This window comes from Pristis pectinata, chromosome 7 (assembly GCF_009764475.1).
Source record: "Pristis pectinata isolate sPriPec2 chromosome 7, sPriPec2.1.pri, whole genome shotgun sequence".
Classification (NCBI taxonomy): domain Eukaryota; kingdom Metazoa; phylum Chordata; class Chondrichthyes; order Rhinopristiformes; family Pristidae; genus Pristis; species Pristis pectinata.
Window position 1 is genome coordinate 4,503,283 of NC_067411.1, and position 144,179 is coordinate 4,647,461.

General features: G+C 46.5%; 3 protein-coding genes and 1 long non-coding RNA gene across 6 annotated transcripts in view; 2 read left to right on the top strand and 2 right to left on the bottom strand.

Moving 5' to 3' along the window:
* Positions 1-416: 416 nt before the first annotated feature.
* Positions 417-67,294, bottom strand: si:ch73-337l15.2 (glutathione hydrolase 6). 2 transcript variants are annotated; one of them, XM_052020580.1, is made up of 4 exons: positions 67,006-67,294; positions 24,597-24,807; positions 12,391-12,504; positions 417-4,159 (listed from the first exon to the last, which is right to left on the bottom strand). In XM_052020580.1, the coding sequence occupies exons 2-4, from the start codon at positions 24,772-24,774 to the stop codon at positions 2,892-2,894; spliced, it is 1,560 nt and encodes a 519-aa protein (XP_051876540.1). In that variant the 5' UTR covers positions 24,775-24,807; positions 67,006-67,294; the 3' UTR covers positions 417-2,891. The 2 variants fall into 2 exon arrangements, with proteins under 2 accessions (XP_051876540.1, XP_051876539.1); XM_052020579.1 differs by having other exon boundaries at positions 24,597-24,837; positions 67,006-67,291.
* A 16,755-nt stretch (positions 67,295-84,049) lies between these two features.
* LOC127572479 (beta-1,3-galactosyltransferase 5-like) lies at positions 84,050-94,404 on the top strand. The gene is made up of 2 exons (XM_052019804.1): positions 84,050-84,103; positions 90,723-94,404. Exon 2 carries the CDS (start codon positions 91,201-91,203, stop codon positions 92,212-92,214), a length of 1,014 nt encoding a protein of 337 aa, XP_051875764.1. The 5' UTR covers positions 84,050-84,103; positions 90,723-91,200; the 3' UTR covers positions 92,215-94,404.
* Positions 94,405-104,541: 10,137 nt separating this feature from the next.
* LOC127572290 (dual specificity testis-specific protein kinase 1-like) overlaps positions 104,542-144,179 on the bottom strand; it is a 72,830-nt gene continuing 33,192 nt past the window's right edge. The window contains 5 exon segments of the mRNA XM_052019330.1: positions 104,542-105,867; positions 109,385-109,532; positions 112,734-112,820; positions 118,699-118,782; positions 121,372-121,462. Of these exon segments, the coding sequence (XP_051875290.1) occupies positions 104,645-105,867; positions 109,385-109,532; positions 112,734-112,820; positions 118,699-118,782; positions 121,372-121,462 (1,633 nt within the window). The 3' untranslated portion in view covers positions 104,542-104,644.
* On the top strand, positions 105,361-132,375 carry LOC127572291 (uncharacterized). 2 transcript variants are annotated; one of them, XR_007956618.1, is made up of 4 exons: positions 105,361-105,494; positions 115,236-115,410; positions 129,635-130,079; positions 132,314-132,375. It is a non-coding gene; the product is annotated as an uncharacterized LOC127572291 (long non-coding RNA). The 2 variants fall into 2 exon arrangements; XR_007956617.1 differs by lacking the exon at positions 132,314-132,375 and having other exon boundaries at positions 129,635-132,002.

Consider the following 144,179-nt stretch of genomic DNA (forward strand, 5'->3'; position numbering starts at 1 on the left):
CAAAATGCTGGAGGAACTCAGCGGGTCAGGCACATCTGTGGGGGGAGATGGACCGTCGACGTTTCGGGTCGTGATCCTTCATCTGGACTGGAAAGAGGGGAGATGGCCAGTATAAAAAGGTGGGGGGAAGGGGTGAAGCAAGAGCTGGCAGGTGATAGGTAGATCCAGGTGAGGGGGGGGGGTGATAGGCAGGTGAGGGAGGGGGAGGGTGGGAATGACGTCAGAGGCTGGGAGGTGATGGGCGGAAGCGACAAAGGGTTGAAGAAGATGGAATCTGATGGGAGAGGACGGTGGACCATGAAATAAAGGGAGGGAGGTGGGGAGGGGAACCAGTGGGAGGAATGTGTGGGTGATGGGCAGATCGAGAGGGCAGGGGAGGGGTAACAGAAGGGGTGATGGGGGCTGTGGGATAAGGGGGAAAAAAGGGGGGAAAGGCAGGAGTGGTTACCAAAACTTGGATCAAAATTCTTCTGTTTGAATTTTAATGCAAACCCAGCCCTGCAATCCTCCAGAGAAGATTCATTTGAAAGCAGTCCTGATCGATGCAATTCAATTCCCCTCTCCATCGCCTCCAGGGAAAATAGACGAAGAACACATTTAAAAGGCGAGCTGAGCCCATGTAATCTGATCTTCCCGGCTGGAGTCAGAAAGATACATTGGCACAAGGTGGGACTCCCACTTTAATGTCAAATCTCTGAAACCCACTGCGGAAATACAAACATATTCAGAGACAAGAGGATAGTTATCGTTATATAAGCACAAGTTAATGTCCTACAGATGGAATTAATGATGGAATTGCACTGCTCTTAATTAGCATTTTCTAATATTATTTTGTATTTTCAACATTTGTGTTTTCCCTTATTAAATGAGTCAGCAGGGATTATTGAGCAATAAACAATCTGCTCGAGGAACTCAGCGGGTCGAGCAGCATCTGAGGGAGGGGGAAGGAAATGTTGACATTTTAGGTCGAAACCCTGCATCAGGACTGAGAGGAGAGGGGAGATGGCTGGTATAAAGAGGAGAGGGGGAGCGGTGAGATAGGAGGTGACTGGTGGACTGAGGAGGGGTGTAAGATGACAGGCAGGTAGTGCCAGGTAGAGGAGGGGTGGGAGCGGAGTTGGGAGGCAGTGGCAGATAGACGATAGATGGAGGTAGACAAAGTGAAAATAAATGAGAGGCAGATGGAGTGAGGTGAGGGAAGGGGAGGGTGAAGGTTGGAGAAAACTGCTGGAGGGAGATAAGCAGGAACACAAGAGGCTACCAGAGCTAGAAGTGATGAGAATGCCTTCAGCGCGTTGTGGATTTTGGAGTCCTCCTCTCTGGAATGCCCAATGGAGGCTCAACCAGGCAGCATGTTCAAGAATCCAGATGGATAGATTTGTTGACGCTGAGGACACAGAGGTTGAAAGGGAAGTTCAGGATTACCACAAACTAACCACAAAATTATGACTCTGAAGCAGGGTTTCGACCCAAAATTCGACAATTCCTTTCCCCCCCACAGATGCTGCTCGACCCGCTGAGTTCCTCCAGCAGATGGCTTGTTGCTCTGGATTCCAACATCAAGAGTCAGCAGGGATTATTGATGTAATTGCCTGTGATGGTAGGGTTTTAACCGAGGCCCATCTACAAAGCATGAATGATGCATAAATTAAAGGACCACCTTAGGTTTATACAGGACCTTTCACAACCTTGGGGTATCCCAAGGCATTTTAAAGTCACCTCAGTGCTTTTGTTGCCATTGGAATGTGGTAGGTAATCAGTACACAAATAATCTGCTGAACAAAATGGGATAACAACCAGATATATCATAGGTGATGTACCACCTATATACATCATAGGAGTGCATAGTTCATTGAAAACGGCATCACAGGTAGACAGGGTGGTGAGAAAGGTGTTTAGCATGCTGACCTTCATCAGTCACGGCATTGAGAATAGGAATTGGGAAGTTATGTTGCAATTGTACAAGTCTTTGGTGAGGCTGCTATTGAAGTACTGCGTACAGTTATGGTCACCCTGGTATAAGTTAAATTGGAAAGAGTGCAGAAAAAAGGGTCTGAGTTACAGGGAGAGGTTGGGTAGGTTATGTCTTCATTCCTTGGAATTCCTTAGAACTTAGGAGAATGAGGGGCAACCTTATAGAAATGCTTAAAATTATGAGGGGCATAGATAAGGTGGACGGTAACAGTCTTTTCCCCAGGGTAGGGGAGACCAAAACTAGGGGGCATAGGTTTAGGGTGAGAGAGGAAAGAAGGGCAATTTTTTCATGCAGAGGGTGGTGAGTATATGGAACGAGCTGCCAGAGGAAGTGGGTGAGGCAGGTACAATGGTATCAGTTAAGAAGCACTTGGACAGGTACATGGAGGGGAGGGGCTTAGAGGGATATGGGCCAAACGCAGGGAATTGGGACTAGCTGGGTGGGCACTGTGGTTGGCATGGACTAGATGGGCCGAAGGGCCTGTATCCGTGCTGTATTGCTCTATGACTCTATGTCTGTATCAGTGCTGGCATTATGATAAATGTTGGGCAGATACCTGGAAAACTGCCCTACCTTCAGTTGAACACCACAGATGTTTTACACACAGTAGAACAAGCAGGCGGGTGTCACAATTTATTGCCTTTTTCTTGAAAGGTGACACCTCTGGCAGTGCAGCACCCTGTCCCTACTGCACTGGAGCATCAGCCTGGATGTCTCTGGAGGAAAGAACATGAACCCACGACTTGCCACAGAGAAGGCAGTTACGGCTCAGTTGGTATCAGGGAACATACTTCAAGTAGAGCAAATGAGGCAAAACCTCCCCAGATCGTTGAAGAAGCCTCTGCGGTCGCAGGGAGGAGGATGGCAGCTGGTTGGTGGTGGGCGACGTGGAGGAACAGCCTACTGTTCTGCAGTATCAATAACCATCGGCAAAGGCACGAGTCTGCGGTTGTCCGAAAGCTCTTTTGTGGCCCAGGTGGGACTCGACCACCGTGACGGTCACAGGAGCGGCGGTCCCATTGACCAGCTCCAGATCCGGATCCACCTGGGATAGCCGGGCGAATATCTGCGAATCGCTCCGCAGCCCTGAGACGCATTTGCGCAGGGCTCCCTGCTCTCCCACACTCAGGTAGAAGCGGGGACCAGCCACAGCTTCCTTGGCCGACTTCTCGAGATAAACCATGTTCACGATTGCCTGAGCAGAAGCGAAGGGGGCAGTGGCTCCCCCAGCACTCAGGATGACCATGAGGTCATCTCCTGCTTTGGCGCTCAGCAGCCCCGGGCAAGCCCAGTAAAGAACACCAGAGGCCCTGCTCCCGATAAAATCGCTCAGGAAGATTCCAGTGGAGGGGGACAAGGTCCTGGACCCAAAGGTGCTGTTGAGGGATCCGAGCATTGCCAAAATATTGCCGGAGGTGTCCACCACTGTGACGTGACTGCCACTGGGAGCCGCCTTCGGTGAATGTTTGCCCTTTCCCGGATTCCGAGGATTCCCGGGAACAAGCCTTGGGAGACCCAGGAGGCTCTGGTAGACTTGCTGGGCTACGTTCAGGATAGCCTGGTAGGTGCTGGATGCGTTGGCGGCATTGGAGACATTGGCCCAGGAGAGGCTGAGCTGGCTGAGACGTGTCGTGAGTTGTATCAGGACATCCCCTGCGGCAGGTGGCGGCGGGACGGTCAGCGCAAAGCCATCGAACTCAGCTGCCAAAGGCTCGGCCAGGTCGGCCTCCTGTCGCTTGAGGGTCACCGCCAATGCCTGTGGGTCCTGCCTCAGGTCGCGGGCCACATGCCGGGCCAGAGGTTCCGGGAACCAGGCTCCCTCCATCTCCTGCACCAGCTCCTCCAGAACATCAGCCAGTTTCCTGTTGATTGCAAGGGCCCCCACTCCTTTCGGTGCTTGCCCCCGCTCGCAGAGGGGCGGGCACAGGTCAGTGCCCAGGACTGCCACCTCTCTCATGGCTCCTGCCAGCAGCTCGTCAATAGGGAAGCCTTCCCTTGCCAGCTTCACCGGCCGGCGCAGGAGTTTGGCCCAGCCCAGTTTGCCGTACTTCTGGTGGATCAACCGGAGCCCCTGCAACATCATCGGGGCACCAATGCTTGGGTTCAGGGACTCCGTTGGAAGGGCGTTTAGAGCCTTGGTTGTTCCCGAGCTCCCATTGTAGAAGACAGCAGAGAGGACTCCACCTGTGTTAAAAATACAAGGTGTCAAAGTCTAAAGAAATTTGGCACGTCCCCGTCAACACTCACCAATTTTTATCGATGCACCGTATAAAGTATCCCATCCGGATGCATCGCACTTGGTACGGCAACTGCTCTGCCCGGGACCGCAAGGAACTGCAGGGAGTTGTGGACACAGCTCAGCACATCGCGCAAACCAGCCTCCCCTCCATGGACTCTGTCTACACTTCCCGCTGCCTTGGTAAAGCAGCCAATATAATCAAAGATCCCACCCACCCTGGACATTCTCTCTTCTCCCACCTGCCATCAGGCAGAAGATACAAAAGGCTGGAAGCACGTACCACCAGGCTCAAGGACAGCTTCTATCCCACTGTTATAAGACTATTGAACCGTTCCCTGGTACGATAAGATGGACTCTTGACCTCACAACTGGACCTCATTATGACCTTGCACCTTACTGTCTGCCTGCACTGCACTTTCTCTGTAACTGTGACACTTTATTCTGCATTCTGTTATTGTTTTCCCTTGTCCTACCTCAATGCACCGTGTGTATTGATCTGTATTGAACTGATGTGTGTGAACAGTATGCAAGACAATTTTTCACTGTACCTCGGTACCTGTGACAATGATAAACCAATTCCAATTCCAAGTCGAGTTTATTGCCATGTGCACAAGTCCATGTGTGCACAGCTGTAATATTTCACTTACTTACAGCAGCATCACAGGCACACAGCATCATATAAGCAGAATTCACAAGTAAAACAGAAATTAAACATAAATTATACACAATTTTTACAAGAAAACACAATTAGAACAAAAAGAAAACTAAGTCCATTTTAGTGCAAAGTGGTAACAGTGGTCATAGTGTTGTTAAACTGTAGTGATTAGGGATGTCAGGATTGGTTCAAGAACCGAATGGCTGTTGTTCTTGAACCTGGTGATGTGGGACTTCAGGCTTCTGTACCTCCTGCCCGATGGTAGCTGCGAGAAGATGGCATGGCCTGGATGGTGGGGATCTTTGATGTCACAACATTGCCACACGTGGAAGAAAAGCTATCATACCACTACACTCTCTCCTTTGGGTCAGAATGTTCAGCATCCTATCCCGCTATAGGGAGACATGCACAAAATCCAGTCTGCCTCTCAGTACTGAGGCATGTGTCACTAAACCGTGGTAATGTCTACCCTTGGGTGGGGGTAAAAATCCCCTGGCTCTCCACACTGAATTGCAGATGACTTACCTTGTGCCCTGGCTAATATTTATTCCTCAATAAGAACATAATGTGGACACAGCCCAGCGCATCTCGGACACCAGCCTCCCCTCCGCGGACTCTGTCTTTACCTCTCGTTGTCTTGGTGAAGCAGCCAGCATAATCAAAGACCCCACCCACCCGGGTCATTCTCTCTTCTCTCCTCTTCCATCGGGTAGAAGATACAGGAGCCTGAGGGCACGTACCACCAGACTTAAGGACAGCTTCTACCCCACTGTGATAAGACTATTGAACGGTTCCCTTATACAATGAGATGGACTCTGACTTCACGATCTACCTTGTTGTGACCTTGCACCTTATTGCACTGCACTTTCTCTGTAGCTGTGACACTTTACTCTGTACTGTTACTGTTTTTACCTGTACTACATCAATGCACTCTGTACTAACTCAATGTAACTGCACTGTGTAATGAATTGACCTGTATGATCGGTATGCAAGACAAGGTTTTCACTGTACCTCAGTACAAGTGACAATAAAAAACCAGTACCAATACCAGTACCAAGAAAATAGGAGTAGTAGGCCAACTGGTCCCTCAAGCTTGCCCCTCAATATGGTCATGGCCGATCTATCCCAGGCCTCAACACATCTTCTGTGCCAGTTCCCCAGAGCTTTCAATTCCCTGACCTTTCAAAATGGTATCTATCACACCCCCAATGAATCAGCCTCCCTAATCCTCCAGGGTAGAGAGTTCCAGACACAGAAGAGACTGCAGATGCAGAAATCTGAAGCAACACACACAAAGTGCTGGAGGAACTCAGTATGTCAGGCAGTACCTGTGGAAGGAAATGGACAGTCGACGTTTCATGTCGAGACTAAGGGTTTCACGATTCCAGAGATTCATCACCCTCTGAGGGAAGAAGTTCCTGTACACCTCAGTTTTAAATAACCACCATTTAATCTGGCAACTATGTTCAGACCACCTCATCATTTATCCTGTTATTTTTTTCATGGGAGCCTCCTGCACTAGAATTGGCTGCCCGTTTCCCCTGGAGATTTCACATTTTAAGAATATCAAGACAAGAAACAGGAACAGGAGCAGTTCCCTTGAGCCTACTTCACCATTCAATAAGATCATCGTTGATCCAATCTTAGTCACAGAGTCACATAGCACAGAAACAGGCCCTTCAGCCCAACTTGTCCATGCCAACCAAGATTCCAATCTAAGCTAGTCCCATTTGCCCATGTTTGGCCTATATCCCTCGAAACCTTTCCTATCCATGTACCTGGCCAAGTGACTCTTAAATGTTGTTAATGTACCTGCCTCAACTATTTCCTCTGGAAGTTCATTCCATATATGTACCAACATCTAGTATCAAGTATCCTTCTCTCTCTCTCTCTCTCTCTCTCCTCCTCCTCACCCCCACCCCCTCACTCCTTTGTGGTTCAAATGTATGTCAGTTTCTGCCCTGAATCTATTCAGTGACTCAAAGCCGTACTGTAATTTTGCAGAACATCTTAGGACATTCTGTGGTTGTGAAAGGCAAAGACTTTCTTTGTTGTTTGGTGTTGCTTTTAAATCAACACGAACTGAACAAAGGAATGAGATTCTTGGAAAGATGCACGTTGCTTCTTATTAGCATCAACACATGGACTCCACAGAATGAATACCTCGAGAGAAGCATCAGTTGTCTCAGCTCATCTGCAGTGTGATATGTTGCAAACATCGGACTGGAAGAAGCTATTCAGCCCCCAACCCTGTTACAACCAGATCTGGGCTGGTCTCCACCCTAATACCATCTACCTACTCTGTTACATATCCCTTGGCATTCTCACCTGATAAAATTCTATCGATAACAGTTTTGAATGTATAGGCGGTGAATTTGAATGTTACCATGGGGCCACACTGCAATTCTTTGCTTTACCTCATTGACAACAGAATAGAAAATTCCATCCTTGAACAAACAGCCGAACAGGCCACTCGGCTGTGGGGCTGGTGTTACATACTAATGAGGACAGCAGATTGCCTTACAAACACAAGAAACTGCAGATGCTGGAATTTGGAGCAGTAGTGGGGGCAGGCACCGTAGTGTAGCGCCAGCGACCCGGGTTCAATTCTGGCTGATGTCAAGTACATGTACGCACAGGTGCAACGAAAAAATTACTTGCAGCAGCATCACAGGCACATAGCATCAGATAAGCAGCATTCACAAGAAAAACATAAACATAAGTTATACACACATTTTTACAAAAAAACACAATTAGAACAAAAAAAGAGTCCATTTAGTACAAATGATCAAAGTGGTCATAGTGTTGCTAAACTGCAGTGATTAGGGTTGTGCTGGTTGGTTCAAGAACCGAATGGTTGAAGGGAAGTAGCTGGGTGGTGTGGTTATCAGTTAATTAAGTAAATCTCCTACATTTTCTCACCCACCACCACCCAGGGACCTAAACAGCCCATCCAGGTGAGGAAAGGATTCACATGCACTTCCTCCAACCTTGTCTGCTGCATTTGGTGCTCCCGATGTGGCCTCCTGTACATTATCGACACCAAGAGCAGACGAGGTGACCGATTTGCAGAGCACCTGCACTCTGTCTGCAATGACCATCCTGAGCTCCCAGTTGTATGCCATTTCACCTCCCCTGCCCATTCCCACACTGACCTGTCCATCATCGGCCTTCTCCACTGCCAGGGTAAGGCCCAGTGCAAACTAGAAGAACAACACCTCATATTCCGCCTGGGTAGTCTACAATCCAATGGTATGAACACTGAATTTCCTCCAGCAGTTTGTTTTTTAGATAAGATTTCTTTATTAGTCATATGTACATAGAAACACACAGTGAAATACATCTTTTGCGTAGAGTGTTCTGGGGGCAGCCCGCAAGTGTCGCCACGCTTCCGGCGCCAACATAGCATGCCCACAACTTCCTAACCCGTACGTCTTTGGAATGTGGGAGGAAACCACAGCACCCAGAGGAAACCCACGCAGACACAGGGAGAACGTACAAACTCCTTACAGACAGCGGCCGGAATTGAATCTCGGTCCCTGGCACTGTAAAAGCATTACACTAACCGCTACACTACCGTGTCTGCCCTATGCCTGCATATGACAATAAACTCAACTTTGATTAGTGACCCAGTTGGGGTTGTGATCACCATTACTAACCAGACAAGGGTCAAAACCCTGCATCAGCAATAAACAGCTGGGTTTCATCATTTGTCCAGAAACTCAACTGGATCATCCACATAAATGGAGTGGTTACAAGAGCAGGTCAGAGGCTGGTATCCTGCTGCAGATAACTCACCACTGAGTGCCAAGGGGAGAGGTTAGACTCTCTTGTTGGAACATAGAAGTACAGCACAGGACAGGCCCTTCAGCCCACGATGTTGTGCTGAACTAATTAAACCAATGACTCCTAATTAATCTAATCCCTCTTCCCCACACATTGCCCATATCCCTCCCTTCTCTGCATATTCATGTACCTATCTAAGAGTCTCTTAAACATTCCTATGCTGTCAGCCTCCACCCCCACCCCTGGCTGTGCATTCCAGGCACCCACTACTCTCTGTGTAAAAAAACTTGCCCCGCACATTTCCTCCTCTTTCCCCCTCTCACCTTAAACACATGCCCCCTAGTACTAGACATTTCAATCCTGGGAAAAGTATGCTGGCTGTCTACTCTATCTATGCCCTGCATAATTTTATAAACCTATTAAATCTCTCCTTGGACATGAGCATTGCTTGGAACTTCCTAGTGCAAACAGTATAGCAGTGGTGATGGTTTTATTCGAAGAATCTAACATATCTTCAAGCACATTTTTTCTCAGTGCACTAAATTATGATGATTTGCTGTTTCTTTGACTGTCAGACTCACAGCTGCTAGTATCAGCACCAGAAAAATTAGGTTAACTAATCATTCAATTAAATGCAGCTGGTAACCCTGGTAAAACAGATTTCAGATGAGCCAAGACAACTGACACTTCTCTCAAAGTATTCATTCTGTAAAGTGCATGTGTTGATGCTAATAATAGTTCTCCATAAATAAGTCTCTTTCCCCTACTCTCTCTGAAGGTCTGCATTAAATATTGACTAGGACACCAAGATAATTCCTTGCTCTTCTTCAAATAGTGACATGTCAGCTATAGCATCCGTCTGAAATGGCAAGATGTGGCTTTGATTTAATGTCTTATCCTTCAGTGAGGCAGCACTCTCCGAGTGAACTTTCAGTCTAGTTTATATGCCAATGAGACTTGAACTCCCAGGCTCCTGAATAACAAGATCTACTGAACACAGATCCAGCATAGACAGCAGGTTAATGGCATCACAGGGATGTCTGACCAAATGTCTGCCCCAAACCAAGCATTCTCGCTGCCTCAGTAAAGCAGCCAACATAATCAAAGACTCCTCACACCCTGGACATTTTCTCTGCTCCCCCCTCCCATCAGGCAGAAGATACAAAAGCCTGAAAGCACGTACCACCAGTCTCAAGGACAGCTTCTATCGCACTCTATAAGACCATTGAATGGTCCCCTAGTATGATGAGATGGACTCTTGACCACACAATCTACCATGTCACGGCCTTGCACCTTGTTGTTTGCCTGCACTACATTTTCTCTGTAACTGTAACACTTTATTCTGCATTCTGTTATTGTTTTCTCAATGACACGATCTGCATGGACAGCATGCAAAACAAAGTCTTTCACTGCACCTCGGTACATGTGACAATAATAAACCAATTCCAGTACACCTATTCCTGGACATTTCATCATGTGACCTTGAGCAACCCTCACTCATCGTCCATATTTTTAAAATTACTGAATTACTAAAGAAAATTTTTTTAAAAATTTCCAATACCCTTCGATTTTGCCCTGATATCCTGGAGATGAACCCTCAGTACCTGGAAACTCTTTCTCCACCTTTATTCAATTCGTGTAATCATTTTCTTCTATTTTTTTCATTACTCTTTAAATGACACTACAGGCTTAGTGACGACACACCTGGCATATTGCGCATACAGTTTTGGTTGCCCTGTTATAGAAAAGACGACATTAAGCTGGAAAGAGTGCAGAGAAGATTTACGAGAACGTTGCCAGCACTCGAGGGCCTAAATTATAGGGAGAGGTTGGGCAGGCGAGGACTTTATTCCTTGGAGCGTAGGATACTGAGGTGCGACCTTATAGAGCTGTATAAAATCATGAGCGGCATAGATAGGGTGAATGCATACAGTCTTTTTCCCAGGGAAAAGGAATCAAAAACTAGCGAGCATAAGTTCAGGGTGCGAGGGGAAAGATTTAAAAGGGACCTCAGGGGCAAATTCTTCATGCAGAGGGTGGTGGGTATATGGAACAACCTGTATTTGGCCCACATCCCTCTAAACCTTGCCTACCCATGTACCTGTCCAAATGTCTTTTAAACACTGTAATTGTACCTGCCTCTACCACTTCCTCTGGCAGCTCGTTCCATATACCCACCACCCTCCGTGTGAGGGTCCTGGCTAATAGTCCATGTGTTAAGCATGTCCAGGTGGGCAGAAATCGTTACTGCGTGGTAGACCGTGAGCTCTGTGCTGGGTATGAGGCCTTGATCTCCGAACACTCGTTTCCTCAGTCTGCCAGAGTGTTGCGCTGGTGAAGTGACAGCGATGGTGAGTCTCATCATTCAGCTCTGCTCAGAGCCGACTCCTGAGATAAGGGAAGCAGTCCAAGTTTTCTGGGGTCTCATTGTGAACCTGATTGCTGGGGGCAGCGTTTGTGAAGCAGAGGTCAGCAGGCAGAGGACCTTACCATAGAGAGCATCCTATCTGGCTGCATCACAGCTTGGTGTGGCAGCTGCTCTGCCTGTGACCACAACAAACTGCAGAGAGTTGTGGACACAGCCCAGCGCATCACGGAAACCAGCCTCCCTTCCATACACTTCTCGCTGCCTCAGTAAAGCAGCCAACATAATCAAAGACCCCACCCACCTCGAACATTCTCTCTTCTCCCCCCTCCCATTGTGCAGAAGATACAAAAGCCTGAAAGCACGTACCACCAGGCTCAAGGACAGCTTCTATCCCGCTGTTATAAAACCATTGAACTTGTACGATAAGATGGACTCTTGACCTTACAATCTACCTCACTATGACCTTGCACCTTATTGTCTGCCTGCACTGCACTTTCTCTGTAACTGTAACACTTTATTCTCCATTCTGTTATTGTTTCCCCTTGTACTACCTCAATGCACCGATGTGATGAAATGATCTACATGGACGGCATGCAAAAGAAAGTTTTTCACTATACCTTAGTACATGTGAGAATACTAAACCAATTTACCAGTAAGCAAGTTGACAGTGACTTGGAGCAGCCTCAGAATACACATGTATGCAATCCTCATCCACACACATCAAACGCACAAGAATATAGATTCCCATGGACTTCCAGCAGAGCCATCTGATCCATAATCAAGGATGTGAGCACTGGCCAATTTTACCTTGTTAACTTGATGTGTCAAGGCCAAGTTTAATGGTCTTTAATGTCACCTTTGATAAGTAATGTTCCTGTCTGCTACACAGTCACTGATCAGATATGTTGAAGCTCTGAGCTTCTTAATTACTCCTTAGTCAAACTCCTGACAGTCAGCCCCTCATGTATTCACCCCTTGCTCTTTCCCTGACACAGATGAGTTTGAATGCAAGTCGCAGAGATATTAAGATATTTATTTATTAGTCACATGTAAATCGAAACACGCAGTGAAATGCATCTTTCCATAGAGTGTTCTGGGGGCAGCCCGCAAGTGTCGCCACGCTTCCGGCGCCAACATAGCACGCCCACAACTTCCTAACCCGTACGTCTTTGGAATGTGGGAGGAAACCGGAGCACCCGGAGGAAACCCACGCAGACACAGGGAGAACGTACAAACTCCTTGTGGACAACAGCGGGAACCGAACCCGGGTCACTGGCACTGTAGTAGTGTGATGCTAACCGCTACACTGCTGTGCCGTCCCGTGGTGCAGAGCAGCCACTGTCAACCCCAGCTTTAACATCACCTACCTATTCCAGAGCTGTGTGGATGAACCACGCCCAAACAGAACATCGCTGCAACTCCAGCATCCACTGCGTTGCCACCTTCGACCAGGATTTCCTTCGCAAAGGTCGAGCAGATCTCTTAACGGTAAAGAATTTGCATTAGACTGGTGATGTGCATTCGCTCGAATATTCCAAAGGTGTGCTGATGACAGGACATTACAAGTAATAAAAACACAGAATATAAAAGCAAGGATGTACTGCTGAGACTTTATAAGACTTTGGAATATTATGTGCAATTTTGAATATCTAAGGAAGGATGTGCTGGTGCTGGAGAGAGTCCAGAGCGGGAATGAACGACTTGACCTATGAGGAGCATTTGTTGTCTCTGGGCTTGTACTCAGTGGAGTTCAGAAGGATGAGGGGAGATCCCATTGAAACCTACTGGATACTGAAAGGCCTGGATAGAGTGGATGTGGAGAGGATGTTTCCATCAGTGGGAGAGTCCAGGATCCCAGGGCACTGCCTCAGAAAAAAGGGACGTTCCTTTAGAACTGAGATGAGGAGAAATTTCTTCATCCAGAGGGTGGTGAATCTGTGGAATTCGTTGCCACAGACGGCTGTGGAGGCCAAGTCATTGGGTGTATATAAGGCAGAAATTGATAGGTTCTCGACTGGTAAGGGGGTTAAGGGTTACAGGGAGAAGGCGGGAGAATGGGGTTGAAACATAAACAGCCATGATTGAATAGTGGAACAAACTCGATGGGCCTAATAACCCAACTCTGCTCCTATATCTTATGGTCTTAATACAGCTGCAAACTAATAATGCAAGATGTTGGGCCTGTCAAACCTTCCCATTGCCCTGGTTCTCTACACATTGATCTGTGGGACTCTGCTGGGTATTAAAAACACTCCTCTATTTTTTGTTTATGTTAACATGTTGGAAAATAGATTAAAGGAGGATGTTTAAATAGGTACAATGGTCTGAAATGGGAGTAATATGTTGGAATTTCTTGGACCATTTCCTACCGGAGCTTGCAATCCCTGGATCACATGGATGAAGAGCCAATTCCAGGCTGGAATCCAACAAGGTTGTTACACAATATAGTCATCCTTGTGGATATTTTTAGCTCAAGGTCTAGCAGAGATACCAAGCTTGAGTCCAAGTGATGATGTGTGGGTCCCTCAGAGCTCCATAAATCTCATGGCTTCAGATGTGCTGCTGACCTTAACATCCTATTCACCTTACACCACAAGAACTGGGAAGTATCAAGAATTGTTCTTGGATTTCAGGCACTGGATTAATCACCACACAGCATTTAATGGACCCTCTAATGGACACCAGCAATATCTAGTGGAAGCTAAGGCAGACTCCCTGACACATCCTGACTCATTACCTACACAGTGTTTCATTTATCATCTGTGGACGTTTCTTACAACCGCATTCTTGGCTCACTCGTAAGGATAACAAGCTTATTAAAGAAACCAAGGTCTGCATCATTAAACCACTACTTGATTTATTTGGTATCCTCTTCCAATTATACTTTACCACCCGGCTCCACAGGTTTTGGCCCTTTACTGAGGTTCTTGTTTGAAAAGACAATCTCTAAAATTGTTCCTTAAACAAGCTTGGTCTTTAAACTGGAGTCCTCATAAAAAAAGGATTTTCATCCACTTACTTTATCAGAACTTTTCACCTTTGAGAGACTTCCTCAGTGTTCACACTAGGTCATTGACTGCAGTTCCTCCCAATTGCTTAGTGAACAGTCCCAGTGTATCTCTGAAGGGACGCTCAATGTTAAAGGCACGGCATTTCACAGAGGTCCTTCTGCCTTCTCAGGAGGTCACAAAAGATCCAGGGCAATATTTAGGAAGAAAGCATGGGTGCTCCAACTAGTATGCTGGACAATATTTATCTTTCAAACTGAGAAAACAAGGCTATCAGCTGTGTCTTATTATTGTTTGTGGGAGCTTGCTGTGCACAAATTGGCTGCTTTCCTATGTTGCAACAATGGGGTGGCACAGTGGGCAAACCCACTCCCTCACAGCGCCAGAGACTAGGGTTCGACCCTGACCTCTGGTGCTGTCTGTGTGTGAAGTTGGCACACTCTCCCTGCGACTGGGTGAGTTTCCCCCAGGTGCTCCGGTTTCCTCCAATGTCCCAAAGACATGCGGATCGGCAGGTTAACTGGCACTGGCCACCCACCTCTAGTGTGTGCGTGAGGGGTAGAATCTGGGACAAAGGTGATGGGAATGTAGGAAAAATAAAATGGCACAGGTGGTAGGAACCATAGAACACTACAGCACAGAAAACAGCCATTCAGCCCTTCTAGTCTGTGCCAAAACCTTATTCCACTAGTCCCATTGACCTGCACCCAGTCCATAACCCTCCAGTCCTCTCCCGGCCATGTATCTATCCAATTTATTCTTAAAACTTAAGAGTGAGCCCGCATTTACCACGTCAGATGGCAGCCCGTTCCACACTCCCACCACTCTCTGAGTGAAGAAGTTCCCCCCAGTGTTCCCCCTAAACCTTTCCCCTTTCACCCTAAAGCCATGTCCTCTCGTACTTATCTCTCCTAATCTAGGTGGAAAGAGCCTACTCACATTTACTCTGTCTGTACCCCTCATAATTTTGTAAACCTCTATCAAATCTCCCCTCATTCTTCTACGCTCCAAGGAATAAAGTCCTAACTTGTTCAATCTTTCCCTGTAACTCAACTCCTGAAGACGCGGCAACATTCTAGTAAATCTCCTCTGCACTCTTTCAATCTTACTGACATCCTTCCTATAGTTAGGTGACCAGAACTGCGCAGGAATAGCTTAAATGAGTGATTGATGGTCAGCACGGACTCAGTGGGCAGAAGGACCTGTTTCCCTGCTGTATTTCTCTATGACTACGACTACACATCTAAAGTATATCATTGGCTGTAAACAGGACACCTAGCATCAGGACAATGGGTCGAAGATATGAAAGGTGCTATTTAAATGCATGTCCTCCTCCTTCACTGCTCAGGAAGTTTTTAACATACTCATTATCAGCCTCCCCACATAATCCTGCACTAATCTACAGCTGGTGGACTCCTCTCTACATAACCCAGTCTCCAGCAGACACCACTCTATCTCTCCACTACAGTAGATTTTTCATTTATCCACCTCTGGCACATGGGAGGAAAGGCCAACACTTATTGCCCATTGACAATACTCTCCACAATTCAGTGGCTTTCCCTGCCATTTCAGAGGGCAGTTAATCAGTTTACACTGGAGACACAAGGGCCTGCAGACGTTGGAATCTGGAGCAACAAACAATCTGCTGGAGGAACTCAGTGGGTCGAGCAGCATCTGTGGGGGGAAAGGAATTGTTGAGGTTTCGGGTCAAAACCTGATGCAGGGTTTCGATCCAAAACATCGGCAATTCCTTTCCCCTCCCCACAGATACTGCTCCACCCACTGAGTTCCTCCTGCAGATTTCTCGTTGCAAGCAATTAACATTGGTTGGAAATGGAGTCACATCTAAGTTAGACTGGCTGTCCTTCGCTGGAGGGTGATGGTGAACCAGATGGGCTTTTATAACAATCTAGTCATTTTATTGTTACCACTAATAGAACTGACACTTCATTCTGGGTTTGTTCAATTGCTTGAATTTAAATTCCCCAGTTGCCAGGTGGGTCTTGAACTCACATCTTCAGTAGTCAAAGCCTCTAGATTCTAATTTAACCACTGCACTATCCTAGCCACCTTGGTCTGATTTTTAACCTCCTGCTCCACTTCCTCCATGATCTACTATTTCCTCCCCGTGCAGGCTCACCTGATTGTTCCTCCAACTGAGTGCACCTCACCCTTCGTCTCACCACTGCGTTTCAGTTCCTAATCTCCTTCTTTCACAAAACAGTCACCTCCTGGAACTCCCTCCCAAGATCTTCCGTGCTCCAAGCTCCCGTCGTGGATTAATTTCTTCCCTCAGAATCACAGAGAGTCATAGAGTCATACAGCACGGAATTGGGACCTAAATGGTCCATGCCGACCAAGATGTCCTATCTAAGCTAGTCCCATTTGCCTGCGTTTGGCCCACATCCCTCTGAACCTTTCCTCTCTGCATACCTTTTAAATGTTGGTAATGTACTTGCCTCAACTACTTCCTGTGGCACTCAGGATCAGGTGAGTTTTATTTAACGCACCTACAAAAATGTTAGACAGAAAGAGAACAAGTTGGTTCCCTCTATCCCTTGGTATCAGCAGCCCAGCAATCAAGCAAAACTAACCTAGCATTCAGTCAGGGAGAGAAATAATAGGGAGCTTGGTCTAGGACCTCTGAAGGCAATCAAACACAATGCAAGGAGACCATGGGACCCAATGTTCAACCAAGGCTGTGAGATCCACCACCATCAGGATATCACTCGTCCTCTAACTCAACACTAACTGATTAAGTAATTTGTTCCTAAGGTCAACATCCCTCTGTGGTATGACAACCTCTTTACTTTAGATCTAGTTCCACTCTTTTCCTGCTGTTTTGTACTCTGGAGATATACCAGGCTAATTCCTGAGATGAGAGGCTTATTCTACCAAGAGAGGCTGGACAGTTTGGGTCTGTGTTCCTTGGAGTTTCGAAGAATGAGGGGTAACCTTATTCGAACATATAAGATCCTAAGAGTGTTTGAGAGACCATAAGATAGAGGAGCAGAATTAGGCCATTTGGCCCATCGAGTCTGCTCTACCATTCAATCATGGCTGATCTTTTCTCCAACCCCATTTTCCCGCCTTCTCACCTTAACCCCCTTACCAATCAAGAATCTATCAACCTCTGCCTTAAATACACCCAATGCCTCCACAGCCCTCTATGGCAACAAATTCCACGGATTCATCAATGTCTGGCTGAAGAAATTCCTCCTCATCTTAGTTTTAAAAGGTCGCCCCTTTGCTCTGAGGCTGTGCTCTTGGACCCTAGACTCTCCCACTGATGGAAACATCCACTCCACGTCCACTCTATCCAGGCCTTTCAGTATCCTATAGGTTTCAGTAAGATCCCCCCCTCATCCTGAACTCCGTCAAGTACAGGCCCAGGGACATCAAACATTTTACAGAGGTTAAGCCTTTCATTTCTGGGATCACTCTTGTGAACCTCCTCTTTCCTTAGATATGGGGCCCAAAATTGCTCACAATATTCCAAATGCAGTCTGACCAATGCCTTGTAAAGCCTCAGCAGTACATCCTCGCTTTTATGTTCTAGTCTTCTCGAAATGAATACTAGCATTGCAATTGCCTTCTTTACTACCGACTCAACCTGCAAGTTAACCCAGAGAGGGTAGACGGTGAGATGTTTCCACTGGTGGGAGAGTTACAGACAAGGAGACATAGCAACAAAATCAGGGTCTGGCCATTTAAAACAGAGGTGCGCCCCTGAGTTGGTGGAAGCCAGATCATTAGATGTATTTAGGTTTAAGGTGAGAGGGGAAAGATTTAATAGGAACTTGAGGGACAACTTTTTTATACAAAGGGTGATGTGTATGTGGAATAAACTGCCAGAGGAAGTGGTTGAGGCAGGTACAATAACAGCTTTTAAAAGACATTTGGACAGGTGCATAGATTGGAAGGGTTTAGAAGGTTATGGGCCAAAGACTGACAAACGGGATTAGCTTGGATGGTGGATTTTGGTCGGCATGGGCCAGTTAGGCTGAAGGGCCTGTTTCTATGCTGTCTGACTCGATAAGTATTGGGAAGTTGATGCAGCACACTTCTGATGGTACACCCTGCAGTCACAGTGAACCTGTGCTGAAGGGATGAATGTTTCGGGAACTGAATGGCTCTCCCTAAACCTTACAAATAATTTGTTTGCAAGAGCAGAGTCTGATAATCATCTTACAATCTCCCCAAGTGTACCTTTGTACCCCATCTCTCCAAGTTTATCCTGGCGTATATTATTGAGATAGGTATCCCTCTAGTGTTCATGTTCAGAAACATTCCTGGGTCTTTACATCACCCATCAAGTGATAGTGTCAAAAGCAGATACAGTATTTGACCAATCAATGTAATCTTTGTTGAGACTATTTCTAAAAAAGTTATGCAATTTTTTTTTGCATCAGGATTGAAAATCTTCACAGCACTTATATTTTTAGCTTTTATTTATCCTATTTATTTGTCCTTCTTGTTTAGTGATATATTGTGCTGATTGTCCTAAGCCATGAATGAAGCACGGATTCATCGATTAGATATGGTTTTATACATGCACACACACGGATATATATAATATAGAGCCATAGTTACTTATGCCCTCTCACACATACACACCCATAAATCTACACCCACACGCACACACAGGCACATCAGCCACTCATCTCCGTGAGCCATTTCTGCCATTTAATTAGACTGTGGCTGATCTCCATCTCAACTAATGTCCTGGCTTGACACCCAACAACATCCAACAATTCAATTCTAAAGCTTTAACTGACCACTGACTTGAATACCTTTCTATGGGAGAGAGTGAAACACTTCCAACACTGGGTATGAAGAAATGCTTCCCCTCAATGTCTTGGCTTTAATTTTAAGGCTACGTCCCTTTGTTCTGTCCACTCCCAGCAGAGTGGCTGTCATTAATTTGTCATTAGTTATCCTTTAAACCTCCTTAACAAACCTCAGTTCATCCACTACTCTTCTACACTGGAGGTAAAAACCAGACCTTTGGACCAATTCTCATCATTTAACATTTTTTAAGGACTTTGTATAAAGGCAAAATAAAACTAATTCTCCAATGATTGCTACAGCCAGTCATATACATCTATAAAGTGATAGATCACTTGGGTTTGCACACCACAGCCCAAGTGGGGAGAGGGATTATGTGAGAGGCAAAGGACTGCAGATGCTGGAATCTAGATGAAAGACACGATGATGCCGGAGGAACTCAGCAGGCCAGGCAGCATCCGTGGAGAAAAGCAGGCGGACAACGTTTTGGGTCAGGACCCTTCTTCAGGACTGAAGATAGGAAAAGGGGAAGCCCAATTTATAGGAGGGAAAAGCAGAGCAGTGATAGATGGACAATAGAGGGGAGGTGGGGTGGGCACAAGGTGGTGATAGGTAGATGCAGGTAAGAGATAGTGATAGGCAGGTGCGGGGGAGGAGGGGAGGGCAGACCCTCTGGGGGATGGGTCAAAGGTAAGGAGAGAAAGAAAAAATAGGTAGAAAAAAAGAGGCTGGGAAAGGGAAGAAGCACGGCGAGGGGTAGGTGGAGGGGCAAGGGGTGAGGGGATGACCTAAAGTGGGAGAATTCAATGTTCATGCCGTTAGGCTGCAAGGTTCCAAGACGGAAAATGAGGTGCTGTTCCTCCAGTTTGCGCTTGGAAGTCTCCTGGCAGTGGAGGAGGCCGAGGACTGACACATCTGTGATAGTGTGGGAGGGGGAGTTGAAGTGACCGGCAACGGGGAGATGCAGATCGAGGTTACAGACAAAGCGCAGGTGTTCTGCGAAACGGTCACCTAGTCTGTGTTTGGTCTCACCAATGTAGAGGGATTATGTGGCCTAATCAGCTGACTGCTGCACATCATGTGACATTAGAACATAGAACATGGACAGATGTTGCCTCCACAATGCCCATGTCCCTTTATTCTCTACATATTCATGTGTCTATCTAAGAGCCTCTTAAACGCTCCTATCATATCTGCCTCCACCACCACCCCTGGCAGTGTAAAAAAACCTACCCACACATCTTTGAACTTTCCCCCTCTCACCTAAATGCATGCCCTCTGGTATTAGACGTATCAATCCAGCTGTCTACTCTATCTATGCCTCTCATAATCTTATAAACCACTATCAGGTCTCCCCTCAGCCTCCGCCGCTCCAGAGAAAACAACCCAAGTTTGTCCAACCTCTCCTTACAGCTCATGCTCTCTAATCCAGGCAGCATCCTGGTAAACCTCTTCTGCACCCTCTCCAAAGCCTCCACATCCTTCCTACAATGGGGCAAGCAGAATTAAATGCAATACTCCAAATGTGGCCTAACCATATTGTGACAAAAACATTTTGTAACTGGATACATGGAAAATATGTTGTGTGCATGAGGCTCTTTCCTTTAGCCAGCCCCTTGGGATCAAGGGTGACTTGCTTGTACTCCGGTTCTGTGGTGGCTGATGAGACCAATGAGGGAACCGCAAACTTTTCCACAGATGGGGCAAGAGGCGGGTAGTTTGTGAGCTGGTTGGGTAGTTTGTGAGGTGGTGGACCCCTTCTGCTGTTTATGCAAGGCATGTGTGTGCTCCCGAAGCATGGCCTCAAGGTTCTCAATCACATCACAGATGCTCTTTCACCACTTTGAGCAGTGATGGGCCAGAGATTCCTGGGAGTCAGTGGGGAAGTTGCATTTTAATCCAGGAAGCTTTGAGCACCTTCCCATATTTCCCTGCAAGTCAGTGAGGCTACTTCAGCTCATCGCGCTCAGAGAAAAATCCCATTCTGCTCAAATTTTCCCTGTAAATTGTTCTCCCTACATTCCCGTCAACTTTCCCCAATTTCTACCACTCACCCACACACAGGGGTTACTTTACAGTGGCCAATTAACCTCCCAGTCCGCACGTTGTTGGGATGTGGGAGAAAACCAGGAGTAGCCGGGGGAAACCCTCACAGCCACAGGGAAAATGACAGGATTAAACCCAGGCCACTGGAGCTGTGAGGTAGTAGCTCTACTGGCTACACCACTATACCACACACCCTTGAATATTTTCCTCTGTATACCTGGTACCTTCCTCTAACAACAGAGCTGATGGAAAGGTAAACTGAACAACAATCCCAAAGTTCTGAGGAAGGGTCCTGGAACTGAAACATTATTCTTTTTACCTTACTATGGGTGCTGATCTATTTTTATCTTAGTGAGGGTGTCAAGGGTTACAGGGAGAAAGCAGGAGAATGGGGTCGAGAGGGAAAAGTAAATCAGCCATGATTGAATGGTGGAGCAGACTCGATGGGCTTAATGGCCTACTTCTGCTCCTGTGTCTTATGGTCTTATGGTCTACCTTGGAATAGTTTTTTTATTCATTCAAGCGGTGTGGGCTTCACAGGCTGAGCCAGAATTTAACTGCCCCTCCCTGGTTGCCCTTGAGAAGGTGGCGGTGAGCTGCCTTCTTGAACCGCTGCAGTCCCTGAGGTGTGGGTACCCCCACAGTGGTGTCAGGGAGGGAGTTCCAGGATTTTGACCCAGTGATGGTGAAGGAACGGCGATATATTTCCAAGTCAGAATGGGGTGTGGCCTGGAGAGCAACTCCCAGGGGGTGGTGTTCCCTGTGCTTTGGCTGCCCTTGTCCTTCTAGCTGGTAGAGGTGGTGGGTTTGGAAGGCGTTGCCTGAGGAGTCTTGGTGAGTTGCTGCAGTGCGTCCTGTAGATGGTGCAAACTGCTGCTACTGTGTGTCGGTGGTGGAGTGAGTGAGTGGGTGTGGATGGGGTGCCTGTCAAGCGGGCTGCTGTGTCCTGTATGGTGTCGAGTTTCTTGAATGTCGTTGAAGCTGCACTCATCCAGGCAAATGGAGAGTGTCCCATCACATTCCTGACTTGTAGAAGGTGAGAAGGGAAAGGTTTAAATGGGCACTGAGAGGCAAGTTTTTCTCAGAGGGTAGTGGGTATATGGAATGAGCTGCCAGACAAAGTGGTAAGAGGCACCTACGATTACAATGTTCAAAAGACATTTGGACAGGTTCATGGATAGGAAAGGTTTAGAGGGATTTGGGCCAAACACAGGCAACTGGGACTAGCTCCAGGTGGGCACCTCGGTCAGCATGGACGAGTTGGGCTGAAGGACTGTATGGTCAGGCTTTGGGGAGTTAGGAGATGAGTGACTAACTGCTTGGGGAGTCCTGTGTCAAGAATGCAAAGAGTTGATAAGGTGGACGATACCAGCTATCGGCATAGATAAAGTGGACGGTAACAATCTTTTCCCCAGGATAGGGGAATCCAAAACTAGGGGGCACAGATTTAGGGTGAGAGGGGAAAGATTTAAAAGGGACCTGAGGGGCAACTTTTACACACAGAGGGTGGTGAGAGTTTGAAATGAGCTGCCAGAGGAAGTGGTTGAGGCAGGTACCTCAATGCACTCTGTACTAACTCAATGCAACTGCACTGTGTAATGAATTGACCTGTACGATCGGTTTGCAAGACAAGTTTTTCACTGTACCTTGGTACAAGTGACAATAATAAACCAATACCAATATCATTTAAGAAGCACTTGGATAGGTACATGGAGGGGCAGGGCTTGGAGGGATATGGGCCGAACACAGCAAACTGGGACTAGCTGGGTGGGCACCGTGGTCGGCAAGGACTGGTTGGGCCGAAGGGCCTGTATCCATGCTGTATTGCTCTAATTTGTCCTGCCCAATGTAGCTATCTGATTGTAACTGGGGCCTGGGTGGTGGGGATGGTGGCCTGGGAAAGGATGTTGACATTGCTCACTTCTCCTCCCATGAACTTGGGAGGACTTTGCAGAGTCAGTGTTGGTGACATTTTCTGGAGCCTGCATTACTGATGGTAAGATTAAAGTCCACCCTACAATGACAGATAGGTTGAGAACCACTGCTTATTCTGTCCATTGTAAGTCTGTAAATTAATTGTCTGCAAAATGAAATAAAGAATCGTGCAATACACATCTTTGCTTGCAACAGTGTAAGTCAAATGAACAAGTTCGTTCTGGAGAACTAAACGAGAGAAACTATAGTGGACCGACTGACAGAGGTTTTTCACCGAGAAGTAATTCAATTTCACGGTTCTGCAGATTAATTACAAGAGCTTCCATTGCTGCTTAATGACATTAATCAAGAGCTCTCAATGAGTGTTGCTGACTTTGTAGCTCCTTGCCATTTATTAGCACGTAGATGATGCAGGGAAGCCGGGGAGTGGGTGGGGTGAGAGGGCACAGCTGCAATGCAACGTGGGGAGGTGGGGGGGGGTCAACAATCCCCAAGTAAGCCGGGAGTTCACCGGTTTTGACTGGAGGGGCTGAGACTTTCTAGGCATTGGAGGGTGGTTTATCAAAAGACACTTTTCTTCACTGTCTTTTTAGGATGTAATAAATTACTTCACACGCTACACACTGTTGGCACGTATTCATTGTTGTAATGTAAGAAACAGGGAAGCCAATTTGGGTGGCACAGTAGTGCAACTGGTAAAGCCACTACCTCGAGTTGTGAGAGACCCGGGTTCAATCCTGACCTGTGGCGCTGTCTGCGTGGGGTTTGCACGTTCTCCCTGTGACCGCGTGGGTTTCCCCCGGGTACTCCGGTGTGCGGTTTGGGAGGTTAATTGGCCGCTGTAAGTTACCCTGAATGTGTAGATGAGGATTACTCCTTGTATCGTGAGGATGTTGCCAGGACTTGGAGGACTGAGTTATGGAGAGAGGTTGCACAGGTTGGGACTTCCTTCATTCGAGCGTAGGAGAATGAAGGGTCACACTATAGAGGTGCACAAGATCATGCAGGGCGTAGATAGGGTCAATGTGCACAGTGTTTTTCCCAGGGTTGGGGAATCAAGAACTAGAGGACATAGGTTTAAAGTGAGGGGAAAGAGATTTAATAGGAAACTGAGGGGTAACTTTTTCACCCAGAGGGTGGTGCGTATACGGAACAAGCTGCCAGAGGAAGTGGTTGAAGCAGATATGTTAACAACATTTAAAAGACATTTGGACAGGTACATGGATAGGAAAGGTTTAGAAGGATATGGGCCAAACACGGGCAAACGGGACTAGCTTAGATGGGCGTCTTGGTTAGTGTGGGCCAGTTGGGCTGAAGGGCCATTTTCCGTGCTGTATGACTATGAGTCATCTATCAATGGTAAAATCTGCGGGGGTGTTAATGAGAATATGGGGAGGATAAAAAATAGAATCAATAAAGGATTAGTCTAACTGGTTAGCACAGATTCAGTGGGCCGAAGGGCCTGTTTTCGTGTTTATTCTCTCTGTGACTCTCTAATTTGCACACAAGAAGCTCCCACAGACGGTAGTGTGATAATGACCAGATAACATGGTTGTCAGCGGTGTTGGGTGAGAGATAAGTAGTACTCAGAGTGGGCAACTTCCCAGCTCTTCTTCGAAATAGTGGGATCTCTTCCATCTCCCTGAGAGACCAGCCAAAGCACTGGTCTCACATCTCAATTGATAGTCCTGGCAACATGTCAGGCATCCTGGGAACCAGAGTCAGGGTGGTGGGAAAGGGTGGAGGGGAGTGTCAACAATGTCATAAAGGGAAGGGAGTAGAACCTCGTCACTAACCTGAATCGGTAATCACTGCTGCGTGATGGTAAACTCCGTGTTCGTGGTGGTGAGTGTCGCTGTGGTGATGGTGTCCTTCTCCATGGTGAGCCTCTCCAGCACTGGCACCAGGAGACTCCGGGCTGCTGAACCACAAGGCATGGAACCCAAAGTACAGGCCAAGGCCGAGAAGTATCATGGACGCAGAGATGCGAAGGCAGGAGTTCTGCTTCTGATGAGAAGCAAGGCACGAGCTGACGGCCTAAAATAAGAGAACTGTGGCGTCAAGTCAAAGTGGAGTTTATTGTCACATGCACAAGTACATGTGTGCACGGGTGCAATGAAAACTTACTTGCTGCAGCATCACAGGCACATAGCATTAGATGCACAATATTCACAAGAGAAACATATATTAACATAATTATACAAAATGAGGCACACGAGACGGCAGATGAGACACAAGAAACGGAGGCTTTGGAGAGGTTCACCAGGATTCTGCTGGATTAGAGGGCATGTGCTATAAAGTGAGGTTGGACAAATTTGGATTGTTTTCTCTGGAGCGGTAGAGGCTGAGGGGAGACCTAATAGAGGTTTACAAGATTATGAGAGGCGTAGATAGACAGCTGGTATCTTTTTTCCCAGGGACAACATGTCTAATACTAGAGGGCATGCATTTAAGGTGAGAGGGGGTAAGTTCAAAGGAGATGTGTGGGGCAAGTTTTGTTTTTCACACCGAGAGTGGTGGGTGCCTGGAATGCGCTAAGGGTTGGTGATGAAGGCAGATACGATAGAGGCATTTAAGAGGCTCTTAGATAAGGCACATGACTGTGCAGAGAATGGAGGGATATAGACATTGTGTAGGCAGAAGGGATTAGTTTAGTCAAAGCATTTAATTAATAGAATAATTAGTTCAAACAACATGGTGGGTTGAATGGCCTGTTCCTGTGCTGTACTGTTCCTGTGTTCTATGCTCTATCCTGACTTGGAAATATATAGCCAGTCCTTCATTGTCACTGGGTTCTAAATCCTGGAAGCCTCCCCAACAGCACTGTGGGAGCACCTCCACTGGACTGCAGCGATGATTCACTACCACCTTCTCAAGAACAATTAGGGACATGCAATAAATATTGGCCTTACTAACTACATCTAGATCCTGAAATGACCCCAAAAAAGCTGATGCAGAATTTTGAGCATAAGCTAGCGATCACTTGCGACCGATATCTAGAAAATACCAGCTCCCATTTTCATAAGAGCAATATACCAGTGAGTTTGGTGAATTGTTGGACATTAATCTTCTTAAAATATGCCTGATGAGTGATTAAATGAGACTGGAAAGGCCAAGCAGTTTATAAATATTAATTTGAGCCTAGAGAATGTTAACAGAATGAAATTTCACTGCCAGTTTATGATACGTCATTGGATGATAAATTTTTGACAAATCACAACCTGACATTTTTTCCTTCCTTGTTGAGGCAGCCTCCTTAGGTCAGAGATGATGAAGCTCCCAGTGCCAAACTACACTATTTCAAGAGCGAGATGGAGACACAGGAGACGGCAAATGCTGGAATCTGGAGCAACAAAACAATCTGCTGGAGGAGCTCAGCAGGTCAGGCAGCGTCTGTGGGGGGAAATGGACAGTCAACGTTTCAGGTTGAGACCCTTCATCTAGACCCGAAACATCGACTGTCCGTTTCCCTCCACAGATGCTGCCTGACCCACTGAGTTCCTCCAGTGGTTTGCATTTTGCTCCAACAGCAGATAGCCGTGCAAATCCATGCTCACACTCCTGTGCAGAACTGACGGAGGTGTCAGCAAACTGAGGTCCTATCACAGGTGGATGCAAAAGACCCAGGTTACCATCTGGTGAGGAAGGGCTCTCCCCGATGTTTTAGGACATCAGGGATAAGCAACAGCAAGATAGAGGAAACACTGGACTGAGGATGATACACAATATGGGCTGGAAACACTCTGCCATGGGCATGGAGAGAGGAGTTCTTTGCAGAATCTTTCCTTCATGCTGAATATCTTCCGGCATTTTCTGTTTAAGATACAAAAGCCTGAAAGCACGTACCACCAGGCTCAAGGGCAGCTTCTATCCCACTGTATAGGACTATTGAACGGTCCCCTAAGAGGGACACTTGACCTCACAATCTACCTCATCATTGCCTTGCACCTTATTGTCTGTCTGCACTGTACTTTCTCTGTAACTGTAACACTTTATTCTGCATTCTGTTATTTCCCTTTGTACTACCTTGATGTGATGAAATGATCTGTATGGATGGCATGCAAAACAAAGTTTTTCACTGTACTTCAGTACGTGTGACGATAATAAACCAATTACCACTAACACATTATCTAATGGTGTCTTGAAACTGGCTCTGTGTTTGTTAAATAGTAGGAAACAACTTATTTGAGAAGATATTTGGGACATCCTAAGGGTGTGACAACAGGGTCTGTCTGAAAGAAAGAGCTCTTGTATGTTTTGTAAATAAATAACAAAGTCACCATAAATTATATTACTTTGAGGAGATGAGGAGGGTAAATATTCATAGGAAAAGATGTGGCCAACTACTCCTTCCTTGCAATGTAGGAGACTGAGGGGTGACCTTATAGAAGTGTACACAACCATGAGTGGCATAAATAGGGTGAATGCAGACAGTTTTTTTCTCATGAAAGGGAACCAAAAACTAGAGGAAATAGGTTTAAGGTGAGGGGGGAAAGTTTAAAAGGGACCAGGGGAGCAACTTCTTCACACAGTGCATGGTCCATATATGGAACCAGCCGCTAGAGAAAGCAACACACTAAAAGCTGGAGGAACTCAGAGGGTCAGGCAGCCTCTGTGGAGGGAAATGGACAGTCAACGTTTCGGGTCGAGACCCTTCTGCCAGAGAAAATAGTTGAGGCTGGTACAAAAACGACATTAAGGGACATTTGGATAAGTACATGGATAAGGAAGGTTTAGAGGGAAACAGGCCAAACGCAGGCAAATGGTACTAGCTTAGGTGACCACCTTAGTCGGCATGGATGAGTTGAGCCGAAGGGCCTGTTTCCGTGCTGTACTACTCTACAACTCTACCTCTGACGGACCAGCACCTGTGCACCGGGTTTGAACAGAGTAAGGGCAAAGACTAGATAAACTGAGTGTTGTCAAATTTGGGATCTAAGTACTGTGGGAGGGCGGGAAGGCTGAGGAAGAGGGAAAACTGCACATCTCCAAGGACCAGAATAAACTCACTGGAGACAGGTCATGAGACAGGAGTTTATCATTATGCGGTTGGAGGGTGGAGCAAGTACTTGCAGGACCAGTGACATCCAGCCTGAATGTCAGTGACATTCAAGACTGTGAAGGTGAAGCCAGAGTCCCGGCTTTGAATGGAGGTGTGCGTATCTGGACATACCATCCAGGCATAATTCAAAGACCTGGAGCAACAGACAATGCTGCTTCCTCACAACTCCTTAGACCCTGGTTCAATCCCGACCTCTGCGCTGTCTGTGTGGAGTTTGCATGTTCTCCCTGAGACCTCACACCAAAGTTGTGCCGTCTTGAGTTCAAAGGCAAATTCTCCTGGCTCCTCCCCTTTGAATACGTCACCTGCACCCTGAGTTTCCAAACCTGGGCAGCACAGTGGGGCACCTACAGAGCTGCTGCTGCCTCTCAGCTCCAGAGACCCAGGTTCGATCCCGACCTCCGATGCTGTCTATTGTGGAGTTTGCACGTTCTCCCTGTGACTGCATGAGTTTCCCCCAGGTGCTCTGGTTCCCTCTCACATCCCAAAGATGTGCTGCTAGGTTAATTTGCCATTTAAATTAACCCCCAGTGTGGGTAAGTGGTTAAAAGATCAAGGGGGAGTTGATGGGCATATGAGAGAGAATAAGTTACACAGCTAACAGGGGATAAAGGGAGAATGGGACCGATAGGATTGCTCTACTGGAAGCAGACATGGAGGCAGTGAGCCGAACAGCCTCCTGTGTTATCATACATAAGCAAACTTGTACACACTGCCCAAAATTAGGCAAATGAAAAAGAGTCAGTAGCAGCATGGACAGAAATTTGGCTATGGAAGAGGAAGCAGAGGGGAACATTGACAGATTTGTCTTTTGACTGTCAGGTACAAGTTCCACGATTCTGACAAGGGGTCTCAGACCTGAAACCTCAACAGTTTCTCTTTCCACAGCTGCTGCCTGACCTACTGAGTATTCCCAGCATTTCCTGTTTTTATTAATGAAGACTGGTACTCGATGGTCGGCATGGACTCGGTAACCTGAAGGACCTGTTTCGTTGCCATACAACTCAATGACTCTAGAGATCACAGGATAGTAGCAGGCCAGTGGAATGAGCCAATAAATGAGAGGTGCAATTCAATGCTGAGAAATGTGAAGTGTGCTCCAGTTTGAAAAAGCAAATATACACTAGTGGACACAAATCTAAAATGGGTATAAGATTGGCAGGACTGGGGGCATTTGTAAACAGTTCATTGAGAAAATGGTTATAGAACTATATGAAACCCTGAGTTTTAAGAAAATAGTGTATGGGTAAGGAAGTAATGATGAATATTTATAACTGGTTTATGAAGGAGGCCATTCAGGCCTTCTGGTTCATGATGGATCCCAGCAGAGCAAATCCATCAGTCCCATTCCACCTGTTCTAATTTCCTCGTTGCCCCTATTTTCTCTCACATACCCGTCAATGCCCCTTTAATTTATTTTACCACATATACGCCAAGGGGTAGCTGACAGTAGTCATTTAACCAATTGACACATTTTTGGGATGTGGGGGGAAACTGGAAGACTTGGCAGTAACACGCAGGTCAGGGTTGAATACAGGTGGCAGGAGGTGTGAGGCAGCAGCGCTAACTGCTGCACTACTGAACCACAAGTTCTGGACTCAAGTTTCACAGAGCATGCAGAAGAGGTTTGTAAGAGGGGCATAGACAGGGTGGATGGTGACAGTCTTTTTCCCAGGGTAATAAGCTTAAAACTAGAGGGCACAGGTTTAAGGTGAGAGGGGAAAGATTTAATGGGGACCTGAGGGGCAACCTCTTCACACAGGGGGTGGTGGGTATGTGGAACGAGCTGCCAGAGGAGGTGGTAGAGGTGGGTACAATTACAGCATTTAAAAGATCAGAAAGGTTTAGAGGGATATGGGCCAAACACAGGCAAATGGAACTAGCTCAGGAAGGCACCTTGGTCAGCATGGACGGGTTGGGGCAAAGGGACTGTTTCTGTGCTGTACAACTCTGTGACTCTAAAATGATTCCAGTTACGAGAGACTTTGGTTCTGCGGACAGACTGGAGGTGTGGGGGTTGTTCTCCTCGGAACAGGGGTGGTTGCAAAGTGATCTGATAGAAGTTTTTAAAATTAATGTTTCGACAGAGTAGAGACACTGTTCCCATTGGTGGAAGTGTCAAGGGGGACACAGAAGGAATGTGACTGGCAAACAAACCAAAGTGACGTGAACATTATTCTTTCCCCACAGTACATGTTAAGGATACTGATTGCACAGCCAGATGGAGACGGGTTCAATTACAGTGTTCAAAAGGAGCTGGATCATCTTCTGAAGAGAAAGAATGTGCAGCGCTATGCGGAAGGGACAGGGGATTGGGATCAGCTGGATTGCTTTTACAAAGAGCAACAACCTGCTGGAGGAACTCAGTGGGTCGATCAACCCGCTGAGTTCCTCCAGCAGATTGTGTGTTGCTCCAGATTCCAGCATCTGCAGTCTCCTGTGTCTCCCTTGCTTTTACTTAGGCCCAGTACAGACTCAATGGGTCAAGTGGGCCTCTTTCTGTCTTGTAACCAATACGTGATTTTAGTCAATACGATGAATTATTATCCTTTTTTCTGCTGCAGACTATTCATTACCAGCCTGTGCCGTTCATGGTACTGTGTAGGGGCTGTGTCTTCCATGACACAAGAGATTCTGAAGATGCTGGAATCTAGAGCAACACACACAAAATGCTGGAGGAACTCAGTAGATCAGGTAGCATCTATGGAGGGAAATAAACAGTCGACGTTTCAGGTCGAGACCCTTCATCAGGACGGAGTTGAAACATCAACTGTTTATTTCACTCCATAGATGCTGCCTGACCTGCTGAGTCCCTCCAGCATCTTGTGTGTGTTACTGTGTTTTCCATATTGTTCTGCTGCAGCAGATCTCACTATCACTGTCCTGTACACATAATACAGCACTGGAAGGTGATTGTGTCCTCAATGAAGTACAATTGGTACGCACCCTGGTTTCCTATCGTGTGAAATTACTCTGTGCTATATGGAGCTTGCACGTTCAGTGCTGCTCTGTTTGTGCATACCTTTGTCTTACTATCCCGCACACATAACACTGTGCTGTGTAGGAGCTGTACGTTCAAGGTTCTGTTGCTGGCACAGTCCTACATCTGTTGTTTATCAAAAGGTTTAACTTTCCTTTCCATTCCTCACGTGTTAACAGTACAAAATCAAACAGTTTAATTGTGTTTGCCTGCGCTATTAAACGCTTAGCCTTCACTGACTTGCAAACTTTAATCACTTCAGTCTATGCTGACAAAGATTTAACAGCAATCAGGCAGTTTTATTATTCAACTTTGACAGCTTTTAAATCACCTTGGGTCACTCAATTTCCTGAGCATAATATCAGTATTCTTCTTCCTTGGCCAAGAACATGGTTAAGTGGTGCAGCGGGAAATAACCGCAAATGACATAATTCTGAAATAAATAAACACTAAAACACCCAAGACACATTAACTCATTAGGGGAAATGTGCTTTGGGTTAATTGTTCACATCTTTAGGGATTTTCTTTATCTTTCTTGACACAGTCACAGGTGGGATTGGAGTCAGTGTCCCAGGACAGAGCGAGTGGGGGGGGGGGGGGGATGCTTCGGTTATTATGGGAGTTGGCAAAACAGGTTTCCCATAAATGATTCAAGGTATTGGCCAGTCTTTGTGCAGACCCTAACTCATGACCACATAGAAAGAAGATAAGTCACCCACACCTGGGTTTGAGGGCGAGATGTAAAATGGTGAATTGGTGAGAAGAGAGAATGTCCGGGGAGGGTGAGGTCTTTGATTATGCTGGCTGCTTTACCGAGGCAGCGAGAAGTGTAGACAGAGTCCATGGAGGGAGATGTACAACCACAATCGGGATGGAACAGGGCTCAATACCGCTCAGGGGAAATCGCTAAAACAGACTTCAATGTAATTGATCACGTTGCTATTTATGGGGGCTGTCACTTAAATTGACTTATTTTTAATTCCATTTATGGCAGTGTGGTCATCACTGGCAAGGCCAGCAGTAGTTGCCCATTCCTAATTGCCCCAAACAGAGTGGATTGGTCGGCCATTTCAGGGTCACCTACACTGGTGAGTCACAGATTCACTGAGTTATACCTTTGGTCCACCTTGTCCATGCCGACCAAGTTGCCTCCCTGAGCTAGTCCTATTGGCCTGAGTTTGGCCCATATCCCTCCAAACCTTTCCTATCCATGTACCTGTCCAAATGCCTTTTAAATGTTGTAATTGTACCTGCCTCAACCACTTCCTCTGGCAGTTCGTTTTGTATATCCTCCACCCTCAGTGTGAAAAAGTTGCTCCTCAGGTCCCCTTTAAATCTTTCCCCTTTCACCTTAAACCTTTGTCCTCTAGTTTTAGACTCCCCTACCCTGGGAAAAAGACTGAAATATTTACCTTATTTATGCCCCTCACAATTTTATAAACCTCTGTAAGGTCACCCCTCAGCCTCCTTCTCTCCAGGGAAAACAGTGCCGGAGAATATTCAATACAAGAGTAAGGAAATCTTATTGCAATCGTACAGGGTGAGAATGCACCTGGAATATCATGCGCAATTTTGGTCTCCTTGCCGAAGAAAGGATATATTTGCCATTGAAAGAGTGCAGTGAAGATTCTCTAGATTGGTTTCAGGGATTGCCTTATGAAGAATAGAATTGGTCTGTATTCTCCAGAGTTTAAATGAACAAGAGATCTCAGTGAAACTTAAGAAATGTCAGTTTCCATATTTCCTTAGACATAGAAAGCTATTTGGCCGATTGAGTCCAGGCTAGATCCCACAGCAATCCAGTCAATCCCTGTAACCCTTCCTCTCTCACATGCCCATCAACTCTTTCCCTAATTCTCCTACCACATATCTAGACTGGGAGTAATTTACAGTGAAAAATTAACCTACCAACTTAATCCACCACCTACCATCAGGCAGGAGGTACAGAAGCCTGAAGTCCCACACCACCAGGTTCAAGAACAGCTACTTCCCTTCAACCATTTGGTTCTTGAACCAACCTTCACAACCCTCATCACAGTATAGAAACACTATGACCACTTTATCCCACTGTGATAAGACTCTCACTGTGATAACACTATTGAATGGTTCCCTTATACGATGAGATGGACTCTTGACCTCACAATCTACCTTGTTGTGACCTTGCACCTTATTGCACTGCACTTCCTCTGTAGCTGTGACACTTTACTCTGTACTGTTATTGTTTTTACCTGTACTAACCCAATGTAACTGCAATGTGTAATGAATTGACCTGTACGATCGGTATGCAAGACAAGTTTTTCACTGTACCTCGGTACCAGTGACAATAACAAACCAATTCCAATACCAATACCAATACTTTGCACTCCAACTGACTTTTTTTTTCTGTTCTAATTGTGTTCTTTCTTGTAAATATTGTTACACTTTATGTTTATGTTTTTCCCATTAATGTTGTGTATCGGATGCTCTGTGCCTGTGATGCTGCTGCAAGTAAGTTTTTCATTGCACCTGTGCACACATGGACTTGTGCATTTGACAATAAACTTGACTTTGACTTTGGTGTCTCAATCTCCCAGGAGGAAACCAGAGCATCCAGGAGAAGCCCAAGCAGTCATAGGAAAAACATGCAAATTCCACACAGACAACACTGGAGATCGGGATTGAATTAGGTAGCTGGAGCTGCGAGGCAGCTGGTCATTGGCTTCAGGAAAGGGGGCAGTGCACACGCTCCTGTCTACATCAAAGGTCCTGAGGTCGAGAGGGTTGAGAGCTTCAAGTTCCTAGGAGTGAACGTCACCAATAGCCTGTCCTGGTCCAACCACGTAGATGCCACAGCCAAGAAAGCTCACCAGTGCCTCTGCTTCCTCAGGAGGCTAAAGAAATTTGGCATGTCCCCATCAACCCTAACTAATTTTTATTGATGCACCATAGAAAACATCCTATCTGGATGCATCAAGGCTTGGTATGGCAACTGCTCTGCTCGGGACCGCAAGAAACTGCGCAGGGTTGTGGACACAGCTCAGCACATCACGGAAACAAGCCTCCCCTCCATGGACTCTGTCTACACCTCTCGCTGCCCCAAGTAAGGCAGCCAACATAATCAAAGACCCCACCCACACCGAACATTCTCTCTTCTCCCCCCTCCCATCGGGCAGAAGATACAAAAGCTGGAAAGCACATAACACCAGACTCAAGGACAGCTTCTATCCCACTGTTATAAGACTATTCAACTCCCCTAGTACAATAAAATGGACTCTTGACCTCACAATCTACCTCGTTATGACCTTGCATCTTATTGTCTGCCTGCACTGCACTTTCTCTGTAGCTGTGACACTTCATTTTGCATTCTGTTATTGTTTTACTTTGTCCTACCTCAATGCACTGTTGTCATGAATTGATCTGTATGGATGGTGTGCAAGACAAGTTTTTCACTGTACATGTGACAATAATAAACCAACACTAAAATACCAACACCACCTGCTGCAGCACAGTGCCATGCGTTTCTACAGGGTTTGATAAGATGGATGCAGGCAGAATGTTCCTGCTAGCTGAGGAATCTAGAACCAGGGCGCACAGTCTCAGAATATGGCGTTGGCCAGTTAGGACTGTGATGAGATGAAATTTCGTCTCTCAGAAGGTGGTGATGCTTTGGAACTTCTAGTCGCCTCATTATAGGAAGGATGTGGAAGCATTGGAAAGGGTGCAGAGGAGATTTACCAGGATGCTGCCTGGTTTAGAGAGAATGCATTATGAGGAGACACTAAGAAAGCTAGGGCTTTACTCTTTGGAGAGAAGGAGGATGAGAGGAGACATGATAGAGGTGTACAAAATATTAAGAGGAATAAACAGAGTAGACAGCCAGCGCCTCTTTCCCAGGGCACCAACGCTCAATACAAGAGGGCATGGCTTTAAGGTAATGGGTGAGAAGTTCAAGGGAGATATCAGAGGAAGGTTTTTTACCCAGAGAGTGGTTGGGGCATGGAATGCACTGCCTGGGGCGGTGGTGGAGGCAGGTACATTGGTCAAATTCAAGAGATTACTAGATAAGCCTATGGAGGAATTTAAAATAGAGGGATATGTGGGAGGAAGGCGTTAGATAGTCTTAGGCGAGGTTTAAAGGTCAGCACAACATTGTGGGCCGAAGGGCCTGTATTGTGCTGTACTGTTCTATGAACTCTCTCACCCCAGGATACTAAGGCTCAGTCACTGTGTTCATTCAAAACAGGGACTGATAGATTTCTGGATATTAATCGAGGGATATGGGGAGAGAGGGCAGGAAAATGGAGCTAAGGTAGAAGATCAGCCATGTTTGTGTGGAATGATGGGGCAGGTTTGTGGGACTGAATGGTGTACTCCTGCCTCCAGTCCTAGAGTATGTTCATAGAAAGACACCATCACTTCCATTGCTGGTTCCAATAAAAGGTCATTGACCTGAAACATTAACTCTTGTTTCTCCGTCCACAGACTCTACCTGACCATCTGGCTTTTTCCAGCATTTCCGGCACAGCAGTATAGCGGTGAGTGTAACACTTTACAGTGCCAGTGACCCAGGTTCAAACCTGGCCACTGTCTGTAAGGAGTTTGTACGTTCTCACCGTGTCTGCGCGGGTTACCTCCGGGTGCTCCGGTTTCCTCCCACATTCCAAAGACGTACAGGTTAGGAAGTTGTGGGCATCTATGTTGGCGTCGGAAGCGTGGCGACACTTGCGGGCTGCCCCTTGAACACTCTACGCAAAAGATGCATTTCACTGTGTGTTTCGATGTACATGTAACTAATAAAGATATCTTATCTTTTATTTTGGACATTTGCTTTTGGATACTTCATTGGCTTGATGTCAAGTTGAAGCACTTTAATGTCACGGAAGGTACTGTGGAAATGGAAAATTTCTCTTAAATGCTCTGAAAAGAATAATTTTCTCCAAAAGCAGTTTTTAAAACGCACTGGTGTGGCAGAGTAGTTCAGCTGACAGAGCCACTGCCTCTCAGCTCCAGTGACTCAGGTTCAGCCCTGACCTCCACTGCTGTCAGTGCAGAGTTTGCCCTTGGGTGCTCAGATTTCCTCCCACACCCCAAAGACAATAAACTCAACTTTGACTTTGACAAGGTGTCCTTAAACCTCAGCACAGATTCTGCCTCAGCCAGTGACCCTGTATTGCAGGAATACAACTCCCTATTGACTCCTGGGAATCTCCGGCACATGATTGGAGAAGGAGCATTTTGGATGTTATTGAGAATCCTGAGACCATGTGTTGGGAGCACACACAGGTCCTGTGTAAGCAGAGAACCACTTCACAAACTATCCACCCGCCCATTCTATCAGGCACCTCCTGCACCATCTACGGTTCCCATAACAGCCACCTCAGAAACCACAAAACCAGAGTTGGAGCAAGTCCTGCTCAATCCCCAGGAACCTCCTGAATGGGATATAGAGAGACTCCTCTGATGACTTCATGGTAACTCGTACCAATTCCAGATTTTAATTAATTTATAAATCGGAATTTGAATTCTTAAACACGTAATGAACGGATTTGCTCAGCTTCTCTGCGAACACGTCACGCTGACTTCCCCAATTTAGCTTGAGAGTGACCCTCATCCCACGCCAACATGTTTAACTTTAAAAGCAATCAAAATCGGCTTAGTGAGCAAGTCAGTTGTATCAGACTTTCTCTCGGGGGACCCAGGAGAACGTAAATCACTTCACATATCCTGCGAGGCACCTCTCAATGGAAGCAACACACACAAAATGCTGCAGGAACTTAGCAGGTCAGGCAGCATCTATAGAAGGAAATAAACAGTCGGTGTTTCCAGTCAAGACCCTTCATCAGGACTGAATACCAGCATCTGCAGAAACTCTTGTCTCAATGACAAGAATTCACCATCAGCCATTGGCCGTCAGAGAAATTAAAATCCTCAAACTCACAGTCCACTGGACAGCAGCTACCACACAGGAGGGCAGCTCAAAGCACTGGAGAGATACCATCAATACTCCCTCCACAAAATCCTCCAAATCCATGGACGGCATAAGTAAAGTCAATGTCAGTGCCCTCTGCTAAGCTAACATGCTGAGTATCAAGGCTTTAATTACACTCAATCAGCTCTGTAGGGTGAGCCATGTCATCCTCCCCACCATCGAGGACATCCTCAAGAAGGCAGCATCCATCACTAAGGACCCTCGCCATCCGGGACATGCCCACTTCTCGTTACTACCATCGGGGAGGAAGTACAGGAGCCTGAAGACCCACACTCAATGATTCAGGAACAGCTTCTTCTCCTCCACCATCAGATTTATGAACGGTCCATGAACTCATGAACACTGCCTCATTATTTGGGTTTTTTTTGCATTATTTATTTATTTTTGTGATTTATGGTAATTTTATGTCTTTGCACTGTACTGCTGTTGCAAAACAACAAACTTCACGACATCTAAGTCAGTGATAATAAATCTGATACAGATTCACATGCCTGTTGGTGAACTCCCAAAACAGACCTCTATTCAAAACTCTCACAGTGAAAGATCTCCTCTGTTCTCAGAGCCTCCTTGGTGATGCCCACTTGACTTGGAGGGAATTGCTGGCCCATGACTACCAACTTGCTATGGGAGTACCTTCACCACACGGACTGCAGAGCTCAAGTAGGCAGCTCACCACTAGCTACTTGAGGCCAGTTAGGGTTAGGCATTTAATGCTGATCTTGTTGGAGATACTGACACATTCTGTGAGAAAACTTGCATTAGCAACACACAAAAAGCTGGAGGAACTCAGCGGGTCAGGCAGCATCTACGGAGGGAAATGGACAGTTGACGTTTCGGGTTGAGACCCTTCATCTGGACTTGATCCATTTCCCTCCACAAATCCATTCTAGCTTCTCTTGATGGGAGAATCCTCTCATCCCAGGAATTAGCCTGGTGAATCTCCTAAGGGATAACAGCCTCTAGGTAACTGTACTGACAATCCAGCTCAGAATCTTTCATGCCTTAAACTGATCATCACTCATCCTTCCAAGCTCTAGTGAGTACAGGCCAACCCTATGCAATCTCTCTACACATGAATATCCCTGTCACAGCAGTGTGTTTACATCTTTCCTTAGGTTCAAAGACCAAAACTGCATGATAACCCAGGTGCAGTCACACAAAACCTCTGTCGGGTTTCAGCTTGACTTCCTTCTTCTTGCATTCCCACCCTCATGATTAGAGTTCAGCGGTTTCAGATGCTGCATCTTGTTGTTGGACAACAGATGTTGGTACAGAATCTGCTGCAGCATTTAACACACACAAAATGCAGGTGGAACTCAGCAGGTCAGGCAGCATCTATGGAGGGAAGTAAACAGTCGACGTTCTGGTTCGAGACCCTTCATCAGGACCCGAAACATCGATTGTTTCTTTGCCTCCATAGATGCTCCAGATTCCAGCATCTGCAGAATCTCGTGTCTCTGTGGCAGCATGTGGGTTCAAGCATGGTAGTGTAGTGGTTAACGTAACGCTATTACAGCGCCAGCGACCCGGGTTCAATTCCGGCCGCTGTCTGTAAGGAGGTTGTACGTTCTCCTCCGGGTGCTCCAGTTTCCTCCCACATTCCAAAGACATACGGGTTAGCATGGCGACACTTGCAGGCTGCCCCCCGAACACTCTACGCAAAAGATGTATTTCACTGTGTGTTTCAATGTATATGTGACTAATAAAGATATCTAAATCTAAAACCGAAAATCTATTTAACATCCCTCTTCCGAATTCAGACCCATCTTTTGTTTCATTTGTCCTATTAACCTTATCAACTCACAGGGGGTGGTGATATAACTGGAATTCTCTGCCCCAGAGGGTTCTGGAGCCTTGACCATTGGAGGTATTTGAAGAGGAGGCAGATACATTTTTGAAAAATTGAGAAATTGAGGGTTATGGGGAACTGGCATAGAAAAGGAGGCCTGGGGTGAGACATCCTTGAGGGGCTGAGTGGCCTACTCCTGCTTCTATTTTCTTGTGTGCTTTTGCACTGCACTTTTGACATTTAACCTCTGTTACTTTCTGCCTAATTAGTGACCTTCCATTTTATTCTTTTCTTCACCTCTTCCATTCCCATTCTCTGCACTTGCTCAGTGTCTGTCACATCCCTAACTTCTGAAGAACTGCTGTTGGTCAGAAATGTTAACCCTCTCCACAGGCTACCCAACCGGTTGAGTATTTCCTGTCCTGATTTTAGATTTCACCATCTGAGACGTCTTGTCTTTGTCATGTACCTCCAGTTCATTGTGGTACTGAATGGAAGCAGGGCCATCAGTCATTTTAACTGAGGTATTCCCAATCCGCGCAGCATGGTATAGACCCAGCTCCCTGCTCAGAGAAGCTTGTAATTTAATCTCTCTTGAGTTTTACCTAATGCCATAAATCAGCAGAGCAAGCAAAATAAAGGAGGCAGTCCCAGTTCCCAGCTTAGTTCATGCCAGATACTGTGCTTTCAACAGCTGCTGAACTGGAGACAAAGTCACACAGCACAGAAACAGGCCCTTCGGCCCACCGAGTCAATGCCAACCACCAAGCCCCCATTTATACTAATCCTACGCTAACCCAACTTTATTCTTCCCTCATTCTGAATCAACTCCCCCCAGATTCTACCACTCACCTATACACTTGGTGCAACTGGGTAGCACGGTAGCGTAGCGGTTAGTGCGACACTATTACAGTGCCGGCGATCGGGGTTCGATTCCCATCGCTGTCTGTAAGGAGTTTGTACGTTCTCCCCGTGTCTGCGTGGGTTTTCGCCGGGTGCTCTGGTTTCCTCCCACATTCTAAAGACGTACGGGTAGGTTAATTTGGGGTTTAAAATGGGCAGTGTGGACTCGTTGGGGTGGAAGGGCCTGTTACCACGCTGTAAATAAAATTAAAATTAAAAAAAAAATTTACGGCAGTCAATTAACAGTTTACCAACACTGTGACCACTTTGGTCACTTTGCGCTAAAATGGACTTTTTTTTCTTCTAATTGTGTTCTTTCTCATAAAAATTGTGTATAATTTATGTTTAATTTATGTGAACGCTGCTCATCTGATGCCATGTGGCTGCAAGTAAGTTTTCATTGCACCTGTACATACATGTACTTGTGCATGTGACAATAAACTCGACTTTGACTATGTGGGAAGAAACTGGCGCACCTGAAGGAAACCCATGTGGTCACAGGGAGAACGTGCAAGCTCCATACAGACAGCACCGCAGGTCAGGATCAAACCTGATTTAAGCTGTGAGGCAGCCGACAGCATAAGTTGCATGCTATATACTGTGGCTCTCTCAGAAATGGCTTCATTTTCAGAACAAAATTCCTTCCTTGATTGGATAAGCTTCCACGAATTTACTGGGCACAAGTGGGGACAGAGGTGGAACACTCTCCACTCACCTGAATGAATACAGCCTCAACAACTTTCGAGAAGCTCCATGCCATCCAGGTCAACGCAGCCCACTTGATGTCTAATTCCAGAGGGCATGCATTTAAGGTGAGAAGGGGGTAAGTTCAAAGGAGACGTGCGGGGCAAGTTTTTTTTTAACACAGAGAGTAGTGGGTGCATGGAATGCGCTGCCCAGGGTGGCAGTGGAGGCAGATACGATGGGGGCGTTCAAGAGGCTCTTAGATAAGCACATGAATTTGCAGGAAACGGAGGGATATGGACATTGTGTAGGCGGAAGGGATTAGTTTAGTTGGGCATTTAATTCCTAATTTAATTAGTTCGGCACAACATTGTAGGCCAAAGGACCTGTTCCTGTGCTGTACTGTTCTATGTTGACTGACAGATTATCACCCACCCTCAGCATTAATTTGCTGCACCACCACTGCGCTGTGGCTATGTGTTTACCATCTACAAAACGCACTGCTGTTACTCAACCAGGTTACTCCAGTGGTTCTTCCTGAACCTGCAATCTCTACCACCAAGGCAGCAGGCACATGGGAACACCACCACCTCCAGGTTCCCCTCAAAGCTGCACACAATCCTGACTTGCTGCCCTTTCATTGTTGCTGGGTCTGAGTTCTGGAGCTCCCTCCCCAACAGCACTGTGAAAGTATTTGCACCAGAAAGACTGGTTCAAGGAGGTGGCTCACCACCACCTTCTCAAAGGTAACTGCGGACGGGCTATAAATGCTGGTCTTGCCAACAATGCCAAGGCCCCAATAGATAACTAAATGTTAAAAAAAATTGGCACATTTCCATGCTACAAAGGGTGAAAATCATACATCAAAACATGTCGTCATTCAGTGCATCAGCTATAGCAGCCTGCACATGGTGTGGCTGTGTGGGTTGTGGTTCCTGCAACAATACTTCTGAAACCTGTGACCTCTACTATCCACCAGGATGAAGCAAGAGCATGGGTCACTTACCACACAGGAAGCCATTCGGCCCATCGGTTTCATACCAGCTCCTAGCAGAACTATCCCATCAGTACCATTCCCCCTCTCCTTATTCCTGAAGGTTTTTCTCCCTTTGCATAGCCATAATTCCCCCTTTGATTCATTCTGACACTTACCTACACTGGGGCCATTTACAGTGGCCAATTAATGGACCCGCATGTCTTTGGGATGTGGGAGGAAACTGGAGCACCCGGTGGGAAACCCACAGGGTCACAGGGAGAACGTGCAAACTCCACACAGACAGCACTGGAGGTCAGGATCGAACCTGGGTTGCTGGAGGTGTGAGGCAGCTGCACCACTGTGCTGCCCCCTCTCCAAGTTCCCCTCCATTCGAATACAGACCCAGCGGCCAATCCGCATTCACTACCCGGTCAAACTCCCTACTGGACCGCACTGTGGGAGGACATTCACCTTCACAGCCCAGTACTACACACTCTGAGGTGAATAGAGACGGGAAATAACTGCTGACCTTGTCAGTGATACCTACACTGCCCAAACAAATAACTATTTCTTTTCCCAAGTTCATAAGCCGGGCCACTGGAGAGGCATAAGGAAGGATACTACGGTGTGCAAAGCAATCGTATATTTACAGGTGTGTGCTTTAACCCTGACAGTGCGCAGCAAGGGGCCGTACATTATCTACTGGTTCACCCCCCAACCTCTGCCTCCATCCGATGAATTAGTGAGTGAAATCAAATTAAACCGTGCTGACTACAGTCACACATGAAGTTTATTGTTACCATTACTCAGAGAAAGCAGTTTAAAATCCTTATCACCCTGCAAGCAGATTGCCTCCGAGGTTCATATTGCAAATACTAAGTTCATTTTTATCACCTATGTGATGGTATAACACCAGTTGTCATTAGCTTTGCACTGATAAGATTACCGAATTCTCCCCTAATCCCTCATGGGCCGTCAAGATTAGAGAAGCAACAAACACCTAGGATGGTCAACCCTCCAGCATTGCCCCTCTCTTCACAGGGTTTAACTAGTCTTTGTTTTATTGATGCACAAGATGTGGGCATCGCTGGCAGGGGCAGGACTTATCACTCAGAAACAAGTGGCTTGTTGAGCCGTTTCAGAGAACGGGTAAAGTGGTTCCTGTCGCTGTGGGTGGAGGATGACACGAGGGTGCAGTCCGGAAGGTCACTGATTTCCTTCCCCTTTGGGGCATCAGAGGGTTTTTGTTAGTTTCTACGATAAAGCAAATTGGCGCCGGAGCATGGCGACTCACTGCAAGCTGCCCTCTACAGATCAACTCATTACTCTTACTGTAATCGTTCTACACTTTTGAATTTAAACTCCATGTCACTATTACTAATAATGTTCTTTTACCTTGTTGTGACCTTGCAGCTTATTGCACTGCACTTTCTCTATAGCTTTGACACTTTACTCTGTACTGTTACTGTTTTTACCTGTACTACATCAATGCACTCTGTACTAATTCAATGTAACCGCACTGTGTAATGAATTGACCTGTACGAACGGTATGCAAGACAAGTTTTTCACTGTACCTCGGTACAAGTGACAATAATAAACCAATACCGATACCAATACCATTTCCTATTGAGTTTCTTGTTCCAGGTTTATTTAATTAATACATTTTAACTCTCCCGATCGTTAATCCAGCATTCTGCATTACTGGACCAATAATCATTACATTACATTCTGCATTACCAGAACAATTTCTCAGGGAAAGGGAATCAAAAAATAGAAAGCATAGGTTGAAGGTGAGAGGGGAAAGATTTAATAGGGGACCATAAAGCCGTAAAATATAGGAATTAGGCCACTTGGCCCATCAAGTCTGCTCTGCCATTCAGTCATGGCTGATTTTTTTTAACCCCATTCTCCTGCCTTCTCCCTGTAACCTTTAACCCCCTTACCAATCACAAACCTATCAATCTCTTCCTTAAATATACCCAATGACTTGGCCTCCACAGCCCTCTGTGGTGATGAGTTCCACAGATTCTCCACCCTCTGGCTGAAGAAATTCCTCCTCATCTCAGTTCTAAAGTGATGTCCCTTTATTCTGAGGCTGTGCCCTCAGAGCCCAGACTCTCCCACTGATGGAAACATCTTCTCCACATAACACTCTATCCAGGCCTTTCAGTATCCTGTGGGTTTCAATGAGGTCCCCCAGCATCCTTCTGAACTCCCATCAAGTACAGGCCTAGAGACATCAAATGCTGACAGCAGACCTAAGGGGCAACTTCTTCACACAGAGGGTGGTGGGTATATGGAACGAGCTGCCAGAGGAAGTAGTCGAAGCAGGTACATTGACAACACATAAAAGTCATTTGGACGGGTACATGGATAGGAAAGGTTTAAAGGGATATGGGCCAAACGCAAGCAAATGGGACCAGCTTAGATGGGTGTCTTGGTTGGCATGGGCAAGTGTGCTGAAGGGCCTGTTTCTGTGGTGAATTACTCTATGACTTTAATGTGACCACCATACCAACTTCCCCCTAAAGATTACAGGACACTGCTGTAAGAACATGACAGAAAGAACATAAGATCCCGAGTACCCAAAAATCCATTGATTAACACTGGACAAAATCATGGGGCATTATATAAAAAAAACCTGTACATTCTTTGAACACTTTCATCTGTTGGCAAAAATGTTGGCAATGGAATGGTTAGGGCTGGCAATCATCCAATTTTATTCACTTGTTTACTCATCTTTTGGAATCTGGATGGCACTGATCAAGGCCAGCATTTCTTGCCCAAGAATAAGAAGGTGTTGGCCCACACTGGTTTGTAATACTTGTGTGTGACAGGGATAGATGTGTAGAATGTACAAAGTGTGAGGCTGGAACAGGTGAGGGTTTCTCTAAATGTTTGGAGGTCTGGGCTTCACTGGCAAGGGCAACACTTATTGCTCATTCCCAATTGTCCTTAAACCAAGTGGCTTGTTGGAACGTTTCAGAGGTAACTGACAATCAACCATTGGTAATGAGGCATTGAACATAAAAGTCTGTAAGTCATGTTGCAGTGGATAAAATGTTGGTTAGGTCACATTTGGAGTATTGAGTGCAGTTCGGGTCGCCCCATTATAGGAAGGATATGGAGGCTTTGGAGAGGGTGCAGAAGAGGTCTACGTCCCACCCACCAATTGGAGCATAGTTTTTTTTATTCCCACTTTGCGACCCAGAGTGTTCCCCAACCATGAAACGTGAGCAGCCATTCATCAGGATGATTAATCTGTAAAGTGGAGCTGGAGTACACTGCAGCTTAGAGGGCTAATTTATCAGGATAGGTTTCATAAACTTGGTGTGTTTGTTTGAGTACAGAGTGCTGTGGGATGATCCAATTGAGCTGTTTGGAAGATTAATGTAATTCACTAGGGTTGCTGAGAAAAAGAATTTGCACTCTGCAGTCTATTACTCAGGAACTAGTAACAGGCCACTTGGCAAATAGGATTGGGCAGCATGGATTTATAGAGTCACGAAGTACCAAAACAGGCCCATCAGCCCACCACATCCATGCTGACCATCGTACCCATTTATATTAATCCCAATTTTCTTCTTGCATCCCAACCCCCTTGATTTTTTGATCCCATCACCCTCAATGCACTATGTAACATCTGCTGCAGTATGTAACATCTACAAAAGCACCACAGTAAACCACCACAGCACCTCCCAAACCCACCAGCTCTCCCACAGGAGAACGAGGTGTAGGGGAACACCACCACCTATAGGATCCCCTCCAAGTACATCCTGACTTAGAGTCATACAGTCATGCAGCATGGAAACAGACCCTTCGGCCCAGCTGGTCCTTGCCGACCAAGATGCCCATCCACACTAGTTCCCATTTGCCAGCATTTGGCCCATAACCTTCTAAACTTTTCCTGTCCATGTATCTGTCCAACTGTCTTTTAAAAGTTGTTATTGTACCTGCCTCAACCCCTTCCTCTGGCAGTTGATTCCACACATACTGTACATCACCCTTTGTGTAAAAAAGTTATCCCTCAAGTTCCTATTAAATCCCTCTCCTCTCACCTTAAACCTATGCCCTCTAGTTCTGATTCCCTGGGAAAAAGTGCATTCACCCTATCTATGCCCCTCGTGATTCTATACAGCTCTATAAGATCACCTCTCAGTCTCCTATGTTTCAAGAGGTAAACACCTAGCCTGTCCAACCTCTCCCTATAACTCAGTTCCTCAAGTCCTGGCAACATCCTGATAAATCTTTTCTGCACTCTTTCCAGTTTCAGCAATACATATGTCAGGCTGCTGTTTATCAATTACAGCTTGACGTTCAACACCATCATCCCCTCAGTACTAATCAACAAGCTTCAAAACCTGGGCCTCTGTACCTCCCTCTGCAACTGGATCCTTGACTTCCTTATCGGGAGACCACAGTCAGTGCCGATGGGTAGTAACATCTCCTCCTCGCTGACAATCAACACAGGTGCATCTCAAGGATGTGTGCTTAGCCCACTGCTCTACTCTCTCTACACTCATGACTGTGTGGCTAGGCACAACTCAAATGTCATCTATAAATTCGCCGATGACACCACTGTTGTTGGCAGAATATCAGATGATGATGAGGAGGTGTACAGGAGTGAGATAGATCGGCTGGTTGTGTGGTGTCTCAACAACAACCTTGCACTCAACGTCAGCAAGACCAAGGAATTTATTGTGGACTTTGGAAAGGGGAAGTCGGGAGAACACACACCAGTCCTCATTGAGGGGTCAGCAGTGGAAAGGGTGAGCAGCTTCAAGTTCCTGGGCGTCAGCATCTCAGAGGATCTATCCTGGGCCCAACACATTGATGCAATCACGAAGAAGGCATGCCAGTGGCTCTACTTCATTAGGAGTTTGAGGAGATTTGGTATCTCACCAAAGACTCTTGCAAATTTCTGGATGCATCACTGTCTGGTATGGAGGCTCCAATGTGCAGGATCAAAAAAAGGCTGCAGAGGGTTGTAGACTCAGCCAGCTCCATCATGGGCACAACCCTCCCCACCATCAAGAAGGCAGCATCCATCAGTAAGGACCCTCACCACCCACGACATGCCCTCTTCTCGTTACTACCATCGGGAAGGAGGTAGAGGAGCCTGAAGACCCACACTCAACGATTCAGGAACAGCTTCTTCCACTCCGCTATCAGATTTCTGAATGGTCCATTAACCCATGAACACTACCTCATTATTCCACTTTTGTGCTATTTTATTTATTTATTTTTTGGTAACATAGTAATTTTTATGTCTTGCACTTTACTGCTGCTTCAAAACAAATTTCATGACGTATGTCAGTGATAATAAACCTGATTCTGATTTAATAACATATTTCCTATAGCAGGGCAACCTAAACTGAACACAACCCTCCAAGTGCAGAAATAGATCATCGGTCTACTCCTGAAACACATCTCTGTTATTCATCCCTGCCCTCATGAGAGTAAACTCCACACTCTCACCATTCTCCGGGAAGAGGAACTTCTCCCAAATTTCCCATCGGACAGTTGTATATTTATAACCTCCAGTCTGGATTTCCTCATAACTGAAAACATCGCTATCAAACTATTTTGTAATTTTAAAGACCCCTATCAGGTCACCTCTAGAGAGTCCCAGTCTGTTCTTCCCCACTGCTATCACACTCCTGAACCAATCACCTCTTTCACCTCCCCTTCCCAGTGGTGCTGGGACTCTTAACGCTACCTCTCTTGGTTATTCCGTTGTTGACACTTCAGCATTTCTTTCTGCACTACCTCGGTTTGTACCACTGCACCTTTCCATTGTTTTGTGTTCATCGCTGTATTTATTGTGGTATTGATGATTACCATGTACAGTATACTGTTTACTCTGTGAGTTTCATGCAATCATTGCACCCTGGTGTATATGACAATAAACTCAATCAAATCTGAATCTGAATCACCCTAGTTAACCTTTGTGAAAAGTCTACATCTTTACCCAAATCTTTGTACAAAGTCCCACTCAAGCTCTCGGAAGAGTCACAAGCAATAATTATCACCCTAATTGCATCACTGACAGCACAACTCCCTCAGTCACAAGACCATATGTTTCAAAAGCAAATGATGTAGAAAACCGGAAATCTCATAGAAAAACAGAAAATTCTGCAAATACTCAGCAGGCCATATACCATCCGTGGAGAGAGAAAGTAAACACTTTAGGATTAATGATTTCGATCAGAACTCGTTGCTCTCCAAGGCGGCACATCACAACATTGAGAAAACTTTATTATTGTCAATTGGCTCTTGTCTCATACTAAACATCAGACACACACAGCAACAAGTGTTTATATTGCTTGTTCACATTGTAAATTGGTAAATTGGTTTATTATTGTCATATGTACTGAGGTACAGTGAAAAACTTTGTTTTGCATGCCGTCCATACAGATCATTTCATCATATCAGTGCATTGAGGTAGTACAAGGGAAAACAATAACAGAATGTAGAATAAAGTGTCACAGCTACAGAGAGAGTGCAGTGCAGGCAGACAATAAGGTGCAAGGCCATAATAACAAGGTAGCTTGTGAGGTCAAGAGTCCACCTTATCATACTTGGGGACTGTTCAGAGAGAGAGGAGCACACAGGAAACAAAGAAGTAATTGAAAACAAACATAAAAGGAGTTTGTACGTTCTCCCCGTGTCTGCGTGGGTTTCCTCCGGGTGCTCCAGTTTCCTCCCACATTCCAAAGATGTACGGGTTAGGAAGTTGTGGGCATGCTATGTTGACGCCGGAAGCGTGGCGACACTTGCGGGCTGACACTCGGCGCAAAAAGAGACATTTCACTGTGTGTTTCGATGTACATGTGACTAATGAAGATATCATATCTTATCTCATGTTATAACAGTGGGACAGAAACTGTCCTTGAGCCTGAGAGAGTTTATTCGAGAATGAAGTAGGTAAACACTTTAACCACACAAAGTGGTGGAAATCTTTGACACCCTCTCTCCAAAAGGTTATGGAAGCTGAATGGTAACTGGAACTTCAGAGACTGAGTTTGTTACATTTTAGTTTGAACATATAACATAGAACAGTACAGCACAGGAACAGGCCCTTCGGCCCACAATGTTGTGCCGAACCAATTACAGTATGTTAGTAATAAAATGCCCAACTAATCTCTTCTGCCTACACAATGTCCAAATCCTGCCATTTCCCTCACATACATGTGCCTATCTAAGAGCTTCTTGAACACCCCTATCGTATCTACCTCCACCACCACCCCAGGCAGCATATTCCAGGCACCCACCACTCTCAGTGTAAAAAAACTTGCCCTGTACATCTCCTGTGAACTTTGCCCCTCTCATTTTAGATGCATGCCATTTCAACCCTGGGAGAAAGATACTGGCTGTCTACTCTATCTCTGCCTCTATTTTATAAACCTGTATCAGATCTCCCCTCAGCCTCCGCCTCTCCAGAGACAACAGCCCAAGTTTGTCCAACCTATCCTCGTAGCTCATACCCTCTAATCCAGATAGCATCTTGATAAACCTCTTCTGCACCCTCTCCAAAGCTTCCACATGCTTCCTGTAATGGGATGACCAGAACTGAATGCAATACTCCAGATGTGACCTAACTAAAGTTTTATAAAGTTACAGCACAACTTCCTGAATCTTGAACTCAGTGCCTCGACTAATGAAGGCAAGCAGGCCATACACCTTCTTTACCACCCTATCAACCTGTGCAGCTACTTTCAGGTAGCTATGGACTTGGGACCTCAAGATCCCTCTGCTCATCAACACTGTTAAGGGGTGTGCCATCACTGTCCCTTTTACATTTGATCTCCCAGGGTGCAACACTTCACATTTGGCTGAGTTGAGTGAGCCTATCAAGCGAAACAGAGTTATGGCAGGAGTATGGAGAGGAGGTACAATGCACCAATAATCTGACCAAATTCCCCAAACAGACAAGCAGCTGGAAGGTCTCCTTCAACATGTAAGAGATTTAGAGTCATAGAGTAATACAGCACAGATACAGGCACTTCGGCCCACCCAGCTAGTCCCAATTTCCCTCTAAGTCCCGCCCCTCCATGTACCTATCCAAGTGCTTCTTAAATGATACTATTGTACCTGCCTCACCCACTTCCTCTGGCAGCTCGTTCCATACACTCACCACCCTCTGCATGAAAAAGTTGCCTCTCAGGTCCCTTTTAAATTTTTTCCCTCACTCTAAACCCATACCCCCTAGTTTTGGACTCCCCTACCCTGGGGAAAAGACTGTTACCATCCACCTTATCTATGCCTCTCATAATTTTAAACACTTCTATAAGGTCGCCCCTCATTCTCCTACATTCCAAGGAATAAAGACCCAGCCTGGCCAACCTCTCCCTATAACTCAGGCCCTCTGGTCCTTGACAACATCCTCGTAACATCCCTTTCTGCTCTCTTTCCAGTTTAGCCACACCTTTCCTATAACAGGGCAACCAAAACTGTCCACGTACTCCAAGTGTGGCCTCAGCAACAACTCATACAACTGCAACATAATGTCCCAACTCCTACACTCAATGCCCTGACTTTTCTCACATTTCCTTTTCTCACAACTCCTTACAATGCAGAAGGAAGCCACTTGGCCCACTGAGCCTATGCCAGCTCTCAGAGCAATGCCATCAATCCCAGTTCCACATTTATTTCCCTGTAACCTATTCTCTCTTGTCCATTAACTTCCCCCAATTCTCCTATCCCACACTAGGAGTGATTTACAGAAAGATGATGCATTTTGGTAGGTCTAGTAAGAGTAGGATACATATAAGGAATGGCAGTGCCCCAGGGAGGGTCGAAGAACAAAGGAACTTGGTGCTCAAGACCACAGATCTCTGAAGTTGGTAGAACAAGTAGATAAAGTGATGAAGAAGGCATACAAGCCATCATTAACCAGGGCACGGAATATAACAACAGATAGGTCATGGTACTACTTTATAAAATCTTGGTTGTGGCTACAGCTGAAATATTGTGTGCAGGTCTGGCCACCACACTGTAGGAAGGACGTGATTGCACTGGAGAGGGTGCAGAGGAGTTTCACCAGGATGCTGAGAGAGATGGAAAGCTTCAATTATGAGGAAAGACTAGATGGGCTGGGTTTGATTTCTTTGGTGTGGAAGAGAGAGACTTAGGGGTACAAGTACATAGTTTCCTGAAAGTGGTAACACTGGAGACAGGGTGGGGAAGAAAGTGTATGGTATGCTTGCCTTCATCGGCCGTGGCATTGACTATAGGAGTTGGGACATCATGTTACAGTAGTTCAAAGCACTGGTTAGACCAAATGTGGAGTACTGTGTGCAGTTCTGGTACTTTTTTTTTACTCAGAGAGTAGTGAGTGCATGGAATGGGCTGCCAGAAACGGTGGTGGAGGCGGATACGATAGGGTCTTTCAAGAGACTCTTAGATAGGTACATGGAGCTGAGTAAAATAGAGGGCTATGGGTAAGCCTAGTAATTTCTAGGGCAGGGACATGTTTGGCACAGCTTTGTGGGCCAAAGGGCCTGAATTGTGCTGTAATTGTTCTATGTTCTATGTTCTAAATGACGTTCCCTGAATGTGTGGCAGAACAGCACAGAGAGAGCTTATTCTGTCTCTAACTCATGCTGTCCCTCCCCTGGAGCTGTGTGACAAACTGCGTGGGCAGAACTTTACTGTGTATCTAACTGTGCTGCTCCTGACCTGGGAGTCAGAATCAAGTTTATTATCACTGACATACATGGTGAAATTTGTTGTTTTGCGGCAGCAGTACAGTGCAAGACATAAAAATTACTATAAATTACAAAAATAAATAAATAGTGCAAAAGAGGAGTAACGAGGTGATGTTCATGGACCGTTCAGAAATCTGATGGCAGAGGGGAAGAAGCTGTCCCTGAATCATTGAGTGTGGGTCTTCAGGCTCCTGTACCTCCTCCCTGATGGTAGTAACATGAAGGGGGCATGTCCCAGGTGGTGAGGGTCCTTAGTGATGGATGCCACCTTCTTGAGGCACCGCCTCTTGAAGATGTCCTCGATGGTGGGGAGGGTTGTGCCTGTGATGGAGTTGGCTGAGTCTATAACCCTTTGCAGCCTCTTTTGACCCTGCACATTGGAGCCTCCATACCAGGTGGTGATGCAGCCAGTCAGAATGCTCTCCATTGTATATCTGTAGAAATTTGCAAGAGTCTTTGGTGATGTACCAAATCTCAAACTCCTAGTGAAGTAGAGCCACTGGCGTGCCTTCTTCCTGATTGCATCAATGTGTTGGACCCAAGATAGATCCTCTGAGATGTTGACACCCAGGAACTTGAAGCTGCTCACCCTTTCCACTGCTGACCCCTCAATTAGGACTGGTGTGTGTTCTCCCGACTCCCCTTTCCTGAAGTCCACAATCAATTCCTTGGTCTTGCTGATGTTGAGTGCGAGGTTGTTGTCGCGACACCACTCAACCAACCGATCTATCTCACTCCTGTACACCTCCTCGTCGCCTTCTGAGATTCTGCCAACAACAGTGGTGTCATCAGCGAATTTATAGCTGGTGTTTGAGCTGTGCTTAGCCACACAGTCATGAATGTAGAGAGAGTAGAGCAGTGGGCTAAGCACACATCCTTGAGGTGTGCCTGTGTACAACAGGACAGTATAGAGGAAGATTTACTCTGTGTCTAACTTGTACTGTCCCCACCCTTGCAATATTCGACAATGCCACTTCAAGTGCCGGCGCAAGATGATTTGAAACATCATTATAATAGAAAGGTATTGCAGTTTCCAGCACTGAAATGCCTCACTTTGATGAAGATAGGAATTGAACTTGAATTTGACGAAGATACTAATCCTGCTCTCTGAGGAGTATTGACAATCCTTGTTAAATGTCCATGTTATTCCAAGCAGAAGGGAAGTGAGGAAGCACATCTTCAAACAAGGGATGGATTATTTCCCCATAAATGGCCATTTGAGACTAGCACATTCATGTAAGTCAAATATATGAAGTTTCTCATGGAGCTAAGGCAGATGCTCTGCATTCAGACACAGAGCAGCCCCTTTTTAGTACCTGCACATTACTGGCAAGGCCAGCATTTACAACCCATCCTGAATTGCCCCTGTGATGGGCGTGATGAGCCCCCTTCTTACACAGACCCACAGTGCTGTTGGGGAGGGAATTCCAGGATTAACATCCAGCGACAATATATTAATTGGTTTATTATTGTCACATGTACCGAGGTACAGTGAAAAACTTTGCTTTGTATACCATTCATTTGGATCATTTCATTACAACATTGCATTGAGGTAGTACAAGGGAAAACAATAACAGAATACAGAATAAAGTGTTACAGTTACAGAGAAAGTGCAGTTCAGGGAGACAATAAGGTGCAAGGCCATAACAAGGTAGATTGTGAGGTCAAGAGTCCATCTTATTGTACTAGGGGGCCATTCAACAGTCTTATAACAGCAGGATAGAAGCTGTCCTTGAGCCTGGTGGTACGTGCTTTCAGGCTTTTGTATCTTCTGCCCGATGGGGGGGGGGGGAAGAGAGAGAATGTCTGGGGTGGGTGGGGTCTTTGATTATGTGGGCAACTTTTCCGAGGCAGCAAGAAGTATAGACAAAGTCCATGGAGGGGAGGCTGGTTTTCATGATGTGCTGAGCTGTGGCCACAACTCTCTGCAGTTTTTTGCAGTCTTGGGCAGAGCAGTTGCCATAAATTTCTCCTTGGAAATGCACTCTCTACGCCTTCATCTCACAGTTTGTTTATCATTTCCTAGCCAGAATCGTTTCTATCTGGTTTGGTGTCTTGTTCCTCGTGCTACTAAATTGGTTTATTATTGTCCAAGATAGAGTGAAAAACTTTGTTTTCCATGCCATCCATACAGATCATTTCATCAAGGTAGTACAAAAGAAAACAGTAACAGAATGCAGAATAAAAAGTTGCAGTTACAGAGAAAGTGCAGTGCAGGCAGACAATAAGGTGCAAGGTCATAACGAGGTGGATAATTGACAATGCGGAGAGTGCACATGATGGAGTGAATAAGGACAAGGAGTTTGACAACCAGGCTTAAGGTATTGGCTAACGAGCCAGAACATGATGAGAATTTTGACCTTAAACTCAGACAATGGGATGCACTGTTTGGAAGAGTAGTGGAGATTCTTCAAAAGGAGAAATAAGACCATAAGACAAAGGAGCAGAAGTCCGCCATTCAGCCCATCGAGTCTGCTCCGCCATTCTATCATGATCTGATCCATTCTCCCATTTAGCCCCACTCCCCTCCCTTCTCACCATAACCTTTGATGCCCTGGCTACTCAGATACCTATCAATCTCTGCCTTAAATACACCCAATGACTTTGCCTCCACAGCCACCCGAGGCAACAAATTCCACAGATTCACCACTCTCTGACTAAAGAAATTTCTCCGCATCTCTGTTCTGAATGGGTGCCCTTCAATCCTGAAGTCATGCCCCCTTGTACTAGACTCTCCTACCATGGGAAACAACTTCGCCACATCTACTCTGTCCAGGCCTTTTAACATTCGAAATGTTTGTATGAGGTCCCCCTTCATTCTTCTGATCTCCAAGGAGTACAGCCCAAGAGCCGTCAAACATTCCTCATATGTTAACCCTCTCATTCCTGGAATCATTCTAGTGAATCTCCTCTGAACCCTCTCCAACATCAGCACATCCTTTCTTAAACAAGGAGCCCAAAACTGTACACAGTACTCCACGTGAGGTCTTACCAATGCCTTATAGAGCCTCAACATCACATTCCTGCTCTTATATTCTATTCCTCTAGAAATAAATGCCAAAATTGCATTCGCCTTCTTCACCACCGACTCAACCTGGAGGTTAACTTTTAGGGTATCCTGCACGTGGCAAATGGATAGATACCATTCAGAAAGAAATTACATGAGGGCAGAGGAGTGAGACCAATTGATGCCTCAGGGGAGTTATAGAAAGATACGGCACAGAAACAGGCCCTTTGGCCCACTGAGTCCGTGCTGACCATCAACCACCTATTTACACTTATCCTGCATTAATCCCTTTATTATTCTCCCCACATTCTCATCAACTCCCCCCCAGATTCTACCCCTCACCTACACAGTAGGGACAATTTACAGTGGCAAATCATCCTACCAATCCGCATGTCTTTGGGATGTGGGAGGAAACTGGAACACCTGGAGGAAACCCATGGGGGTCACAGGGAGAACATGAAATCGCCACACAGACGGCTTCTGAGGTCAGGATCGAACCTGGGTCTCGGGCGCTGTGAGGCGATGGCTCTCCTCCCTGCACAAATTTGCCACAGACTCGTGGGCACATGGATAAAAAGTTAGAGGAAAAGTTAGTGGGAGAATTAAATTGCTGTGTGAGTCAGCATAGACTTGAAGGACCAAATAGCCTCCTTCTATGTCTTAAGGGAAGATGGTAATATGCAGTGAGAGACAAATGACCCCTTCAGTGCTGTGCAATTCCACAAATAAATATTCAATCCATCGGTTCAGCTTGTTCCCTATTTCAGGAACAATTCAATCTTTTTTTACATCAAGAACAAACTTTATGCATCATAAAGAAAATACATAAAAGAAGAATACAGAGCAAAGCCCTTTACATCTTAGTGCCATTCAGTGTTGCTGTTTCCATACATGGTAGTGTTTGTACATCTTTCTTTTGTACATCTTTCTTTTGTACATAGCACCATTGCCACTCAGTGGCCCCTGGGGTGATTCACCCTTCTGTTGTTTGAGGAGCTCCTCTGTCGGATCCAGCCCCTCAGTGCCCAGTAGCTGAAGGAGCCCAGAATGTGGTCCTTCCCCACAGAACCTTTGCATTGGCTGCACCGAGCTTCAGTGCGTCCCTCAGCACAGACTCCTGCAGCCGGGACTGTGTCAGTCAGCAGCGTTTCCTTACAAACATCTCGCTGAGCTGGGAGACCAACAGGTTTCGGGCAGGCCAAAGGGCGTCTTTCACTGAGCTGATGATCTTCCAGCAGCACTTGATGTCTGTCTGTGTGTCCCCCTGGGAACAGCCTGCAGATCAGAGAGTCCTCTGTTAAACGTGACACGGACCCTTGCATCCTTCTCCACACCATCTTAACTAATCCAGTCTGTGAAGAGGTGGGTGACCATCTCCTCCCCACTGCAGCTGTGTTTGACATTGTTGTGAGAAACTTAGAAAAGCACTGGCTATCCATCTAAAACAGCTGAGCAAAGTCAAAGTCGAGTTTATGGTCGAATGCACAAGTCCATGTGTGCACAGGTGCAATGAAAAACTTACTTGCAGAGACACCACAGGCACAGAGCATTGTATAAACAGAATTCACAAGAAAAGCATAAATTAAACATAAATTATACACAATTTTTACAAGGAAGAACACAATTAGAACAAAAAAAAGTTTAAGGTGAGAGGGGAGAGATTTAATAAGAACCTGAGGGGCAACTTCCTCACCCAGAGGGTGGTCAGTATATGGAATGAGCTGCCAGAGGAAGTGGGTGAGGCAGGTACATTAACAACATCTAAAAAGACACTTAGACAGGTACATCGATAGGAAAGGTTTAGAGGGATATGGGCCAAACATGGGCAAATGGGACTAGCTTAGATGGGCACCTTGGTCAACATGGACGAGTTGGGCTGAAGGGCCTGTTTCCATGATGTACAACTATGACTCACATTTGCCTCCACTGTGGTCACTGTGTTTCAAAAACAGGATTAGGTTTGAGAGTCAAGGGGTGCAAGTTGTGTCTTTGCTTTTTGTTTAAAAGAAATAAACATTGTTCAGGAAACTCAATTCGACTGAAGGAGCTGAACAGAAGACAAAGGTCCCTCCACAATGCTTTTCACCACCTCAGGCGATCCCAATTTACTTCACACCCAATGAAATGGCTCCGAAGAGTTGTCAGTGCTTTTTTTTAAAATTTATTTTTAAGGATCTGGGCATTGTCAGCAAAACCAGCATGTCTTCCCCATCCCTACTATCCTTTGAGAAGGTGCTAGTGAGCCATCTTCTTCCATTGCTGCATTCCTTCTGATGAAAGTGCTCCCACAGTGCTGTTGGGCAGGGAGTTTCTCAGCGAGACAAGTTTTTTTTTTAAAAACATAGAGAGTGGTAGGTGTCTGGAATGTGTAGAGAACAGTTGAGTGATAGTTTTAGGAAACAGGTACTTATTTCCCAAGTCTATAACACCGATTCAGTTCCCCAACTCAACCAGCTAAAACAAAAGCCATCCAACATGTGACTCACTCGTCCCCATGTTAAATAATGCCCTTGTTTCAGCTGGCCCAGGGATGCTCCACACCAATGCCAATGATGGCTTTAGTGATGGGTACAGTGGTGGTACAGTCACTAGTACTAGTAACCCAGAACAACCTGAAACCCAAGCTCAAATCCCACCAAGACAACTGTGGAATTTATATTCAGCTAATAATTTGGAATTAAAAAATAACTTTGTTAATTAGCAACAATGACTACGAAACCACAGGATTGTTGTAAAGACCCTTTGGATTCAGAGGAGGAAACATGCTGCCCTTACCCGGTCTGGCCTACATGTGACCTCAGACCCACCACTGTGGTGGCTCATAAATGCCCTCTGAAATGTTCAAGGGCAATTTGGGATGGGCAATAATAAATGCTAGCCTTACTAGAGACATCAAACCTTTCCCTCAATGTCAGCAAAATGAAGGAGATGGTCACTGATTCTGGAAGCAGGGTGGAGTACACACCAATGGTACCGAGGTAGAGATGGTTCAGAGCTTCAAGTTGCTTAGGTGTAAACATCACCAACAATTTGTCCTGGATCAACCATGTAGACACCATGGCCAAGAAAGTACACCATCACCTCTACTTCCTCAGAAGGCTATGGAAATTAGGCATGTCCCCAATGATTTACGATTTTAACAGATGCACCATAGAAAGCATCCCACCCAGGTACATCACAGCTTGACATGGCTACTGCTCTGCCCAAGTCCGCAAGAAATTGCAGAGAGTTGTGAACCCAGCCCAGTCAATCGTGCAAACCAGCCTGTCCTCCATGGACTTCATCTATACTTCCTTGGAAAAGCAGAACACATAATCAAAGACCCCACCCACCCCGGTCATTCTCTCTTCTCCCCTCTCCCATCAGGCAAAAGATATAAAAGCTTGAGAGCATGTACCACAAGCTCAAGGACAGCTTCTATCCCACTATTATCAGACTCTTGAATGGACTTCTCATATGCTAAAGATGAACTCTTGATCGCCCAATCTATCATGTAGTGGCCCTTGAACTTTGTCTACCTGCACTGCACTTTCTCTGTAACTGTAACACAATATTCTGCATTCTGTTTTTCTTTTGCACTACCTTGATATACTTACATATAGAATGATCTGACTGAATGGCATGCAGACAAAAGTACTGATACTTAGATCCCAGATAAATTTTAAAAATAGGACAGCTTGGTGATACAGTCACAGCTATCTCACCTGCGTCTCACCCACTCACTCCAGCCAAACTACGAAGCTCACTACAAACGGACAGAGACGGCAAATGCAAACCTTTGTCCTTAACGTTGCAGCGATAGAGATACGCTGTGGGGTATGCAAATATCTGCAAACAGGCAACAACATTAATCAAAATGTCATTACATAGAGGACCACAGATATCTCGGTGAATTACAATGCAGTAATCCAATTGAGTGGTTTAGATAATCCTATAAACCGGCCAAGCAAGGATATTGCAGTTCACAAATGCTGTCTCCACCAGTGAAACAGTGCGTTCATATTCACCGAGAGTCACTTGCCAGGGGAGTCTGTAAAGCACAGGATTGTAAACGTTATTTTGTTTACAATTCTTGGCTTATTGTGTGTTTATTATTCATTATTATTTCAAAGAGTTAAGATTAAAGTGAAAGGTGTTTAAATGAAGCATGGTTTTGATCAAGTAAATAAGAAGAAAGCGTTTTCACTGACACGAAGACACCAATTTAATATAATTGGCATAGAACTAGGTGCAAGATAAGGAGATCTCAGAAACGACAGGAGATTACAGAGCTAGGGTCGGTGAGACCAGAGGGATTTGAACACATGGATAAAATTATAAATTGAAGGTCAATAATACAGAAAATTCTGGAAATACTCAGGTCAGAGAAGGAAATAAAGTTAATATTTCAGGTTGATGACCTTTCAACAGAACTTCTATGGGATGATCAAACCAAAGCATTTTCTTTCTCTCACTCTAACTGCTGACTGACCAGATGAGCACTTCCTGTATTCAGTTTTTATTTCAGCATTAAAGACACAACATACACAAGAAAAATATAAATTATTCAAAATTGTAAAGGAAAGAACACAAATTTTTAAAAAAAAAGTCCACTGTAGTGCAAAGTGATCAAAGTGGTCATGGTGTTGCTAAACTGCAGTGATTAGGGTTGTGCCGGTTGGTTCAAGGACCAAATGGTTGAAGGGAAGTAGGTTCTTGAACCTGGTGGTGTGGGACTTCAGGCTTCTGTCCCTCCTGCCCAATGGAAGCTGCGAGAAGATGGCATGGCCTGGATGGTGGGGATCTTTGATGGTGGATGTTGCCTTCTTGAGGCAGCACCTCCTGTAGATACTCCCGATGGTGGGGAGGGACGTGTCCGTGATGTATCGGACAGAGTCCACTACTCTCTGCAGCTTCTTGTGATCCTGCACATTTGAATTGCTGTATCAGACCATGATGCACCCAGTCAGGATAACGTAAACAGTACATTTGTAGAATTTTGTTAGAGTGTTCTGTGACATGTCAAATCTCCTCCTCCTCTTCTCCGCCAGTTCCCACAGACCTCAATTCCCTGATCCTTGACAAATTTATCTGTTTCTTCTTTAAATACCCCCAGTGATCTAGAAGTGTTTGATGGAGCAGGTGTGCAAGCGAGATGGTCTACCGGTTTTGCTTGACCTCCTTAAGACTCAATGAGACACAAGTTGCTCAGTCTATCCCTGACACACTTTCTACATTTTAAATGGTCACAGGCCAGGAATTACCATGAGTCAACCGACACGCAACACTTTTTCCTCAAGAAAGTTTGAGGTCGTGCTTCAAGCATCTTTCTCCTCCAGAAAATCTCTTGCTGTGGCAGAGCTCAGAATGGAAAGCCTGTTTCGGGAGTCTGGATGATGTGGCCAGCCCACTGGAGTTGGTTGAGCATGATCGGAGCCTCAGTCCTGCGGATGTTGTCCTGGAAGAGGGCGCGGGTGTTGTTTCATCCATCCTGCCAAGGGATTTTGTGGAGGCAATGTTGGTGGCATCTTACCAATGCTTGTTGTAATTTTTTTTAGTTCATTAAGGATTTGGGCTTTGCAAGCAATGCCAGCATTTATTGCCCACCCCTAAATGCCCTCGAGAAGGAGGTGCTGAGGGACCTTGTTCAGCCACTGGTGGCAGTCGGTGCCTGGAACTTTTACTTGCCACTTACAAGCCCATGCCTGAATATTGCCCAGGATTTGCTGCTCTTTGTGCTAATAGGTTGCAAAAGGAATAATCATCAGGGTAGAACAACTCTTCTGACCTTAAAAGTGAAGGAAGGTCATAGAGCAATAAAACATGGATACAGGCCTTTCAGCCCAACCAGTCCATGCTCACCACAGTGCCCACCCAGCTAGTCCCAATTTCCTGCATTCGGTCCATGTGCCTCTAAGCCCCACCCCTCCATGTACCCATCCAAGTGCTTCTTAAACAATACTATTGTACCTGCCTCAGCCACTTCCTGTGGCAGCTCATTCCATATACGCAACGCCTTCTGCGTGAAAAAGTTGCCCCTCAGGTCCCTCTTAAATCTTTCCCCTCTCACCCTGAACCTATGCTTCCTAGTTTTGGACTCCCCTACCCTGGAGAAAGACCTCTCCTAATTCTAAACATTTCTACAAGGTCACCCCTCATTCTCCTACGTTCCAAGGAATAAAGACCTAGCCTGGCCAACCTCTCCCTATAACTCAGGCTTTTGAGTCCTGGCAACATCTTCGTAAAACTTTTCTGCACTCTTTCCAGTTTAACTGTCTTTCCTATAACAGGGTGACCAAAACTCTACACAGTACTCCAAGTGCGCCCTCACCGATGAAGGCCAGTGTGCTAAGCACCCTTTTCACCACCTTGTCTACCTGTGATGCTGTGTTCAGTGAACTATACACTTGTACTCCTAGGTCCCTCTGTTCCGTTACACTCCCCAGTGCCCTACCATTCATAGTACAAGTCCTACGCTGGTTTGACTTTCTAAAATGCATCACCTCACACTTATCTGTATTGAAGTCCATTTTCCACTCCTTGGCCCATTTCCCTAATTGATTAAGATCCTCTTGTAATCTACGATAACCTTCTTCACTATCAACGACTTCTCCTAATCTTGTGTCATCTGGAAACTTACTGATCTTGTGCATTTGTATCCAAATAATTTATATAAATAACAAAGGCCCCAACACCGACCCCTGTGGTATATTGGTCTATTGATCCTGCCAATTGATTTTGCGTAGGCAACACTGGTGGTATTTCACTGGTGCTCTAAGGTACCTACTGTAAGCTGTCCATTCCATTAATGTATTTAGGAGGGCTAACATCATTGCTACTCAGTAGACCATGACCTTGAAGTCTGGTTTAAGGTCTTGGTCATCAATATCATTTTTCATCCTCAGGCTATCAAAGGTATTAGAGGCAACAATGAAGTTTCCACAAGGTCTGCTCTTGCAACGTGGATTCCAAGCTATGGGAAGAGACCACAGTGCTTAGGATCTCTTAAGGGACCTTGACTGTCAGGATTGGTGTTGGGAAGGAGGTGGGGGGGGGGGGGTGGGGTGGGGGGTGAAGTTGGTGAAGGAGGTTTGTCCTCCAGCTGTTTAGACCCATCGTCCTGTATACTTGTGAAGGAACCAACGATGGCTTGGAGCTCAACATCCATGTATTGTCACTCTGCTGTGCCACTGGCACACAATATTCATGAGGCATACACTGCAACCCTGGAAGAAATGGACAAAGCTAAGGTGGGATACTACTCAAACCTTGACCAATCCCTAATCCAGCTTCCAATGGGCAATAAGGTAATTCAATGCCGGAGTTGGAAAGGACAGAGACCACTAGAATGGTATAACAGGTAGGGAAGTATTAAGAAAAGCTAACTCCACTGTAGTCCTATTCCCAATGAGACTCAAGTCCAAGATGTCATGGTAACACACTTGGACCAAAAACCGATGCCTTCTAAGTTACCTCATCACCTGAGCAAGGCATTTCAAGGATCTCCTGAATGTCCATAGCACTCGCACCATGACAGGAACCATAACTGTTGGACCAACCACTACCTAATCCTTCTTGTTATCTCCATCAACCTAGTTCCAAAATAGTGTAGGCAAGAGGAACACTGTTGCAAGAAAATCAATGTAAAGAAAACTCATCTGAAAGGTTATCATAACTCCCAACAAGCAGGAGGTTCAGACTGTCCACAGCCTGAAGACCATGATAATTAGATCCTGCAAAAAGATTCCTGGTTTCTCTATCATCAGTCAACACTAGTTTGACAAGAATGACCTGGAGGTCCAGGAGCTTAGAGATCACACCTGTAATCTGTTCTTCGACTGAAAGTACATTGCATGGAAAAAGATCTACAGCATCAGAAGGCCAGTCCACAAAACAACTCTTGGCCATAAGAGCTGGCGACTACAATGGTTTTGGATTCTTTCTGGCCCAAACACCCAGTCTGCCAAGAGCTTAGAACAGAAGAGGGCTGATCACGGACAATGAGATAGTCTGTGGAATTTGACTTTAACCTTGACCAATCCCTAATACAACTTCCAATGGGAAAGCTAATTCAATGCTGGAATTGGAAAGGACAGAATGATGTGAAAATTGTTGTTTTGTGGCAACAGTACAGTTCAAAGACATAAAAATCTATAAATCACAAAGATAAATAAATAGTGCAAAAAAAAGGAATAATTAGATAGTGTTCATGGATCGCTCAGAAATCTGATGATGGAGGGGAAGAAGCTATTCCTGGATCATTGAGGCTCTTCAAGCTCCTGTACCTCCTCCCTGATGATAGTAATGAGAAGAGGGCATGTCCCGGATGATGAGGGTCCTTAGTGATGGATGCTGCCTTCTTGAGGCACTGCCTCTTGAAGAAGTCCTCGATGGTGGGGAGGGTTGTGTCCGTGATGGAGCTGGCCGAGTCTACAACCCTCTGCAGCCTCTTGCGATCCTGTGCACTCAAGAATCCATCTAGGCTGTGATCTGGAATGGAGCTACGGAATACAGTCAAGGACTTTTGTGTCAAATACTCTGGGTCAAAAGGCAGGTTGAGAGATTTACAAAGTGCTTCTGAAAGGTACTGACTGTCTCATTGTCCATGATCAGCTCTCTTCTGTTCTCAGCTCTTGGCAGGAGGGGTCCTTGGGAGTTTGGGCCGCAGAAGAATCCTCGAGGGCAAGTAAACCGTGGTCCTCAATTTATTCACCACAGACCTGATTCTAGTGTAGGCTGGGGTGAAGCAAGGCTGTGACATCACACCAAGAAAACTGGTCAATGTTTGCCACCTCTACTTCAGAATCAAGATCACTCTGACCCTGCACAGTGGGCTGGCAGTTTGTGTGGTTTTCAGACTAGGGCAGACACGCTTTGATTTGTTTTGCTTGTCATCATCCTTTTCATCCACAACCGTGTTTACTCTTCAAATATCATCTATATTTCCCCTTTAGACTCAAAGTTGAGTCGATTGTCACATGCACAAGTCCATGTGTGCACAGGTGCAATGAAAAACTTACTTGCAGCAACATCACAGGCACATAGCATCAGATAAGTAGCATTCACGAGAAAAACAAATTATACACAATTTTTATAAGAAGAACAGTTAGAACAAAAAAAAAACGAAGTCCACTTTTATTGCAAAGTGGTCATAGTGTTGCTAAACTGTAGTGATTAGTGTTTTCAAGAACTGAATGGTTGAAGGGAAATAGCTGTTCTTGAACCCGGTGGTGTGGCACTTCAGGCTTCTGTACGTCCTGCCCGATGGTAGCTATGAGAAGATGCATGGCCTGGATTGTGGGGATCTTTGATGATTGATGTTGCTTCTTGAGGCAGCGCCTCCTGCAGATACTACTCATGGTGGGGACGGATGTGCTCATGAAGTATTGGGCTGAGTCCACTGCTCTCTGTATTTTCTTACATTCTTTACGCATTCAAATTGCCGTCCCAGACCGTGATGCAACCAGTCAGAATACTTTCAACAGTACACTGCAGACGTTTGTTAGAGTGTTCGATGACAGGCCGAACCTCCTTAATGTCCTAAGAAAGTAAAAACACTGGCGCACTTTCCTTATGTTTGTATCCAGTTCATCCGATATGTTAATGCCCAGGAATTTAAAGCTGCTAACTCTCTCCACCACTGATCCCCCAATGTAGACTGGCGCATGTTCACCCTCCTTCCCCTTCCCGAAGTCAACAATCAGTTCTTTAGTTTTGCTGACTTTGAGAGAGAGGTCGTTTTCACAGCACCACTCAGCCAGGTGACCTATCTCACTCCAATAGGCTGACTTAGAGCACTTGTTTACAAAGGCCAGCTTTCATCATACGTATCCCAAACATAGCAATGTACATCAGGAAGGAGGTGGTAGCAATAGAGGGAGTGCAGAAGAGATTCAGGAAGGAAATGATAATAAAGAAAGTGCAGAACAGACTTTCCAGGATGTTATCTGGAATGGAGGGCTGCAGACATTGAACAGGCTGGGTTTATTCTCACGGTAACATAGGAGACTCAGGGATTACCTTAGAGGTTTAGAACATTATGAGGAGCATAGATAGGATAGATAGAGTCTTTTTCCCAGGGCAGGGAGTCTAGAGCTAGAGGTCACAGGTTTAACGAGAGAAGGTAGAAACTTAAGGATATGAGGGGCAAGTTTTTCCATACAGAGGGTGGTGGTAATCTGGAACAAGCTGCCAGAGGAGGTGGTGGAGGCAGATACAATTACAGTGGCGATGGGAAAGGCACAGAGGGACACAGACCTAATGCAGGCAAATGTAGATAGACAGCACGGTCAGCCACAGGGGCCCACTTCTGAGCTGCGATTCCACGACTTGTGTTCCTCCAGCCTGAAAAGATGCTGCCAGATCTGGACAAGTGGGCTTCTTGTGACAGAAGAGGTGAAGTTTTAAACAAAGAGCTGCTTAATTACTTGAAAAAAGGATCCATCCAATTAACCCTCTAGTTCCCATATATCCGTCAATGAGTCTACAACAGATGCAGACCTGAAATTAGGAAATCTTTCAATGGTGGAGGACTCTGGTATGCATTGTTTCAAGGTAACTTTTGCCACCCAAGTCTGCTACATCAACCTCATGTATGAATAAATAATATCTTAGCCTCCTACTGAAGCTAATTTACAGACTCCTCACGTTATAAATAACCAACAGGTTTACAATCCTGTCATAAATGGAGTCAAGCACAGGCCAGCCTAGAATTCATTGCTTTCTTTTTCACTCTTTACTAGTTTTCAAATTAATACAGATTACTATATAACATCAATGTTTGTACATGTAATACAAAGAGATCAGGAGGACAATCATGGCATAGATAATCATAAAGAACAATAAGATATTAAAAAATCTGTAGATCCGACAATCTCTTAGTAAATGAATATAATATAAAAGAAAGGAAAGAAAAAGATTATATAAATTAAAAAAGGAAAGGAAAAAGCCCAAATCAATGAGAAAAATTATAAACAGAAAAATTTAAAAAAAAAACAACCAAAAAGAAGAATGAACTAAAATTTCTCAGTAGAAACAGAGCAATATTATGCCGTCAATTCCATTCCTCTAAGTTGGAAAGTTATTGAAGGGGGATCTACATCATGTGAAAATATTGAATAAATGGACTCCAAATTTAAGTGAAGGATCAACAGTACCACTCAAGAATCCATTCCTTAAAAATGTTCCAACATAGTGGGAGTAGAAAATAAATTTAAGATATATTTCACAGGGAACAGTGAAATGCAGAAAAGTGAAAAATATATTAAAATGTTAAAAACCTTACCCACAAATATCACCTGGAGTAACAAACAGGGAGTTGGGAGCTTGGTGTATAAGCAGTGCCACCTTGTGCTGGGAGGTCTAAAGGACCAGCATAATGGGCAATTTAGTTTTAAACTTCAAGCTTGAAAGCGCAATGCACATAGTGACATCCAATCACAATGGAAATTATAAATTAGTGAACAATTAAGTATAACAAAGATGGAACTATAAGCAGATTTAAGAAGCTTCATATTTAGAAAGACAAATGTTAGACATGCTATGAATCAGGACATTTTCTGAGGCAATTAATATTCCACGCTAAATAACATTTAGAATCCCCCAATACTTTCAGAAGTGGTAATAATATTCTTAACCCAACATAATTAATAAAATTCCCTTTGATCCACTTTAGCATGGATGTCACAGATTTATCAAAATAAATCAGCTGATTTAAGTGACTATTCGGTGCATCGACATATAATTGCTGTTACAGAAGGCTTTATTTTTGATGTAGCATTAATATTTCTCCATTCACAATAAGTAAGAGATATCGTAGCATAGTGGCAGGGCAAATAATGCACAATGAGGCTGCACAGGGTTTTTGATAGGGATTTTTGATTTTGACTGTCTTGCTAAAGAAAGGACTTCTATTTGTGCAGTCCTTCAGAGTGTTCCAAAATATTTTGCAACTAGAAAAAATATTTTTTAAAGAATATTCTAAAGCAATGAAATGCTTCAGCCAATTTGCAAACAGCAAGATAGGTTTGAAGGATAAATATTGGACTGGGAGGGGAGGACTTTGCATGGACAGAGGCCATAGGATCATTTACACTCACTCATGAAGCTTTATGCCTCATCCATATAAGTAGCACAGCGAAGAGTGTAGCCTGCCACAAGAAATATCAGCCTTGCTTATCTGCAGAACTCTCTGCTTTTTTGTCGATGATAACAGAAAAAGTATCCTTGAAAAAAATTTGTTTTAATATTTTTATGCCAATAAAACTCTGCATAGACAAGATATTTTATATTGTCAACTTTGCATTTTGCTTTTAAGAAAGTGATTTTCAAAATGTGGATATTGTCAATAGCTTACAGATCAAATGCGTTTGTTTGTGGACACACAAAAGGCAGTGACTTGACTGAATATCTAGGTGGGGGAGGAGGACTAGAAAGAATCCTAGATTTATATAAAGGTGCAGCAGTGAATGACCTCAAATGTGTTACTTATTGTCATTACCAATATTTCATATTTTCCTACAACATAGGAAGCCATTTGGCCCAGTGATCAGTCCCTTTCCTCCAATTATATCTCTGTAACTTACCCTCTCCCACATTGCCTTCAACTGCATGCTGAGAGTAAAGTGCGTACCACCAGGCTCAAGGACAGCTTTTATCCCACTGTTATAAGACTATTGAACAGTTCCCTAGTAAGATAAGATGGACTCTTAACCTCACAATCTACCTCATTATGGCCTTGCACCTTATTGCCTGCCCGCACTCTCTGTAGCTGTGACACTTTATCCTGCATTCCATTGTTGTTTTACCTTGTACTACCTCAATGCGCTGTGTAATGAATAGATCTGAATGAACAAGTTTTTCACTGTACCTCGCTACAAGTGACAATAACAAACTAATTCCAAGGGAGATAGGCAGTATAAAGAGGCAAGGAGGGGTGAGGCAAGAGCTCTACTATTTCAGTCCAGATAAAGGGCCTTGGCCCAAAACGTCGACTGTCCATTCCCCTCCACAGATGCTGCCTGACCGGCTGAGTTCCTCCAGCAAGTTTGGTTTTTGCTCTAGATTCCACCAACTGCCGTTTTTTTTGTCTCCAATTTAAATTTCCTAGCAATTTCCTTGTTTGGTTATTTCAGGGACGAATACTTACGAGTGCAGATAAATGGACACTTCCTTCTCCTCCTCGTCGTCCTCCTCACTCCAGTCCTTGGCCCGGACCCGCTGGTAACGTGCCCCCGAAGCCCAACTCTTCGCTCCGAACGCCATCTGAAGCCTGAGCTCTTGTTAGCTCCTACCCCGGGTTCCTCAGTTCGTCTCCCCTCGGTTAACAAACTTTCTGACGGCGTTGGGCGGCTCCAACAGGTGAGACAGGCCGCACCTGTACCAGAAGGACAAGTCGCCCCGTCCCCTGGATACCGCATCACACTCGCCCCTTACCATGGATATCACATAACACTCGCCGCTGAGGCTGAGCCGAACCGCCCCGCCGCCTGCATATCTCATAACCCCGCCCCTTCATTGAAACTGCCAAGACCCGCCCCGTCACCTGGATACTGCATTGCCCCGGATACAGTCTGACAACAACCACCACCCTGTCCCAACTCGTCCCGTCACCTGGATATTCTATCACTCCTCCTCGCCCTGTAGCCTGAATACTACATTGCCCAAGATCAAGATGACCAATCAGAACAATGATGGGACACAAGATAAACTGCCGGAGGGACTCAGCGGGTCGAACAGCATCTGTGGAGCCAAAGGGGTAGTCGACGTTTTGGGTCAGGAAGTTGCCTGCTTGGCAGTTTGAATAGTTAATGCCAACAGCCTTGTCATGTGCCGTTCATTTGGAGTGACAGTGATAATAAGTTTTCCTTAACAGTTGAAAATTCCTATCCTAATCTACAAAACTAAGCTGGCATATAATAATTTGAATTTATATATTTATATTTATTACTGTTCATACATATCATTCCCCAAATTGGCAAGTGGCCAATGAACAACTTGTACTGAACACAGTTTTTCAATTGTGCTTAACAAGTGTTTTGTCTGGGGCCCACATAATGCCCCGGGCATGTGGTTTAGTTTTGTCAGTGCAGTTAAATGGCCTTGAATCTAGTGTTCTGGTGGGTTTTTAAACCATAACAGGTCTAATATTTCCCAAAACATTTAGATTATTGGACCTTTGAAAAGAGATGAGTCTCTGTACCTGTGCTTGTGAGTTTCACCATGCAAGAGTCTAAACGGGGCACATTTGCAAATTGTTACCAGTTAGTTGACTCATTAACAGCAGCAAATAAAGGGAAGGCAGGTATCAGAAGAGCAGTTATTGTGTGAGTGGATCAGTGTTAGAGTTGGGGGTATTGAGAAGAGGTGAAGGTAAATCTCTGGTAAATTCCTTTCTTTCTTTGCTTTGGTGTTCCTTTTAGTGCCAGGCCAAAGTAGTGAAGTCAGGGTCAGTGGTGTGTTCAGCTTGTGAGATGTGGGAGTTCTGGGAGACATTCAATCTCCCTGATAACTACATCTGCATGAGGTGCATCCAGCTGCAGGTCCTTACAGATCTCCATATTAGAGAACTGGAGCTGCAGCTGGATGACCTTCAGATCCTATGGGATAATGAGGAGTACATGGCTAAGAGCCACAGGAAGGCAGTCACTCCTAAGCTGCAGGAGGCAGGCAGCTGGGTGACTTTCAGGAAAAGAAAAGAGTATAGGTAGGTAGTGCAGAGTTCCCCTGTGGCTGTTTCCTCAATAATAGGTATACTGCTTTGGATACAGTTGGGGGGGTGAAACAGCCTACCAGAGGAAAGCTGCAGTGACCAGGTCTCTGCACTGAGCCTGGTTGCCTGGTGCAGAAGGGAAGGGAAGGGGGGGGGGGGGGGGGTGGTGGAGAGAAGATGGGAGTGGTATTGATGGGGGATTCCATAGTAAAGGGGACAGACAGGAGATTCTGTGGATGTGAAAGAGACTTCCGGATGGTATATTGCCTCGTAGGTGCTAGGATCAGGGATGTCTCTGATCAGGTCCACAGCATTCTGGGGGAGAGTGAACAACCAGAGGTCGTGGTACATATTGGTACCAGTGACATAGATAGGAAAAGAGATAAGGTCCTGAAGAGGGAATATAGGGAGTTAGGAAGGAAGCTGAAAAGCAGGACCTCAAGGGTAGTAATCTCTGGATTGCTGCCTGTGCCACACACCAGTGAGGGTAAGAATAGGATGATTTGGCAGATGAATGCATGGCTGAGGAATTGGTGCAGGGGACAGGGTTTCAGATTTGTGAATCATTGGGATCTCTTCTGGGGAAGGTACGACCTGTACAAAGAGGACAGGGTACACCTGAACTGGAGGGGGACCAATATTTTTGCGGACAAGTCTGTTGGAACTGTTGGGGAGGGTTTAAATTAATTTGGCAGGGGAATGAGAGCCAGAGTGATAGGTCAGAGGTTGGTGCATTTGGTGTACAAGCAGGTGCAGAAAGACTGAGGAAGGATAGGCAGTTGAAAGGGCAAAATTGCAGTCAAATAGAACATTATAGCACAGTTCAGGCCCTTCAGCCCACAATGCTGTGCTGACATTTTATCCTGCTCTAAGATCTATCTAACCCTTCCCTCCCACATAGTGCCCCCCCCCCCATTTCTCTATCATTCATGTGTCTATCTAAGAGTCTCTTAAATGTCCCTGATGTATCTGCTCCCACGACCTTTGCTGGCAAACACCACTCTGTGTAAAGAACTTACCCCTGACATCCCCCTTCTATCTTCCTCCAATCACCTTAACATTATGTCCCTTCATGTTAGCCATTGTTGCCTTGGGGAAAAGTCTCTGACTGTCCACTCGATCTATGCCTCTTATCATCTTGTATACCTCTATCAAGTCACCTCTCATCCTTCTCTCCAAAGAGAAAATCCCTAGCTCACTCAACCTATCCTCATAAGACATGGTCTCCAATCCAGGCAGCATTCTGGTAAATGTCCTCTGCACCCTCTCTAAAGCTTCCACATCCTTCCTATAATGAGGCGACCAGAACTGGACATAATACTCCAAGTGTGGTCTGACCAGAGTTCTATAGAACTGTGACATCACATCATGGCTTTTGAACTCAATACCCCGACTAACGATGGCCAACACTCCATACGTCTTCTTAACAAACCTATCGACCTGCACGGCAACCTTGAGGGATCTATGGACGTGGACCCCCAAGAACCCTCTGTTCCTCCACACTGCTAAGAGTCCTGCCACTAAACTTATATTCTGCCTTTGAGTTCGATCTCCTGAAATGTATCACTTCACGCTTATCAGGGTTGAACTCTATGTGCCATTTCTCAGCCCAGCTCTGCATCCTGTCAATGTCCTGTTGTAACCTACGGCAACCTTCTACGCAATCCACAACACCACCAACCTTTGTATCATCAGCAAACTCACTAACCCACCCTTCCACATCCTCATCCAAGTCATTTATTAAAAAATCACAAAGAGCAGTGGTCCCAGAACAGATCCCTGCGGAACACCACTTGTCACTGATGTCCAGGCAGAATACGCTCCATCTACCACCACCCTCTGTCTTCTATGGGTGAGCCAATTCTGAATCCACACAGCCAAGTTTCCCTGGATCCCATGCCTCCTGACTTTCTGAATAAGGCTTCCATGAGGAACCTTATCAAACTCCTTACTAAAATCCATGTACACCACATCCACTGCTCTACCTTCATCAATGTGCTTTGTCATATACTCAAAGAATTCAATCAGACTCGTGAGGCATGACCTGCCCCTCACAAAGCCATACTGATTGTCCCTAATCAGCCTATGCTTCTCTAAATGCTCATAAATCCTGTCTCTAAGAATCTTCTCCAGTAATTTGCTCACCACTGAAATAAGACTCACTGGTCTGTAATTCCCAGGGTTATCCCTACTCCCTTTCTTAAAGAAACAACATTTGCCAACCCCAATCATCTGGCACTACTCCTATGGCCAGTGAGGATGCTAAAATCATCGCCAAAGGCACAGCAATCTCTTCCCTGAGGTTTAGACAGCAAAAATCAGACACGGCTCTGGAGAGTTACAAGGTAGCCAGGAGAGTTTAAGAATGGACTTAGGAGAGCTAAAAAGGGGCATGAGAAGTCCTTGGCGAGTAGGATCAAGGAAAACCCCAAGGTGTTGTACACGTGAAGAATAGGAGGATGGTTAGGCACTTTTCTCTGTATTCTGTTATTGTTTTCCCTTGTACTGCCTCAATGCACTGTGTAATGAATTGATCTGTATGAACAGTATACAAGACAAATTTTTCACTGTACCTTGGTACAAGTGATGATAATAAACTAATACCAATAGTTCCAGCCCTGGACTCCCATTTTAACATGTCCACCTAATTAATTCCCCATCCGAACACGTGATAACCAGATATGTGAGCCTGTCAATGGGTGATTAGCCAGTATAGTGGTGGTGTGCTGCCCTTCGTAGAACATCGGGCCCAAGAGTAACCAGGCACAGAACACAAAGACTCTTCCAAAGACCCTGAGCAGGAGGAGGAGCTAGAATGCCCCAGCTTTCACCAGTCTCTGTCCATGTCCATAAATCTGTTCACCCACACAACCCCTTCCGTAACTCAAAAATAGAAAATGCTGGAAACACTCAGCAGGTCAGACAGCATCTGTGGAGAAAGAGACAGAGTCAACATTTCAAGTCAAACACCCTTCATCAGAACTGGGAAAAAGGTTAAAAAAAACAGCAACACACAAAGCTGGAGGAACTCAGCGGGTCAGGCAGCATCTATGGAGGGAAATGGACCGTTGATATTTTGGGTTAAGACCCTTCATCTGGACTGGAATCCAGATCTAGATGAAGGGTCTCCCCACATCCCCACTGACTCCCCCCAGACTCTACCACTCACCCACACACTGGGGCTAATTTACAGCGGCCAATTAACCCACCAACCCACTCATCTTTGAGATGTGGGAGGAAACTGGAGCGCCTGGGGGAAACCCATGGGGTCACAAGGAGAACGTGCAAACTCCACACAGACAGCACCGGAGGTCAGGATCGAACCCAGACCTCTGGCGCTGTGAGGCAGCTGCTCTACTAGTTCTGCCACCTTGAGCAGGAGTAGGCCACTCGAACCTTAAGCCTGCCTACCATTCAATATGATCATGGCTAGTCTGCCCCCGGCCTCAGCTCCTCTTCTGTGCCAGTTCCTCAAAGCCCTCAATTCAGTGATCATTCAGCAATTTATCTCCCTCCTCTTTAAATATCCCCAGTGATCTAACCTCCGAGGAGGAGAACTCCAGAGATTCGCCATGAACACTCTGCCAGAACAATCAACACAAGCACTGTTTACCTTGGGGCTGGATGATAGACCATGAGATACAAGAGCAGATTTAGGCTATTTGGCCCAACAAGCCTGCACTGCCATTCAATCATGGCTTATATTTTCAACCCCATTCTCCTGCCTTCTCCCCATAACCCTTAACCTCCTTAACCAATCAAGAACCTAAATCAGCAAATACACCCAATGCCTTGGCCTCCACAGCCATCTGTGGCATTGAATTCCACAGATTCACCGCCCTCTGGCTGAAGAAATTCCTCCTCATCTTGGTTCTAAAGAGACATCCCTTTATTCTGAGGCTGTGCCCTCGGATCCTGGACTCTCCCACTGATGGAAATGTCCACTCTATCCAGGCCTTTCAACTTTTTGATGCCTGTATCTAGGAAGCTCTATCTCCCCATCATCAGACTCAGCACAGCAAGACTCCACTGATACCCCATAGCTGCTTTCCTGCAGGTGTCTAATGGGAGGTGGTCTCAATAGTTCTCCCTCATGTTCTAAGCTCTCTTTGCCTGCAGAGGGTGGGGAAAGGCGAACTGGCAAGAGACAGCAATGACATGTATCAGCTGGAGCAAGGTTAGTCATAGAGACCTAGAGCAATACAGCACAGAAACAGGCCCTTCGGCCCAACTCGTCCATGTTATCTGTTCCTAAGGCAGGTGTATGAAGCTAAGAGTGGGACAGACAGATGGAATGGAGGCACCCACAAAGTAAGTTAGCATAAGCTGCAGTGGACCGAGCTGAAGGAGCAGGTGGGGTGAGAAGGTTGGTGTGATCAGACATCAGGATTGGTGAATATCCAGCTGTACCTGCATCTCCCACTCTGTCGGACTCACAGAACAGTTGTTGGTAATAAGCCCAGAATTGAGGCCCCTCACCAAAGTCAAAGTCGAGTTCATTGTCATCTGCACAAGTACATGTGTGCACAGGTGCAAGGAAAAACTTACTTGCAGCAGCATCACAGGCACATAGGCACAACATTCACAAGAAAAATATAAACTATACAAAATTATACAAGAGAGAGCACAGTTAGAACAAAAAAAAAGTCCATTGTAGTACAAAGTGGTCACAGTGTTGCGATACCAAGGTAGTGATTGGGGTTGTGCTGGTCGGTTCAAGAACCGAATGGTTGAAGGGAATTAGCTGTTTCTGAACCTGGTGGTGTGGGACTTCTGTACCTCCTGCCCAATGGTAGCTGCGAGTAAACTGCACGGCCCGGCTGGTGGGCCACTTGCTTGCCTCATGGGCATTCTACCCTCAAAGCTGCAAATGCTGGAAATTTGAAATAGAAAACACTCAGCAGGTCAGGCAGCCTCTGTGGAGAGAGGAACAGTTAACGGTTCAGGTCAGAGACACTCGGTCACCAGTGTCAGTTTTTATATTCACCCTCCTTGTTTCACCGGCAGACTTCCTCCACTCATTGGTGGGTAAGGGCATCAGCCCCCAGCATCACACACGCCAGCCTCACTGGAATGAATACCATTCTGTTGGCTCATGTTATGTATTGACACACTGAAGGGGAACTGGGTAAACACGAGGAGGAAGTGCAACTCTGTACCATACTGAAGGTTAGGGTAGTGAAGAAGGCATTTGGTATGCTTACCTTCAAACACATTGTCGTAAAGAGTTCTGAAGTCATGTTGCAGCTGCGCAAAACATCAGTTGGACAGCATTCAGAGCACCGTGTACAATTCTGGTCACCACACTACAGGAAGGATGTCATAGCAACAGAGTGCAGAAGAGGTTCTCCAGGATGCTGCCCAGAATGGACGGCTGTAGTTATAAGGAGAGATTGGACAGGCTGGCTTAGTTCTCACTGGAAGCTGAGGGTTGACCTTGTAGAGGTTTATAAATTTATTAGTATTGGTTTATTATTGTCACTTGTACTGAGTTACAGTGAAAAACTTGTCTTGCACACCGATTGTACAGGTCAATTCATTACACAGTGCAGTTACATTGGGTAAGTACAGAGTGCATTGAGGTAGTACAGAGTGCATTGATTGTATGAGAGGCATAGATAAAATAGACAGTCAGAGTCTTTCTCCCAGGGCAGGGGGGTCTAGGACTAGAGGGCATGGGTTTAATGTGAGAGGGGAGAAATTTAAAGGAGATCTGAGGGGTAAGTATTTCACACAGAGAGCGTGGTAGTTACCTGGAACGAGCTGCCAGAGGAGCTCATTGCATCTGCTAGATGAAATTACAACGTTTAGAAGGCATTTGGACAGGTACCTGGATAGGAAAGGTGCAGAGGGATACATGCTTAATACAGGCAAATGGGATTAGCATAGATGGGGATTATGGTCAGCATGGACAGGGTGGGCTGAAGGGCCTATTTCAATGCTGTACCTTCTTTGATTCTATGAGGAGGATATGTTGATCGAGTGAATTGAAGGAGTGGAGAAGACCAGTATGGAGCTCGGACCAAATGGCCTCGTGGCTTGATTCCATACATTCAATTTGAGATAGTTCTCTGTGTTTATTGCAGTGCAAGGGCAGATCTCCCAGCAGTAACAAATTACCTGCTGCAACAAAAAGCTTGCTCAAGCTTCAACTGTCCAATTAAAACAAGTGCAATTGATCCCTGATCCTTGCAGCCTTTTGTTTAACCTATTCATTATCCAATTTACATCCCCCTTTATCTCAAGAGCTTCAAACGTAGCCACAAGTCTCTGGTGAGGTATTTTATCAATGGCTTTTGAAAGTCAAGATATACAACACCCATCACATTATCCTCTCGATTAAGTCCCTTAGATGCTTAAAGAATTCAATACATTTTGTTAGGCATGGCCAGCTTTCCCTATATTTACACTGCCTTCTAATTATTCCTTTTAATCTGCAAAAGATCTTGAATGGCTCTCTTTAGTGCGATGTTTATCCCCTCTATAACTGAAGCCTTCCTGGAATGTAATCCTTGGCACTCTGGCACCAAACTGAACATGTGTCACTTCCCAATCTCCTGGCACCTGTTAAAGGAGTCAAACTTGTCTCAGAGTTCAGACACACCAGCTACTTGGGCACATAATCCGGGTTTGATCCCTTGGGAATGTACGAAAGGAGTGGTGTTCTCTCATAGAGTCATAGAGCAACACAGCAGGGATACAGGCCCTTCAGCCCAACCAGTATGTGCCAACCACAGTACCCCACTCAGACTAACTTCTCCCAAAAACTCAGGCCCTCTAGTTCTGGCAACATCCTCATAAATCTTTTCTGCACTATTTCCGGTTTAATCACATCTTTCTTATAACAGGATGATCAAAACCATACACAGTACTCCAAGTGCGGCCTCACCAACGACTTATACAACTGCAACATAACGTTCCAACTCCTATACTCACTGCCCTGACTGATGAAGGCCAACGTGCCAAACACCTTTTTCACCACCCTGTCTGCCTGTGACGCCACTTTCAACTACCTATGCACTTGTACTCCTAGGTCTCTCTGTTCCTTTACACTCCCCGGTCCTGCACTGGTTTGACTTTCCAAAATGCATCACCACACACTTACCTGTACTGAAATCCATTTGCCACTCCTAGGTCCTGCACTGGTTTGACTTTCAGAGAGAGAGAGTCAATTGATAAAACAGAAGAACACAAGAGTAGGCTACTCGGCCCCTCAAACCTCCCCCACCATTCAATATGATCATGGCGGATCTGTCCCAGGCCGCATCTCCTCTTCTGTGCCAGTTCCCCTTAGCCCTCAATTTCCTGATCCTTTACAAATTTATGCCCCAAAAGTGGCGTCGCAGGTAGACAGGGTTGTAAAGAAGGCATTTGGCATCCTGGCATTCTTAAATCAAAGTATTGAGTATAGGAGTTGGGATGTTATGGTGAGGTTGTATAAGATGTTGGTGAAGCCAAATTTGGAATATTGTGTGCAGTTCTGGTCACCTAACTATAGGAAGGATATCAGTAAGATTGAAAGAGTGCGGAGAAGATTTACTAGAATGTTGCCGGCTCTTCAGGAGTTGAGTTACAGGGAAAGATTGAACAGGTTAGGACTTTATTCCTTGGAGCGCAGAAGAATGAGGGGAGATTTGATAGAGGTTTACAAAATTATGAGGGGTACAGACAGAGTAAATGCGAGTAGGCTCTTTCCACCTAGATTAGGAGAGATAAGTACGAGAGGACATGGCTTTAGGGTGAAAGGGGGAACATTAGGGGGAACTTCTTCACTCAAAGAGTGGTGGGAGTGTGGAACGGGCTGCCATCTGATGTAGTAAATGTGGGCTCACTCTTAAGTTTTAAGAATAAATTGGATAGATACATGGCCGGGAGAGGTCTGGAGGGTTATGGACTGGGTGCAGGTAAATGGGACTAGCGGAATACCATTTCGCCACAGTCTAGGAGGGCCGAATGGCCTGTTTTCTGTGCTGTAGTGTTCTATGGTTCCTCTTTATGTCCTTCCAGTGATCGAGCCTCTACAATCCTTGGGGATAGAGGATTCCAGGGAAGGAATGGCCACAGACCTCAGCCTTAACTGACCACCCCAAGTTGTTCAGTTAATGATAGAGTCTCGTCAATTAAAATAGCCCTGTGGGTCAAGCAGCATCTGTGGAAGCAAAGGGATGGGTGATGTTTCAGGTGGAGACTCTGCATCAGGACTGAGAGTGTAGACGGAAGATAGCCAGAATATAGACATGAGAGGGAGGGGTGAGGCAGAGGCTAGTAGGTGGAATTAGATGAGGTGGGGAGATGATGGACTGATGGAGCCAATTGGTTGGAAGGAGGGGTGTGTAGAGACAAAGGCTGGTGGGTGATAGGTGGAAATGGATAAGAGCAAAAAACTTATGCAGATGGAACCAGGTATTCTCTCTCTCTCCTCCCCCCTCCCATCAGGCAGAAGATACAAAAGCCTGAAAGCACGTCCCACCAGGCTCAAGGACAGCTTCTATCCCACTGTTATAAAACTATTGAACGGACCTCTTGTACGATAAAGATGGACTCTTGACCTCACAATCTACCACGTCATGGCCTTGCACCTTACCGTCTGCCTGCACTGCACTTTCTCTGTAACTGTAACACAATATTCTGCATTCTGTTATTGCTTTTCCCTTGTACTACCTCCATGTTTTGAAATGATCTGTCTGGATGGCATGCAAACAAAGTTTTTCACTGCATCTTGGTACATGTGACAACAATAAACCAATTTATCAATTACCAACTCTTGTAAGGCCCATCCTGTTGTACACTTCAGTGGAGGATTCAGTAATGACTTGGAGCTTGGCTACCGTGGACACCCAGGCTTCGTCTGTATACTGTGATCGAGAAGTAATGAACCAGAGCTGACACGTCATCAGTAAAACTGCAGGAATCTTTGCAGAAAGAATGGTGTGGATGGGGTGGATTAGCTTTGTGGTGGGCAGGCTGAGGTAACAGGTATAGGGCCACGCAGAGACAACCTTTTCTAAGCAATATATTAAAGTGCCAATACAATATAGAACAGAGAAAAAGAACAGTGCTGCACAGGAACAGGCCCTTCGGCCCACCATGTCTGTGCTGACTGTGATGCCAACTTAAACCGATCCCATCTGCCTGCCTGTATCCCCCCATTCCCTTCATATTCATGTGTCTGTTTAAATGCCTCTTAAACATTCCTATCATATCTGCCTCCACCCCCACCCCCGGCAGGCCGTTCCAGGCACCCACCGCTCTCTGTTTAAAAAAAAACTTGCCTCGTAAATCACCATTAAACTTTACCCCCTCACTTTTAAATCTATTCCTGTTAGTATTTGACATTTCTACCCTGGGAGAAAGGCTATCTACTCCATCTTGAGCACTGCTTATGCAGCCAGATCACAATGTAGCCAAGTTTTATAAGACAATTATATTTAATTAACTTGATTTAATATAATTTAATTATTTATAACTAATTTCTTTAACTTCTCCTGGAAACCATATCAATCATTCATCACAATGTCCCCTGCCCTACAATCAGCCACCACCCTTATACCTCCTCTAACCTACCAACCCACAGGTTCCAACTCCCTGGGTAGCAGCTGAAGTAAAAGATCAAGGGGAGCTGGGGAGACCTCTCTGTGTGTTCTGGCAAATCCCTCGATAAATATCCCTGGAACATAGAGTCATAGAGAGGAACAGGCCCTTCGGCCCACCAAATCTGTGCTGACTGTTAACCAACTAGTCTTACATTAGTCCCACTTTTATTCTCCTCATATTCCCGTCAACTCCCCCCAGATTTGAACACTCACCTACAGATTCGGAGCAATTTACAGCAACCAGTTAATCCACCAATCCATATATCTGTGAGATGTGGGAGGAAACCGGAGCACCCAGAGGAAACCCACTGGGTCACAGGGAGAACATGCAAACCCCACACACAGTCAGCACCCGAGGTCAGGATCGAATCCGGGTCTCCGGTGCTGTGAGGCAGCGGCTCTACCAGCTGAGCCACTGCTGCACAAATAAATATCGCTTGGTGTTTGATGTGCAGAAAAAAGTTGCTGCGGTTTCTACGTTACAACAGGAACTGCAGTTAAAAGCTGCTGACTAACTTAATATTATTTTGGACAATGAGGTAGTGAAACCACCTAGTCTCCATGTCCCAAAGACATGTGGGTTGGTATGTTCATTAGCCACTGTAAGTTTCCCCTAGAGTGTTGCTGAGGGGCAGAACTGGAGCCAATTGATGGGAATATAAAACGGGATTAGTGTAGGATTAATGTACACTAGGTAAGGTTAAGATACAAAGGTTAAGAAGGCATATGGTGTATTGTCCTTCATCAATTGTGGAATTGAATTTGAGAGCCGAGAGGTAATGTTGCAGCTGTATAGGACCCTGGTCAGACGCCACTTGGAGTATTGTGCTCAGTTCTGGTCGCCTCACTACAGGAAGGATGTGGAAGCCATTGAGATGGTGCAGAGGAGATTTACAAGGATGTTGCCTGGATTGGGGAGCATGCCTTATGAAAACAGGTTGAGTGAACTCGGCCTTTTCTCCTTGGAGCGACAGAGGATGAGAGGTGACCTGATGGAGGTGTATAAGATGATGAGAGGCATTGATCGTGTGGATAGTCAGAGGCTTTTTCCCAGGGCTGAAATGGTGGCCACAAGAGGACACAGGTTTAAGGTGCTGGGGAGTAGGTACAGAGGAGATGTCAGGGGTAAGTTTTTTACTCAGAGAGTGGTGAGTGTGTGGAATGGGCTGCCGGCAACGGTGGTGGAGGCGGATACGATAGGGTCTTTTAACAGACTTCTGGATAGGCACACGGGGCTGAGAAAAATAGAGAGCTATGGGTAAGCCTAGTAATTTCTAAGGTAGGGACATGTTTGGCACAACTTTGTGGGCTGAAGGGCCTGAATTGCACTGTGGTTTTTCTATGTTTCTAAATGAGGGTTTGATGGTCAGTCTGGACAGTGGATTAAAGAGCCTGTTTCTGTGCTGTATGACTCTGTCCTTTTGTCCGTAGACAGAGGATAGTAGTCAATGGGTGTTATTCTGGCTGGAGGTCCATGACCAGTGGTGTTCTGCAAGGGTCCACACTGGGACCTCTGCTGTTTGTGATATATATAAGCAACTTGGATGAAAGTGTGGGTGGTGTGTTAGTAAATTCGCAGATGCAAAGATAGTTGGCATTGTGGGGTAGTGTAGAAGATTGCCAAAGGATACAGCAGGATATAGATCTGTTGCAGATATGGGTGGAGAAGTGGCAGATGGAATTTAATCTAGCCAAGTGTGAGGTGTTGCGCTTTATAAGATATCTTTATTAGTCACGTGTACATTGAAACACACAGTGAAATGCATCTTTTTTGTGTAGAGTGTTCTGGGGGCAGCCCGCAAGTGTCGCCACGCTTCCAGCGCCAACATATCATGCCCACAACTTCCGAACCCATACGTCTTTGGAATGTGGGAGGAAACCCACGCAGACACAGGGAGAACGTACAAACTCCTTACAGACAGCGGCCGGAATTGAACCCAGGTCACTGGTCCTGTAATAGCGTTACACTAACCGCTACACTACCGTGTCTGCCTTCGAGAGATCAGACATAAAGGGAAAGTACACGGTTAATGGCAGGACCCTTAACAGCATGGATATACAGAGGGATCTTCGGGTCTAAGTCCATAGCTCCATGAAAGTGGCCGCACAAGTTGATAGGGTGGTAAGGAAGGTGTATGGCATACTTTCCTTTATTAGTCAAGGCAGTGAGTTCAAGAGTCAGGAAGTTACAGCTTTATAAGGTTCTGGTTAGGGTGCATCTGGAGTATTGCATTCTGTTCTGGTCACCTATAGGAAGGATGTGATTGATATATTTAACCTTTTCCCAGTTCTGGCACAAGTTCATTGGACTCTTTTCTCTCTCCACAGATGCTGCCTAACCTGTTAAGTATCATCCTCATTTTCTGTTCTTATTTTTGCACCAATCGGTACTCTATTTGCTTTGACAGTGGGATGGGCCAGTGGCTGAAGGAGGGCAGGGCACATGATTAACCACATTAGAACAGAGAACACTACAGCACAGTACAGGCCCTTCGGCCCACAATGTTGTGCCGACGTTTTATCCTGCTCTAAGATTTATCTAACCCTTCCCTCCCACATAGCCCCCTATTTCTCTATCATTCATGTGTCTATCTAGGAGTCTCTTAAATGTCCCTAATGTTTCTGCCCCCACAACCTCTGCCGGCAGTGTGTTCCATGCACCCACCACTCTCTGTGTAAAAAAAAAGGAAAAAAAATTACCCCTGACATCCCCCTTATACCTTCCTCCAATCACCTTAAAATTATGCCCCCTCGTGTTAGTCATTGTCGCCCTGGGGGAAAAAGTCTCTGACTGTCCACTCGACCTATGCCTCTTATCTTATGCCTCATTGTGGGAAGTGGATGGTGAATTGGGTTATGAAGACGTGACTTATGAACATCCCCACATACAAGCATTTGTTCCTCTCTCCACTTTTAGTAGTTGCTCTTTCTTATCAGTCTTGTGTCCTTTTGATGCTGTTCATTACAGTACAGTGGAGGTGCAGTTCCCATATCCAGTGGTTTTTGTGCGTTATTCGACTTAGGGACAAAATTGACTTATGGACGTCTGTAAAATCAGAACCCCTTTCGTTATCCGGGGACGGGCTGTATTTTCATTTTTGGAAATCTGGGACAACTCCGTCAGATGTGGTTTCCCCAGCAGGGATATTCTGCATGCAATTTATTTCCAAATTAAATTAATTCTATTTAAAATGAAGGTCACCCAAGGATGAATCTTTTTTTTGTAGTACTGGGCTGCTCTAAAACCAGGCACTGGAAGCATTGAGATATTTCTGTTACTGCCTGGTATAATGATGGGCTCTTCTTGAGATCTAACCTGCTTAGGGGAGTAGTATTGTTGCTGAGATTTGGCTCGATTTGAGTGAAAATTGCAGGTCTGCAAATAATCTCCGCATCCTCCTGGAAAAAATTCCAAAAACAGACTCTCCTGACCATTCACCTCTCCTCTAAAGGTTCCCATTCTCACCTCCTTAACTGAGTCCAGCACTGGGAGCCTTTGTGTTCCTGATGTCTCTGACCTTCACCCTCCCCTCCCCTCCCCTCACCTTCGCAACCCTCCCCTCACCTTGCTCCATCTGTTCCCCCCCTCCCTTTTCCCTCTTTCCCCTCTCTCATTGTCTACCTACATCTATCATCCACCTGCCACTGTCTCCCCACTCCACCCCTGCTCACCTCCCCCACCTGGCACTACCTGCCTGTCCTCTCACGCCTGAGGTCCCACACCAGCCGGTACAGGAGCTTGAGGTCCCACACCAGCCGGTACAGGAGCCTGAGGTCCCACACCACCCGGTACAGGAGCCTGAGGTCCCACACCACCCGGTACAGGAGCCTGAGGTCCCACACCACCCGGTACAGGAGCCTGAGGTCCCACACCACCCGGTACAGGAGCCTGAGGTCCCACACCACCCGGTTCTTGAACCGAACTGCACAACCCTAACCCTACCTTAGCAACAGAACACTAAGGACCACGCAACGCTAGTGTAGCGGTTAGTGTAACGCTTTACAATACCAGCGACCTGGGTTCAATTCCGGCCGCTGTCTGTAAGGAGTTTGTACGTTCTCCCTGTGTCTGCGTGGGTTTCCCCCAGGTGCTCTGGTTTCCTCCCACATTCCAAAGACGTATGGGTTAGGAAGTTGTGGGCATGCTATGTTGGTGCTGGAAGCATGGCGACACTTGCGGGCTGCCCCCAGAACACTCTACGCAAAAGATGGATTTCACTGTGTGTTTCAATGTACATGTGACTGATAAAGATATCTTATCTTACCTCTTACACTACCATGGACTTGTTTCTACTGGCATTTTTGCACTATATCTTGTTTTGCAGAGTATTTTTCTTCATTGTTTTGCATAATGTATGTATAATTTAAGCCTGCAATGCTGCTACAAGCAAGTTTTTCATTGTACCTGTACCTCACGGTATTTGTGCACATGACAATAAATTTAACTTGGATTTAGATGGAATGTCAATGAACATTGAGGGACCATATCTGGCTAGAATAAATTGTGAGTAGGACTAGATTTGGTGTTCAACACTGAGTACTGTTTCTCATATAAAATTCCTCCACTGCCCACTCTTTCAAACTATTCATTCCCCCATTGGTATCATTTTGCCGTAATTTTATTTTTCTAAATCTTCACTAGCATTGTTTGGGTGAAGGCATTATAACTTCATAGACTGATACAGCAGAGAAGCAGGCCGTTCGGCCCACTGCGTCCATGCTGACCATTGTATTTATCTCTCCTAACCCCAGCCTTCTCTTTTGTCTGCCATTTCCAGCTCCTCCAATATGACGCTCCCCTCCTCTCCACTCACAGGGATTGTTCCCTGTGACACACTGGTCCCTTTACACCCGACACCATGCACTCTGTCCCCCTACCTTCCCGTGTTTGTGTTTAAACTCTGTTTATCTGACCCTGTTGCCTGGTTGTATCTGTACAGTTAACATGCTGGGACTTGTCAATGGATTTGTGCTGGGACTTTTGGCTGGGTTTGTGTACAGTTTATGTGAAACTTTCTGCTGGGTTTCTCTGGGGGTTTTCTGGGGGTTTTCAGGGTTTTTACTAATTTGTCCAAGGGCTTTTGCTCAATTTTTATTTGTAAGGTTCTTGCTGGGTTTCTCTGAGGGCTTTTTTTTTGCAGGGTTTTTGCTGAGTTGGTCTGTGGGGTTTTGTTGAGTTTCTGTGCTTTTGCTGTGTTTTTGCGGTTTTTTTTTCTGGAGTTGTCAGAGGGTTTTGTCTCCCGTTTGTTCGTTGGTTTTTGATGGAATCTGACTGTGGGTTTGCACCCCTGTTTGTCACTTTCCATCTTGTTAGTTATTTTTTTATTTCAAAAATAAACTTTATTCATCATAAAAAAAAACTATATACAGCAATAAAACAGTGCCAATCTTTACATTCATGTACGGATCAATCATTAGTGTTTACCTTTATATAGATATATATAAAAACACACAGCACGGATGCAACTCGTGTGGCTCCCTAGGGGGCTACCCCAATCCTGTATTTACAATATTTAAGGGACTTCCTCGCCCCACCCCGCCCCGCCCTCTCCTGTGGTTTCAATTTTCTAAAATAGCACTGAGATTATCTGCAGCCCCGCAAAGTGAACCATATCCCAGTAATTCTGATCTCCTTCTTGGGTCGATCCCAGTATCAATCCCAGCGAGTTGGGAATTAACTGGCTGATGTGCATTCTTGCTGATTGAACCCATCTCAATGGACGGAGTGTGTTCCAGAGGAGACCCGCCTCCTACGGCTTTTGGCTGCCTCTACGGCGGGACTTCTGTCAGTCAGCCCCTGGCCCACATTTGGTTGGATGCGGCGGCTGTCGATCAGCGGTGGGCGTGGCCCGCGGAGTTTGCGGAGTGAGTTTGTGAGCTGAGAGGTTCCGCAATCCGCGGGGCAGGGGACCCGGTCTGTGCTCGGGGTTCTGCTGGCTCAGGTGGGTCATGGTCCTGGCAGTGGGTCGGGTCTGCGGGAGCGGTGCTGGGAGTGTGCGGGGTCTGCGGGAGCGGTGTTGGGGGTGTGCGGGCTCTATAGGAGCGGTGCTGGGGGTGTGCGGGCTCTATAGGAGCGGTGCTGGGAGTGTGTGGGGGTCTGAGGGAGCGGTGTTGGGTGTGTGTGGGGTCTGCGGGAGCGGTGCTGGGAGTGCGGGATCTGCGGGAGCAGTGTTGGGTATGTGCGGGCTCTATAGGAGTGGCGCTGGGAGTGTGCGGGCTCTATAGGAGCGGTGCTGGGGGTGTGCGGGCTCTATAGGAGCGGTGCTGGGGGTGTGCGGGCTCTATAGGAGCGGTGCTGGGAGTGTGTGGGGGTCTGAGGGAGCGGTGTTGGGTGTGTGTGGGGTCTGCGGGAGCGGTGCTGGGAGTGCGGGATCTGCGGGAGCAGTGTTGGGTATGTGCGGGCTCTATAGGAGTGGCGCTGGGAGTGTGCGGGCTCTATAGGAGCGGTGCTGGGAGTGTGTGGGGGTCTGAGGGAGCGGTGCTGGGTGTGTGTGGAGGTCTGAGGGAGCGGTGCTGGGTGTGTGTGGAGGTCTGAGGGAGCGGTGTTGGGTGTGTGTGGAGGTCTGAGGGAGCGGTGTTGGGTGTGTGTGGGGTCTGAGGGAGCGGTGTTGGGTGTGTGTGGGGTCTGCGGGAGCGGTGTTGGGTGTGTGTGGGGTCTGCGGGAGCGGTGCTGGGAGTGTGTGCGGGGTCTGCTGGAGCGGTGCTGGGAGTGTGTGCGGGGTCTGCTGGAGCGGTGCTGGGTGTGTGCGGGGTCTGCTGGAGTGGTGCTGGGTGTGTGCGGGGTCTGAGGGAGTGTGCAGGAGTGTGTGGGATCTGTGGGAGTGATGCTGGAAATGTGCGGAGTCTGCGGGAGCGGTGCCGGGAGTGTGCTGGTCTGAGGGACCGGTGCTGAGAGTGTGCTGGTCTTAGGGAGTGGTGCAGGAGTGTGCGGGGTCTGGGAGAGGGAATGTGCTGGTCAGTGGGAGTAGGATGTCTGAAGGAGTGGGTGGAGTGTGTTCGTCTGTGGGAACAGTGCTGGGAGAGTGTGTCTGTGGGAACAGAAGGGGAATGTGTTGAGTTTGCAGGAGTGGTGCTGGGAGTGTGCGGGGTCTGTGGGAGTGGTGCGGGGTGAGCACACTTCATTTACTATGGGAGTAGGCTGTTGTATTTTCCACGATGGTCTGCTCAGTGTGGAACCTAGGTGTGCATGTCGTTGGGATCGGGTGGTGCTCTCTTTGACTTGGCACAGCCTGACCTGATTCAGACCTGAATGTTTTATCAACTGATGCACAATCAGGCCGTGCTGGTCTCGATCGGGTGGTCTCCCCCACTTTGCGTAGGTCTCTTTGGAGCTGGCCTTCCCTGGAGAGCAGTCAAAATCTGCAATGGTTTGGTTCAGACCTACTTCCCTTTTCCAGAGAGGATGGGTTTGTGACAGTTGGGGAAAGGAACGGAGGGGAAGAGAGACTGTTTTAATGCAGTGAATTGTTTTGATCTGGTATATGATGGGATTGGGGGCTGCAGGAAGCAAATTCCAAGCACACTCAGATAAATTCTATTGCTCCTGTAAAGCTAGGGCTATGTGGTAGGATCAAGGCCATGGTAATTGGTTTACTATTGTCACATGTACCAAGATACAGTGAAAAGATTTTGTATGCGTGCCATCCAGACAGATCATTTCATACATAAGTGCATCAAGATAATACAAAGGAAAACAATAACAGAATGCAGAATAAAGTGTTACAGTTACAGAGAAAGTGCACTGCAGGCAGACGATAAGGTGCAAGGGCCAAAACGAGGTAGATTATGAGGTCTGGGGAAGAGTTCAATAGTCTTGTAACAGCAGGATAGAAGCCGTCCTTGAGCCTGGTGGTACGTGCTTTCAGCCTTTTGTATCTTCTGCCCGATGGGAGCGGGTTCAAGAGAGAATGTCTGGGGTGCGAGGGGTCCTTGATTATGTTGGCAGCTTTCCCAAGGAAGCAGGTAGAATTGATGGAGTCAGTGGAGGGGAGGCTGGTTTCCGTGATAAACTGGGCCGTGTTAACAAATCTCTGCAGTTTCTTGTGGTCTTGGGTGATGGCGCAGCCTAGCTTGATGCTGCTCTGTTGTGGACCCATTGGGTTGGATTTCGGCTGCCTGCCGTGATGAAGTAAATGTAAGATGGAGATGAGTCTGTGTGAGAAGCCTACTGAGGATGGAACACCACAGTCCCTCCTGTCTGACAGAGTTAAAGGCTTTAGTCAGACAATAGGCAAAGTCAAAGTCGAGTTTATTGTCATCTGCACAAGTCCATGTGTGCACAGGTGCAATGAAAAACTTACTTGCAACAGCATCACAGGCACATAGCATCAGATAAGCAGCATTCACAAGAAAAACATAAACTATACACAATTTTTACGAGAAAGAACACAATGAAAACAAAAAAAACTAATTCCATTTTAGTTCAAAGTGGTCATAGTGTTGCTAAACTGTGGTGATTAGGGTTGTGCCGGTTGGTTCAAGAACTGAATAGTTGAAGGGAAGTAGCTGTTCCTGAACCTGGTGGTGTGGGACTTCAGGCTTCTGTACCTCCTGCCCAATAGGAGCTGTGAGAAGATGGCATGGCCCAGATGGTGGGGATCTTTGATGGATATTGCCTCCATCAAGTACAGGCCCAGAGACATCAAACACTCCTTGTATGTTAAGCCTTTCATAGAACATAGAACATTACAGCACAGTACAGCCCTTCGGCCCACGATGTTGTGCCGACATTTTATCCTGCTCTAAGATCTATCTAACCCTTCCCTCCCACATAGCCCTCCATTTTCTATCATTCTTGTGGCTATCTAAGAGTCCCTCAAAATATCCCTAATGTATCTGCCCCCACAACCTCTGCCGGCAGTGCGTTCCACACAACCGCCACTCTCTGCGTGAAGAAACTTACGTCTGATATCTCCCCTATACCTTCCTCCAATTACCTTAAAATTATGTCCCCTCGTGTTAGCCATTGTCATCCTGGGAAAAAGTCTCTGACTGTCCACTCGATCTATGCCTCATCATCTTGTACACCTCTATCAAGTCACCTCTCATCCTCCTCCTCTCCAAAGAGAAAAGCCCTAGCTTGCTCAACCTATCCTCATCAGACATGGTCTCCAATCCAGGCAGTATCCTGGTAAATCTCCTCTGCACCCTCTCTAAAGCTTCCACGTCCTTCCTATAATGAAGCAACCAGACTGAACACAGTACTCCAAGTGTAGTCTAACTATAATTTTATAGAGCTGCAACATTACCTCGCAGCTCTTGAACTCAATACCTCAACTAATGAAGGCCAACACACCATATGCCTTCTTAACAACCCTATCAACCTTGCGCGGCAACCTTGAGGATTCTATGGACGTGGACTCCAAGATCCCTCTGTTCCTCCACACTGCTAAGAGTCCATAAGAGGCCATAATGAGATAGATTATGAGGTCAAGAGTCCATCTTATCTTACTAGGGAATGGTTCAATAGTCTTGTAACAGCAGGATAGAAGCTGTCCTTGAGCCTGGTGGTACATGCTTTCAGGCTTTTGTATCTTCCGCCAATGGGAGAGGGGAGAAAAGAAAACGTCTGGGGTGGGAAGGGACTTTGATTATGTTGGCTGCTTTACCGAGGCAGCAAGAAGTGTAGACAGAGTCCATGGAGGGGAGGCTGGTGTCCGTGATGCGCTGGGCTGTGTCCACAACTCTCTGCAGTTTCTTGCAGTCCTGGGCAGAACAGTTGCCGTACCAAGCCGTGATGCATCCAGATAGGATGCTTTCCATTATGCACGGATAAAAATTGGTGGGGGTCAACAGGGACATTCTGAATTTCTTTTGCCTCCTGAAGAATTAGATGCACTGGCGCGCTTTCTTGGCCATAGTGTCTATCTCTTCGCTGGATTCCCTTGCAATGCCTCTGTGCAAGCTTGAAGTCGGGTCTATTTCAGTAACTAGAAGATTTGCACTCTGGGTGATCCTTGCCCAGTCAGAAGAAGCACATTCTTTCAATGTTTTAACTCCTGGCTCTTGTTTATTTCCTTCATTGCCATAGTGACTAACTACACTTCAAATCTTTAATTAATGATCGCACTCGCACATTGCCCTCTGTCATGAGACTGTGACATTGTTCTAATGGAGCCTGAAGAATAGCATCTCATTTTGGAATGAAAGCAGGTCTGGAGAATTCAATAATTTCAGATCTTAAACACTTTTTTCTCACATTTTTGGGCACTGATAGTGGGCACAGTAGTGTAGGGCAGGCACAGTAGTGTAGCAGTTAGCGTAACGCTTTACAGTGCCAGTGACCCGGGTTCAATTCTGGCTGCTGTCTGTAAGTAGTTTGTACGTTCTCCCCATGTCTGTGTGGGTTTCCTCCGGGTGCTCCGGTTTCCTCCCACATTCCAAAGACGTACGGGTTAGGAAGTTGTGGGTGTGCTATGTTGGCGCCAGAAGTGTGGCAACACTTGCGGGCTGCCCCCAGAACACTCTACGCAAAAGATGCGTTTCACTGTGTGTTTCGATGTACGTGTGACTAATAAAGGTATCTTATCATTACTGAATTTAAACTGTACTGCTCTCAGCTGAGATTTGAACTCAGGTCTCTGGATTATAAAGCCAGGCCTTTGGATTACCAGTCTGATAATCACTGCCCCAGTTAAATTCAATTAATGGTAGAACATAGAACAGTACAGCACAGAAACAGGCCCTTCAGCCCATGGTGTCTGTGCCGACCATGATGCCAATCTAACTAACCCCATTTGCCTGCACGTGATCCATATCCCTCCATTCTGTGCCTGTTCATGTGTCTGTCTAAATGCCTCTTAAACACCATTATCGTATCTGCGTCCACCACTATCCCTGGCAACCCGTTTCAGGCATCCACCACTCTCTGTAAAAAAAAAGTCTCATAAATAAACTTTCCTCCACTCACCTTAAACCTATGCCACCTAGTATCTGACATTTCAACCCTGGGTAAAAGACTGACGATCTAGCATGTCTGTGTGTCTCATAATTTTATATATTCTATCAGGTCTCCCCTCAGCCTCCGACGCTCCAGAGAAAACAAGACAAGACAAGATAGGACAAGATATCTTTATTAGTCACATGTACATCAAATCCAAGTTTGTCCAACCTCTCCTTGTAGCCAATGCTCTCCAATCCAGGCAACATCCTGGTGAGCCTCTTCTGCACCCTCTCCAATGCCTCCACATCCTTCCTATAGTGTGGTGAACACAATACTCCAAATGTGGCCTCACCAAAGTTTTATACAGCTGCAACGTGACTTCCTGACTTTTATACTCAATGCCTCAACTGATGAAGGCCAGCATGATGTGCACCTTCTTCACCACCCTATCCACTTGTGTTGACACTTTCAGGGAGCTATGGTCTTGTATCCCAAGAACTGATGTTCAATCAGTTCTCCTGCCATTTACTGTATACTTTTCTCCTGCGTTTGACCTCCCAATATACACCACCTCGTTATTATCCAGATTAAACTCCATCTGCCATTTCTCTGCCCAAATTTCCAACTGATCTATATCCTGCTGTATCTTTTGACAACCTTCCTCACTGGCCACAACTATCCTGATTTTTGTGTTGTCTGCAAACTTAATAATCAGACAACCTACCATTTTTATCCAAGTCTTTTAAAAAAAAATCACAAACGACAGAGGTCCCAGCACTGATCCTTGTGGAACACCACTGGTCACAGACCTCCAGCCCTCTACTACTACCGCTATCTTCTATGACCAAGACTGGAATTAAAAAAAATTCATTAATAACAATGACCACACAACTACCAGATTATCGTTTGGTTCACTAATATCCTTCAGGCAAGGAATATGCCCCCTGCCCTGTATGTGACTCTTGACTGTTGGTACACTTGGCTCCTAAATAGCCCCCTTCCTTCCCATCAGTTCAAGATGCCCAGATTTTAGAAAATGGATAAATTGGAAAGAGAAGGGTGGTTTGGATCTAAAATTATTGGATACTGAGGCCCATTTCTTCCCGGTGTACCTTGTTATTCAAAGACCCCACCCACCCCAGACATTCTCTCTTCTGATGTAGGCCAGTGTGCTAAACACCTTTTACACCACCCTGTCTACCTGTGATGGTGCTTTCAACGAACTGTGCACTTGTATTCCCAGGTCCCTCTGTTCCATTATACTCCCCAGTGCCCTACCATTCATAGTACAAGTCCTACACTGGCTTGACTTTCCAAAATGCATCACCTCACACTTATCTGTATTGAGATCCATTTGCCACTCCTTGGCCCATTTCCCTAACTGATCAAGACTAGAGGGAAGCTGAGAACAAAAAAACACTCAGTAACTGGTGAGAGCATAGAAATTGTTGTCTGAAGTAGAGGGAGAAGCAGGAACTCTCAGCACATTGAAACAGGGATTGAAGAGCAGTAACGTAGCCTGCAGAGCTGAGGACCAAGTGCTGGGCAGTGGGATTAACCCAAAGTCCACTTTTGGCTGGCACGTGCAGGACAGGCTGATTGGCCTCCCCTTTTGTTGTAATTTTCCTTTCCTGTAAGGTCATCGACCTGTAGGTTAACCCTTCCTTCTCTTTGCACAGGTGCTGCCTGCTCTGGATTTTGTGGTCCTACTTTGGGGAGAATTTCTCTGGCTGCCAGAAGTGGGTTGGGGTTTCTTGAGGCCTTGAGATGTGCTGGAAAAACACAGCAAGGATCACAAGAGTGTAACGACTTCAATATCTGGGAGGTTCCTTCCCTCTCGGCCGAACCAGTATGAAAACAAACAATTGTACGTTCATGGGATGTGCATCAGCATCAGCAATCAGCAATTATTGTCCATCCCCGTTTGCCTCTGAGCTAAGGGGCAACCTATGATAAGAACAGCACGTTTCTTCCCTGCTGGGATTTGGTGAGGATGCAGTGTTACCGGCTTTATTAAATTCTAGATTTATTGGATTACTTAAACTCCCCAGCCTTCGTGGTGGGATTTGAACGTGTCTCAGGGTGTAAGCACTGCAAGTAACTACCAAGCATCAAAATATTGCCATACATTGTTCCTGTGTGTATGGACCTGGAGCGATGAAATTAAGAACGTACTTTAAAGTGCTTGTCCTTGTGTTGCTCCCGATGTCTGCCTTTCTGATCCTGGCTTTCCAAGACCCTGGAAGATTGACCGAGAAGGCCGGTCGATGGGTGAAGAGCAGCCTCCTGGAGCAGGTGGGGGACAGGGAACGAGATCCGACGGGAAGCGGAGGGGTGGACTTTGCGCCGTTGTTCAGTCAGATCTACGAGCCTCCCCCCTGCCAGCAGTACCAGGACCTCATGGTCCTGGTGACTTCGGCGCCCCCCAACATTGACCGCAGGAACGCCATCCGCAGCACCTGGGCACGCCGCTGGCGTCGGAGCCCCTTCTCCTGGCAGGTGGTCTTCCTGGTTGGCCGAGCCACGGAGCAAGGAGTGGACGCCAAAATCCGCGAGGAGCAGGACAACTTCCAGGATCTGCTGGTCGGAAACTACCTGGACACCTACCGGAACTTGACACTGAAGGTCATGCATGGTTTGAAATGGGTAACAAGCACTTGCCGACCTGCCTACGTACTGAAGACCGACGACGACTGCTTTGTTAACACCGACCGGTTGCCTGGCTTTCTGATCAGGGACAACCAGATCAGGACTAGGCTCTATGCCGGCTCGCTATTCCCAGCTGAGCGGAGAGAAGTCATCCGGGACCCCGGGAGCAAGTGGTACGTGTCGCGCCAGGACTATGACAAGGACCGCTACCCGCCCTATGTGAGCGGGGTGGGCTATGTCCTCTCCCTGGACGCCGCCCGGGCTATCCTGGAAGCGGCGGCGTCCGTCCGCCCGATTCCCGTGGAGGACGCCTACGTCGGCATCCTGGCAGAAGAGGCCGACATCCCGCCGCTGGGCAGCGGCCGCTTCACCAAGCACAACGTGAACTGGAGGGTGTGCAACTACAGGTACCTGATGGTCATCCATCACCTCAGCACACAGGAGCAGCAACTGGCCCACAGTAAGATGGTGCAGGCCTGGACGGCTTGTTCCGAGAGTGTGGACATCACCAAATGGGATTGAAGGTGGTTGACACTTGTAAAGTGTTCAACAGGGAGCAGAATGGAAACTAATGAAACAGGCTGAATTAGACCTGGGGCATTCAGGGTAACGTCCAGGAACAGAACAGTGGAAATCTGAAGCTCTTTCCAATAAGTGGTTTATTATTGTCACATGTACTGAGATACAGTGAAAAGCTTTTGTTTGTGTGCTGCCCAAACGGATCATCCTATACAGAAGTACATTGATGTGGTATAAAAGGAAAAAAAAACAGAATGCAGAATATAGTGTTACATTTACAGAGAAAGTGCAGTGCAGGTCGACAATAAGGTGCAAGGGCCACAATGAGGTAGATTGAGAGATCAAGAACAGAACATAGAACAGTATGGAACTGGACAGGCCAATTGGCCTATGATGTTGTGCCAATCTTGATGCCAATTTATACAAAATGTCCTCCTCCTGTGTACCATCCATATCCCTCCATTCCCTTCATATTCATGTGTCTATCTGAAGGCCCGTTAAGCTCCATCAAAATGTATGTTTCCACTACTACCCCTGGTAACCCATTGCAGGCACCTACCACTTTCTGCGTTTTTAAAAAAAACTTGCCCCTCACATTGCCTTTAAACTTCCCCCCTCTAACCTTAAAAGCATGTCCTCTGGTGTTTGACATTTCTGCCCTGGGGAAAAGATTCTGACTGTCTACCCTATCTCTGCCTCTCATAATTTTAAAAACCTCTATCAGGTCTCCCCTCAGCCTCTGATGCTCGAGGGAGAACAATCCAAGTTTGTCCAAACTTTCCACACAGCTCATACTCTCTAATCTAGGCAGCATCCTGGTGAACCTCTACTGCACCCTTTCCACGGTCTCCACATCGTTCTGTAATGGGGCGACCAGAACTGCACACGATACTCTAAGTGTGGTCTGACTAAAGTTTTATATTGCTGCAGCATGACTTCCTTATTCTTTTATTCAACCCCTGAAGAGTTTATCTTCAGCATATAAGAGGTTCATTCAAGTCTTATAGGAACGGGACAGAAGCTGTCCTTGAGCCTGGTGGTACATGTTCTCAAGCTCCTGTTTCTACTGCCCAATGGGAGAGGGGAGAAGAGAGAACGACCGGGGTGGGACAAGTCCTTGATTATGTTGGGAGCCAATTGGAAATATCAAACTGAGACTGATAGGTTTCTAATTTGAAAAGGGCGTTACATGAAGGTGTACTTGCGCTGATGGACAGAGTTAAGGTACAGTTGACCACAATCCAACTGAACTAGAGATTGAATAACTCCTCCTGTTATATGCCAAATGCAGGCAAATGGAACTAGCTTGGATAGACATCTTTGCTGGCATGGACGAGTTGGGCTAAAGAGCCTGTTTCTGTGCTGTATAACCATGACTCCATATAAAGGGAACCTAAAGTCATAGACGTAGCTGGTTCTACGAACCGAGAGATAACCATGGTCTGGTGAGGCAAGAGTCACTGAGAAGATGAATGTGACTGAGTCCATCCACTGAATGGCACATTGATACTGGAATATGGACAAGGTGTCTCGGGAAGACCGAACAGATGACTGCCGTAACCTGGAAGGACAACAGTAGCAGTTGAGAGAATTAAGTGTTGCCTCCCTCCAAGTCGCACATTAATCCAACCGGGATGTATATTGTCAGTCACTGGGACAATATCCATATCTAACAAGCACATTGCTAGCACATGGATTATACAGTCCAAAAACCTAGCTTCCCACACCTTTCCTACTTGAGGGATGGGCAATGTGTTGTTACAATAACAAAATTTAAAAGACATTTGGAAATTGGTTTATTATTGTCACGTGTACTGAGGTACAGCGGAAAAACTTGTCTTGCGTACCGTTCATACAGATCAATTCATTACAACAGTACGTTGAGTACAAGGGAAAACAATAACAGAATGCAGAATAAAGTGTTACAGTTACAGAGAAGGTGAAGTGCAGGCAGACAATAAGGTTCAAGGTCATAATGAGGTGGATTGTGAGGTCAAGAGTCCATCTTATCATACTAGGGAACTGTCCAATAGTCTTATAACAGTGGGAGAGAAGCTGTCCTTGAGCCTGGTGGTACGTGCTTTCAGGCTTTTGTATCTTCTGCTGATTGGAGGGGGGAGAAGAGATAATGTCGGGGCTGGGTGGGGTCTTTGATTATGTTGTCTGCTTTACCGAGGCAGCGAGAAGTGTAGACAGAGTCCATGGAGGGACGCTGATTTCCATGGTGGATAGGAAAGGTTTAGGAGGATATAGGTCAAACATGGGCAAATGGGACTAGCTTAAATGGGCATCTTGGTTGGCATGGATGAATTGGGCTGAAGAGCCTGTTTTCCATGAGGATGACTCTATGATGTTGTCAGATGATCTTGCTGGGTATCAGTACATTGACTGTAGAATTGAATCTGACTTGTGTTCAGTGAGTAGCACTCCTTGTATGACTTAAGAGGTTCTGACTTCCACTCCAGAGACTTGAACCTAATTCCTGTGCAATACCAAGGGAGTGCTGCAAGTATTGTAGCTGCCATCATGTAGACAATATGTTGAATGAAGGCTGCGTCTGACGCTAGGTGGATGTAATAGACCTGATGGTTGCTATTGTCAAAAAGAGTAAGTAACCCCCCCCCCCCCGCCTTATTTTGCTGACTGCTGATTGTTCTCTGATCGACTTCACAGAACCAAATTATCCACTGGTTGCCTGTTGGATCTTGCTGGATATAAATGGCCAGCCAAAGTTCTTTTTGCCAATGTCTACAGTTGAGGAAATTAATTGGCTGTAAAAGGCTTTGGGATGTCTTTGAGGTGGGTGAAGAGGGTTTTAGAAATGGAGACACAAGAGACTGCGGATGCTGGAATCTGGAGCAAAACACAATCTGCTGGTGGAACTCAGCCGGTCAAGCAGCATCTGTGGGGGAGGTCCTGTCCCCATCACCGGTCTCGATCTGAGACGTCAACAATTCTTTTCCCACCACAGATGCTGCTCAACCCACTGAGTTCCTCCAGCAATTTGTTTTATTTTGGTTTAGGAATGGAGCCTATTTTTAAATGGAGAACGTTGTCCGTTGTACTGAGCGACAGCGGCAGCTCTGGGACCACCTCCAAGATGAAAGATCTCTTTCTCCCAATCTGGCATTGGGAAGTCTGGGAGCTACAGGAAGGGGAACAAGACCAAAATATACAAGTGGATTTCTTCTAGGCTTCTCCATTATCTTCACCCCGGAAGCTCCTGAAGGTCCTGAGGAAACTCATCCCTTGGCTAGTTACTGGGAACATTCCTAAAATTCACTGTATGTAGGGTATTAGTGAGACCTTCACATAAGCCATATAATTCAGGAAGGTGAAGATTGTCAGAAAGAGTGGGAAGCAGGTGGATGTTGGACTTGAAGGATCCAGTAACCTGTGTGAAGAACTCTTTGTTTTATACTGTTCATTCAGTGCAGTTAGGGGATTGACTACAGGAGTTGGGACACCATGTTACAGCTGTACAAGATGTTGGTGAGACCGTACTTGGAGTATTGTTTGCAGCTCTGGTCACCATAGGAAGGTGTGATTATGCTGAATAGGTGGAGCGTAGGAGGCTGAGGGGTGACCTTATAGAGGTTTATAAAACGAAGGGAAGAGATAAGGTGGCGGCCACAATTTCTTTTTCCAGGGTAGGGGAATCTGAAACTGGAGGGCATAGGTTTGAGGTGAGAGATTAAAGGGGTGCTGAGGAGCAAGATATTCACACAGAGGGTGGTGGGTGTAATGGAACAAACTGCCAAAGGAAGTGGTAGAAGCAGGTACAATTACAGTGTTTAAAAGACGTTTGCGCAGGAACATGGTTAGGAAAGGTTTAGAGGGATATGGGCCAAATATGGGCAACTGCGACGCTTAGATAGGCGCCTTGGTTGGCATGGGCAAGTTGGGCCGAAGGGCATTTTTCCGTGCTGTATAACTCTATCAATCTAAGGGCTGTGGATATCACTGTCTAGGGTGGTGTTTATTGTCCATTCCTAATTGTCCTTGAATGTGGGATGAAGAGATTGTCTGAGGAAAAGAGCAGGTTGGAGTTTGGAAGAATGAGGTGATCTTAACTCTAAGGTGGATTGACAGGCTGCCTCCCCTTGCAAGGCCATCTGGAACTAGGGGGCATAGTGTGTAGAATAAGGGACCAGCCATTTAAAACAGAGATGAGGAGGAATATCTTCTCTGAAGATTATGAACCTTTGGAATTCGCAACCTCAGAGCTGGGGAAGGTGAGTCAATGAATCAAGGCAAAGATGGACAGATTTTTGATCTAAAGGGAGGCAAGAGTCACTTGAAATGGGCAGGAAAGCGAAGGCCAAGATTTGATCAACCATGACTTTATTTAATGGTAGAGCAGGTTCAAAAACCCTATTGGCTATTCCTGTTATTTTATCTGAATTGAGGTACTTGCTGGGCCATTGCAGAGGCCACTTAGGGGTCTGGAGACACATTTAAGCAAGACTGGTTAGGGAGGGCAGATTTCTTTCCCCAAGTAGATGGCTGGTAGTTGGGTGGTCACCATTACAGCTGCTTTATTCCAAACATTTTAAGGGGACATTAAAGGACATTTATGAGATTCTTAGATAGCCATATGAATGATAGAGAAATGGAGGGCTATGTTGGAGGGAAGGGCTAGATAGATATTAGGGCAGGATAAAATGTCAGCACAACCTCGTGGGCCAAAGGGCCTGTACTGTGCTATAATGTTCTAATAATTTGAACTTAAAACTCCCTTAGCGACATGCTAGCATTCAAAGCCGTGCTCCTGTATCATTAGTCCAGGTCTCTGGATACGCCCACTAATTTAATCACAAAGCTATTTCCAACTACCCCCCCCCCCCCCCCCCCCCCACCCCAAGCAAGGCACCATTGACCGTTGTAAGTACTACTTGGGAGTTTAAGTAGTGTATAGATGTAATAAAACTACAACAGTTCATTTACTGACACAATTGATTTGAGGGGTAAATTACAATAAAAGCTCACCCGTCATCTCTGACACTTGGCCAACAGCAGTGAAAAATGACATTAATTTCTCTAGTTTTTAAAAAAATTATTTTGCTAAGTGTAAGTTTTTTGAATATCATTCCACCAGCAAAATGTCAGAGAATGATGAATTGCAAAGGATACACAGCATTGAAACCAACCATTTGGCCCAACTAGTCCATGCTGGTGTTTATACTCCACTGGAGTCTCCTCCTGCCTTTCCCCATCTGAATTATTCCATTCCTTTCTCTCCCACATGCTTGTCTAGCCTCCCCTTAAATATATCTGTACATCAACCACTCTCTGTGGGAATGGGTTCCACACTCTCACCACTATTCGCGTAAAGTTTCTCTCGAATTCTCCATTTAATTTCTTGGTGACCACCTTTTGACGATGGCCTTCAGTTTATCCCCTTACCCACAAGTGGAAACGTTCTCTCTGTATCCTCTCTTTCAAAACTTTTTGTCATTTTCAACATCTCTAGGTCAGCCTCCTAACAGAGATGCAATCTGTTCATCCTTTCCTGATATATCTACCCTTGCATTTCTAGTACCATCCCTGTAAATCTTCTCTGTACTCACTCCCATGCCTTTACATCCTTTTCTGTAACATAGTGAGCAGTCAGTACAGGTTTATCACAGCTTTCCTATTTTTAATTTCTGCCCCTCTTAAGAACCCTCATGGTTGGTTGGATTTTCCTTACTAACCTGCCCTCTATGTCTTTATTCATCCATGGAGATGTTCTTCCCTTTATAGTGGAGTATAATTTTACTGCTGTTTTAAATATTTCCCCTAGTTGTCCAATGTTGTCATCTTCTATTCTCAGCCGTTCAAAATCACATTTTCTCCAGTCTAGTAACTGGATTTTGTCATACAGTTGTCCTTCTCTATTATCTGGAGGCATAGTATATTATGGTTACTATTGCCTAAATGTTCCCCTACTTTTACTTCAATTATCTGGTTCATTCCCAATTTACTAGATCCAACCTTAGATCCTCTGTTGTTGGGAGTTTTACATTTTGGATTATGTTGTAGGATCTCCATTTACTTATCTCCATACCAGCCTCTCACCCAATAAAGGCAAAGGTGGTTGATTATATTTTTTCACTAATTTGCATACTCCTACTGTCTTCTGCTAAAGATCCTTTATTCTATGCATATGGATCCTATTTTTGTCTTCCTTATAGCTGTTCCTTTTTGCTATTGCCATTAATAAGAACCACTACTCCACATTCCCCTTTCTTCCCCCACCGTTTCTAAATATGTTAAACCTTGCAATGTTTAAATTCTTGTCCATTTTCTGCAAGCTTTGTGGTAATCCTTATGTCTACTTGCTCTCAATGCAAGGAGAATCAAAAGTATTTGAAAATATGATAGCAGTATTTAAGAGGCTTTTAGATAGACCCACAGGGAATGGAGGGATATGGATCACGCACAGGCAGAAGATATTTAGCTTAATTTGGCATTGTGTTCAGCACAGACTTGGTGGGCTGAAGGGCCTATTCCTGTGCTGTACTGTTCTATGTTCTATCTAGGCAGATCATGCATTGCGCTGAAAATCCTGATGCAGGGTCTTGCCCCAAAAAGTTGACCATCCCTTTGCTTCCACAGATGCTGCTTTACCTGCTGAGACCCTCCAGCAGGTTTTATTTTTGCTCCAGATTCCAGCATCTGCAGTCTCTTGTATACTCCAGATCGCACCTCATTATGCTTTTAGTAATTCTCTATTTGCCTTCAGTTCTTTTGACAATTACTTCAAATCCTTTCCCTCTCATTACTCTTTCTGCCACCAGTAAAGCTTAGTCTCTCAAAGCCATTTTGACATTGATTCTTTTTAACTCTTTGCTTCAGACACCTTGGTTGGCATGGGCAAGTTGGGTTGAAGGACCTGTTTCTGTGCTGTATGATTTTATGACTCTTCTCTCTTCGAAGGTGAACAAACTCAAGGCTTCCAGCCTTTCCATATAACCAACAGTCCCCATCCCTCTTGCACCCTCTCCTGTGCAGTAGAACCAATTCAATTCTCTTCAGTGTTTTGTTTTCTGTGATTAGGCAGCAATTAGCGGCTCCACCACAGACACGTCTGGGTGATTGCCATTCCATCTTTGACCATGGTTGCTTTGTGTGGGATGCAATGCTGAATATCTTCTTAACCCCAGTGCTGCCCTCCTCCCACCACACTCCATGGTCACACTTGTGGAATCATTCTGCAGTCTGGTGACCTTGTCTAGCAACAAGGCCCCACCGCAAGCCTGAATTTGGGTGCCAAGACTGTCCTCTATGTAGATGGGGAAAAAAAGCCCCTGGCATTATTTTGAAGATAGTATCTAGACCAATATTTATCACTCGAGAAAAGTCACAAACAGATTAATCAGACTCCTGTCTGTAGGACCTGCTGGGCAAAAATTGACAGGCACTGCTATACGAAGTTCTGTGTTATGTTGAGATGGTGTCCCAATCACACCTCTCAAGCAAATGCAACAGAGATAACAAGGGTGGAGGAGAGGGCAGTCTGGGGAAGAGAGGAGCTCTTCAAGGCAATGCCTTGTACCAGTATTGGAAGATTGAGAGTTCAGTTAGCCCAAGTTTGTGATAACTCAGGACTGTGTCCAGGAAGAGGCTATTCTATCCTACACCATGCTCTCAGGTAGGGTTTTTCCATTCATCCCAGGCAGAGAGTGTTGCCTCACAGCTCCAAACTACAGACTGCTTTCCATCCCTTCTTCCAGGGAAAGACTGTACCCTCTGAGCCCTACTCCCCAGCCTGGGCTGCTTGGTCACTCCCTTTACCTTGCTCCACTTCCCCAAGCATGTGAACTGTTTCTTTGGCCCAACTTGTCCATGCCGACTGTGTTACCCTACGAGCTAGTCCCATCTGTCTGCGTTTGGCCCATAGCCCTCTAAACCTTCCCTATCCATGTACTTATCTCGATGGCTTTTAAATATTGCTAATGTGCCCGCCTCAACCACTATTTCTGGCAGCTCATTCCAAATACACACCACCCTTTGTGTGAAGAAGCTGCCCCAATGTCCCTTTTAAATCTCTCGCCTCTGATCTTAAACCTATGCCCTCTTGTTTTTAGCAGCCCCTCCCTGGGGAAAAAAGACTGTGCTTTCACCCTGTCTGTGCCCCTCATGACCTTATACACCTCTATCAGGTCACCCCTCAATCTCCTACATTCCAGGGAATAAAGTCCTAGTCTAGACAACCTCTCCTTGTAACTCAGGTCCCCAAGTCCAGGCAACATCCTGGAAAATCTTTTCTGCGCTCTTTCTGGTTTAATAACATCTTTCACAGTAGCGTAGCAGTTAGCGTAATGCTATTACAGCGCCAGCGACCTGGGTTCAATTCTGGCCGCTGTCTGTAAGGAGTTGGGACGTTCTTCTCATGTCTGTGTGGGTTTCCTCTGGGTGCTCCGGTTTCCTCCCATATTCCAAAGACGTACAGGTTAAGAAGTTGTGGGCATGCTATGTTGGCGCCAGAAGCATGGTGACACTTGCGGGCTGCCCCCAGAACACTCTATGCAAAAGATGTATTTCACTGTGTGTTTCGATGTACATGTGACTAATAAAGGTACCATATCTTATCTTTCCTATAACGGTGACCAAAACTGTGCACAATACTCCAAGTGCACCTCACCAACAACGTGTACAACTGCAACACAACTCCTGTATTCAATATGCTGACTGATGAAGCCAGTGTGCCAAGCGTCTTCTTCACCACCCTATCTACCTGTGATGCTGCTTTCAGCGTACTATGCACTTGAAAGCATTCTTGTTATGTATTGACATGGAGCCAGGATTTATTTCCAGTATCGAGTTCTTTTATTTGGTCATTTAGTAAAAGTGCAAAGTGATCAGCAGTCCAATGGAATCCAATGACTCAGTGATCTCTCCCAGGCACTGCTTGCATCAGAGGCTGCAGGTTGGTCTGCAGGCCAACGGAACACTGTTTGGAGGGTGGCTGAATATATTCCCACACATCTTGTTCTTTGGAAAGTAGCTGATTATATCCCTACATATCTCAAATCTCTGACTCCATCTCACCTCTCTGTTTTTGGGGTCAATTTTAAAACCCTTGTTGTATTTGGTGGGGATGTTACACCAGTAACAGACATCAGATCAGGATCAGGCTGGGAAGCATCTGCCTACGCAAGTGGACCAGCAGGTAGAACCGCTGCCTCACAGCTCCGGAGACCCGGATTCATCCTGACCTCAGCTGCTGTGTGGAGTTTGCATGTTCTCCCCGTGACTGTGTGGGTTTCCCCTAGGTGCTCCGGTTTCCTCCCACATCCCCAAGACTTGCAGATTGGGTAGGTTAACAGGTTCCAGTACATTACCCCTAGTATAGATGGATAGCAGGAGAATCTGTGGAGTCAAGATGCATGTTAGAGAAAATGGGCTAGAGGGAAATAGGTGGGGGAATAGGATTGCTTGGACAGCCAGCATTGACTCAAGGAGCCATTCCCGTAACCATCAGTGCAAGACCAGAGATTGCAATTGCTGCTTTCCGAAGAATGCTTAAAGAAATTGGTTGATTTATTAGACAGCCATAGAGATGGGTAGTCTGAAATCCTGGAGAACAGGCTAGTGCTGGGGTCAATAGTCCCAATCTATGGTACATTCCCAAGCCCAACCGCAATGCCAGAATTGCTGCTCCTTCAAGAGATGCTGTTTCCTTGGACTTATGATTGCAAGGTACTGTAAATTCTGCTGTATGTTACCCTTTTAATGGAATTACTTTCATTTACAGTCTGAAGCCTGTTATTTATTCACAGAGTTAACCAATTGGGATCAGGTGCACTGGGTTGGAACATGGCACCCTTCAAGCAGGACTGAGGTCCTTCAGTCTTGTCAGATATCCCAGGATTGGTCAGGAAGAGGATTTTGGCAGAGAGCCTGGACTGTAAATGGCACACTGGGTATTGAGAGTATCTTTCATACCAGCTCTTCCTCAACAGCCACAAAAATAAAATGAAAAATAGGGAAGGAAATATCAGAGATCAAAGCTTTATTAAACTCTGACTCTTCAGTCAGACAATAAAGAGCAAGAAAGATTAACCAATGGTTACAAAAGGCGTCCTCAAAATAGAACAATATTTGCCCAATTTACAACAAAATATCTGTCCACACTGGGATCTCTCAGTTCTCCCTCTTTCGAGGAGCTATATCTGTACACTGCCGAGTATCTTGGTCTCTTTTTCTCTCTCAGGGAGATGTATCTGTACAACTACTGGAAATCTCAGTCCAGTCTAATGGGGAGATGCATCTTTACACTGGGAACCCACTCCCTCCCTGGGAGAACGCTGTCTACAATAACAAGTCTCAGTCTCGCATGTCATTCTGGGAGAGTTTTCTGTAGGATGTTTCAGTCCCTCCCGGGAGATTTTTCCAGAGACCAGGTCAGTGTGTGGATCCTGTACATAGATAGGTACACATCTGTCTGTCTGAGTCCCCAACCCTCCCACAGCATCCCCCCCCCCCCCCCCACAAAGATTTACATCGCACAATCACAATGACTAATACCTCAGCCCTTTCCTTATGAGAACATTCAGCACAGGGCTAACTGCGCATTATGCAGAGGTGCAGTTACTGTTCTGTTCACTGCACTTGAGTTAGAGGTATACCAAATTATTAATTATATACAAACGCCATGATTTCTGTGGTTCCCACATGGGCAAGTTATCCCAGCAGGCAATTCCAAGCAGTGATGTGGGGATTTTCTTCAACTGAGTGACACCAGGGCAGGTGTCTGTGCACATAGTGGAGGAACACAATTCACAAAAATAAAATCTGGTTACAAATTTCCATCATTATGGGGCTGAGACCATTCTGTCCCACTGGCTCTCTCACAGTCTGCTGGTGATAGGCCAACGATTACCACAGTGACAGTAACCTGAATGTTTATCTGTCACTGGCTGCTTGTGATTCACATCCAAACTCCCATGGGTGGGAAAGCCAGTGCTAAACAGAAGCCCTCCACCCCAGGCATTAAGGTGGAGACTGAGAACTGAAGGGCCTGTCTCTCCCTTCAGAGGGAGATTGGAGAATAAACCCCTCTGTGAGGAATGGATATTGCTTGAAGTACACCAATAAGCAGGCAACATAGTGACAGATAAACCTAAAATACAAGTGCACAGATGAAAAACAAGGAAAAAATCAAAACCCATTGTGTGTATACACCTCTTTAAGATTTGGGCCCCACTCAAGGGCAAAGTATTGCACCAGGCATCATTAAAGGCACCATGTGCTCCTGAATGTACCACACTAACCAACCCTTCCCCTTTGCGTTTAAAAAAACATGAGAAGAGAAATGATTAATACAAGGAACTTTCAAGATCTAACTGAAACCTTTTGAACCAAAGCAGTCATGCGCTTATATACAAGGCCTAGGTGTGGCCTTATGTTTGACAGGAAGTGTGGGGGAGATAGGATAGGAATAATTGGGGGTGGGGTGGGGGGGGGGGAAGAGATCAGGCAGGAGAACGGAGTTGGTGGTTGAGGTGGGTCTCTGTGGGGAGGAGATTGGTGGGATCTATACGGTGGGTGGGGAAGGGGGGAGGTTGGCGGGATAGGGTCTCCATGGGGGGGGGGAGGTTGGTGGGAAAGGGTCAACAAGGGGGTGGGGGAGGTTGGTGGGGCAGGGTCTCCATGAGGGGGGGAGGGGAGGTGGGGAAGGGTCTCTGTGGGGGGGGAGGTAGGTGGGGAAGGGTCTCTGTGGGGGGAGGTTGGTGGGGGGAGGGTCTCTAGGGGAAATAGTGGGGAAGGGTCTCTGTTGGGGGGAGGTAGCTGGGGGTCTCTGTGGGGGGGGTTAGTGGGGGAGGGTCTCTAGGAGGAGGTTGGTGGGGGTCTCTTAGGGAGCAGGGGTCTGTGGGGAGGGGAGGTGGGGGTTTCTGTTGGGAGGGAGGTAGGTGGGGAAGGGTGTGGGGGAGGGTCTGTGGGGGGGAGGGTCTCTGGGGGATGGTTGGTGGGAAAGGGTTTCTGTGGGGAAGGGTGTGGGGGGGAGGGGAGGTGGGGGGAAGGGTCTCGGGGGGAGGTAGGTGGGGAAGGGTTTCTGTGGGGGACAGGGTCTGTGGGGGGGTGGTTGGTGGGACAGGGTCTGTGGGGGGGAGGTGGGGAAGGGTCTGTGGGGGGGAGGGTCTGTGGGGGGGTGGTTGGTGGGACAGGGTCTGTGGGGGGGAGGGTCTGTGGGGGGGTGGTTGGTGGGACAGGGTCTGTGGGGGGGAGGGTCTGTGGGGGGGAGGGTCTGTGGGGGGGTGGTTGGTGGGACAGGGTCTGTGGGGGGGAGGGTCTGTGGGGGGGTGGTTGGTGGGACAGGGTCTCTGGGGGGGGGAGGTGGGGAAGGGTCTGTGGGGGGGAGGGTCTGTGGGGGGGTGGTTGGTGGGACAGGGTCTCTGGGGGGGGGGAGGTGGGGAAGGGTCTCCATGGGAACCTCACGCTCGGGCTAAGCCTGTGGAATGTGCCGCGGGCCCTGCTCGGACTCGCAGCTCAGGCTGCGGTAGCGGGCGGGCCGGGCGGCGGGCCGCAGACACACGGGCGGGAAGAAGGCGAAGCCGCCGAGGCAGCAGCCCGGGCACGGCAGCGCCTCCTCCGGCTCCTGCCCGCCATCGCACACCAGCGGCTGATCGCGCGTCAGCTCCGGCGCATGCGCAGCCTCACCTCGCTGCTGCACCGCACGCACGTCAATCATTGACACCGGCGCCTGCGCACTGGCCGATCGTCCCCTCCCCGGTGCCGTGACCGTCAGCACCGGCGCCTGCGCACTGTCTAATAACTCGTTCCCGGGCGGAGCGACCTGTAGCGCATGCGCACCGTCCGGCAACCCGGTTCCAGGCGCGGGCGCCGTTGTCGCCGACGCATGCGCACTGCCTGACAACCCGGTCCTTGGCGCGGAGACTCTTGACGCATGCGCACTGTCCGACAACCCGGTCTCGGGCGCCGGCACCGCTGAGGTCGGCGCATGCGCACTGTCCGTCAGCCCGGTCCCTCCCGTTGGGACCGGCGCATGCGCGCACTCCGCCGTCCCGGAGGCGCCGGGAATGTTGGAGACGGGTCGATGGCGCCCGGCGGCCCAGTCGCCGCCCGAGGGACGGCGAGGCTCGCTCATCGTCACCGCGCCACCGCCGCACGGCCTGCCGTCCGAGGCGGCGACGCGGTCGAGTTCTGAGGAGCTGGAGGCCCCGCTGGAGGCCCCGGCCTCCGCCTCCTCCTCGCTGTCGTCCGCCTCCGGTCCGACACGGCGCGGCGCCCCGGCGGGGCGGAGGAAGCGCGGCCCGCGGCGGAGCACCGGCGAGGTGGGCAGCGAGCGGCAGTTGCGGGCGGGCAGCAGCAGGGCGGGGAGGCCGCGGGCCGCCTCGGTCACCGGCTCGGGGGTGACCGGCATGGGCAGCTGGTAGGCGGCGGGCGGCGGCAGGTCGAACGTCAGCGAGATCACCGACTTGCTGGGCGAGTCGTACAGCTTGATCTTCCCTCCCTTCAGGTCCTCCCGGCCCGAGAACGGGTTGACCCGGGCCCGCAGCCCCGGCAGCTCGCCGGCCGGTGACAGCATGTCCGAGTGGCTGCGCGACAGGCGGGGCTCGCACTGGACCCGCAGGCTGTTGGACAGCAGGTCGCTGGAGCCCCGGGCCCGGCCGGTCCGGGCCGCCTCCGGGTACTCGCCGCCTGCCCCTGTGAGAGAGAGAACAGACAGGGTCAGACACAGGGTGAGGCTCCCTCTCCACCGTCCCATCACACACTCCCGGGCTCAGACACAGGGTGAGGCTCCCTCCGCACCGTCCCATCACACACTCCCGGGCTCAGACACAGGGTGAGGCTCCCTCCGCACCGTCCCATCACACACTCCCGGGCTCAGACACAGGGTGAGGCTCCCTCCGCACCGTCCCATCACACACTCCCGGGCTCAGACACAGGGTGAGGCTCCCTCCGCACCGTCCCATCACACACTCCCGGGCTCAGACACAGGGTGAGGCTCCCTCCGCACCGTCCCATCACACACTCCCGGGCTCAGACACAGGGTGAGGCTCCCTCCGCACCGTCCCATCACACACTCCCGGGCTCAGACACAGGGTGAGGCTCCCTCCGCACCGTCCCATCACACACTCCCGGGCTCAGACACAGGGTGAGGCTCCCTCCGCACCGTCCCGTCACACACTCCCGGGCTCAGACACAGGGTGAGGCTCCCTCCGCACCGTCCCATCACACACTCCCGGGCTCAGACACAGGGTGAAGCTCCCTCCGCACCGTCCCATCACACACTCCCGGGCTCAGACACAGGGTGAGGCTCCCTCCGCACCGTCCCATCACACACTCCCAGGGCTCAGATACAGGGTGAGGCTCCCTCCGCACCGTCCCATCACACACTCCCAGGGTCAGATACAGGGTGAAGCTCCCTCTACACTGTCCCATCACACACACCAGGGGCAATGTGGGTTCAGTACTAAGGTCTTTTTTTAAAGTAAGGGAGAGCAGCAGAGTAGAGTATCTATTCCTGTGTTCCGTCCCTTGTCCACATAAAGGAAAATAAATCCAGTTTGCTTAATTGATATCCTATAAGTCTAATTTTACTCATCAGCAAAGTGATGGAAGGCTATCTTGGATTATCCAGTGAGTTGTCAGTGACCAGAAGCTTGCTCCTTAATGCTTGCTTTGGGGTTTGCCAGGACCACCTGGCTTCAGGCCTTCACAGCCTTGGTCAAAATCTAGACCTGAGAGGTGAGATGAGAGTGACCATCACATCATTTGACCAAGTATAGCGTCAGGGAGCCCTGGTAAAACTAAAGTAATGGGAGCTTTGGAAAGCTAGAGTCACACAAACTGGAGTCATAATGAGCACCAGGACAAATGGTTATGATGAGATTTTTGGAAGGCCCACACAGGAGGCTGGTTAAGCAGTTTTGTGCATATGGAATTTGGGGTAATGGCATGGATTGAAAAGTGGTTAATGTACAGAGAGCAAAGAGTGGCAATAAACAGGTCTTTCTCAAGTTTGCAGTTTGTAACTACTGAGGCAGCGCAAGGTTCAGTGAATAGGCCTCAGCTATTCACAATCTATTTTCAACAATTGAGACCAAATCTGATAGTTTCAAGTTTGCTTACACAAATGTGGGATTGTGATAAGGGAGGAGTATGTAAAAAGGCTTCAAGGGGATATAACCAAGTTAAATGAATGGGCGAGAATATGGAATGTAAGATTATCCAATATGGTGCAGAAAACAAGAAAACAGTATTATTTTTTAAATGGTGCCTGATTGGGAAATGTTGATATTCCAAGGAACTTGGGTGTCCTTGTACACAAGTTACTGCAAAATAACATGCAAGTGCAGCAAGCAATTAGGAAGGCAAATTGCACGCTGACCTTCACTATGTAAGGAGTAGAGATGAAGTACTGCAATTATATTGGGCCTTGGTGTGACTGCATGTGGAATATTGTGCACAGTTTGGGGCTGCTTACTGAGAAAAAAATATGCATGCTATTGAGGGAATGCAGCAAAGATTCACCATACTGGTGGAAATCAAAAAAAACTGTAGATGTAAATCAAGTAAAATTCAGTAATATCTGTGGAAAGAGAAACAGTTCTGAGACCTTCTGCCTAACACAGGGAGGTTTTCCAGATTTTCTGCTTTTATTTCGCCAGATTGGCTCCTGGGATGGTGGACTTGCTGCATAAGAGATGGGGGATAAAAGAGGGCTTGACAGGGTAGATACAAGGAGTGATGAGCCTAGAACCAGGGCACACAGTTTAAGGGCCATTCAGGACTGAGATGAGAAGAAATTCTCTGCCTTGGAGGATTGTGGAGGCTCTGTCACTGAGTTCTAGGCAGGCACAATAGTGTAGTGGTTAGCATAACACTTTACAGTGCCAGTGACCCAGGTTCAATTCTGGCTGCTGTCTGTAAGGAGTTTGTATGTTCTCCCCATGTTTGCATGGGTCTCTTCCGGGTGCTCTGGTTTCCTCCCACATTCCAAAGACGTACGGGTTAGGAAGTTGTGGGCATGCTATGTTGGCGCTGGAAGCGTGCAGACACTTGCGGGCTGCCCCCAAAAGACTCTACGCAAAAGATGCATTTCACTGTGTGTTTCGATGTACATGTGACTAATAAAGATATCTTAAAACATATCAGGAGATTTCTGGGTACATGGAGATGTGGGGATTGTGTAGGAGAATGGATGGAAGACCAGCCATGATCTTGCTGAATGGTTGACTCCTATCTTTATGTTATGATTCTTGCAGGCCACTCATTTCAACCCCAGGATGCTGCTGCAGTAGTTTCTCAGGGTTGTCGAAAAAGTTACCACTTGCTTGATCACACAAACTTTCTCCCAGGTGTGGGTGTGTTTGCGCATGATTGCACAATGTTCTATTCCTTCTGCTGCTCCTCAGATAATGATGCAGATTGGATATACGCAAAGGCCTGTTAGAAGTATTTGCATGACAATGTGATTGGTACCTTATTCACCAAATACAAGATTGTACACTGCACCGTGCAACATGGAGAAAATCCTGCACAAGCCAACAAAAACAATGTAGTAATTATAAGTAAATCCAGAAAAGGTCTGGTAGAATGGTCCCCTGAATGACAGACTTTGTTCCCACAGTAGACTGGAGAAACTGAGATTAAATATAGAGGGCAATTATAGATTTGGGGTGAGGAGTTGGTCATTCAGAACTGAGGTGAGAAATTTCATGGGGTGGAAGTCTGAATGCTGAGCCATTGAGTAAATTCAGGAATGGGACTGATAGCTTTCTGAATTCTAAAATTATGGAGACAGGGCAGGAAGATGAGATGAGATAAAAGATCAGCCAGATAAGTGGAGCAGGTTCTTTTCCTGCTCGTATTCTTATTGTGATACATGGACTGTAGCACCTAGTCACTAATTAAGGGTGTCAATTAACTATGTGAAAGTGACCTTTGGCTGACTGGCCTTAATCTCAGTGGGCAAAGGCAGGAACATGCGAGTTGAAATTCTTCCAACCAAGGAACTGGTATAATGATTAGGTAAATTCAGAACAACTGCATAGTTTAGAGTCTTTTTTCTTTCGTTAGTTGTTAATCTGATCCTTTGTTCCTCACACTGTCCCTCTGCTTCCCCTCCCACTTTAGCTCCATCTTTCCATGCAATTTACCTTTGCTCCTCCCTCCATCCACACCTCTTCCTACCCCTTCTTCATCAGTCTCAAATTACCATTTTGCACTCTTGACACTTCAACAGTTATGTGACGTTCTCTTGCAGTGTCTGCAATTGGAGCTGTGTTCTCATACAGCTTCTTTTCCAGGATCACTTCCAGTCTCTGGACAATCTCCGCAAAGGATGGCCTTTGGGTGGAATCCATCTTAACGTGCAGAAAATGGAAACACAAAATAATGTTAGCAGGTTTACATTATCTCACTTCCAAAGAGTTCATTGTTGCAAGCTGAACGTCTGCCCATACCATCGTGACAGAGCGTGGTCAAAACCCCCAGAGAGGGGGTTTCCACCCACCTGAACCTGAAGTCTGCTCTTAAGGGAGACTCATCCTTAGGAAACTCCTGCTAAAGGCTTTATCAGTTTATCCATTTTATTCACTAACACCTGTGATGTCCCAGGCTGCGTAAGACATGTCACTCATTGGACTAGTAATGTAATCTATCATCTCCCTTTGCCTTTTGGGACAGTGATACCTATGACTACACTGGCAGCAGTGAATCAGTCACTGCTTACTTATAATTTTGCACTGGGTAATGATCCCTCCACACTTAGCCATCTGGGAGCAATGTATCAGTGTTCTCATTGTGTTCCCTGTGAACACCCAGCTAGCCAGATTCCAGCCTGGACAGTACATTGTCAGGGGATACAAATGATCCAACTAGTCAACGGAATTCTTGTCCTGGCAAGAATCTTGGTCACATTTTCATTTGCTTAAAAAAACTAGCATTTCATATTCCCATGGTAGGTACAGAAATTTATTGCTATTTAGGACTGAAATGAGAAATTTCTTCATTCAGATGGTGAATCTTTGGAATTCTTTACTGTGGAAGCTCAGTCATTGATTTCATTCAAAACAGATGGATACATTTCTGGATATTAGAGGAATCGAGGTAGCGGAATAGGGCAGGAAGATGGGGTTGAGGTAGAAGGTCAGCTACATTGTTGAATGGTGAAGGAGGCTCCAGGGACTGAATGGCCCAATCCTGCTTGTGTACAGAATAGGCTTTTATGTTTGTCCATGATGTTATGGACACACTGGCAATGTTGGTTATCCTAAAACTGGGGGGGCAGTTTCGAATGTCAAGTTTTTGGGACTGGTGAGGCCATACTAGGTAAGGATGGCAGATTTCTTCTCTGGAAAACGTTAATGAACCAGAGACGTGTTTACAACAATCCAGTGGTTTCATGGTTACCGTGATCAAGACTTTTTTGTTTAGTAAAGTCCTATTTCTTGAGTTACAGGGAATTTAAAAACTCATGTCTTTGGATCAGTGATCCAGAACTCTGGCTGTCAATCCAGTACTGTAAGCACTGTACTATTGTACCACTATACCTCTCTGCCTCCCCCCCCACCGACACACACATACACACAATGCCATCATAGTGCTTTGAACTGAAACTGAAAGTGGTACCAAACATATTTCCAAATGTCATACCAAACATGCTTGGGCTTTCTCAAATTAAACATGGTCGACAGATTGTATTTATGGCAAACAGGGGTAAGCCATTGTACCTGATCTACCTCAGTGCTGCCTTCCTGCACTAAACCTGTACTAATCCTCAGTGATTCATGTACAAGCATACCTGCATTCCTCTGAACACCAACAACTTTCAATTTCTCAGCATTTAAAAAATAATCCTTTTTATTTTTTTCTACATTATTTCATCTGCCATATTCTCACCCACTCACTTAACCTGTCTATATTCCCTTGAAGCCTCACTGCATCCTCCTCACAACCCATACTGTCACTTAGCATCGTATCATTAGACAACTTGGATGTATAACAACTGAAACTCATCGATGTAAGTTATGAACAACTGCATACGTCAATTCTATGCAGTGATTTTCAGCATGCCACAGCATCATTTGACATTGGAAACTGTTTTAAGTCCTTAGGCAAGATCAACAGCAAAACATTTTCAAGTGAAATGCTAAAACAGGCACAGAGGAATAATGGAGTCATACAGCAGACAAACAGGCCCTTCAGCTAACCACGACCATACTGACTATCAAGTACCATCTATACTCATTCCATTAACAGCATTTTGTTCATAGCCAATGCCTTGGCAATTCTTAAATGCTGTGAGAGTCTCTTCCTACACCACCCTCCAGGCAGTGCTTTACAGATTCCATCCTCGGGTGAAAAAAATCTTCCTCAGATTCCTTCTAAACCTCTTTGACCCTATGCCCTCTCATCTAAGACACCTCTGCTCTGGGGAAAAGTTTACTACTATCTACCCTTTGCCATTGCCCCTCATAATTTTGTATTCCTCGATCAAGTCCACACTCTGCTCCAAGGAAAACAAACTCCGACTGTACAGTCTCTCTTCATACCTGAAGTGCAGCACAGAAACAGACCCTTTGGCTCGCCATGTCTGTGCTGCCCATAGTACCTCCTTACACTGATCCCATTTACCCACATTAGGTCGGTAGCCTTCTATGCCTTGGCGATTCATGTAGTTTCTCGATACTTATTAAATATCCTAAGTAACTGCCTCCACTACCTCTTCAGGCAGCACATTTCAGACCCAGCCTCTGAAAAAAATTCCCCCTCAGATCCCCTCTGAACCTCTCACTTCTTTGAAGCCCCTACCTTGGGGAAAAACGTTTTTTACTATCCTATCTAAACCCCTCAATTTTATATTTCTCTATCAGGTCACCCCTCAGCCTCCTCCGCATCAGGGAAAACAAACCCACGCTATCCAGTCTCTCCTTATAACCATAACACTCTATCCCAGGCAATGTTGTGGTGAATCTCCTGTGCACCCTCTCCAATGCAGTCATATCCTTCCTATAGTTTGGCAATCATGACTGCACACAATATCCCGGTGTGGCCTAACCAATGTTTTATAAAGCTGTAACAAGACATCTCAGCTGTTACATATTCTATGCCAAAGCCAATGGAGGCAAGCACCCTATGTGGTTCTTATGCACCTGTGCCGCCATTTTCAGGGATCTCTAGACATGTACCCACAGGTCCAGCCATTCATCAACGCTCCCTGGGGCCCTACCATTCACTGTGTAGATTCTACCCGTGTTTGACCTCCCAAAATACAACACCTTGCACTTGTCCTGATTAAATTCCACTTGCCATTTCTCCACCCATGTTTCCAGCTGATCAATATCATTCTGTAGCCTTAGGCAACCTCCCTTGCTCTCTACAACACTGCCAATGTTTGTATCAACTGCAACTTAAAGTGGTACCATAACTTGCCCCAGCTAATGCCACCAGTGTTCCTCAATACTGCTTAGGACACTACCATTCATTGCATAATTCTGCACATGCATTTCAGTTTTTAAAGGGGCTTGTGCAAGCCCAATTTGCAAGCTTCACATGAGACTCACAACGCAGCAGAGGACTGCCAGCTCCAGGAATACAGGTGGACAATCTCCCACCATCTTCTGGAAAGTCTTCACATCCAGGCCAAAGTTCTGTGGGAAAATGGAGAATAGAGATTTTAGCATGTCAGTTGTCTGCTCTGAAACTGCAGCGAACGAGACCTCAGTCAGATTGTTAAGGTGGGGGAGAGAACTGGAGGACATGAGTGGATCGAGGAAAGGGAGGAATTTTAGACTGGGCCATGCGTACCCAGTACTGAGGTGAAATTTTGCAGTTTCTCCTGCTATTAAGCAGAAACTGTCAGTTTAAGCTGGACTTGAGCCAAAAGCGTGTTGACTCACCGTGCAATCTATTTATTTTGATTTAACTTTGTGGATGACAGGAAGAAAGAATAATTGTAGCCCTGCAGTTCCACTGGCAGGACTGAAAAGTCTTTGAGGTACCTATGGAACTTGGAAGGAAATTGGCCTGTTATTGCTGCACCACGCACTACAGTCAGCAGGTGGCGCAGTGTGTGTGTGTGTGTGACTGGGCGGAAGCTTTGCGGTCTGCATTCTGGTGAGCAGAATGGCCACTTGTGGTTGCCACTGTGGGGAAAACGGAACGCAAGCCCAAGCTGTTAAAGGGCGGCGTCATCTATTATAAAGTATTATAGCAATGCATTGAAAAAGTTCTTATTTGTGTAGCAGAGGCAAAACCCCTCCAATAGTTAGAAGGAAGTGCAGATTCCTTCTGCATAAATGAGCAAATATGCGTCTTCCTGCTCCAGTTCCCTTTTTTCCACATTAAAATATGCATTGTCTCAATTCTTTTGGGTCCTGAACTGACTCATTCACATACTTCCCACCACCGGACTAGATTACCTCAGTCATAGATTCCAATGCATAGATTCATCCACCATGGAAACAGGCCCTTCGGCCCACTGAGTCTGTGCCTACCGTCAAGCACCCATCTAACCTGACTCTGATTGCATTTTATTCTCCTCACATTTGCATCAACTGCCGCCAGATTTTACCACTCACCCAGACAGACTAGGGGCAATTTACAGTGCCCAATTAACCTACCAACCCGCACATCTTTGTGATGTGGGAGGAAGCCAGAGCACATGGGGGAAACTCACCAGGTCGCATGGAGAACGGGCAAACTCCACAGAGACAGCACCAGAGGTCGGCTTCAAACCCCAGGCAGCTGCACTAACTGCTGTGCTGCTGTGCTGCCCAAATACTAATGGAGGTCTAAAATAAAAATGCAATTTGTAGAAGACACTTCTATACCGGGCAAGGTTTTCCCACATTCAAAATACAGATTAAGGTGTTCATTCCTCTTACTATTCTTTGTGGGAATCCTGCCATGTTGTAAAATGGCTGCTGGACATCTCAATAACTTTGCATCAGTGGTAACAAAATGGACACTTAAAGATACCAGTCTCTCTTTCCTGCCCTCCTCTTCCATCCTACCACGTTGTGACATCTGAACAAGGTCAGGACAACGTGCGTCTCATTTGCCAGTGTCTCAGTGTTTCACTGCCAGCCATTCCCTCTTGACGTGAACCAGCTGCACTAACAGGCAGATGTTGCTGAGGTGATGTAAATAATTTATGTGGCGGCAAAAAAACGGAACCTACACAAAGATGGTACTGAATGCAGAGAAAGGACTTCACTTACCACACTCAGCCATGTACTGAATAATTCACAGCTCCTGGAACCCAGTCACAAGCTAATCATTCAAAATTCATGCAGCAATAGAGTGACTGATCAGAAAAACAGGTCTTTTGTTTGTCAAGAGGTGATAGGTGAAGGAGCTGGGGAAATGGCACACTGTTTCACTGACAGCACCCAGTGACCACATTAGACAGCCCCGGTGAGTGAAAGTTAGGCCCGGAGTAAAGCTCCATCCAAAGTGTCTCACCAAACACTTGCAGAATAGGTGCGGCATGGATGCAACAGAGAATACAGAATCTTTTACAATACCCCTGCTAAAGAATGGCTCACCTCCCACTCCTGACATTTCAGAACATAATCTGGCTGACTCTTTGATGCACTGTGGGCGGCACAATGACGCAGACAGTAGAGCTGCTGCCTCACAGCACCAGAGACCCGGGTCTGATCCTGATCTTGGGTGCCGTCTGTGGGGAGTTTGGACTTCCTCCCTGTGACTGCACACAGAAACCCAGCACTTAGTCATGCATCCTTTCTCTGTGTTCAACCAGAGGCATTATTCTGGGCTGTGGAGGTGGAGCACAGTTGGTAACCTGCATTGTCCACTCTGTAGAAACCAACACTGTACCTCTTTCTTACCTTACTCCCTTTACCCAATTTTTAAGAACTACTCCTTCTGTTTCATAACCTCTCTGATTTGATTACTGGGATCTGTCTCGGCATGTGTGAGTGTTCACTAACCCCACCTCATAACCCCGTCCTGTGCAGTTGTTAGACAAGGTTAGCTGGTACAGTGGATTGTAGGCAGATTCCCAGCTAGAACTAATTCCTCTTCTCATTGCTGTTTAGGTGCCAGAACCTAAAGCCCATGAGGGTTTCATTATCAGCACACTTTAAAGGCTCTTAAGTATGCAAAACTCCGATCAGAACTTCAGGACATCTTGAGCTCACACCTCTACCTGCAACCCATTGCATCAGTCAGCCTTGTTAACAGCTGCCCAGGACTGCGTTCTCTGGGCATGAGGTAAGGTAACTGAAAACTCACGTGTACCGAGGCAGATCCAAATAACCACATCAGGTTACTTACCAGAAAGAACACTTCTTTAAAAACTGGGTAAAGGGAGTAAGATAAGAAAGAGGCACAGTGCTGGTTTATACAGAGTGGATAAACTAAGTTACCAATTTTGCTCCCCTTCCACAGCCCAGAATAATTAATGCCTCTGGTTTAACACAGAAAGGATGCATGAGGAAGCGACAACTACACACCAGCACCCCTACCCCAACCCTACGTAGTGTCTGCCTGTCAGCACCCCCATCTCTCAAGGAGCACATTTAACTCATTTCACACTGAGGCACTGCCACCCTGAGGAGGAAATGTTAGCTCAGGCGATTGTACGAAAATCTCTTGATGCTATTAGTTGAAGATCAGCAGATCTCTTCCTGATCACTTGGTCGCTATTTAGCAGTCACACAAAACATGGCTCCTTTATTTCACTGCAGTCTGTGGAACGTTATTTTCCTCAGATGGCTAAAGGTCGCTCTCACTGTGCTTACGGCCACTTGTATTTAAAACACTGTTAAGGTGTCAGTTGAAGAAGTACTGAATAGATACAGAGGTTGAGTTAGAGACAGCGAGCTGCACTGTCAGCACAGAAACAGGCCTTTCGGCCCAACTCGTCCATGTTGACTGAGATGCCAACCTCCACTAATCTCATGTTCCTGCATTGGCCCATTTCTTCCTATTCCTTTCATATCCATGAATGGGTCCAAATGCTTTTTAAGCACTGTGTTTGTACCTAGGTCTACCATTTCCTCTGGCAGCTCGTTCCATATACTCACCATTCTCTGTGTGAAAAACCTGCCCCTCAGATCTCCTTTAAATTTCACCCCCCTCAACTTAAACCTATGGTTTTAGACTCCCCTACTCTTGGAAAAAAGACTATGACTATCCACCCTATCTATACCCCTCATAGTTTTATAAACCTCTACAAGGTCACTCCTCAGTCTCCTGTGTTCCAGTGAGAACAATCCCAGCCTGTCCAGTCTCTCCCTGTAACTGAAGCCCTCCATTCCAGACCACATCCTGGTGAATGTTTTCTGCACTCTTTCCAGCGCTACCACACCCTTTCTATAGTGTGGTGACCAGAACTGCACACAATATCCCAAGTGTGACCTAACCAATGTCTCATACAGCTGCAACACCATGTCCCGAGTCTTATACTCAATACCCCTGCCTGTGAATGCAAATGCCTTTTTTCACTGCCCTATCCACCTGTGTCACCATTTTCAGGGAGCTTTGAACTTGCACCCCAAAGTCCCTCTGTACAGTACGTCAATGCTTCTAAGGTCCCTGTTTACTGTATATGTCCGGCCAGTATTAAACTGTTGATGGGAGTTCAGGCAGTGGTCTGTACCATGTAGGTACAGTGAGAGTAACAAATATAGTTGAAGGTACAGCTATTGTCCCCTCTGACTTTTCACCCTCTCAGCCCAAACTGCTGCTTTAAAATCAACCATGTCAATCTAATGACTGTGCTAATGTACTCAAAGACCTGAAGTATTTGGACATGCAACACTTTGTCCACTAAAGTCCAATCTGGACAATTGTTATTGAACCTGCTGACATGGATGGCTCGGTCACTAGAAGCAGAAAACTGCACATGGGGGAGATCTGAAATAAAATCAGAAAGGACTGGAAACACTCAGCAGATCAGGCAACATCTGTGGAGAGAGGAACAGGTTAACGTTTCAGGATGAAGACTCTTCATCTGGACACTGTCACTGTTCGGCAAGCGACCTTGCACCCCTGACACTTCCTCCTACGTCATGAGCCCACCAACAATTACCTCTTTGACAAACACCACCTCCTTGTCTCCGCATATCCTGCCCGACCTGAACCTTCTCAGCATTTTCTGCTCTTAATTCCATGAAATTAACTTGTCTAAAATAGTCATACAGCATGGAAACAGGCCTTTCAGCCCAACTGGTCCATGCTGACCAAGATGCCCCATCCAAGCCAGTCCCATTTGCCAGCGTTTGGCCCATAACCTTCTAAACCTTTCCTTTCCACGTACCTGTCCATCTTTTAAAAGCTGTCATTGTACCTATCAGCTCATTCCACATGGATACTACCCTTTGTGTAAAAAAGTTGCCCCTCATGTTCCTCTCAAATCTCTTCCCTCTCACCTTAAACCTATGCCCTCTAATTCTTGACAGCCTAACACTGGGAAAAAGATTGAGACAGAAAATGTGACACAAGAGACTGCAGATGCTGGAGTCTAGAGCAACAAACAATCTGCTGTAGGAACTCAGTGGGTCGAGCAGCATCTTAGCAAGGAAAGGAATTGTCAATGCTTTGGGTCAAAACTGGCTGAATCCTGATGCAGGGTTTCAACCTGAAATATCGACAATTCCTTTCCTCCCACAGATGCTGCTCGACCCGCTGAGTTCCTTCAACAGGCTGTTTGCTGCCTGAAATGTTGTTGCTCATTTTTTTTGGCTCACACCCCTTCAGCCGTCAGTCTGTGTGTTGGCTCCTGATCTAATTACAATTCTCACTTTGGTCTTTAAATCCCTCTCTATCCCTTGATCCTGCAAGTTTCCTGCAGTCCCATTCTGACCCTTTGCACATTCCCAATATTCTTTGATCCACCTTAAGCAGTGACCTAAACTCTGGAATTCACACTTTTAGATAATTCCGAAAACTTGCATCTCCAGCAAGCCCATTCTAAAAAGTTTACTCGTTTTTAAACTTTGTCCAATAGCGCTGCAGAGTGACATTTTTGGATACTTTACAAGGTTAGAACAATACAGCATAAAAACAGGCCCTTCAGCCCACAATGTGCCAAACTAATTAAATTAGTAATCAAATGCCTAACTAAACTAATCCCTTCTGCCTAGTCAGTGACCGTATCCCTCCATTCTCCGCACATTCATGTGTCTATCAAAGAGCCTCTTGCCTCTATCGTATCTGCCTCCACCACCACCCCTGGCAGCACATTCCAGGCACCCACCACTCTCTGTGTAGAAAACTTATCCCGTACATCTCCTTTGAACTTACGCCCTCTCACCTTAAATGCATGCCCTCTAGTATGAGACATTTCAACCCTGGGAAAAGATACCGGCTGTCTACTCTATCTATGCCTCTCATAATCTTATAAACCTCTATCAGGCCTTCCCTCAGCCTCTGCTGCTCCAGAGAGAACAACCCAAGTTTGTCCAACCTTTCCTTATAGCACATGCCCTCTAATCCAGGCAGAATCCTGGTAAACCTCTTCTGCATGCTAAATAAATGCAAGGCTGTTGTTGTTACCTCAGTGCGGGGCAGGTAGTCAGGATCAGCTGGTATTCGGGCAATGATCTCGCACAGAATGATGCCATAGGCGAAGACATCTGTCTGCAACAGAGAGAGAAGAAAGCAATATTCAAAGGAAGATCTGTGCACATACAGCTCATCGACTTGCAGTTCCCATTTCAACAAGGGAACCTTGTGTGATGTTTGAAGTCACGGTTTGGTTTAGACAATAGTCTTGACTCCACCTACATTCTCCAACCATGCACACATTTAGTCCTTTTTTAATGGTGGAAGTGTCTTTAAATCAATTCTCCCTTTAAATCAGGGGAAAGTAAAGCGAGCAATGGTCGGCCTTCATTGCAAGAGCACTGGAGGACAAGTGCAAAGGCATTTGACTGGAATTAGGTTGAGCCTGGTGAGGCCACATTTGGAATGTCGTGCACAGGTCTGGTCTCCCTACTTCAGGAAGGCTATACTTGTGATTGAGAGAGTGCAGTGAAGGTCCACCGTTTTGGTTTGTGGAATTGGGGTGTTGCCCTGTGAGGAGAGGTTAAGCAGACTGCATCTGCGTTCTCTTTAGTTTGATTGAATGAGAGATGATCTCATTGAAACATAAAGTGCCCCGTATCTAAGGAAAGATGTGTTGGCCCTGGAGAAGGTCCAGAGAAGGTTCACAAGATTGATCCCAGGAATGAAAGACTTAATATATGTGGAGTGTTTGATGTCTCTGGGCCTGTACTTGATGGAGTTCAGAAGGATGGGGTTGTTGGTGGGTGGGGGGGATTGGGGGCGGGTGGTGGTCTCAGCCTACTGGATACTGAAAGGCCTGGATAGAGTGGACTTGGAGAGGATGTTTCCATCAGTGGGAGAGTCCAGGATCTGAGGACACAGCCTCAGAATAAAGGGACGTCCCTTCAAAACTGAGGAGGAGGAATTTCTTCAGCCAGAGGGTGGTGAATCTGTGGAATTCATTGCCAGGCAGCTGTGGAGGCCAAGTCATTGGGTGTATTTAAGGCAGAGAGTGATAGGTTCGTGATCGGTAAGGGGGTTAAGGGTTACGGGGAGAAGGCGGGAGAATGGGGTTAAAAAAATCAGCCATGATTGATTGGCGGAGCAGACTCGATGGGCCGAATGGCCCAATTCTGCTCCTATATTTTATGGTCTTATGGACTTGAGAGTTTGTTTCCCCAGAGCCAGGGGTCAGAATTTTTAAACCAAGGTGTTGCCCGATCAGACTGGGATGAGAAGACTTTTTACAACATAAACACAGCATCGCTGGAATCCCCCATCAAACTGCAGGGTCAGTGACTCTGAATATATTCAAGGCAGAGACTGATTCATGGAGACACAAGGGACTGCAGATGAAGGGTCTCGGCCTGAAATGTCGGCTGTCCATTTCCCTCCATAGAAGCTGCCTGACCCGCTGAGTTCCTCCAGCGTTCTGAGAGATTGATAGGTGTTTGGTTATAACGGGAACCGAGGGGTATGGAGTTCATGCGGGAAATTGGAACTGAGGTGAAAGATCAGTTGCCACCTTGTTGAATGGCAAAACAGGTGCAAGAGGCGATGAGCCTCCAACTGCTTCAGTTTATTCTGTCTTCTAACATCTTGGGATTTTTATGTCATGAGTTACACCCAGATACTGAGATCAAAACAATCAATTCCAGCCCAAAGGTGGGGCAACATACTCTGGCCTGGAGTACAAGGACATTCAGCCAATCAACTGCAAATTGGGAATCAGGTCAGAAGACCTGCTCCAGAGCCCAGAGACAGACAAGCGATCTGGATGGACAAGTAGTCTGCTGCAGGACCAGATGGAGCCGACCTTGTGCTCCAGAATATAAAGAGGGCCTAACCATCTGCAAACGCAGCCTTGGGACTTGGTCATGGTGTGGTTGAGTGGTGACTGGTCAGTAAGTCCTTCTCATCAATTATCGTATCAAAAGAGGACACAGTTTTAAGGTGAGAGGGGAGAGATTTAACAGGAAGATCCACAAAAACTGCTGGAGGAACTCAGTGGGTCAGGCAGCATCTATGGAGGGAAATGGACAGTTGATGTTTCAGGTTGAGACCCTTCATCTGGACTGGAAAGAAAGGGGAAGCTAGCCAGGGGTGGAGGGAAGGGGTGGAGCAAGACCTAGCAGGTTTAGGTGGATCTGGTGCTCCACCCCTTCCCTCCACCTTTTTATTACTGGCTATCACCCCCTTTCTTTCCAGTCCTGATGAAGGGTCTCGACTTGAAACATCGACTGTCCATTTCCCTCCATAGATGCTTCCTGACCCGCTGAGTTCCTCCAGCATTTTGTTTGTGGCTTCAGATTTCAGCATCTTGAGTCTCTTGTGTCTCCAGATATAATAGGAACCTGAAGGGCAACTTTTTCACCCAGGTGAAGTGGTTGAGGCAGGTACATTAACAGACATTTGGACCGGTCCATGGATAGGAAAGGTTTAGAGGGATATGGGCCAAATTTGGGCAAATGGGACCAGATTAGACGGGCAAGGCTCAATTCTATGACTCCACTGGAGGGTAGTCTACCTCTGGCTCACTCCCAGTGTTAGTGAGGGGAGGATTGAACTTGTACATGCACCAGTCCTGAGCTGAATCTCAGTGAACAAGCTGTACCTTTCTCCTATGGGAACATGTGTTACTGCGAGGGTGGCTATGTGCTTCCTCTGTCTCCCTGGTTTTACCTTCTCATCGTACAGCTCTCCTCTCAGAACCTCAGGTGCCATCCAGTACGGCGATCCAACCACAGCCAATGGCTCCTTCTCCCCATCACCGCTATGGAATGAAAACATTCAGCAGAGTGTGAACATGTAACCTTATTAAAATCTGGCCAACTTCCAAACAATTTCTCCAAATGTCATGCATGCCGAGAGCAGATATCCAGCTTGGTACAGCAAAGATTCAAACATGGATCCACAGAGCCATTAGTGCCTAGAACAAGGCCATTTGGCCCATCACTCCATGGTGTCTTTACCTTACATAAAGCACAGTACAACCAATCCAGATGCAGAAGAAGTACTGCCTTCATTCCCCAGACACAGAGTGGCGTTTTTACGGTGCCCTGAATAGAAAATGTCCTAATTCATAATCTAAATACCAATAGCTTCTACACCCAAACCCAAAAAGAGTGGACAGTTGCACAACACGGAAACAGGCCCTTTGACCCAACTGGTCCACGCCAACCGAAGTGCTTTCCTGAGCTGGTCCCATTTGCCTGCACTTGGCCCATATCCCTCTGAGCCATTCCGATCGATGAACATGTCCCAATGTCTTTTATACATTGTAACTGTACCCACCTCCTCTGTGTACCACTCTGTTCCATATACCCACTGAGTGAAAAACTTGCCCCTCAGATCCTCTTTCAATCTTTCCCCTCTCACCTTAAACCTATGCCCTCCAGTGTTAGACTCCCCGACCCTGGGAAAAAAACTGTAACCATTCACCTATCTACACCCCTCATGATTTTATAAACCTCTATAAGGTCACTGCTCAGCCTCCTACGCTCCAGGGAAAACCATCCCAGCCTTTCCAGTCTCTCCTTATAAATCAAGCCCTCTGGTCCCAACAAACAGAGGTGGCACTCACTGCACCAGATCCCAGACACTGAACCTATGCTGAGCCAACTGATTTCCCAAACAGTGAAGGGATCTGCATTGTGTCCGTGGCCCAGATGGTGAAGAGATCTGCATTGTGTCCATGGCCCAGATAATGAAGAGATCTGCATTGTGTCTGTGGCCCAGATGGTGAAGAGATCTGCATTGTGTCTGTGGCCCAGATGGTGAAGAGATCTGCATTGTGTCCGTGGTCCAGATGGTGAAGAGATCTGCATTGTGTCTGTGGCCCAGATGGTGAAGAGATCTGCATTGTGTCCGTGGCCCAGATGGTGAAGAAATCTGCATTGTGTCCATGGCCCAGATGGTGAAGGGATCTGGATTGTGTCCATGGCCTAGACGGTGAAGAGATCTGCATTGTGTCTGTGGCCCAGACGGTGAAGAGATCTGCATTGTGTCCGTGGCCCAGACGGTGAAGAGATCTGCATTGTGTCTGTGGCCCACATGGTGAGGAGATCTGCATTGTGTCTGTGGCCCAGACGGTGAAGGGATCTGCATTGTGTCCAGGGCCCAGACGATGAAGAGATCTGCATTGTCTGTGGCCCAGATGGTGAAGAGATCTGCATTGTGTCCGTGGCCCAGATGGTGAAGAGATCTGCATTGTGTCTGTGGCCCACATGGTGAAGAGATCTGCATTGTGTCTGTGGCTCAGACGGTGAAGGGATCTGCATTGTGTCCAGGGCCCAGACGGTGAAGAGATCTGCATTGTGTCTGTGGCCCAGATGGTGAAGGGATCTGCGTTATGTCTGTGGCCCAGATGGTGAAGGGATCTGCATTGTGTCCATGGCCCAGACATGCAGTTTTCCCATGGAGGGGTAATTCGACAATAGTGGTGGTTGTGAAATGTCAATGGGGGTGGTCAGACCTTTGTTGGAGATCAATTCCTGCCAGAAATTACTTTCAATTGGAGCCAAGATGAAAGATCAGTCATGATCTTGTTGAATGACAAAACAGGTGCAAGAGGTGAATGGCCTCCAGCTGCTTCCATTGGCTTCTGTGGCTGGTTGCTTCCAGGGACTTGACATATGTGGACATGGAAATGTGATGTAAGAAATCACCAGTGTTTTGGGGGACATGGGTTCAGGGCTGAGAACATGTACCAACAGGCTCAAAGACAGCTTTTATCAGACTCTTGAACGCACCTATTGTATGCTAAAGATGAATGCCTGATCTCCCAATCTACCTCGTCATCGCCCTTGCACCTTATTGTCTGCCTGCACTGCACTTTCTCTATAACTGTAACACTTTATTCTGCATTCTTTTTTTTTCCTTTCCTACTACCTCGATGTACTTAAATATGGAATGATCTGACGCAAACAAAAGCTTTTCACCAATCACCAATTACTTTTTCTTCAATGAAATGGGAGATGGTGGGCAGGGGGAGGTGGTCAGAGGGACCAGGACAGGCCAATGAGGATCAGTAAACAAGATACGGGAGGAACTAAGCAAGTCAGGCAGCATCTGTGGATGGAAATGGATGGTCACTGCCTATTTCCCCCCACAGATGCTGTACGACCCGCTAGGTTCCTCCAGCATCTTGTGTGTTGCTCCCAATTCCAGCGTCTGCAATCTCTTGTGTCTCCAGTGGGGATCAGTGCTTGGAGGAGATACCATGTGCCCGTGGGCTAGGGAGAAAACCCTGTAAAGATATGAGGATAATTTATAAGCATCCACCCACAATGCAGGCAAGTCCTTGTGCCCGCTCCTGCTGCTCTGTGGGCCAAGAAGGATGTGAGATCTTCTCCTCTTCAGTACAGAGACTGGGTCACTTCCCAGCAAGCAGCACACTGTGAGCAATGTACAAAGTTGCTGGAGGAACACAGCGGGTCAGGCAGCATCTGTGGAGGGAAATGGACGGTCGACATTTCGGGTCGAGACCCTTCATCAGGGCTGGAAAGAAAGAAGGGAGATGGCCAGTACAAAGAGGTGAGGGGAAGGGGTGGAGCAAGAGCTGGCGGGTGATAGGTGGATCCAGGTGAGGGGGGTGATAGGCAGATGGGAAGGGAGGAAAGTGGGAATGATGTCAGAAGCTGGGAGGTGATTGTCGGAAGTGACAAAAGGGCTGAAGAAGATGGAATCATAGGAGAAGACGGGCGAACATGGAATAAAGGGAAGGAGGTGGGGAGGGGAACCTGAGGGAGGAGTGTGTGGCTGATGGGCAGATCGAGGGTGGGGGAGGGGAAAGAGAGAGGGTGATGGGGACTGGTGGATCAGGAGGAAAAAATGGGGAAGGGACAGTTTACTGGAAGTTGGAGAATTCGATATTCATGCCGTCAGGTTGGAGACTACCAAGGCAGAATATGAGGATCTGTTCACTTAATCTGTGTAGTGCCTGAGGCCAGCAGCATCCATTTCTCAGAGGGAACACTGCCTGCAGCTGACACAGTTGTGGGATGTGACAGTAAGAGCTGATTGCAAAGATCACACACCAGTGGCCACTGTGAGGACTTGCACTTTGGTGCATCTTACACAGGGGAAACCCTACAATGGTGTTCTGAGGACCTCACAGCTGAAGCTATAAACAACATTGTAGTGACATTCAATAGTAACACCATAAAAAGGAGTGTGAAAAAAATATCTAAGCTTCAGCATCCTCTCCGAATTATCCTGTTTACTCATGAACTAATTTAATCTACAATTTTCTGGGGGAACTCAGTGGGTCAGGCAGCATCTGTGGAGGGAAATGGACAGTCAATGTTTCAGATCAACACCCTTCATTTTGATTGTCTAGATGCTGCCTGATCTGCTGAGTTCTTCCAGCAGAGTGTTTGTTGCTCCATATTCCGGCATCCACAGCCTCTTGTCTGTCTATGGTTGTGATATACTCTGGCAGAGCATATGAACAAAGGAGTAGCAGGTGTAAGCCACTCAGTCCCTCACACCTGCTCCGTCATTTAATAAGATAATGGTTGATCCCATTCCCACATTCCTGTCATTCCCTGGTAACCTTTCAGACCCTTTCTTATAAAAAATCTATCCACACCAGTTCTGAAACTTCCACCACCTTTCGAGGAAGAGACTTCCAAAGACTTACAACCCTCTGAGAGAAAAAAAGTTGCTTCATCTTCATCTTAAATGGGTGATGCCTTATTTATAAACTGTGACTCCGAGTTCTAAATTCTCCCACAAGAGGAATCTTCCTCTCCACATCTACCCTGTCAAGAGCTTCCAAGTTCCTAGGTGTATATATCACCAACAATTTGTCCTGGTCCAGCTATAGTCAAGAAAGCACATCAGCACCTCTGCTTCTTCAGAAGGCTAAGGAAATTCGGCATGTCCCAATGACCCTGACCAATTTTTACAGATGCACCATAGGATGCATCACAGCTCGGTACGGCAACTGATCTGCCCAAGACCTCAAGAAATTGCAGGGAGTTGTGATTGCAGCCCAGTCCATCACACAAACCAGCCTCCCGTCCACTGACTCTGTCGACACGTGAATGACAGAAAAATGGTGGGCTATGTGGGAAGGAAGGGTTAGATAGATCTTACAGCAGGATAAAATGTCGGCACAACATTGGGAAGGGCCTGTACTGGGCTGTAGTGTTTCATGTTCTCTGTTCTATGTTCCCTCTGCCTTCAGAAAGCAACCAACATAATCAAGGCCACCTCCTCCCCTGATCATTCTCTCTTCTCCCATCTCCCATCTCCCATCGGGCAGAAGATACAAAAACTTGAGAACATGTACCACCAGGCTCAAGGACAGCTTCTATCCTGCTATCAGACTCTTGAACGGACCTGTCATACACTAAAAGATGAACTCTTGATCTCCCAATCTACCTCATCGTGGCCTTTGCACCTTATTGTCTGCCTGCACTGCAATTTCTCTGTAACTGTAACGCTATATTCTGCATTCTGTTTCCTTTTAACTAACTCGATGTACTATGATATACCTCAATGCATGGAATGATCTGTCTGGATGGCACGCAAACAAAAGCTTTTCACTGCATCTCAGTACATGTGACAATAATAAACCAATTTGAATTCCAGTTCAAGACCCCTCAGTATCTTAGGCTTCCGGTGAAAAAGTTGACAACTGACATTTGAGGCCTTTTCTACTGAAGACTGAGCACACGCTGTGACAGGTATACAGATAATCCAATAAAACTGGGTTCATTTTACAACCTGCAGAAGAGCCATCCAACCACTTAACTGTTGATTCAAAAGCTCTGCTTGACAAATACCACATTTAATGAAAGGTCATGCGATATAAATTGTCACATCAAAATGTTAACAGCCTCACAGGAACAGCCTTTCAAACTTCAGACTCCTGTGGTAGGAACTTATTGCAGGACCCAGTGTGATCTGACCTTAGGCTGTGGTGACTCAGAAAGATTGCCAAGACAACAACTGGACACAGGAGGTTAGTTTCCTTATATAGAAAGAAACTGCATTTAGATGGCACCTTTCATAACTTCTGCAAATACTTTAGAGCCAATTTAATACCTTTCAAGTTCAGTCACAGTTGCAGTTTAGGAAATGCAGCAGTTCATTTGCAGACAGCAGGATCCCACAAACAGTTGACCAGCTGTATGTAATTCTGGTCACCACACAACAGGAGGGATGTGATTGAGCTGGAGAGAGTGCAGAGGAGATTCACCAGGATGTTGCATCGATTAGATGACTTTAGTTATGGGGAGAGATTGGATGGACTGGGCTTGTTTTCTCTGGAGCGAAGGAGGCTGAGGGGTGACATGATAGGAATTTATAAGATTATGGGAGGCGTAGAAAGTCAAAATCTTTTTCCCATGGTAGGGGTATCAAAAACAAGAGGGAATAGTTTTAAGGTGAGTGGTTAGAGATTTAAAGGGAATCTTAGGGGTAAGTTTTTTTTTACAGAGAGAGCTGCCAGAGGAGGTGGTGAAATCAGATACAATTACGATGTTTGAGGCATTTACACACTTAAGTAGGCCTCGTAGGATATAATCCTAATGCAGGCAAATGGGATTAGTGTAGGTGGGCAGAAAGGTTGGCATGGACGTGATGAGTCATTATATGACTCTATAATGCTTCACTTAGTGACGTTGATTGAAATTTTGGACAGGTCATTGAGGCAGCACAGTAGTGTAGCGGTTAGTGCGACGCTATTACAGCGCCAGTGATTGGGGTTCGATTCCCATTGCTGTCTGTAAGGAGTTTGTACATTCTCCCGTGTCTGCGTGGGTTTCCTCCGGGTGCTCCGGTTTCCTCCCACATTCTAAAGACGTACAGGTAGGTTAATATGGGGTATAAAATGGGCGGCGCATTGGGCTGGAAGGGCCTGTTACCACGCTGTAAATAAAGATTTTTTAAAAAATTTAAAAAAAATTTAAATTTTAATTTAACTTCCCTGTTCTTCTTAGAAAGATTCAATGGATAAATCCTGGGATGAAGAGAAGTTGAAAAGGGTGGACTGATATTCATTCATTGAATGAAAGGTGATATTCTAGGAGTACAAAGAATTCTGAGGGGGGTTGACAGGGTGGATGCTGAGAGGATATTTCCAGCCATGGGCTATCTAGAGACACAAGAGACTGCAGATGCTGGAATCTGAAGTAACACATAAAGAGCGCTGGAGGGACTCAGCGGATCAGGCAACAACTAAGGGGGGAAATGGACAGTCGACGTTTCAGCTCGAGACTCTTCATCTGGACTCCTGATGTGGTACCTAGAGCCAGGGGCATGGTTTCAGAGTGGGATGAGGAAGAATTCCTTCTCCCAGTGGGCTGTGAATCTTTGGGATTCTCTACCTGAGGGAGCTCAGGGGGTGGGTCATTGAATATAATCCATTTGAAGACTGGCAGATACTTCAACTCGAAGGGAGTCAAAGGGTACAGTGAGAGAGCAGGTAATTGGTGTGAGATTAGATAGGGCACGATCTTACTGAATAGCAGAGCAGGTTTGAGGGGCTGATTAACCTGGTCCTGATTCTTAGGTCTTATATTCTTAAGTTGACACTTAAAATGGGATCTTCCTCCATAAATGCCCCACACAGTAATTATACCTTTGGAATGTTGTGCAAGTTCAGTTTTGGATCTGATGACTACTTGGGTAATACCACAGAGGAGTGCCCCTGTTCCAGCAGTGATATTACCTAAACAGAGTCAGATTTTCTATCTGACAGTAGATAACAACTTAAAATCAAAGGATTATATAAAAATCATGACAAAGGGGGAGACACAAGAGACTGCAGATGCTGGAATCTGCAGCAACAAACAGTCTGCTGGAGGACCTCAGCGGGTCGAGCAGCGTCTGTGGGGGGAAAGGAATTGTTGACGTTTCGGGTCGAGACCCCACATCAGGACCAAGAGTGAAGAGGGGAGACTTACCTTCCTTACTGCTCGTGACCCCTGAACATTTACTGTCAGTGATTTTGAGTCCCATTTTACAACTTTTCCCAATTCCTCAACATTTAAACAGTACTCAGCATTTCTTCCTACTGAAGTGGATAACACACTTCTCCACATCGCATTCCATCTGCCAGGTCATTGCCCAGTCACTCAGCTTGTCCTATCTCCTTGAAGCCTCTTTGGATTCTCATTACTCCTCACATTCCCACTCTGTGTCCTTAGCAAACTGGGAAATATAACATCACATCCCATCAGCCAATTCTACCAATGAATTCTACCAATAGATTGTAAACAGTTAAGGTCCAACCCCCATGGACCCCACTAGGTACAGCCCTATTTAACCCTATTTGTTATTTTCTATCTTTAACTAATTCTCAATCCACACTAGTACATTACCCCAAATTCCAAGAAGGTACAAAAGCCTGAGAACATGTACCACCAGGTTCAAGGACAGTAGTTCCATTCCCCAAGAAGGATGCATCACGGCTTGGTACAGCAAACTGCTTTGCCCGTGACCACAAGAAACTGCAGAGAGTTGTGGAAACAGCTCAGCACATCATGGAAAACAGCCTCCCCTCCATGGACTCTTGTCTACGCCTCTCACTGCCTTGGTAAAGCACCCAACATAATCAGAAACCCCACCCATCCCGGACATTCTCTCTTCTCCCCTCTCCCATTGGGCAGTAGATACAAAAACCTGAAAGCACGTACCACCAGGCTCAAGGACAGCTTCTATCCCACAGTTATGACTATTGAATGGTCCCCTAGTATGATAAGATGGACTCTTGACCTCACAACCTACCTCGTTATGGCCTTGCAACTTACTGTCTGCCTGCACTGCACTTTCTCTGTCACTGTAACACTTTATTCTGCATTCTGTTATTGTTTTCCCTTGTACTACCTCAATTCACTGTGTAATGAATTGACCTGTATGAACGGTATGTAAGACAAGTCTTTCATTGTACCTTGGTACATGTGACAATAATGAACCAATTTACCAATTTCAGCAACTTTGTCTCAGTACTACCATCGGGGAGGAGGTACAGGAGCCTGAAGACCCACACTCAACAATTCAGGAACAGCTTCTTCACCTCCGCCATCAGATTTCTGAACGGTCCATAAACCCATGAACCACACCTCATTATTCCTTTTTTTTGCATTATTTATTTATTTTTGTAACTTATAGTAATTTTTATGTCTTTGCACTGTACTGCTGCCGCAAAACAACAAATTTCATGTCAAATAAGTCAGCGATAATAAATCTAATTCTGACCTGTGTAGGACCTTATCAAAAGCCTCCCAAATGTCCAAACATCCCGTATCCACTGGTTCCCCCTCATCTTCGCTGCTAGACATACAGCATCTTCAAAGAACTCCAATGGATTGGTCAAACATGATTTTCCTTTGTCGTTCTTGATGTCACATCCTTCATTACAGATTCCAGGCTAACAGGTCAGTGTTTCCCTATTTTTCCTCCTCCTCCTTTCCTACATGCTTTGATTGCATCAGCTACCTGCCAATCTATTGGAACAGTTCCAGAATCTGTGGAACTTTGGAAGATCGACAACCAGAGCATCCACTATCTACAGGATTAGGAGGTTAAGGAGGCTTGGCCTGTCACCGAACATTCTAAAAACTTCTACAGATGTACTGTTGAAGGTGTCCTGACTGGTTGTATCACGGTCTGGGATGGCAATTAAAATGCACAGGAACATAAGAAGCTGCAGAGAGTAGTGGACTCTGCTCAATACCTCATAGGCACATCCCTCCCCACCATCAGTAGTATCTACAGGAGGCGCTGCCTCAAGAAGGCAACATCCATCATCAAAGATCCCCACCATCCGGGCCATGCCATCTTCTCATAGCTCCCATTGGGCAGGAGGTACAGAAGCCTGAAGTCCCACATCACCAGGTTCAGGAACAGCGACTTCCCTTCAACCATTCTGTTCTTGAACCAACCGGCACAACCCTAATCACTGCAGTTTAGCAACACTATGTCCACTTTGATCACTTTGCCCTAAAATGGACTTCTTTGTTCTGTGTTCTTTCTTGTAAAAATTGTGTTTAATCTATGTTTAATTTATGTTTTTCTTGTGAATTCTGCTTATCTGATGCTATGTGCCTGTGATGCTTGGCAAGTAAGTTTTTCATTTCACTTGTGCATACATGTACTTGTGCATATAAGGTAAGATAAGATTTCTTTATTAGTCACATGTACATCAAAACACACAGTGAAATGCATCTTTTGCATAGAGTGTTCTGGGGGCAGCCCGCAAGTGTTGCCACACTTCTGGTGCCAACATAGCCTGCCCAAAACTTCCTAACCCGTACGTCTTTGGAATGTGGGAGGAAACCGGAGCACCTGGAGGAAACCCACGCAGACACGGGTTTAAACTTGAAATTGACTCGACTTTGACTACACAGCGACCTCCTTCAAAACTTGGATGCAGATCATCGAGTCCTTGAGATTTTTCTGTTTTCCAGTTTATTAACTTCTCAAGTTGTAGTTCATCATTAGTACTAATTCCTCCTTTGCTTTGGAACCCTGCTTCTCGGTATTTCTGGGAAGAATTTTTGTCTTCAGTGAAGATAATTACAAACTATTTGTCTAATTCCTCTTCCCCATTATAAATTCTAACCTCTCTGTCTGTAGGGGATCCACTTTTGCTCTCACTAGTCCTTCTAACATATTTTTTGCCACCCACACACCAGGGTCAACTTACAGTGGCCAATTAACTGACTGACCCGCACGTCTTTGGGATTTGGGAGGAGACTGGATTCCTTCCCAGTCACAGGGAGAACCTGCAAACTCCACACAGACAGCACCGGAGATCAGGATTGAACCCGGGTCCATGGAGATGTGAGGGAGCAGCACTACCTGCTAAGTCATTTTGTTGCCCTCTGTACAAAAGGACCATCCTTTAAGCTACACAATCACTCTGGGACACCAGCCTCCCCTCCTTGGACTCTGTCTTTACTTCTCGTTGTCTTGGTGAAGCAGCCAGCATAATCAAAAACCCCACTCACCTGGGTCATTCTCTCTTCTCTCCTCTTCCATCGAGTAGAAGATACAGGAGCCTGAGGGCACGTACCACCAGACTTAAGGACAGCTTCTACCCCACTGTGATAAGACCATTGAACGGTTCCCTTATACAATGAGATTGACTATGACCACATGATCTACCTTGTTGTGACCTGGCACCTTATTGCACTGCACTTTCTCTGTAGCTGTGATACTTTACTCTGTACTGTTATTGGTTTTACCTGTACTACATCAATGCACTCTGTACTAACCCAATGTAACTGCACTGTGTAATGAATTGACCTGTATGATTGGTGTGCAAGACAAGTTTTTCACTGTACCTCGGTACAAGTGACAATAATAAACCAATTCCAATATTATATCACAGCAGGCTTTAGGCGCCTGGCATCCTGGAACTGTTTACAACACTGCTGTCCTTACCATGTTTTCATGCGTGTTCCTTTGTTACCTTCTCCTTCGCCCATTTTGCCATTTAACTGCTCCAAAAATCTACCCACAGATATTTCTCTTTTGTTCTTCCCAATTCCCACCAACCCCTCCCCTCCTATTTTATTAAAAAACTGCTCATCTCTCTACAGCTTCCAGTTCTGACGAAAGGTCATCGACCCGAAACATTAACTCTTGTTTGTTTCTATCCCCACAGATGCCGCATGACCCAGAGTCATAGAAAGATACAGCACAGAGGCAGGCCCTTCAGCCCATCAGGTCTGTACCGACCATCAACCACTCAATTTTTCCCCTCATCTTACCCTACCCCATTTTCTCCTCTCCACATTCCCATCAACTCCCAAGTGTTTATTAACCTACTGACCCGCATGTCTTTGGGATTTGGGCCAAGTGCTGGGAAATGGGATTAGCTTGAATATACATCTTGGTCGACATGTACAAGTAAGGGTTGAAGGGCCTTATTCCGTGCTGTACAAGTCTATGACTCTAACTCCCTCCAGGCTCTACTACTCACCCACGCACAGTGGCCAATTAACCCACTGACCTGCATGTCTGTGGGATGTGGGAGGAAACCGGAGCACCCACACAGTCACATGGAGAACGCACAAACTCCACACCGACAGCACCTGAGGTCAGGATCGAAGCCGGGTCTCTGGAGCTGTGAGGCAGTGACTCAACACACTGCCCCATGCGAGCTGCCGAATGTTCCCGGCATTTCCTGTACTGTGTCTGGTGATGTGTTACTCAGCGCAGTGACTCCTGCCTGATTGCAAGCTGTACATACTTAGCAACCAAACTCAACAAACACACCAATGAGTCTACAAATTCAGAGATGTTTATAAATACCATTGATGCATTTACACTGGGAGAGTTAGTGAGATAAGTGTGCCATGGGAATCAAGTTGTGTGTTCAGGATTTGTTCGTGGATGTAACCTTTTATATTATTTATATTTAGATTTGGTGTTTGAAATTGACCCCCTTCAAATAAGCTTTAATTGCAACATTTAAATTCCTTTGGGGCTGACAGGGTAAATGTTGCAAGGATGTTCTCCTCTCGGGAGAGTCTAAGACTGGAGGACATGGTCTCAGAATAAGGGGATGCCCATTTAGACTGAGATGGGTTTTAGCAGAGAACAGTACAGCACAGGAACAGGCCCTTCAGCCCACCATGCCTGTGCCGACCATGATGCCAATCTAACTAATCCCATCTGCCTGTACATGGTCCATATCCCTCCATTTCCTGCCCGTTCATGTGCCTGTCTAAATGCTTCTTAAACAGTCCTATTGTGTCAGCTTCCACTGCCTCCCCGGCAGCATGTCCCAGGCATCTACCACTCTCTGTGTACAACAGATTGCCTTGTAAATTTCCTCTAAACATTCCCCTTCTCATCTTAAATCTATGCCCTCCAGTGTTTGACATTTCTACCCTGGGAAGAAGACTGACTGTCTACCACATCATTGCCTCTCCTAATTTTATAAACTTCTATCAGGTCTCCCCTCAGTTTCCGACACTCCAGAGAAAACAACCCAAGTTTGTCCAACAGCTCCTTATAGCTAATACTCTCCAATCCAGGCAGCATCCTGGTGAACCTCTTCTGCACCCTCTCCAAAGCCTCCACATCCTCCCTGTAATGGGGTGACCAGAATTACACACAGTACTCCATGTGTGGCCTAACCAAAGCTTTATACAGCTGCAACATGACTTCCTGATTCTTATACTCAATGCCCCAACCATTGAAGGCAAGCGTGCTGTACGCCTTCTTTACCACCCTATCTACTTGTGTTGCCACATTCAGGAAGCTCTGGACTTGCACCCCAAGATCCCTCTGTACATCAATGCTCCTGAGGGTCCTGCCATTTACTGTATACTTTCCTTTTACGTTTCACCTCCCAAAATGCAAAACTTGGAGGGGAGATGGGTGGGGGGGGGGGGGAGTTGGGAGATAGTGATAGGTGGGGGATAGATGGTGGCAGAGAAAGAGAGAGAGAAAAGTAATGAGAGGCAGATAGAGTGAGATGGGAGGAGGGTGAATGAGAGAGCTGCTGGAGGGAGATAAGCAAGAATATGAGTGCTGGACTCTGATAAGTAAAGGAGGCGTCCTCTGTCTGCCAACTCCCCTCCCCTACCGGGCGCTACCTGCCTGTCATCTCACATCCCTCCTCAGTCCACCAATCGCCTCGGGCTCCTGCCTCACCCCTCCCCCTCTCCTTTCGACACCAGCCGTCTCCCCTCGCCAATCCCAGTCCCGATGCAGGGGTTCAACCTGAAACGCCGACAGTTCCGTTTCCACCCCTCCACAGATGCTGCTCGAGCCCCTGAGTTCCTCCAGCAGATTGTTTGTTGCTCCAGGTTCCAGCATCTGCCGTCTCCTGTTGTCTCCAACTTCACGTGTTGGGTGTATGCACTCATGGCAAGGACTGTGTGCATGACAGACCTCTAAGAATGTTGAGGGCCTATTCTCCTAGCTCTTGCCTTTGAACACACAACCAGTCTGCTGAGTATTACAAGCTGTAACATATAAAGGTTTGATGGTTTATATATAACTCAGCTGGATAGGTCTGGAACATGTTACGAGCTGCAGAGCACGGACAAGTTTTGACATCATCATGAGCCACTAGAATGCAGCTGGAATGTTTACAAAGTCACCTTACCTCAAACAGATTAGTGTTTCATAACACACACCACAGTTTAGATCATTATAGGAAGAAGAAGCACCTTGTAATTATAAAGAGCCTCTGAGAATCCCAGGGCACCCACAGTGCTTCAGAGCCAATTAAATGCTCTCCATCATCAGACATAGGAGCAGGTCAGCCCCTTCGAGCTTGCTCTGCCACTCACTTGGATCATGGCTGACTTCGACCTCAGTGCCATATTCCTGCCCTATCCCCACATTCCTTGATTCCTTTAATGTGCGCAGGAATCTATCAATCTCTTGATAATTGGTAATTGATTTATTATTGTTACATGTACCGAGATACAGTGAAAAGCATTTGTTTTTCATGCCACTCAGACAGATCATGCCATCCATCAAGGTAGTAAAAAGGAAAACAGAATGCAGAATAAAGTGCTACAGTTACAGAGAAAGTGCAGTGCAGGCAGAGAATAAGGTGCAAGGTCATAATGAGGTAGACTGAGAAATCAGAAGTAATTTATCGTACTATGCCCTCTGTTCTGGTCGCCTCATTATAGGAAGGATGTGGAAACGTTGGAAAGGGTGCAGAGGAGGTTTACCAGAATGGTGCCTGGTTTGGAGAGTATGGATTATGAGGAGAGACTAAGGGAGCTAGGGCTTTACTCTTTGGAGAGGAGGAGGATGAGGTGAGATATGATAGAGGTGTACAAAATATTAAGAGGGATAGATAGAGTGGACAGCCAGCGCCTCTTTCCCAGGGCACCAATGCTCAATACAAGAGGGCATGGCTTGAAAGTAATGGGTGGGAAGTTCAAGGGAGATATCAGAGGGAGGCTTTTCACCCAGAGAGTGGTTGGGGCATGGAATGCGCTGCCTGGGGTGGTGGTGCAGGCAGGTACTCTGGTCAAGTTCAAGAGATTGTTAGATAAGCAATTGGAGGAATTTAAAATAGAGGGATATGTGGGAGGAAGGGGTTAGATAGTCTTAAGCGAGGTTTAAAGGTCGGCACAACATGGTGGGCCGAAGGGCCTGTATTGTGCTGTACCGTTCTATGGTTCTATGGTACAAGAGGTCCATTCAAGAGTCTGATAACAGCAGGGTAGAAGGTGTCCTTGAGCCTGGTGGTACGTGTTTTCAAGCTTTTGTATCTTCTGCCCGATGGAAGATATTGAATAAATGGCTGAGCCTCTACAGCCTCTGGGGTAGACAATTCCACAGGATCATCATCCCCTGGGTGAAGAAATTTCTCCCCACTCCGACCTAAATGCAACCCCTTATCCTGAACCTGACCCGGGTTCAAGACTCCACAGGCCTGGGAAACATCCTTCCTGCATCCAGCCTGCTGAGCCCTGCAAGTCTCAGTGAGGTCACCTCTCACTCTTCTAAATAAGGATCTGACCTACTCAGTCTCACCGTCGATCTCATATAACAGTCTCGCCATCCCAGGAACCACTCCGGCGAACCAGTCCACTTCACCCCTACTTGTGAACACAAACCCCTTGCAATAAAGGGCAGCACACCATTTGCCTTCTGTGTGCCTGCTGCAACTGCGTGTTAACGTTCAGTGACTTGTGTACAAGGATGCCAAGGTCTCTTTGAACGTCAACACTACTCAATCTCTCGACATTTCTCTTTCTTCAGTCAACGTGGATAACCTCATATTTTTCCACATTATTCTGGATCTGCCATGGAACATACAACAGTACAGCACAGGAACAGGCCCTTTGGCCCATGGGATCTGTATCTACCAAGATGCCAATCCAACTAATCCCATCTGCCTGCACATGGTCTATATCCCTCCATTCCCTGCCTGTTATGTCCCTACTTAAATGCCTCTTAGACGTTGCTGTTGTATCTGCTTCCACCACCAACCCCGGTAGTGCGTTCCAGGCACCGACTGTTTTCTGTGTACAAAAAACTTCCCTTGGAAATCCCCTTTAAACTTTCCCCCTCCCAGTCTGGATGATCCTCACCACACTCCCTCTGTAGCAAGTATATCCAATTGTTTTAGGTAAGGAGGCCAAAACTGTACATAATAGAAACATAGAAACCTTCAGCACAATTCAGGCCCTTTGGCCCACAAAGCTGTGCCGAACATGTCCCTACCCTAGAAGTTACTAGGCTTACCCATAGCCCTCTTATTTTTCTCATCTCCATGTACCTATCCAACAGTCTCTTAAAAGACACTATCGTATCCGCCTCCACCACTGTTGCCAGCAGCCCATTCCACGCACTCACCACTCTCTGAGTAAAAAACTTACCCCTGACATCTCCTCTGTACCTATTTCCCAGCACCTTAAACCTGTGTTCTCTTGTGGCCACCAATTCAGCCCTGGGAAAAAGCCTCTGACTGTCCACACGATCAATACCTCTCATCATCTTATACACCTCTATCAGGTCCCCCCTCATCCTCCGTCGCTCCAAGGAGAAAAGGCTGAGTTCACTCAACCTGTTTTCATAAGGCATGCTCCCCAATCCAGGCAACATCTTTGTAAATCTCCTCTGCACCCTTTCTATGGCTTCCACATCCTTCCTGTAGTGAGGCGACCAGAACTGAGCACAGTACTCCAAGTGGGGTCTGACCAGGGTCCTATATAGCTGCAACAATACCTCTCGGCTCCTAAATTCAATTCCACGATTGATGTAGGACCCTCAGTGTGGTCTCACCAAATCTGTACATAATTGTAGTAGGACATCCCTACTCTCACCCCAGCCCTGTACACCAATGCTACAAGTTGGTAGTTCCTCTTACTCTTTAATAGAGGGGGCATATTTGCCACCCTCCAATCCACAGGAACCATTCCGGAGTCCATACAATTTTGGAAAATGATAATCAAAGCATCCACTGTCTCCACAATCACCTCTTTCAAGACTTGGGATTTATCAGTTGCCGGGGTCATTAAATATTAATCTCTTTTAATTCCTCCTTTGCACTGGATCCTTGGTTCTCCAACTGGGCATCAGAACAAGCCCCACTGTCCTGTTTTCCTGCCAGTGTCTGTAACTGAGACCCCATCAACGAGATCCCCTGCCCCATTACTACAACAGAGAAGAAGGCCATTCAGCCCATCGAAGACAGGCTGTCTCTAGTCTCCATCAGTCCCATCTCCTCTCCTTATTTCCATGTACCACTCCAACCTATTCTCCCTCATTTGCCCATCAACTCTCCTTTGATTTTTTTGCCATAAAGCTGTACTGCAGCCAATTTACAGCTACCTACCTACCAACTAACCTACCAACCAACCTACCAACCTGCACGTCTTTGGGATGTGGGAGGAAACCAGAGCACCACACAGTCACAGGGAGAACGTGCAAACTCCACACAGACAGCACTGGAGGTCAGGATTGAACCCGGGTCACTGGAGCTGTGAGGCAGTGGATCTACCTGCTATGTTCACCACACTGCCCTCATGGGGCAGTTTCACCTCTCCACTCACAGACACGGAACAGCAACTATAAGTTTCTCTAATTGCACTCCTGGTTTTAGACATTAGCAGCCTCAAAACATGGACCCTCCAGCAGAAAGACCCTTCAGCCCATCGGATCCGCACCAACCATCAATCTTGTACCAATCCCATTTTATTCTCCCCACTCCCCCCAGATTCTACCCCTGACCTACACACTAGGGGCGACTTACAGCAGCCAATTATCCTACCAACCCGCACGGATGTGGGAGGAAACCACAACCCCCAGAAGAAACCCACAGGGTCACAGGGAGAACGTGCAAACTCCACACAGACAGCGCCGGAGGTCGGGATCGAACCTGGGTCTCTGGAGCTCTGAGGCAGTGGCTCCGCCCGCTGCAGCACTGTGCTGCCCAAGTTTGGAAACTTAGGGTGCAAGGTGATGTTCAAAGAGAGGGAGTCAGGAGGATTTGCCTTTAAACTCAGACGGTACAGCGCTGGTGTGAGGCTCTGTGAAACTTCCACGGTGCCATTCAGAACTTCAGAGGTTGTGTGATGTAAATAAAGAATCCACGATGGGAGGTTCTGTCTCAGCTGAGAGAAACCAGAGTATAAACACCTCTCCTCAAGCCTTGCATCCCTTCGAATAAGCATCAGTTTCCAAAATAACAGCTCAGTCAGCGAGTGTGCTTGAGGGTGCAAAGTGGCTGGTGGGTGAGGGGGTGGGGGGGTGTGGGGAATGAAGTGGGGGGGAGCAGGGAGACAGAAGCAGGAGGGAGGAAGGTGTTCCTTCTACAGCTGTCTCCCGCTGTTTAAAGCTCCGAGTCCATCTGCTCTCTGCCTCTCTCTACAATTCACACTCACACGAGGGACAATGTAAGCAAAGCAAAGGTCGGTCTATTTTTACTGACAGCTCACACTCTGCCCTGAGCCAATTAAAATCAGGAGAGAGGTCAGTAACATGACAAAAACTTCAGCCAAAAGTCTCTCAAAGCCACTTCAGCACAGCACTTCTTGAAGACCACTTAACCCTTTCACTGGGTTACTTCACTGCCCACCTAGCCTTTTAGGATAGAGTCAAACATTTCAATCGCAGTAACTTTTCATTAAGGAACCCTTGTTATCTGCCCACGGTTTAACTCTGTATTACTCAACAGCAGTTGCTGACTTTTTAGCTATTAAGGAGATCGTGGAATATAGATTAGATAATCCCATTGAACAGCACACGGTGCATAACCTAAACATTCACAGGAAACAGATATCACCGGCATTTACAGCTGATCTCCAGTTGCCCTTGGGAACGTTGAATAAGCAGTTTTGTTTTTAAGAAGTGAGCTTATTAATTAGCAGTTTTGTTACTGCTGGCATTTATAGTGGTTTCTGTCCAGTGTAGCCAAAGCAGTTAAATAGCTCAAAGCTAAATAATTTGACACAACTGTTAACACACATGACAGGAGTTGGGCAAAGCGTACAGTTGGAGAGAGCAGTGTATACTACCGCAGTACAAAGGAATAAAGAGGGGAATTCTACCAGCATGATCCTGGACGGTGAATACGTAGGGAGTCTGATTTGTTCCCATCCACAAGCCTTTTACGGCAAAGTCAGAGACAATCTGCTGGAGGAACTCAGCGGGTCGAGCAGCATCCGTTTGGGGAAAGGAAGCGTCCTGGTGCAGGGTCTCAGCCCGAAAGGTCGACCTTCCTTTGCCCCACCAGAAGCTCGCTTGACCTGCTGGGTTCCTCCAGAGGTTTGTGTGTTGCTCCAGATTCCAGAATCTGCCATCTGCAGTGTCTCCAGAGTCACAGAGACATACAACATGGAAATAGGCACTTTGGTCCTCTCAGTCTGCACCGAATATCATTTATGTTAATTCTACATTAATCTCATTTTATCCTCCCCACATTCCCATCAACTACTCATCTACACATTAGGGGCAATTTACAGGGACCAGTTAAGTGTAACATTTTATTCTGCATTCTGTTATTGTTTTCCCTTGTATTAACTCGATGTACTTATGTGATGAAATGATCTGTAAGGATGGCATGCAAAACCAAGTTTTTCACTCTACCTCGGTACATGTGACAATGATAAACCAATTACAATTACACTTCGCTCATCTTTGGGACGTGGGAGGAAATCCACGCGGTCATGGGGTGAACGTGCAAACTCCACACACGCACAGCACCAGAGGTCAGGGTTGAACCCGGTTCTCTGGAGCTGTGAGGCAGTGGTTCTACCAGCTGCCACCCAGAGGTAGTTCACAGTCTAGGATTCACCTGGCTCTACACCACATCTCATCATATTTTCCCTTTGCAGACACGAGTTTTGTTCTTGAACTGATGTTTAAGCCAGGGGTTTGGGGCTGGTTCTCAGGGCAAGGTTCCCCGTGCTGCTGGTAAGTGATGGATGCCCCTGTAGTTCGGGCAGTACGAGAGCTCCCACCACTTGGTCAGCCTGACACTGCAAGCTCCTCATCCAACGAGGCGCTCACTCAGAGAGCCAGCCAAGGCTCAAGCTGCAATGGATGGCAGACGTTGTGGTCTCCATCCCTGGGACCGCTTCAGCTCCCTGCCACTGCTTGGCGGCCGCTGGTACCCTCCACCCCACCAGCACCAACAACCCAATGAAATGCTGCCCCACTGTCAATGAGAATCCTTTGAAATTGGGATCTTCCTGACCAATTAGGGACAGAGGTTGCCATTTCCCCTTCCTTTAGCCCCATCTTGACCACAATGTTCTCAACGTAGATCACGAGAATGTCCTCCAAGGCTGTTCAGTTGTCCATATTATACACAACAACTGGAAGGAGGCTATTTGGCCCATCATGTCCATGCCACTCCCAGCGGAGCAATCAATCAGTCCCATCTCCCCCTGCACTTCTTATTCTCTGTCTCATGCCTGTCTTTTCTCCTTTGATTCCTTTTGCCAATAATCTGCACTGCAGCCAATTAACCCACCAATTCGGAGGAAACCCATGCAGTCACAGGGAGAACGTGCAAACTCCGCGCACACAGCACCCAAGGTCAGGATTGAACCTGGGTTTCTGGAGCTGTGAGGCAGCAGCACGAACTAGTGTACCTCTGTGGCATCCTTCAATGAGGAAGTGGTTCCTCATTTCATTCAATCGAGGCTTCTTCAGTTTGGTTGCAATCCTCCACTGTCTAGTCCCTGTCCCTTTATTATCCCACTGCCTAATTCCAGTTTCTCCTCAGTTTCCAGAACCATTAATACCCTGCCTTGTCCAATCTCTCCCCTCACTCTTTAACGTTCCACCAACTATACCCAAACCTGCTTCTATTCTCTCCTTCATCCTCTTCCCCTCACCCTTTGATACCCTGCCAGCTAGTTCCACTCTCCCCTCTCTCTTCCAAACCTCTTCAGTCTGATGCCATCCTAATGGCTCCCAAATATGTGAAACTGTTCCTAAGGCCCCACCCACACGCTTTTGCCCACAGACCTCTCCTCCACTGCCACACACAGGCCTCTCCCACCCTAATTGCTCCCCCCCCACCTTCTCCCCACCGGCCCATCCCCACATTACACCTTTGCAAGTTTCGATGAGATCCCCCCTCATCCCTCTAACCTCTGGAGAATAAAGTCCCCGTCTCCTCAAACGTCGAGACTGACATCCCAGGAACCGGGCTGGTGAACCTCCATTGCACTCCCTCTGTGGCAATACATTGCTATTGAGTGAGGAGACCAAAACTGTACTGAATACTCTAAGTGAGGTCTCACCAAGGCCCTATATCACTGCAATGAGATTTCCTTCCTCCCGTGCTTAACTAAAGACCAACATATTATTTACCTTCCCAATTACTTACTGCTCCTGCACCTTGGCCTTCATTGAATTGTATACAAGCACATTCAGGTCCCTTTGCTCATCAACACTACCCAATCTCTCACTGTTTAACAAATACTCTGGTTTCTGTTTCGTTCACCAATGTAGATAACCTCACGTTTTGCCACATTCCACCAGCCATGCTCCCACCCACTCTCTCAGCTTGTAGATATCCTCCTGAATCCTCTGTAACCTCCTGTCCAATCACTGTTCCACTGGGTCTATTATCATCAGCGAACTGCGAACTATGACAGTTGGCCCGTCAGCCACACAGATTGTGATTATCTGGGACCCTCTTTATCCCAGGGTTGAAATGTTTAAACTAGAGGGCATGCATTTAAGGTGAGGGGGGTAAGTTCAAAGGAGATGTGCGGGGTTAGTTTTTTTTACACAGAGAGTGGTAGGTGCCTGGAATGCGCTGCCAGGGGTGGTGGTGGAGGCAGATACGATAGATCAGATCAGATACCTTTATTAGTCGCATGTACATCAAAACACACAGTGAAATGCACCTTTTGCGTAGAGTGTTCTGGGGGAAGCCCGCAAGTGTCGCCACGCTTCCGGCGCCAACATAGCAGGCCTGTACGTCTTTGGAACGTGGGAGGAAACCGGAGCACCCGGAGGAAACCCACGCAGACATGGGGAGAATGTACAAACTCCTTACAGACAGTGGCCGGAATTGAACCCGGGTCGCTGGCGCTGTGAAGCGTTATGCTACCCACTACACTACCGTGCCTGCCCTCTTAGATAGGCACATGAATGTGCAGAGAATGGAGGGTTATGGACATTGTGCAGGCAGAAGGGATTAGTTTAGTTAGGTGTTTAATTACTAGTTTCATTAGTTCAGCACAACATTGTGGGCCAAAGGGCCTGTTCCTGTACTGTACTGTTCTATGTTCTATATTGTTCAAGCACTGATACCTGTGGTACCCAACCTGAGAGAGCTCCATTTCTTTCTCTCTCTTTGCTTTCTGTCCAATAACCAATATGCAGCCCACGTCACTATACAAACCCAGTTCCATGTGCTCTAACTGTGGGGCCACATCGAATACCTTCTGAAAATCCAACGACACCACCTCCACTGGTTCCCCCTCATCTACTCCACTGGGCACCTCCTCAAGGAACTCTCGCAGATTAATTACTTGTGACTTTCCCTTCATTAATCCTTGAGGGCTGCTCAATCTGATAATTCTTTTCAAGATAAAAATTAAACACTTGAAGGACTAGTAGCACTGCTCGAGTACTGGAAAGCAGAACAGGGAGTGAGATGAAGTTCCGGTGAGTATTTTGCACGTGAGAGCCCAAGAGATGAGGATGACCTCATTTGTGGAAGCAGAACCGGGGGGATGCTGGAGATGTTTGGCTGGAACCATACACAAAAGGGGAACAAAATCACTCAAAAGTTATCGTCACCCAGTGTGGACGATGTGTCCCTGTTGCTGGAAGGTCAGGGTTGCGATAGCAGCAAGATCCACCCAGACTTTGCCAGTCCTCAGTAAATCCATAGATGACCTGAACCGTTGACTGTTTCTCTCTCCACAGACGCTGCCTGACCTGCTGAGTGTTTCCAGCAGTTTCTGTTTCTTCGGATTCTGTGGTAGTGTGAGGGAAGTGGCAATGTTACACCAAGCAGTGGAGAGGTGGGGAATTGGATAACGTGGCAATCAACCAAATATCAGCAGTGGGAAAGCATGAAGGAACTTTGTCGAGGTAAAGGAAATACTAACAGGGAGAAGCTTGGCTTCATTAGGGACAGCTGGCCCAGAATTTTTTTTTGAAAGGGAAAATATATCTCACTATTGAGCGATCCAATACCAGAGGGCATGCATTTAAGGTGAGAAGGGGTAGGTTCAGAACAGACGTGAGGGGTACGTTTTTAACTCAGAGAGTGCTGGATGCCTGGAATGAGTTGCCTGATAGGGTGGTGGAGGCAAATTCATTGGGGGCTTTTAAGAGGGGCTTGGATGGGCACATGAATGAGAGGAAAATGGAGGGATGTGGGCATTCTGTAGGTAGGAGAGATTAGCTATGTCGGCACAACATTGTGGACCGAAGGGCTTGTTCTGTGCTGTACCGTTCAATGTTTTAAACAGAGTTCTTTGACGCAGTGCAGAGAAAGGTGAGGAAGGTAGTATGTGTACACGATGTTTCAAAAACCAGTTGATAAAATACCTCATAAAAGCCAGCCA

Coding starts and splice junctions, on each gene's coding strand:
- si:ch73-337l15.2 (XM_052020580.1), bottom strand. CDS start 24,774: ATGATACTTCTCGGCCTTGGCCTGTACTTTGGGTTCCATGCCTTGTGG. Junction 12,505..24,596: donor AGCAGTGATTACCGATTCAG/GTTAGTGACGAG, acceptor TTTACCGTTAAG/AGATCTGCTCGACCTTTGCG. Junction 4,160..12,390: donor TCCACACAGCTCTGGAATAG/GTAGGTGATGTT, acceptor TTTTTAACACAG/GTGGAGTCCTCTCTGCTGTC.
- LOC127572479 (XM_052019804.1), top strand. CDS start 91,201: ATGAAATTAAGAACGTACTTTAAAGTGCTTGTCCTTGTGTTGCTCCCG.